General features: G+C 53.9%; 5 protein-coding genes and 2 pseudogenes across 11 annotated transcripts in view; 3 read left to right on the forward strand and 4 right to left on the reverse strand.

The window, feature by feature from the left end:
- The first annotated feature begins 19,455 nt into the window (after positions 1–19,455).
- Positions 19,456–39,812, forward strand: TMEM140 (transmembrane protein 140). 2 transcript variants are annotated; one of them, XM_055143773.1, is made up of 2 exons: positions 19,456–19,610; positions 38,396–39,812. In XM_055143773.1, the coding sequence occupies exons 1-2, from the start codon at positions 19,585–19,587 to the stop codon at positions 38,973–38,975; spliced, it is 606 nt and encodes a 201-aa protein (XP_054999748.1). In that variant the 5' UTR covers positions 19,456–19,584; the 3' UTR covers positions 38,976–39,812. The 2 variants fall into 2 exon arrangements, with proteins under 2 accessions (XP_054999748.1, XP_054999753.1); XM_055143778.1 differs by lacking the exon at positions 19,456–19,610 and adding an exon at positions 20,108–20,155.
- A 147-nt stretch (positions 39,813–39,959) lies between these two features.
- Positions 39,960–46,869, reverse strand: CYREN (cell cycle regulator of NHEJ). Of its 6 annotated transcripts, none has more exons than XM_055143755.1 (4): positions 46,646–46,869; positions 42,115–42,366; positions 41,630–41,705; positions 39,960–40,915 (listed from the first exon to the last, which is right to left on the reverse strand). In XM_055143755.1, the coding sequence occupies exons 1-4, from the start codon at positions 46,801–46,803 to the stop codon at positions 40,616–40,618; spliced, it is 786 nt and encodes a 261-aa protein (XP_054999730.1). In that variant the 5' UTR covers positions 46,804–46,869; the 3' UTR covers positions 39,960–40,615. The 6 variants fall into 6 exon arrangements, with proteins under 6 accessions (XP_054999730.1, XP_054999734.1, XP_054999737.1 ...); XM_055143759.1 differs by lacking the exon at positions 46,646–46,869 and adding an exon at positions 43,506–43,607; XM_055143762.1 differs by lacking the exon at positions 46,646–46,869 and adding an exon at positions 43,206–43,461.
- Positions 46,870–47,573: 704 nt separating this feature from the next.
- WDR91 (WD repeat domain 91) lies at positions 47,574–75,331 on the reverse strand. The gene is made up of 15 exons (XM_055143751.1): positions 75,161–75,331; positions 73,078–73,257; positions 71,461–71,668; positions 69,850–69,932; positions 68,507–68,637; positions 66,852–67,017; positions 62,078–62,233; positions 60,182–60,375; positions 58,901–59,051; positions 56,302–56,396; positions 55,840–56,014; positions 52,107–52,215; positions 51,435–51,547; positions 50,141–50,338; positions 47,574–47,858 (listed from the first exon to the last, which is right to left on the reverse strand). The coding sequence occupies exons 1-15, from the start codon at positions 75,281–75,283 to the stop codon at positions 47,694–47,696; spliced, it is 2,247 nt and encodes a 748-aa protein (XP_054999726.1). The 5' UTR covers positions 75,284–75,331; the 3' UTR covers positions 47,574–47,693.
- Positions 75,332–83,646: 8,315 nt separating this feature from the next.
- Positions 83,647–83,846, forward strand: LOC129401200 (small nucleolar RNA U3; annotated as a pseudogene).
- Positions 83,847–88,247: 4,401 nt separating this feature from the next.
- Positions 88,248–88,792, reverse strand: LOC101554659 (activator of basal transcription 1-like; annotated as a pseudogene).
- A 5,133-nt stretch (positions 88,793–93,925) lies between these two features.
- On the forward strand, positions 93,926–104,225 carry STRA8 (stimulated by retinoic acid 8). Its single transcript, XM_055129371.1, has 8 exons — positions 93,926–94,120; positions 96,174–96,249; positions 96,884–96,968; positions 99,321–99,521; positions 100,638–100,905; positions 102,034–102,107; positions 103,793–103,904; positions 104,154–104,225. Exons 1-8 carry the CDS (start codon positions 93,926–93,928, stop codon positions 104,223–104,225), a joined length of 1,083 nt encoding a protein of 360 aa, XP_054985346.1.
- Positions 104,226–109,815: 5,590 nt separating this feature from the next.
- The window catches only part of LOC101554129 (solute carrier family 23 member 1-like), a 51,298-nt gene continuing 21,228 nt past the window's right edge, over positions 109,816–139,885 (reverse strand). The window contains exons 5-12 of the mRNA XM_055129383.1: positions 125,866–126,047; positions 122,746–122,866; positions 120,847–121,003; positions 120,084–120,337; positions 113,424–113,588; positions 111,716–111,824; positions 111,503–111,598; positions 109,816–110,081 (exon numbers count right to left, since the gene is read on the reverse strand). Of these exons, the coding sequence (XP_054985358.1) occupies positions 109,816–110,081; positions 111,503–111,598; positions 111,716–111,824; positions 113,424–113,588; positions 120,084–120,337; positions 120,847–121,003; positions 122,746–122,866; positions 125,866–126,047 (1,350 nt within the window). The remainder of the gene's footprint in view (positions 110,082–111,502; positions 111,599–111,715; positions 111,825–113,423; positions 113,589–120,083; positions 120,338–120,846; positions 121,004–122,745; positions 122,867–125,865; positions 126,048–139,885) is intronic.

The following is a 139,885-nucleotide window of genomic DNA, read 5'->3' on the forward strand; positions in this document are numbered from 1 at the left end:
CCCGATCATGGATAACTCTAAGAGCGTACAGAACACTCCGTTAAAGCAGGTATTCCAGCCAACAGCAAACTTCCAAAGCCAGTGTCAGTAAGTTAGTCCAATTTTTTTTTCATTCTTGGTATGTAATAGATTATTTTATAAGAAACAAGGCTTGGGGCTGGAGTGATAGTACAGCGGGTAGGGCATTTGCCTTGCACGCAGCCAACCTGGGTTTGATCCCCAGAATCCCTTATGGTCCCCTGAGCACTGCCAGGAGTAATTCCTGAGTGCAAAGCCAGGAGTAACCCCTGTGCATCGCCGGGTGTGACAAGAAAAGAAAGGAAAGAAAGGAAAGAAAGAGAGAAAGAGAGAAAGAGAGAAAGGAAGGAAGGAAGGAAGGAAGGAAGGAAGGAAGGAAGGAAGGAAGGAAGGAAGAAAGAAAGAAAGAAAGAAAGAAAGAAAGAAAGAAAGAAAGAAAGAAAGAAAGAAAGAAAGAAAGAAAGAAAGAGAGAAAGAGAGAAAGAGAGAAAGAGAGAAAGAGAGAAAGAGAGAAAGAGAGAAAGGAAGGAAGGAAGGAAGGAAGGAAGGAAGAAAGAAAGAAAGAAAGAAAGAAAGAAAGAAAGAAAGAAAGAAAGAAAGAAAGAAAGAAAGAAAGAAAGTGCCTTGTCAGCTATGTTATCTCTCTGGCCCCATAAAAAAAATCTTTAAAATGGTGGCAGCCTGGTATATAAAGCACTGGTTGAACTCTACAAGAAGAAAACATCCAACCCCATCAAAAAATGGGGCAAAGAAATGAACAGAAACTTTACCAAGGAAGAGATACGAATGGCCAAAAGGCACATGAAAAAGTGCTCTACATCACTAATCGTCAGAGAGATGCAGATCAAAACAACCATGAGATACCATCTCACACCACAGAGGCTAGCACACATCCAAAAGAACAAAAGCAACCGCTGTTGGAGAGGATGTGGGGAGAAAGGGACCCTTCTACACTGCTGGTGGGAATGCCGGCTAGTTCAGCCCTTTTGGAAAACAGCATGGACAATTCTCAAAAAACTAGAGGTTGAGCTCCCATTTGACCCAGCAATACCACTGCTGGGAATATATCCCAGAAAAGCCAAAAAGTATAGTCGAAGTGACATATGCACTTATATGTTCACCGCAGCACTGTTTACAATAGCCAGAATCTGGAAAAAACCCGAGTGCCCTAGAACAGATGACTGGTTGAAGAAACCCTGGTACATCTATACAATGGAATACTATGCAGCTGTTAGAAAAAATGAGGTCATGACGTTTGCATATAAGTGGATCAACATGGAAAGTATCATGCTAAGTGAAATGAGTCAAGGGGGTGCTGGAGTGATAGCACAGCAGGTAGGGCGTTTGCCTTGCACGCAGCCAACCCAGGTTCGATTCCCAGCATCCCATATGGTCCCCTGAGCACCGCCAGGAGTAATTCCTGAGTGCCTGAGCCAGGAGTAACCCCTGTGCATCGCCAGGTGTGATCCCAAAAAAAGCAAAAAAAAAAAAAGACTTTATTGTGACATTTTGGGGGATAGTAGGCAGGCTCTTGCCTAGCATGTGGGTATCTTGGGTTTGATCCCAGCATCCCATTTAGTCACCCAAACCCTACCAGGAGTGATCCCTGCGCACAGAGCCCAGGAGTAATCCCTGAGCACTGCTGGAGGAAGGGTGGGAGGGAGGGAGGGAAGGAGGAATACAGGAGGAAGAAAAAAGGGAGGGTCAGAGAAAATATCTAAATAAACATAATCAGTCAGCATTTAGAAATTCAGGATTTCTGTAGTGCCTAAAAGTCTGATGACGAATACTTGGATTGTTCCCAATGATGGTGCTACAATATGGGGTCAAGCCATAGTAGAGTGAGTAAAGCACTTGCCTTCCTCTGGGCTGATGTGGGTTCTATCCTCAACACCCTGCTCTCCAGAGCCCTTCGGGGAGTGATTCCTGAGCACTTAGTCAGGAGGAAGCCCTGAGCACCACCAGATGTGGCCCAAACCCCCACAACTTCACACAGAGAGAGAGAGAGAGAGAGAGAGAGAGAGAGAGAGAGAAGAGAATAAAGGAAGAAATCACAGTAAAAGAGAACGATTCATAGAAGGGAAAACATAGGATTTATCCCCAAATGGATTAGTGCCATACAGAGATGTCTCTGGAACCCAACCATTTACAATCTAGAAATTTACACTTACAAGTGTGGCCACACAAGCTCTCATGATATTCAAAATGAGCAACAAAAAATAAATTATCTAGCATCTGGCCGTGGCAGATAGGCTTGAAAGGTGGTAGGAAAATTTGAGCAAAACATAATGCCAAAAAAAGAGTATTGGGGAAATTATCTGCCATAAAGGCAGGGTGAGGATTGGGATGTGTGTTTCTGTGGGGTGGGGGGGATACTTGGGACATTGGTGGTGGAAAATGTGCACTGGTGGAGGGATGGGTTTTCATCATTGTATGGCTGAATCTCAAACATGAAAGCTTTGTAACTCTATCTCACTAAATAAAAAAGTAACTCTATCTCAATAAAATAAAAAAATAATGTGGAACAAATAGCAGTACTCCTATATTATTAAAAAAGCATAGGATTTAAAATAGTGACAGATATTTAAAGGACTGTAAATATAGGATCAGGTGGGACCAAAAGTCATATATTTTATTTCTCTCCTAGAATAAAGCCACCTGCTTACATGAATATCAGCAAGTACCGCCCGTCTTGGACAGCCCCGCCCAGAAATGCTGCTTTTGCGAACCAAAGCAATCCGATGGCAAATTCTTCAGAATGTCGGCTCCATTCTGAGTCTCGGAAGTCATTTAAAGATTTGCCACCTCACAAGGGGTCCGGGAAGAGGAAAAAATGTTCTGCAAAGAGCCCCATAAAGTCCAAAGAGCTACAGCCTCTCAACGGCAAATGGGAGACTGACCCCTCAGGTGCTGAGAAGATCGACAGCCTCCCAGACAAGACCCTTCAAGCTGAGGAACCCCCCCAGCAGCGCTTTGTGCATGTAGTCCCCTGTCTAACGAAAACTAAGCCTGAACAGCCGAGTCAGAACGCCGGCCAGCCCGCCACCCACTGGAAGTGACCTCGGGACAAGTAAGCTAGCTTTAGACTGCTTTGAAAACTGTGAGTGGAAGAGAGGCTAAGCCCGTTTGCTGAAAAGAAAAAGAAAAGAAAAAGAAATGTGCACTGCCCGTCCCTCTCTCCCCCCCACGCCCTCCACCCTCGTGTTGGTGCATCTATGAAACCGGGAGTGCTGGCTCGGCCAGAGGCTCTCAGGGGACAAGCTTTCAGAGATTTTAAAAAGAAATCCAGGGAAAACGTAGAAAACTTTTGATCACCTAGGAATTGAGATGGGGGATGGGAAACTGAATTTTTGATGTCTTGCAGAATTACTAATGCATGCAATACACGCACACATACACACAAACCCTCACGGAAGGAATGACGTGGACTCTCAGTGACTTTAACCTCGCTGCAAGACACTTGCATGTATCAGCTAACAAAGAACATTTTCTGATTTTTTTGTTCTGTCTTCAGTGTACTAGACACCAACGGTGACATCAGCATTTCTCCCCACTAGAGTATTGCCATATAATTACACATATGAAAATATATGGCTAATATGATTTTTAAAATATAAGAGTGCGCAATAAATTGCTTAGTTGTGTGGCTTCAGCAATTAGAAATCCTAGGTCCTGATTGTACAAAACAAACATGTCGGGGCCGGAGCGATAGCACAGTGGGTAGGGCGTTTGCCTTGCACGCGGTCGACCCGGGTTCAATCCCCGGCATCCCATATGGTCCCCCAAGCACTGCCAGGAGCAATTCCTGAGTGCAAAGCCAGGAGTAACCCCTAAGCATCGCTGGGTGTGACCCAAAAAGCAAAAAAAAAAAAAAAAGAAAAAACAAACATGTGGTCGGAAGGGGCACGAAAATGCATAGAGTGTGCTAAAATAGTCCTTTTACTTCTTAAAAATGAGCAAGAATGGAGTCTCCTTGAGCGTTGGTGACGGTAAATCCTGGCCATTTATTCCTGTGGCAGTGGAGCACCTTGCAGATGGGCGTGTAATAAGGCAGCGCAGGTGCGATCCCTGAAGGGGGCCCGCAGAGAAGCAGGAGCGCCAGGCAGGAGCGGGAAGACAGACGCACCACGTGGGCAGACCCGCTGCAGGATGGGGCCGAGCAGACGCGGGGCCAGGTAGGTGATGAGGTTAGGTCGCAGCCGAGAAGCAGCACGGAAACTCTGCGCTTGGGTAGCTCACTCCCACGCAGTACCTGCAGTAGTCAGAAAGGGTCCCGGGAACGTTCATCGGGATATTAAAGGTAATATTCGACTATTATGGTTTAAGGTGGTTCTTCCTTTTTGTTTGCCTTGTTCTATTGCTTTGGGGCCACACTTGGGGCTTATTCCTGGCTCTGTGCTCAGGGATCACTCCTGGGGGGGGGGGGGGGCTGGGGGGGCACACAGGTGCCAGGCATCAGCTGTGGGCCAGCCACCTGTAAGGCAAACTCCCTGCCCATGGTGCAGTCGCTCCAGCTCCCGGTTTGTATTTTATAGTCTTGATTCCCTAGAAAAGTTTTAGTCTCACAACAATATTGAACAAAAGGTGCAGAGAATTACCATCTGCTCTCGGCCCTCCTTAGCCACCCTCCCCCCCCCCCCCCACACACACACATGATTGACTCCCTGTTATCATCATTGCTCACCAAAAGTTACATGTGTTAGAAATGTTAAACCTACATTATTATCAAGTGTCATCCAAAGTCCATTGTTTACATTAGGGTTTACTCTTGACATCACACATTCTATGTGTTTGGACAAGTGTATGCTTAAATGTATACAGGTTGTCATACACATTAGTTTCACTGTCCTAAGAATTCCCTATGATCTTTCTGTTCTTCTCTCCCTCCCCTCTAGCCCCTGGCAACCCATAATTTTATCATCATTGCTTACTTTCGTTTTTCCAGAATATCGCATGATGGAAATTAGATAGTATGTAGACTTTTCACTCTGGTTTCTTTCACTTAGTATATGAAGTCTGACATGTATTTTCAGGGTTTGCTAGCTTATCTGTTTTTAGTGCTGAATAATATTTCATTGGCAATAAAATTTATGAATTAGCAGGGGAAGATACAGATTACTAATTGTTGCAACATATGTTGCAGTAAGGTTTGGTTAGACAGTCTGAGACATTTAAGATATGCACGCGAAAGAAATACGTTTTCTGGGAGGATCACATAACTGTCTCCGGAGTTGTTGTGCTGTGGGGTGCCGGAGAAAGCCTGTTCAGCCCCCTTTAATTAAATAGCTTGATGTTCTAACCAATGATATTCAGCCACATAGGCAGAATATGCAAATTAACTTAGTCAACGAACAGTATCAGTCAGTTACATATCCTGAACAATAGTCCCTTAAAGTAACAATAACAGAAAAATGTTATTTTTTTTTGATTTATTGGATGTAAATGTTTACATCCAAGCCTAGCTAGGCCTGAGATTATAGGATGTTGTTACACCAACATTTCCCCTTTTTTATTTAAAATGACCAGTAATAAACAATATAAACATTTTCACAAATCTTTCCAGTAATACCTCAAGAAAATCTTAAGAAAATCTAACCTTATTCTACAGAAATTGTTTTTCATTTTACAATACAGAGTTTACATATACAGAGTTTACACACATTAAGTAATATTTCAGTTCCAGTTCTGGTTCAGAGACACTTGTCAACGAAGACCAATTAGTCTCTAAACAAAAACAACACTTTCATGCCATTTCTGGGTGAACTTCACAGTCCAGGTTTTTCCATAATCAGCAACTGCCGAAGCACTCCCGTTATCAGATTTTTCTCTCCTAGACAAAGAAGAATCACCGGCATCCATAAGTAAAATTAGATACTTCCTCCTTCTCAAATTTCATAGATGTCCCAATAAAATATGCATGGAATATTATCCAGTCTTATATAATTAACCTGTTATCTCTTAAAATTTATCTTTTGAACTAAACCAGTACCTTTTGAACCTATATTTATATACAATTATTTCAATTCTTTTTTAAAAAATTTAATATAATGCAGATAAAAAATTATAAATATTTAGAGAGAAAAATGTACTAACATAATAAAAACTTGTACCATATTTACAAAGCATGAGGAAAACATCTTTTTAATTAATTTTAATAGTTCTTATGCTTTAGATATTTTAAATCATGAACCTTTTATACCAATCTTTAACAGTTTTCACCTTGGATTCATGCTCTAATTTTACAACTCTTAATAAGCTCCAAAAAACACTCAAACTTTTAAAATTTTTTGGAGTACTTATTACTAACCTTTGTGATAGGGCTGTTTGCCCAGTTACAAGGATTTCCACTTTTGATTTCAATCTGACTTCAATATTTAAACACTTAACACAGACATACAGAAAGACAACAAAATCACATGCATGTGCATTCATACATACCTGATTGATCAATTTGACCCTCCAAGAACCAGGGAAGAAAAACTGATGGACAGATAAAGGAAGGGCAGTCCCCAGGGTAAAAATTCCCTGTCGGCCGATTGGGTTTAATCCCCCGTTTCTCAGTCCAACTAGCCTGTCTCCTGCTTGTTAAAATTGGGTCAAAAGAGAAGCGCTTCTGTTTTCACAAAGTCGGCAAAAATTTATGAAAAAGGAATCCATACTGCAGTTTTTTCATTTGCTATCCCTTATTCACTGAGAAGCTTCAGTCTTTCTGATTTATATGGAGTTTATAAAACCTTGTCATTTTGCATATCAGTATAAACAAGCCTTTCCTTCTTTACTAGCATCTCTGAAGAATGTAATAGCGGACTCAATAGGTTCAGCTTTTATAATGTTAGGCCAAATCCAATTAGTAAACTTAAGAAATTGAAATATCTTTTGCTTTGGAAAGTTGTTATGAATTTTGCACAGATAATTAGTGCAAGCAGTTTGCCAATCTTCATCAATTTCCCATAGCTCTTGAATTTGCTCACTAGTCAATGGTACAATAATTTCCGTAGGATTGCTCCCTATTAATTGTTGGATATCATTGGTTTGTCCTTTCTCCCCTTGCCACTAAGAGCTTAGGTTTATCAGTCACACCCATCAAAGTGCTCCCGAGTCACTCCCATTCCTTTGTTTATCTGTAACCACTTCTACCAGTTTATCTGCTCTTCCTCTAATCAAACTCTGTTAATTGGTAAGGTCAGAACTTCCTAGGACACTGAATATTATAACATTGCCTTTCTCTCCTCTTTATACCTTTTGAATAATTTACTTTAAAGCTATGTCTTTTTTGTATAGACACAAAAAGACAATATTATGTTTTTATAACTTAAGACTTAATTGGCCTCGAATATTATTCCCTCCCGGGCATCTGCTTTCTCCACTTAAGCCTCAGTTGCCCTCAGTTCCTAGCACCCCAAAGTAGGGTCCCCGATGTGGGACGGGAAGGATCCAGGGCAAGTGGTGAGTTATGTGCTACCCTGGCATCGAGATGGGCCTGGCCAAAGTGCCTAATTCTTAACTATAAGTTAAGAGCTTGATCATAGACAAATGCTGTCATGATCCAATAGTAATTATGAGACTGGGACCCTGCTAGGGATAGGAAAGACTGATCTGGCCTGAGCACTGTAGTCTGAGATTGAGATGGCCCCAGGAGAGCAATTCTATAAGCTTTAATGCATCTCTTATTGTGTCCATACAAAATAATTAATATTATGAATTCTTATATGTTTGCTGGCTGAGGAGAAGAGAAACACATTCATGGGACTCTGCCCTTGGGTGGATCCTCCTGCTGAAAGAGAATTAAGTCCTAGGAGAAGCATCCCCTGAGGGAAATTAACCTTACCCTATTGCTGACCACACCTATGTGTATGCCCCAACCCCCTCATGCTGTGGAGATTTAACTAGGCTGTAAGAGTGGGTTGGGGGGTCAGATCCACGGGGGCCAGAGCCACAGATCGAGAGTGAGACCGAGAGTTGGAAGAGAGGCAGAGGGAGAGAGAATGAAATAAACTGATCGAGCAACCAGTTTGGCTCCATTCCTTCCTTCGCCTGCCTCGCCGCCTGCTCCTTTTCTTTTCTTTTTTATTTTTACACAATTAATTTTCTAGTTCTTCTTCCTTTGAAAATTATCTGATATATTTTATTTACATAAGTAACCAATGTTTTACTAGACTTGTTATGTAAAAAACTCCATTCCACAATATTAGTTCCTGTACCAAAATCCCAATAGGAGAATGTGAAGTACACAACACTATCAGATTTCAACTTTCTGAAGAGTCAGTTCTATCCATCTGAGCCTTATTAACGATCTCCTCAATTATTTCTAATTCTTTTTCAGCTGCTGGGCTAAGTTGCCTTGGACTATTTAAAGAGGGATCAGCTTCCAATGTTCGAAACAAATTTTGTAGGGCATAGATTGGAATACCCAAAGAAGGCCGTAGCCAATTTATATTTCCTAATAGTTTTTGAAAGTCATTTAAAGTTCTTAATTTATCTCTCGGAGTTTGGACCTTTTGAGGTGTAATTCTACTCTCCTGTGCAATTTTTAAACCCCATGACTCTAGTTCATAACTTATAGCTTCAAAAACTTTTTGCAAATTTATTTGAGGTGGAGCAGTGATTAGAATATCATCCATATAATGAATAATTTTGACTTCAGGGTACTGTGCCCTAATTATATCCAATGGTTGATTAACAAAATATTGACACATTGTGGGACTATTCATCATCCTTTGAGGCAAAACGGTCCAGTGATATCTTTTAGCAGGAGTTTCACTATTTAAGGAAGGCACAGTAAAGGCAAATTTTTCTCTATCCTCTTCTCTCAAAGGGATGGTATAGAAACAATCCTTTTGATCAATTATAATAATATTCCATTGTTTCGGAATAATGGCCAAATTAGGTAGGCCCATTTGCAAAGGGCCCATTGGTTCCATGCAGTCATCAACTTTTCTTAGATCACTTAACATTCGCCATTTACCAGTCTTTTTCGTGATAATAAATACTGGTGAATTTCAGGGACTAGAGCTGAAAACAATATGTCCCAATTCAAACTGTTCTGTAACTAATTCATTTAAAGCCTTAAGTTTTTCTTTTGTTAAGGGCCACTGCTGAACCCAAACAGGCTGACCCTTTTTCCAGACTATTGGGAGAGCTGTTCTTCAAGCAGCAGCCCAAATTAAAAAGGCGATTGCTGAGACACCTCTTTTTCTTTAATATATTTCACACCAAGTTTTTGCAACAAATCTCGTTCCCATAGGGTGATAGCTTTTGGAACAATATATGGCTGGATGACTGCCGTGTCTCCATCAGGATCACGACAATGAAGAGGTCGCACACTCTGTTGAACATCAGTGACCACACCCATACCAGAAAAAGTAACGCCCACACAACGCTTTTGCCAAAACATAGGCCAATGATGAGAGGCAACAACAGTAACATCAGTACCTGGATCCAAGATACCCTCCAGTTTTGTTCCATCCTCAAAGGTCATAACCAAAGTAGGCCTATCATCAGTAATCTTTTTTGCCCAAAATATTTCTGCATTAGTGCTTCCAAAATCACCTTTTCTTTTCATGCCCGTATTTTTTCCTAGTATACACGGAAGCAAAAGCAGTTGAGCAATACGTTCCCCTTTTAATATTCTAATATCCACTTGAACAGTGACTATAATTGAGATTTCATTCACAAAATCACTGCCAATGAGCCCCACTTTTACAGTAACACCTCACAGAGTCATACTACTTTTCCCTAAGATCACTCCTGCTGTTCCTTTTGGAAGGGGGCCATAAACATTAGTTGGAATTTTGTAACTTTTATTAGGAGTCAGAAACAAATCCTGTAAAACTGAAATATCAGCAGCTACACTTCCCTCCGTTGCTCTCACAATCTAAGACAGTTTCTTACTAATGCTCTTGGGTGTATTGATTGTTATCATGGTAGGGGGATGAAAAATTTGAGGTTTTATTGACAATTTCCTGTATTGTTGAAGGGGCCCCAGGTGGAGCCCCAACTCCCGTTTCCTGATGGCTCATTAGCTTTCCTAAATTTCTCTCTTTTGTAATGGCATTTATTGACCCAATGCTTCCCCTTCCTACATCGTCTACAGACGCCTGGTTCTTTTCTCATCCCAGAGCTAATACTAGTACAATTTCGCCTGAGATGTCCCAAAGCTCCACAGCTGTAACATTTTATCTGGTTTACTCTTTTAAAAGCAGCAGCTATTATTTGCGCCTGATGGGTTGGTGTTCCCACTTCCCTACCTACTTTAATAAAATCATCCAGGGAGTTTTTTCCCCCTAGCTTAGCAGTTTGAATTGCCTTTTGGCAATCTGCTGTAGCATTTTCCACCGCTAAAGTTAGCATAAGCATTTCACAAAGGCCTTCATCAGGTATAGCCTTTTCAAGAGAGTCTTGGAGTCTGGCAAAAAAAAATCTGTATAAAGTTCATTTACTTCCTGAAAGATTTTTGTGAATGACATAGTACTTTTTGCAGAGGTCTCAAGATAACGCCACGCCTTTAGACAGGGCTTATTAACAGCTTCTCAAATGTTTGCCTCTAAACGGACTTGTTCTTCCACTAAAGCCCTCTTGCTAGTGCCTAAAATCTGGCTCAGTGTTATCAACTTGTTTTGGTGTTTTAATTCTAGCAAATTTCTCAGCCTCTTCTCTCCACCAAGATTTAAATTGTACTTATTGAGAATTTTCTAACACTGCCTTTGCAAGAGTTTGCCAATCAAGTGGAATTACAGTATTAGCTTCTGCAAAATTTTCAAGAAGGGCTGGCACATAGTTAGAAGTAACACCATAGGTGGCCACAGCTTGCTAAAGTGAGGAAAGAAACTTAAAAGGAACAGGCTCATATTCCCCTGCCTGTCTTTTTCTTTGTGCACATCAGGATTACAAATGACTAGAAAAGCCATAAACTGAGCAGGCTGTTGGCTCAATTTTGCTTTATATAAAGGAGCTTCATATTTTTGCATCAGAGAATGCAACTAAGGAGTAAGCTTAAAACGGCAACACAGAGACCCCTCTTCCCTATTCTTATATAAGCGAGGGGAAGGAACTGCCAAAGGGTCAGGATCAGTGATACCCTGTACAGCAGGCATTATCCTTCTTTCAGAAAGGTGGTGCATCTCAAGGAACTTCATTTGATTAGTTAATTTATCTAATTTTTTATTAACTTTTCTCAACTCTCAGGCGCTTACAACCTCTTTTGAAACTGAATTCTCTGTGTCTGACTTGACGCTGTCAGACTCAGAATGAGCAAGTGAATCATCAATTTGATATAAATCACCAGACAATACAGATGCTGCTGGCTTAGCACAAAATTTTGGCAACATCAATGATTCTTCCCCACTCTTCTCCTCTAACACAGGAGTTTCTCTGTAAGTTGCTTTGAAAACTTGTGCATGATGCAACTTTTCCCCTACTTTTTTCCATAGTTTTAAATCAAATTGTTCTCTATCTTTTTGTTTATTTTTGTTTTTGTTTTTTTTTTTTTGGTTTTTGGGTCACACCCAGCGATGCACAGGGGTTACTCCTGGCTCTTCACTTAGGAATTACCCCTGGCGGTGCTCAGGGGACCATATGGGATGCTGGGATTAGAACCCGGGTCGGCCGCGTGCAAGGCAAACGCCCTACCCGCTGTGCTATCGCTCCAGTCCCTATCTTTTTGTTTAAATCAATGACAATATTTTTGTATCCTCTCAAGGAGGCATCTTATTATCTGTCCCTTTAAATGCAGACCAGCTGCTTTTGTTAGAGTTCAAAGTGTAAACATAGGCATCCTGCTGAGACGTTACATCAGAATCACAGAAAATCTGATGGGAAAAGCTGTGTAGAAGACCACCAAGCTCAATGAGCAAAAACAATAATACAGAAGGTTCAACAGGGACCAAACAACCCAGTCAACTCTCTGGCCACTAGGGGCGGAGCCCTCTGTGTTTCCTTTGGTTTAGGCTGCTGTGATCCTTCTTAAGAGATGCCAACACAACTTATGAGAGAACAGAGAGCTACCCCAGTGCTCTTCTGGTTCAAGACTATCTGGTCAGTGGCTGGACATGGAGAGTATCATGCTAAGTGAAATGAGTCAGAAAGAGAGGGACATAGAAGGACTGTGCTCATTTGTGGAGTATAAAATAACATCATATGAGACTGACACCCAAGGACAGTAGACACAAGGGTCAGGAGTATTGCTCCATAGTTGGAAGCCTGTCTCGTGAACTGGGGGAGAAGGCAGCTGGGATAGAGAAGGGATCACCGAGGCAATGATGGTTGGAGGAATCGTTTGGAACGGGAGATGTGTGCTGAAAGAAGATAAAGGACCAAGTGTGATGACCTCTCAGTATCTGTACTGCAAACCATAATGCCCAAAATTAGAGAGAGAGTTTGGGGAAAATTATCTGCCATGAAGGCAGTGGGGGGGAAAGAGAAGGGGGATATACTGGGGAAATTGGTGGTGGGGAATGTGCACTGGTGGAGGGATGGGTGTTCAATCATTGTATGATTGAAACTCAAACATGAAAGCTTTGTAACTGGATCTCATGGTGATTCAATAAAAAAATAAAAATTTAAAAAATTAATAAAAAGGGAGAAACTATTAAAAAAAGAATGTCAGGTCAATGAGAAGACGAGACTCGGGAGCCCAGGATTGCCCCCCCCCTGGAGCACAACCCCCTGAACACCACCGCCCTTCAGGGATGTGTGAACGGGCCCACCCCAACCCTCCAGAGCGGGGAGAAAAAGGAGCTCCCTTAGCATGGCACTCCACGGGGTGCTGGTGGGTCCCCTTTAAGGTCATGACAGGCCAGAGATGACACGAAACCCTTCCAGCCCAACTCGCTCCGGCCGAAGGCTCCTGAGAACAAAATAGAGAACTGCAGCGGCGCCGGTGGGGCCTCTCCAGGGAGCCCCCAGGGACGACGCATCTCCTGCTCCCCCAGAAAGGGGGCCTGGGAAGAGAACAGTGTCAGCCGGGAGTGCAGGGTGAGGGTGCGTGCTACACCACATGACCAGCAGAGCCTCTCCATGTGGCCCCGGGGGGCCCAGCATCACCTGGTGGCCCCGAGGTCCCAACACTGTGGGGCCTGAGCAGCACCATGCCCCTGGGCCCAAACTAACCAGCACCTGGTTGGCCAAGCGAGGGGAGTGGCCCCCTGAGCACCACTAGCAAGATCCAGCCCCCCCCAAGTAAATTTTATTTCAAAAGGAAAAAAGGGGGCCGGAGCGATAGCACAGCGGATGGGGCGTTTGCCTTGCATGCGGCCGACCCGGATTCGATCCCCGGCATCCCATATGGTCCCCCAAGCACTGCCAGGAGCAATTCCTGAGTGCAAAGCCAGGAGTAACCCCTGAGCATGGCTGGGTGTGACCCCCCAAAAAAAACGAAAGGAAAAAAGAAAAACATAACTGGAAGAGCAGGGGACAAGGGCTGGAACAGCAGAGTGGTGGCGGGGGGAATATCCTGAGTAACGGACATCCCCAGGCAAAGCCATGGGAAAGTGGGACCTGGCACATAGTAGGGGGTTCATGCAGGCACCCGACACAGCTTCACCCCCAGCCCTTCATGCCTCCCAGACATCATCAGGTGTTGCCCTGCCTCCCTCCCCCCTCCAGCACCACCGGGGGTCCGGAGGGTTCCCAGACCAGCACGGTGTGCACAGACTGGCCAACCAGGCCACCTGTCACTGCTGGCAGCGGCTCCAGATCACCTGAGCAGCACTCGGGAGGCAGCAGCAAAACCGAAATGGCCCGAAAGCCTTACTCTGAGCAGTAAGCAGCTCCGTCTGGAACCCAGCTCTAACCTAGTGTAAGGAACTCGAAACTTCCTGCACCGTTCCTACTTGGATGCTTCTCTGAAACGGTTCCTCTCTTTGGCACCCCTTGCCCTGCCATGTTTCGTCTTTACAGCTCATACGTTTCTATAGAGCTTACCCAGCTCAAACTTTTCCCTTTCAAAGTCAATCAGGGCGGAGGTACAGTTCCCAGAAGCTGCAACCTCCACCCACGCCACGGGGAAAGATCAGCCTCTGGAAATTGTTCTCCGCACGCAATGAACACGCACTAGAACCGGTTGGGCGCTTGTCTTACACACGGATGACCAGGGTTAGATTCTCAGCAACCATCCCATAGGGTCCCTCAAGCCCACCAGGAGTGATCCCTGAGCACAAAGCCAGGAGTCAGCCCTGAGCACTGCTAGTTGTGCCCCATTCCCCCCCCCACACACACACAAAATATATATGCACTTGAGCTAAGTCAATAAATCTTAGAGCTGTGAACACCGAAGCCAGGAGCCACGTCATCCTCCACATTGGCTCAGCCCAAGGGAAGCTCTGGGAGCCTGTGGCCAAGAATGCAGGGACACCCCCATCCCTGCACCCATCAAGGTGGTGGCACTTCCTAGGGCGAGGCAGGCCTTGTTGCAGAGGTGAAACTGCTGGCAAGCAGCACCACCCCGCCCCAAGGTCAGGGTCTGCCTCCTCCACCCAGCCTGAGTGCAAAGGTTCTTCCCCAGGTTCGGCCAAGAAAGCTGCCCTTCATCACCTTCGCCCAAGCTGGGGCCCGAGGTCGGGGTTTCCAGGAGGGGGGGGCAAGCTGGCCGGACCAGCACCCAGCAAGAAGCTCCCAAAGCAGAAGGGTCACTGGAGGATGGCGGCCCCCATTTCAAGCCCCTCCATTGCTCACCCCAAGAGAACAGAGACCTAGAAGGAGCGAGAGGAATCCACGCCAAGGAAGGGCTACAGTGGGGTGGAGTGTGGGGAAGTTCAAGGCTCAGGGCACCATTCCCAGCCTCGCCTGCTCACTCAGCAGAGACCCGAAAACTGAACCATGAGTAGGCCCTGAGCACAGCTGCAGGTGGCCCCTCCAAAACCCACACAAGTAAAATGGGGGCTTGGGTGGTGAGTCGTTGAGAGATTAGGAGCCGGATGAGTGCAACAGGCAGAGAGGGAGCGAGACATCTAGGCTGAAGAAGAACAAAACAGTAACCGAGGCTCGACCTGTAAGAACAAGTAATCTCTGATTACTGAGCACAAAGCCAGGAGTCAGCCCAGCCCAGACAAGGGGTCAATGGCTCCAGGGGGAGATAAACAGTCTTCACACTTTCCTCTATGGTTCATTTTTAGCCAATTTTTTAATAATAAGAAATACAAAATAAATTATTCAGGACCAACTTTGAGGGCAGGTTTGGGTGGTGGTGGGAAAATTCAAAATAATGATGGTGTCGGTGGCACTGGTGCTGGAATATTGAATGTAATAAATTATTGTGAACAACTTTGTAAAAATCGAAGTAAGTAATATAAAATTTTTTTTTATTTTTTTCTTGGGGGGGTCACAACTGTTGATCCTCAGGGATTACTCCTGGCAGTGCTCAGGGGACTATATGGGATGCTGGGAATCGAACTCGGGTCGGCCGCGTGCAAGACAAATGCTTTGCTATCTGCCAGGCTATCCCTCCAGCCCCAGTAATATAAAATTTTTTTAAATAAATAAACACAAAAAAGAGACATCTAGGTAAAAATATATACATATTTGCATACAGCTGACCTGGGTTCAATCCCCAGCACTACATACGGTCCCACCACTGAGTATGGACCAAAAACCAAAAAAAAATATCATATATATACATAAATTTATATATAATAAAGGCTTCTCTATATATAAAGGCTTCCAGTTAATGACCCACTTTTTTCTTCAACCCATAAAATGACCATTTTTGGATGGGGGCTGCTTAAGCAGAGCCCAGGGGGCCACTTGGGGTGACAGTCTGTCCACTGAGCTGGGCAATTCGGTGCCACTGCCCAAGAAGGCCACCACGGTGCCCTGGGAGTGCTCGGGAGCCAGGCACACCCTGAGCCTGTGCTAACTCCACAGCCCCTGTCTTGTTCTTAAGGCAAAAGGCAAAAGAACGAGAACAGGAGAGGAAAGCACATTAGGAGTTACAGAGAAGCAGGGTCTTAACCTCGGCATCCTTTGCACGCTAAGGGACTCGAAGGAGGCTTGGACAAAGGGAGACACTTCAGAACAGGGATGGAGGGTTGGGTGACACCCAGGGGTGCTCAGGGGCTGTTCCTGAATCTGTACTCAGGAGTGACCCCTGGCAGTCCGTGGGGAATCATATATGGTGCTGGGGGTCATATGTAATGCCGGGGGGTCTATTCAAGATCGGCAATGAGCAAGGCAATTAATTACCTTCACTCTCATACTATCACTCCTGAACTCTCTCTCCCGACAAGGAAAATATTTTTGTACTTGATCACATCTGAGACCAGAATACAGAATAAGTTGAATGAAAACGTCCAGCTCGGGAAATAGTGGTCCTGCCTGGGAGAACCCAAAACGGGCTGGGGGGTTCCAGGAGGACAAGTCGGAAGTTCCTGGGGACCGAGGGAGGGCATTCTCAGGGAGAGAACGACTACTATGTATACGAATTTAATTAAAAATTTTGATGGTTTTTTTAAGTGGTTAAGTAAACATTTTATTTTATTTATTTATTTGTAACTTTTTAATTGAATCACTGTGATAGGTCCTGACAAAGCTGCTCATGACTGGATTTGAGTCACAATCACACAATATTCTAACTCCCATCCCTCTACCAGTGTATGTTTCCCAACACCAGTGTACCCCAGGTTCCCTCCCATCACCCCCCACCTCCTACCCTTCTCTCTCCCTCTCTCTCTCTCTCTCTCTCTCTCTCTCTCTCTCTCTCTCTCTCTCTCTCTCTCTCTCTCTCTCTCTCTCTCTCTCTCTCTCCTCCCCCGCCTTTTTGGGCAGTATGGTTTGCAATATTGATACTGAAAGGTTATCAAGAAAATTCCTTTACCTACTTCTAAACACTCAGATCTTGTCCGCGTGATCATTCCCAGATATCATTGTCATACTGGTCCCTTCTCTTGATGAAGTTTTGAGGTTTGTACTAAATACAAGGCAAACCAAGCAAAAAAAAACTTAAGATAAGGGGCTGGAGCGATAGCACAGCGGGTAGGGCGTTTGCCTTGCATACAGCCGACCCGGGTTTGATTCCCAGTATCCCATATGGTCTCCTGAGCCCCACCAGGGGCGGTTCCTGAGTGTAGAGCCAGGAGTGACCCCGGTGCATAGCCAGGTGTGACCCAAAAAGCAAAAAAAAAAAAACTTAAGATAATTATTATCTCTAGGAAAGAAAGAAGTTCTGCAGGAAAGAATTTTATACGACATTCAGCTACGGGACTTATTTATATCATTACGATACATAATATGCAGAGTATTGATGAGAACCGAGTTAGAGCCAAGTTGGAATTAAAGGAGGACTCTTCTCTGCACCCAAGCTTACCTCTGGAGGAAAAGGAGAGTGTGGGAGCATGTTTATCACTACAAACTTTGAAGGACTTTTTTGTCTCAAATACAAATTTTAAGTTAATTTCTTCTTTCCTGGAGTATGTCACTTCACTCCTTAGTACTTTCTTTTTTTTTTTTTCTCTTTGGGTCACACCCGGTGATGGTCAGGGGTTACTCCTGGCTCTGCACTCAGGAATTACTCCTAGCGGTGCTCAGGGGACCATATGGGATGCTGGGACTCGAACCCAGGTCAGCCACATGCAAGGCAAATACCCTACCCACTATACTATCCCTCCAGCCCCCGTCAGTACTTTCACTGTCACTGTCACTGTCATCCCGTTGCTCATCAATTTGCTCGAGCAGGCACCAGTATCGTCTCCATTGTGAGACTCATTGCTATTGATTTTGGCATATGACAGGTAGCTTGCCAGGCTCTGCCATGTGGGTGAGATACTCCCGGTAGCTTGCTGGGCTCTCTAAGAGGGGCAGAGGAATCAAACCCGGGTCGACCACATGCAAGGCAAACACCCTACTGCTGTGCTATCACTCCAGCCTAGCAGTGCTTTATTTTCAATTATTTAAATACAATTTTTTTGTACCTAAAAGTTAAATTTGTCTGCCTTGAAGGTATTTTTTGTGAGTTAGATCAGTTTGATAGACATTCTGCTCTTACTAACCACAGCTCCTATTATAATGTGCCCAAGACTGTACTAAGAACTTTCAGGAATTTTTTGTTTGTTTTGCTTTGGGGCCACAGCAGCGGTACTTGGGACTTATTCCCAGCTCTGTGTTCAGGGATTGCTCCTGGTGAGGTTCCAGGGAACCATATGTGGTGCTAGAGATCGAACCCAGGTCAGCTGCGTGCAAGGCAAGCGCCCTACCCACTGTGCTACCTCTCCAACCCTAACACTCTCACAGATTATCTCCAGTTCCCCTAATAACCACCCAAAGTGGAAACTGGTTCCCATTTCACAGAGGAGAAAGGATGCTCAAAGAGGTTGGGAATTTGCTCTGTGATCCCAGAATTCTGCTGCTCCTTAGATCCCATCATCACTTTCCTTTCTGAGATCTCATCATCCCTTTCCAGGCTTGGAGTCCGAAAGAGCTACAAAGGGAAAACTGGTGGTTCCAATAACTTCTCTGCAAGGCGGGGTGGGGGTGGGGGGCTGGGAAGTGTGGGGGGGGCAGGGTTGGGGCGAATAGAAGGGGGTGGAAGAAGAAACCGGATTGATTCAATAATACTACGAGGTAGCCAACCACTTGTTTAAAGCAAGGCAAAGGGAAAATTGTGACAGTTCCAGCAACTTCTCTTTTGAGTGGGGGGCAAGTGCCCTCCCCACTTAAGAAATCCAGAGTGATTCAATAATGTTACTAGGGAGTCATTCAACCCAGTTGAATCCCAGATCAATTTCCGGCTAGCATCATGTGATCAGAGAGAGCGATTTAAAAGGTCTGACCAGGATGTCCCCGTGACGATAAAAACAATGCTGGGATTGGTGTTGAAATATTATACGCCTGAAACCCAACTGTCCGTCATTTCGTAAGCCACAGTTCTTTAATAAAAAATAAAAATTGTGAAAGCTCCAGTCCGTTCTTATCTGGAAATAAACTTTTGAAATACATTTTTATTTTGAAATAAATTCCAGACCCTCTAGTGGGGGAGAGGGGGTCAGACTACCCCAGGAAGCATGCTAAGAAGATGATTTGTGTGCAGGAAAAAAAAAAATTAAAAACCTCAGGCAAAGACAATCTCTGAAGAGGTGGAAGCAGATAAGAATCAACGGCCCAAGGCTGACTCGGGTGGGAGGGTGGTCAGACAGATGCTCCTTGAAGGTCCCCGTTGCCCCGATCGCCCCTTGCGTTCAATCACTGGGTGCTTCCACAGCGTCCTGGCCAGCGTCCTTTCCCCGCAGTCGTCGGGGACTGGACTCAAGACGCTGTCCTGGCGCGCGGGGTCACTCGCGGCGCTGGACCCCAGTGCTCCGAGCCAGCCGCGCGGCCCGGTGAGCTGCGAGGTCCTTTCCGAGCCTTCTTCCGAGAAGCCCGTGGGGCCCTCGGGGAAGTTAAGAAATGAAAGTGAAATCAGCTGACGGTGACATCAGTCGGCAGAAATGTACCAAAGTTCAGAGGGCTGTTTGCTCAGGAGCCAGAGCGCGTCCCGGCCCCCGAGCGCCCGCATCCCGCGGCCGCATCTCCCGCGCGCCCCGACACCCCCCGGCCGGGCAAGCAGCGGCGCCCCCCCAGCCCTTCTCGCGCCGCCCGTCTATGCGTCTTGCTGGGGCTCCTGCTCTGTAAGTACCTGCCCTGCCTGCACCGCCGCAAGCCTGCCAACCTGTTAGGCAATGCTGTTCTGAGTTCTAGCAGAGACGCCCCCGCCACCCCCAGCCCTGCTGGCTAGTGTCCTCCCCACCCCACCCCACCTTCCAAGGAAATGGTCAGGGGTCCGGGGCAGCGCTCTCCCCAGCCCCAAATCCTCATGTGAGTGCACCACTCTCCTGCCTTCGCCCCTGGTGTCCTTGGACATTTCCCCGCCCCCCCCCCAAAAATGGGGCAGGTTAAGTCAGGATGACTAGTTGGAGACCCGTGCAGGAGGGACCGTGGGGGGCTCGGTCGCCCCTCTGCAGCACGTAGTGGCTGGCAGGAGCTGCTTATCAGCAAAAGCAAAAGCTGTGGTCAGTGCGGCCGGCTGTTACTCAAAGGTAGCTGTGTAAACACTGCAACTCCCCAAATCACGCTGTCATGCAGATGTCCTGCAGACTGCGCGTCCAGGGCTAAGACTTCCTTGGGCTTCCCACACCTCCAGGGAAATTGATGGTGAGATGTTTATTCTGTTGATGTAAGTAGCATGCAAGCTGTGGTGTTTTTTTTTTTTAATCTTTTTTTTTTTATTTATTTATTTTAAATCTTTTAAAAAAATCTTTTAAGTGCCGATGATTTCCCTAGTAGCTTCCTTTGGGCTGCTTCCCTTCTAAAAAGTTTCACAAGCATTTCTGGGAGAACTTTTCTCCTTTCCTCAAGACAACGGGAGTGCGATGTTGAGTATCTTCTACCCCAGCCCAGGCTGAGAACCAGTTCAAAGGAAATTTTCCTTTCGCTTTTGTACATCTTGTATTTTGTCTATGTTTTTTCCTGTTTGTTTCTGTAGTTTATTTTATGAATTTCACTTTTTTTTTATAAATGGTGCACGTAATTCTGGAGTCATTTTAATGCAAAAAAAAAAAAAAAAACTCTTGCTCATAATGCTCCTTTCTCAGAGCCCTTCTAGGTAGATAGACTCTTACTGCCAGGTGTGGGTATTAGAGCCCATTCTCCAAAGTTTGCAGAACTGCAATTTAATCCTAGTGTGGAACATTCTTGTTGTTTCACGTTTTATTTGTTGTTGTTATTGTTGTTTGTTTGTTTGTTTTAAGCTGTAATGAACAGGATGAACAGATCACTAGGTACATTTCTGACTGCTGGGACTTAAGCACAACTAGCAGACCGTAAAAGGAAGAGTGTTAGGTTTGGATTTTTTTTGTTTGGTTGGTTTTGGTTTTTTGCTCACACTTGGAAATGCTCAGGGGTTACTCCTGGCTCTGCACTCATGAATCATTCTTTTTTTTTTTTTTTTGCTTTTGCTTTTTGGGGGGTCACACCCGGCAATGCACAGGGGTTACTCCTGCTCATGCACTCAGGAATTACTCCTGGTGGTGCTCAGGGGACCATATGGGATGCTGGGAATCAAACCCAGGTCGGCCGCATGCAAGGCAAACACCCTACCCGCTGTGCTATTGCTCCAGTCCCCATCAGGAATCATTCTTGGCACAGTGCTCGAGGAACTATATGGGATGCCAAGAATCGAACCTGGGTTAGCCGTGTGCAAAGCAAATGCCCTACCCACTGGACTATCACTCTGGCCCAAAAGAGAGTGTTTTGATGCAGTTTTAATATATATTGCCAAATCACTGTATCACTGTCATCCCATTGATCATCAATTTGCTCAAGCGGGCACCAGTAACATCTCCATTCATCCTAACCCTGAGATTTTAGCAGTCTCTCTAATTGCCAAATGGCCCCCAGAAAATGTTAAAATGTTTCACATCTGATATCGAGAACGCCAGGTTTACTGTGCTTGCTATCAGGCATTTTATTTACAGTTTGATAGGAAAACTTATGAGTTATTATTTGAAATGTGTTTGATTATATTATGAAACTCTTAAAGTGTCTGTTAATATAAAACAGTGATTTACAAGTGACGCCAGCATGGCAATGAATATAGATATGAATGCGGTGGGCATGTATACACAGAGACGATGTAGAGGTTAAGGTTAGGATAGGCAGAGCTCTGTGGACAGGGAGTTGGATGTGGACATACAGATAGATCATATGGATAAAGATACGTAGAGGAATAGAGGTAGAGATGCTATGGATTTGGGTTTTTGGGTTTTTTTGTTTGTTCTTTGCTTTTTGGGTCACACCCGGCGATGCACAGGGGTCACTCCTGACTCTGCACTCAGGAATTACCCCTGGCAGTGCTCAGGGGACCATATGGGATGCTGGGAATCGAACCCGGGTCGGCCGCATGCAAGGCAAACGCCCTACCCGCTGTGCTATCGCTCCAGCCCCAGAGATGCTATGGATTTGAACGCAGATGCCAGGTCCTGGAGATCTCATCCTAGAGCCAGGCAGCTGTGGGTATCACCGTAGTCACGCCGGGTCTTTGCCCCTATTTCTGCAGAGATCTCCTGAAACCTTCAGAATTTTCCCTCAGAACTAAGGGGGATGGAGTTGCCTTCTTGGTTTCTGGGAAGCCCGTCTCACCCATCCCTGCACTTGTGGCAATACACCCGCTCTGGGAAAGCGCCCGGGGCAGGGCTGGTGCTGGGAGAGCTACACCTGACCAGGGGCTGGAACCCTTACTCAGCCGGCGCCCCAGCCGCAGCCCCGGGGCCAGGACGAGCCAGGGTGAAGGTGAATTCAATTTCCATTGTCACCGTGCAGGCTTCAGCCAAGGGCCTTCGCCCAAGACTCCAGAGGGCCAGGACGCCGACAGAAAGGACAGAGCTGACGGGCTTGCAGGCTGCTGCAAGGCGGGGCGAGTCACGGGGCGAGTTTCCCGGAGGGAAACTTTCTCTTGGGGGAAAGTTTCTCCCTGCAGGTGGGGTTCTCAGCCTCGTTGCTCCTCTTGTGAAATGCCTCTTCGTATCTCACCGTTTTTAATTTGTCTTACATGGTGCATGATCGTTTCAGACACCAGAGTCTCTGAGTCACTTCGCCCGCGTGGTGGCTGTTGGCTGTGACCTTGCTCTTCTGTTGTGTTCTCAAGTTGTTCTTGCTGCAGCCAAGTGTGTGTTTCTAAAGCGTGCAGCCCGTGCAGATTGTTCATTCTTGGTGCTTTCCGTTTGCTCTTGACAGCTCCCGGTGTGCTTTCTTGGTCATACAGCACATACCAGTGTGGTCCTAAGTGTTTGGCACGTCCATGCCATTTTGCTCATGGGCCCAGGTGAAATGTTCTTCTAAGAAGATATAAAATGAGGCATTTTGCTTTTAGCCCGATAGCCCTGCCATTGCTTCCCTAACAGCTTCCCCCCCACCCATCCCCACCCTACCCCCGCCAGAATCTACCTTGGAGTTGAAGACCTTGATGCTTTCTGTGACTTCAGCCCGCCTTGGGGTGGCCCTGTCCAAGTGCATTCACAAAGACAGCAAATACTTTGGTGAATCTAGTCTTCAAATGCATGGATGGTGGGTTCTCTCTAGCAGCTAAGACCTGGCAGGACCTGGGCTGGAGAAAAGGCACAGGGGGGTAAGAAACCTGCCTTGCTTGCCCAGGGTGGATGCTGGCACCACTCACGGTCCCCTGAGCACCAGCAGGAGTGATCCCGAGCACAGAACCAGAAATAAGCCCTGAGAACAGCCAGGGGGCCCTCTACCCACCGCTTCCCTCCCCTCCCCCCAAAAAAGGGCTTGATTTGGTGACCCTCAGCATTCTCAGCATTTTCAACCCTGTCCCATGAGCAAAACAGTAGAGTAACAAGTTCACTCCTTTACCTCAGGGCAGATACCCAGAGGCTGGGGGGTGGGGTACGGGCCTCACACTGTGGGTTTGGCCTCTGGAGCAGCCCTGTAGAGCTGTGTTTCTCAGCCTTCCTCTGATCCCGGTGACCCTTTCCATCTTTTTCCCTTCCTGCCCTCCCCGCCCCCACACTGCCCATCTGCTGGTTTGCCTCCTGGACTGTGCCCTGGCCTCTGTGAACATAACTTTCTTTTTTCCCTCTTTCATTCTTTCTTTCTTTCTTTCTTTCTTTTCTTTTCTTTCTTTCTTTCTTTTCTTTTTTTCTTTCTTTTTTTCCTTCTTCCTTTCTTTCTTTCTTTTCTTTTTTCTTTCTTTTTTCCTTCTTCCTTTCTTTCTTTCTTTCTTTCCTTTTCTTTCTTTCCTTCTTTTCTTTCTTTTTCTTTTCTTTCTTTCTTTCTTTCCTTTTCTTTCTTTCCTTCTTTTCTTTATTTCTTTTCTTTCTTTCCTTTTCTTCCTTCCTTTCTTTTCTTTCTTTCTTTCTTTCTTTTCTTTTTTTATTTCTTTCTTTTTTTCCTTCCTTCTTTCTTTCTTTCTTTCTTTCCTTCTTTTCTTTCTTTCTTTCTTTTCTTTCTTTCCTTTTCTTTGTTTCCTTCTTTTCTTTCTTTCTTTCTTTTCTTTCTTTCCTTTTCTTCCTTCCTTTCTTTTCTTTCTTTCTTTCTTTCTTTCTTTCTTTATCTTCCTTCCTTTTCTTTTCTTTCTCTTTCTTTCTTTCTTTCTTTCTTTCTTTTTATCTCTTTTCTTTCTTCCTTCCTTCTTTTCTTTCTTTCTCTTTTTTTCTTTCTTTCTTTCTTTTTTGTGGGCACAACCATCAGGGTGCTAAAGGCTTTCTTCCAGCTCTGTGTTCAGAGATCACTCCTGGCGGCCTTTGGGGGACCATACGGGGTGCCAACAATCAAACCAGGTTGGCTGCATGCAAGGCAAACACCCTACCCACTGTACTATCTCTCCAGACCCAGGATGTGACATTCATCTGCAGAATGTGGGGGTGGGTGGGGGAGGGGCCTTAAAGAGAGTTATGAGGGCCTCCTCGTTTCACTGAGGATCCCAAATCTAAATGGTCTACTGCCCCCTTATTAGACAAAAATAAATACTCAGCCCCCCACCTCCACCCCACATATACCTCCTTATTTTATTATTTGCAAGTATATTTATTTATTGCAGAACTTTTACCAAGGGACTACAGACAACCTAAATACCTAACAAGAAATAACCGAATAAATGATAGCACACTAATAGAATACCACACAGCTATTCACAGGAGTTAAAGTCTTAGTTCTTGGTGCCTTTTATAAAGTAACCCTAGTGGGTTTTAAGTGTGTCAGGTGTGTGTCTATCACACATGCAGAAAATAAGAAAGATTTGTACCACACGATTCACATAAGCATGCATCATAAGCTCCAAGGACTCCAGACACAGGCAGATGGAAACAAAGTCACTTTGCCAAGAAACAGTACAGTGGCTGGGGTGTTTGTCTTGCATACAGCCGACCTCTGTGTGTGTGTGTGTGCGCGCGCGCACGTGTGTGTGTGTGTGTGTGCGTGTGTGTGTGCGCACGTGTGTGTGAGTGTGTGTGTGTGTGTGCGTGTGTGTGTGCGCGCGCGTGTGTGTGTGTGTGCGCGCGTGTGTGTGAGTGTGTGTGTGTGTGCGCGCGTGTGTGTGTGCGCGCGTGTGTGTGAGTGTGTGTGTGTGTGCGTGTGTGTGTGCGCGCGCGCGCGTGTGTGTGTGTGTGTGGGCGCGTGTGTGTGAGTGTGTGTGTGTGTGTGCGTGTGTGTGTGTGCGCGCGTGTGTGTGTGTGTGTGTGTGTGTCTGTAGATAGGAAGATACGTGGGCTGGAAAGATATATAATGTGTAGGGCACTTTGCCTTGTATACCTGTGACCCCAGTACCACATATGGCCCCCAAACCCTGCCAGAAGTGACCCCTGAGCACAGAGCCCCAAGTAAGCTCTGAGCACTACCGGGTGCTGCCCCCTTGCATCCGTGGGAGGAAGAGGAGTTGTTAGAGTGAGAACTCTAAGGTGGCAGAGGATGGGGGTCGGTGGAACTCTATCTTTAAGGGAACACAGAGAAAGCACCCAGTGGCACCTCAGGCTACAACTGCCCCCTGGGTTCCCAACGCCCCTGAGGGGTGAGACCACCCACTTTGGGAAACTGTGTCAGTCCCACAGGGGCCTTTGTGGGCTGATGGGCACACGTGTTGGGATCAGCGCTGGCATTGCCTCGGGCCCCCTTTGCACTCCAGCCCCACTGCCTGGAGCCTGCGGTGTGGGGGAACAAGGACAGAATGGATGTGTGCTGGGTTAGGGGGACGTGGCCCAAACCTCTCCCCCTGCTGGGCCCTCTGGTCCTTGTTCTGCTCCCCTGCAGCCTCATCTGGACCCTCTTCTGGGGCACTGGCTTGCAGACGGTTCTTCTCTCGGTGGGGTGTTTGTACCAGCAGCCCTGCACCTCCTTGGAAGGTTCTTACCCTGCCCGGCCCCGCCTCTCCCTGCCTGCAGGCCTCAAACTGAAGGGCTCCTTGGCACACCAGCCTTCCCAGGCCCCGGACTCCCCACTGCCTCCTGCCAACTTCTCGCCTCCATTCTATTGACTTTTCAAACACGATCAGTGTCTCTTAAGGAAGACATGTTTGGTATTTTGCCTTCCCAGCTAAAGAGCACTGTAACACTGTCATCCCGTTGTTCATAGATTTGCTCGAGCCGGTACCAGTAATGTCTTCATTGTGAGACTTGTTACTGTTTTTGGCATATCGAATACACCACGGGTAGCTTGCCAGGCTCTGCCATTCAGGCGGGATACTCTCGGTAGCTTGCCAGGCTCTCCGAGAGGGACGGAGGAATCAAACCCAGGTCAGCCGCATGCAAGGCAAACGTCCTACCCACTACAGAGCAAACTGAGGAAATGCTGGCACCAGCTTTGCCCTGTGGCTCATGCAAATGAGGGGGGGTGCAGTAATGAGGCCTCACAAGAAGCCCCCTGACCCCCACATGCACACAGAGGAGAGAAGGCTGGGCTTGAGAACCGAGTTTCTAATACTCATTGTCTTCCAACTCTGCTTCCTTCTGCATCCTGAGTCTCAGACACACACACACACACACACACACACACACACACACACACACACACACACAGAGTGTGGAGTCGTGCCAAGGAAAACGAGAATGATTTCCCAGGTGCAGGTATTTTCTCCCATTTCTCAGGATTTACTTTTTTTCTCTCCCTCTAGTTGTTTTTAACCTTTGTTCCCAGCCGAGTTCCTTGTAGCAAGGGCTAATAAGCAACCAAAAACTGAACAAATAGGAAATTAATGTTCACCCTTATAGATCCGAGTTTCCCAACCAGGGGGTCATAGGGCCTCACTGGAGCCCTGCAGGGTATTCAAGGGGGCTACAGGTGAAAAATCACATACATGGTTGGGGGGGCTTGGCACAAGTCTAGGGGGGCCAACTGGTAGGTCGGGAAGGGGAGGGGGGCACAGGAAGGAAACAAGGTCAGAAGGGGCTAGGAAAGGTTGAGAAACAGAAGTTTAGACAACTTATCTCAATAGGTGGATGCCGGTGACAGTACCAGACTGTACCTTCTGGTGTGATTTTGCAATCTTAATGCCGTCCCGTTTCCGTTTCTGCGGGGCCAAGTTAGTTTTTGTGGACACAGCTGAGAGGCATTGAATTGTTCGTATAAAGGTGGTTCAGGGCCAGGCCATCCACCGAGCAGCCTCACCCACGGGCTGTCCCCCCCACCCCCTCCACACACTTGGGTCACGAGGCCGAGTCCTGCTTGGAGAACAAAGAACCTGAGCTCAGTGGTTCTGCCAAAGGAAATGTGACACGTTTCCTTTTCTTCTTCCCCTTTCTTTTTGTGGGGGAGCCACACCCAGCCTGTGCGCACAGGAATCGTGAGTGTGTCCAGCCCTAGAGATTTACAGGGCTGACCACCGGGCATTCAGTCTGGCTCTCGACCTGTTTGTTGGGCTTTGTTCTGTTATTCTTATTTTTACCCCTGAGCATCATTTGTTCCTGCCGTCCCGTGGCACTCCCAACATTTCACTTGCCTCAGAATCAGAGACCCTTTCTTTCTTTTTTTTTTTCATTTTTATAATGTAGGAGTACTGCTATTTATTCAGCCATAAATTAAGCTGATTGAATTGGGCATGAACTCCACATTACTTTTTTTTATTCTAAATGTTAATTTTATTTTATTACTTTATTATTATTTCCCCCCCCTTTTTATAATTCACTGTGAGATACAACTACAAAACTTTCATGTTTGAGCTTCGGTCATACAGTCATCAAACACCCATTCCTTCACCAGTGCACATTTTCCACCACCAAAATCCCCAGTATTCCCCCCAACAACCCCGTTCCACCCCTTCCCCTGCCTGTGTGGCAAACAATTTCCCCCACGATCTCTCTCTACATTGGTTATATTCGATATTCCGACACCGGTCTCACCACCACTCAAACCTGCCAAAAAGGCAATGCTAGATGCTTTGTATTGCTTGTTGCTTGGCAGTCACACCCACAAACTGCCCCTGGCACCAAGTAATCAGAGACCCTTTCTCCCCTGAGTCCCGGTTCCTCAGGGCAGGCTCGAGCACAAGTTTTGTGCCAGGCATTGACATTTGTAGAAGTGAGCACTGTTCAGGGCCCGAGAGCTAGGACTGGGTGTGGGTAGAGTGTGGCCTTGCCAGCAACAGACTCTTAGTGGATCCCTGGCACCCCGAGATAGTCCCCAGATCCCTGAGCACAGAGTCAGGAGTAAGCCTTGAGCACTGCCACTGGGTAGGGCCCAAAACCAAAAAAAACTAACAATGACACACTTCAGTACTTGAGGCAAGAGCCATCCCCCCACACACACACACCCGCAGACAAATCCTGGATGACACGGTCTATAACGAGCAGAGCAAACGGGCATGTCCAGGGCGTGTGCCCTTCACCGAGTCCCGAGGGAGTCCATCAGCAAACACGCCTGAGCCTCCTGGAGCCCAGCCCCTCCGGTCCAACTCTGCTTCTGAGCCCCAGCACCAAGGATTCTGGTGTCTCTCTAGAATCCCACAGCGGACCAGCTGTGTAGGCCGTACCTCCCTCCCTCCTCTGAGCCTCCGGAGCAAGGATGATTAAGGATGCTGGCATGGTATGCACACCACGTGCAGGACATACGTCACCGCCTTTGATTCCTCTAACATCTGCAGCATAGCACTGCACCGTAGCACTGTCGTCCCGTTGTTCATCGATTTGCTCGAGCGGGCACCAGTGACGTCTCCATTGTGAGACTTGTTGTTACTGTGTTTGGCATATCGAATATGCCACGGGGAGCTTGCCAGGCTCTGCCGTGCGGGCCGGATACTCTCGGTAGCTTGCCGGGCTCTCCGAGAGGGGTGGAGGAATTGAACCCGGGTCGGCCACGTGCAAGGCAAACGCCCTACCCACTGTGCTATCGCTCCAGTCCTATCGCAGCATAAGTTTTTATATTATTCCCCTTTTACACATCCGCCTAAGGCCTCTGTTTTCCCCTCTGCAGAGGGAAGGGGGAATAGATTGGTTCCCATAGCCTGGTCGGGAGAACTGAATGAGACTGTGACTGCCAGGGGCTTCGCGTAGTGCTTGGCCCGGAATAAGGCTACAGATGTCAGAGTCTCTGTTTAACAAACGAATCCGTTCTCTGTCAGACTTGTTTCCTTGGGTGGAGGAGGTGCCTCCAGGTCCAGGTGGATAGTACGGGGTTTCCATCAGCATCAGCACCACATAGACTCAGCTTTGCGGGGTTTAGACCTGGAGCTCCTGAGCACTGCTGAGGATGCCCTCAGTGGCCCTGGCAGTGAAAGGCCTGAGCAGCACCACCTCCTCGGGCCCTGGCACCCGACTCTCAGCCTGGTGGGCTGAGTCTCACTGGAAGTGTCGCCTAGACACCCCCAAGGCATTGCTTGGGAGATCCCCCACCCCCACAAATAAAATTTTCTCAAGTTGAAGCAATTTGAATGAACTTCTCCCTTCCTTCTCCTTTTTCTCCTTCTCCTCTTTTCCTTCTTCTCCTCTTTCCTCTTCCTGTTTCTCCTCCTCCTCCTCTCTTTTTCTTCTCCTCTTTCCTCTTCCTATTTCTCCTCTCTTTTCCTTCTCCTCTTTCCTCTTCCTGTTTTTCCTCCTCCTCTCTTTTCCTTCTCCTCTTTCCTCTTCCTATTTCTTCTCCTCTCTTTTTCTTTTTCTCCTTCTCCTCCTCCCCTTCCTCCTTCTCGTTCTCCTCTTTCTTCTTTTATGGTCAAGAACTGTGGTTAGGGGCCGGAGCAATAGCACAGTGGGTAGGGCGTTTGCCTTGCATGCGGCCAACCCGGGTTCCATCCCCGGCATCTCATATGGTCCCCCAAGCACTGCCAAGAGTAATTCCTGAGTGCAAAGCCAGGGGTAATCCCTGAGCATCACTGGGTGTGACCCAAAAAGCAAAAAAAAGAACTGTGGTTATTTCTTTATGGCCAAGGGAAGACTAGGTGGATCCCTGGCATTCATCCTCGTGTTGGGCGTGGTGGAGTCGGAACCGGAGTTCAGAACCAGAGTTTATTAAGCCCGTATCCCGCAGACCATGCGACGGCCTCAGCACCTCCCTTCACTTCCCTCCAGGCCTACCCAGGCACTGAGCACTCGTGGTGGTGTTCCGTTTTCTCATGCAGAGTTTTTCTGGCGCCGACACTGTGTTTTATGATGTGGACGCTTCAGTCAGGCATGGGGATCTCCTGGCTGATCTCTCCCTCCGGGTCTGCCGCTCACCTGGTCCTCTTTAGAATGTCCTTAAATCATTGATGAAACAAAGGTCAGGGGAGGTAAACATGTAGATGCTGACTGACCTGGTTTTCTGGCCACCTCTTGGGCACTCCTTGCAGACTGCCGTGTCTGGTGGCAGCATAACTGCTCAGCCCAGCCCAGCTGACCTCAAGGCCAAGGTCAGCATGCTGCTGTCCCCCCCCCCCCAGAGCATTAACCTCTTGGAGCTGTAGGGGCTTAGGTGACATGTCTGAGAACAAGAGAACCTCGTACAAAACCTACACTTGGTGGGGTCAGAGCAATACTACAGAGGGGAGGACACTGGCTTTGCATATGGCCAACCTGGATTCAATCCCCAGTACCCCCTATGGTCCCCCAAATCTGCCAGGAGTGATCCTTGAGCACAGAGCCAGGAGCAAGCCCTGAGTACCATCAGATATGGCCCCAAAGCCAAGACAAACAAACAAACAAAAAAAAGACCTTTACACTTAGGATGTAAGGCTAGATGGGAAAGGGCTGACGCGATAGCACAGAGGGGAGGGTATTTGCCTTGCATGCTGCTGACCCAGGTTTGATCCCCAGCATCCCATATGGTTCCCTGAGCACCGCCAGAAGTAATTCCTGAGGGCAGAGCCAGGGGAAGGAGAAGCCCCTGAGCATTGCGGGATGTGACCCAAAAAGAAAAAAAAATAATGGGAAGCCAAGAAGCTCTTTGTATCCATCCGACATTCCTCGCCCACTCGATACCCGCCAATAGCTACATATTGTTGTGCCTTGCCGGCTGCAGGCCAAGTGGCCAGAGGTGATGCTCGCACACTTCTCTGTGGGGCCAGCTGGGATGGGTGGACTCGCACATCAGCTCGTGGTGCCTGCTCAGACTTGGGTGCTTCACACAGGTGTTTGCTGGGAGTCGCACTCTGTTGTTTATGATGCTGGTATTAATTCAGGGTCATCGTGGTGCTCACACGTATGCACCCCAGGGCGGGGAGGCACTCTCCAGGCCTCTGTGCTCATGCTGCCGGCCAGGGCACACACCCTCTCAGGTGCAGGGCTCATGCCCCTCGCTGGAAGTGGTGTGGCTGGAAGTCCCTTGTGGTGTTGGGGAGTCAAAGCAAGCAGAGCTGCCAGGATCTCATTCAGCAGACGCAGGTGGCACTGGGGATTGAATGCACAGCCTCACATTAGCCAAGCAGGGGCTTTCACCACTGGGACATCTCCCGGGTCCTAAATAGATTTGAGGGTGTAGAGGGAAGATCCTCCCAGCAGTGCTGGGGACCAACACACAGCTTGGAGGAATATGTGGTACCAGAGATTAAACATGGGCTCTCACATGCAGAGCTCCCATACTTTAGCCCTTTGAGACATCTTCCTGGTCCTCTACATGGAATTTTTGGTAGACATGTAGAGGATGGATGGATGGATGGATGGATGGATGGATGGATGGATGGATGGATGGATGGATGGATGGATGGGTGGATGGATGGATGGGTGGATGAGTGGACATATGGGTGGGTGGGTGGGTGGGTGGATGAACAGGTGTATGAGTGAATGAACAGATGGGTGAGTGCATGGGTGGGTGGATTGATGAATGGGTGAGTGGATAGGATGGATGAGTGAATGGACAGAAGGGTGAGTGGGTGGGTGGGTGGATGGATGGATGGATGGTCAAATGAATGGATGGATGGAAAAATGAATGGACCAATAGATAAATAATTCATTAAAATGAGGGGCTGGGGGGCTGGAGTGATAGCACAGCGGGTAGGGCATTTGCCTTGCACGCGGCCGACCCAGGTTCGAATCCCAGCATCCCATATGGTCCCCTGAGCACAGCCAGGGGTGATTCCTGAGTGCATGAGCCAGGAGTGACCCATGTGCATTGCTGGGTGTGACTCAAAAAGCAAAAAATAAAAAAATAAAAAAATAAAATAAAATGAGGGGCTGGAGCAATAGCACAGCAGGAAGGGCGTTTGTCTTGCACACAGCTGACCCGGGTTCGATTCCCAGCATCCCATATGGTCTCCTGAGCACCGCCAGGGGTGATTCCTGAGTGCAGAGCCAGGAGTAGCCCCTGTGCATCTCCAGGTGTGACCCAAAAAGCAAAAAAAACAAAAAACAAATAATTCATTAAAATGATGATTCAATAGAAGATGGTTAGAGAATTGATGATTATGTAATCACCAAATCACTGGCTAGATTTGACAGTGACAGCAACAGAGATATAAAAAGGCAGAGCAGGTGGACATGCCCCTAGTAGAGCATTGATTCTACTGTGGAAGTGGAGACCGAGCATCTGGCCCCTGTGAGTTAGGGACAAGGGCTCTCGAAGAAGAGTTGGACAGGATGCCAGGAGTGCAGGTTGCTGGGCACTGGTGGTGTGCGGGGGGTTGGGGGGGCACCCTGAGAATGGGAGGTCCAAGGAGGGAGGCAGGGAGAGAACCCAGGGAGCCTTCCTCCAGGCAGAGGGCCTGGCAGAAAGTCTTGGCTTGCCTAGCCTGACTGTCGGGAAAATACCAACAGTATTTTGGAGCAGGAGCTGTGGGATGGGTGGGAAAGGAGAAAGAGAGGCAGAAGGAAGGGCTGCAAGAGTCAGGCCCAGGCAGGAACCACGTGGGAGGGTCCTGCTCCTCAAGAGGCAGGGAGAAGAGCAAGTGGTTGCTGATGTTGCTGTGGAGAGAGTGTCGGTGCTACGCCAGGACGTTGGGACGAGCCTCCAGACTCTGATGATCTGGAGACGTATAGCATGCTCCCACATACCCGCCTGGTCAGACAGTAGAAGGCAGACAAAGCAGCGATCTCCCCCTCTCTTACACATCCTTAATCTGGTTTGACCTTCAAGTGTCAGTCTGAGTCTTCTCTTTGCCCTCTGTGTAACTAACCACAAGAATGTGGGGGACGTAATCTGTAGAACCTACGTGTCCAGCTCCGTATCTTCCTCTGATGTTTTAATCATTGCGACATAGCTTTGACAACATAGCTTTGACAAGACAATGTATACCCTGATGTTCTTTTGATGAATGCTTATCCTATAACTGTTTGTACTCTCGTTGGTGAGTCTTTCTCTGTGATGAAGTCATTAGGATGTAACTGATAATATATATATTCCTCTGGGAGAAACTGGCAATCTTCTGAGGGTTTCCTGCCCACATGGGACAGCCTTGCTAGCTTCCCATGGTGTATTCATATGCAAAATCCAGTAACAAGCTGGATCTCATTCCCTTGACCCTGAAGAGCCTCCAGTGTGACATCGTTAGGAGGGCCGAGTCGAGATAGACTTCTAAGATCTCAGGGAAAGGACGAAATGAGGTGTTACTGAGCCCGCCCGAGAAATCGGTGATTAACGGGATTTCGTGATCATGATAGAATAAAAGGAAGCCTCTGGCAGTCACTCTTCGCCTTGAGCCAGATAGACGCCTTGGTCCTCCGTGATCTCTACATTCCTCTGTGTGTCTTATCTTTGCGCCTCTGACTGACTGGTATATATATATATATATATATCACTTCATGCAACAGAAGAGGCTACCTTGGTCGTACACACCAGAGGCCGCCATTGTTGTAGAATTCAAGTGTTCTGGAATCCGGCCTGGTGTCCCTGGAGAAGGAACGCCACCAGAAGGAGCATTCTCTGGGCCTTCCTGTGTCTGCCCGCCAGGCACACTTGAAGGGTCTATGAAACACTGCATGAGCAAACTAAATCGCCACGGTCTTGGGCAGGAAGGACAGGGACGGGCCCTCGACTGAGCGGGCGTGTCTTCGGGCACCATCTATGACATCACTCAGGTGGGGCGTGGGGCGATGACTCAGAAGAAGCAGTAAGTTCCCAGTTGTGGAGAACATCTGGCCGCTTTTCATTTGTATGCTGCTCTTGGTTGTTCTAGAATAAGGTCGTGGGGACCTCAAATACTGGGGTAAGAGGAGAATCATCTATAAAGCCTTGATCAGAGAAGGGACCAACTAGAACCTATTTATAGGAATCCTTATTTATATAAGGAATGATCAATATACTTTTTTTTCTTTTTGGGTCATACCTGGCAATGCTCAGGGGTCACTCCTGGCTCTGCACTCGGAAATTATTCCTGGAGGTGCTCAGAGGAACCATACGGGATGCTGGGGATTAAACTTGGGTCGGCTGCATACAAGGCAAACACCTTAACTGCTGCTTATTGACCCTGGTCAGTACTTTAAAAAAAAATTAGAATTATTTATTTTTGGTTTGGAGGCTACACCCAGTGGAACTCAGGGGCTACTCCCAACTCGGTGCTCATGGGTCACTCCTGGTGATGCTCAGGTGTGAGTCCTGGGCTCTCACATGTACAGCCTGTGTACTGGCCCATTGAGTCAGGAGGGGCTTTTCACTAAAACCATTTACCAGAACTTTCCTCTTTGCTCAGATTCAAGCTCAGTAATGTTCCCTTCTTTTCATATAAAAGGGCCAGAACCCGGGGCTGGAGCAATAAGATGGGGTTTGCCTTGTACGCTGCAGACCTGAGTTTGATCCACCCACCCCCCCCCACTGGCACCTCATATGGTCCCCTGAGCCTGCCAGGAGTGATTCCTGAGCACCTGGAGTAAGCCCTGAGCACCACCAAGTGTGGCCCCAAACCCCCAAAGTAAAAATCAACAAAATTGTGAAGACTCTAACCCAGAAAAGCAACATGCCCTTCGTCCCGTTGGGCCACCGTCCATGAGTAAACGCGAGAGGTGCTTCAACAGAAATGCCCAACTCCCCACAAAACAGATTCGAGGAATTCCAGCCGGGGCCGCGGTTTCTGGGGGTTCCCCCGATTGGGATGCTGAGACCACGGGGGACAGCGTCGGCTTTGTGGGGAATCAGGCTGGGAAGGGCCGGAGTTGCGGGGGGCGGGGGGGGGGGCGGGGGGGGCGGGAATGAGGGAGGAGCTGGCGCAGAGTCAGCCCGGGGCACTTTCGCAGGGCGGGGCAGGCGCCTGGCAGGAGGCGGACCCCCTCGCACCTGCTGACCAGGTAATTCCAGGCAGCTGAGGCCAAACTCCGGTTAAGTGTTAAACCTTGGGCCGGTGTCACAGGCCAGAGCTCAAGCGGGAGCCTGAACATGCCCTTCCCGGGGGTGTGTCCGCTGGAGCGTTCGAGGAACCGCGGTCAGGCCACTGCAGTGACCTGGACTCTAAATGCCAGGGGCGGGGCGGGGGACAGTGACCTGCCACCTTCATCCGCAGGGAGCTCAGACAGACTCAGACAGACCCGGACAAACCCAAGTCAAGGGGAAAAGGCGGGAGAGAAGCCCACCAAGGAATCCAGGGCACCTCAAGGAAGAAAAAATACAGGCAGTGCTGGGGGAGGGGCGGAGGGAGGGATGGGGGGAGGGCAGGGCAGAGCGACAGGACAGCAGGAAGGGCGCCTGCCTTGCACGTGGCCCACCTGGGTTTGATCCCAAGCACTGTGTAGACTCCCCAAGCTCTCCCAGGAGTGACCCCTGAATGCAGAACCTGGAGTAAGCCCTAAACACTGCAGGGTGTGGCCCACAAACACACAAACACAGTACCGAGGGCAGCCCCCAGGGCCAGGGGCGCCTCACAATTCCCTGTCAGCTTCTCCAGTCCGGCCTCGCCCCTTCAGGGTTCTGTTCTCACTTTAGCAGACAGCTGCGGACACTGTTCACCCCAGGCAGAGTCCTGGGACTCACTGACACATTTTTTTTTAATTTATTTATTTTATTGAATCACCCTGTGGAAAGTTACAAAGCTTTCAGGCTTATGTCTCAGTTATACAATGCTCGAACACCCGTCCCTTCACCAGTGCACATATTCCACCACCAAACCCCAGTATACCCCCCACCCCCCACCCCTCACACCCCACGCTGCTATTGTTGTTGGAGTTTTTCCCAAAAAAACAGCCCTGCTGAAAAGGAAGCATTTGATAATTAGTTTTCCATTGCTGAGAATGAAGAGACATGAGGTTGCACAACCGCAATAGCGGCCGCGTGGTTTGGGAGTTCTATATTTTAGTATTTTAGCAACTAAGTCCAGGGAGATTTATGTTAGAAATTGCACCATTTCCCTTCCTGGGGCAGCATGGGGCTATGGCTTAGTTCACAGTCTAGGGACATTTCTGCGAGCAGCTGCTGGTACCAAAAGTAGTCTAGCTGGCCTCCGGATCATGGTTGATCAGCCGCAGAGCGGCCACACAAACATGTGACCACCTGGGTCGCATCTTGGTGAAGAGCCACATTTTCTTTTTTTTTTTTTTTGAGTCACACCTGGCAGTGCTCAGGGCTTACTTTTGGCTTGGAGCTCAGGAATCACTCCTGGAGAGCTCAGGGGACCCTACGGGATGCCAGGAATCAAACCCGGGTCAGAGCATGCAAGGCAAGCACCCACCCTACCCACTGTACTCTCTCTCTCCAGCCCCAGCACATCTTTCTTCTTATCCCTGTCTGTCTTCTCCCAGTCCTCAGTGGGATGGGAGTTAGGAGGAAGGCTTTGGAGGGGAGGGGAGGGGAGGGTCAAGGGAGAGCGGGACTAGCTCCCTTCTCCACTCCCCCAGAGTAGGACACAATAGAGAAGATGACCGCGTCCAGCTGGGCCCCAGGAAACGGACCACTGGCTCTCCCAGGGTCTCCGGGCACTGGGAGAAATCAACGCCCAGCTCCGTAGAGCAGCTAGAAAGTACCAAGACACCACCTCCCTCCCTCCCTCTCTGTTGGCATCCTGTTTCCTCACATTATCTTGTTCCTCCCCAGCTGGTCCCTTTGTGTTCATGCAGAAGGAATGGAGGAGGGGTGGGGGGTGGCCAGGTGTTCCAAGGAACCAGCCAATCATCACTGAAGAAAAGGTGGGGCTTCTCCTAGGGGTACCCCGTCCCCTTTGTCACACTGATCTCTGGGGCTATGTGTGTGTGTGTGTGTCGGGGTGATGGCAGCTTCTCACCACCCTGAAGCACCCACTCAGTGTCCAGGCTTCAACTGGCCTTCCCGGCTGGGTGCCCAGGACCTGTGGATCTCCCCGAGGTCGGCGGTGCTGGGTTCCAGCGGCTCAGGATAGATCTCTATACAAGGCTGGAACGCTGACAAATCCACAAGTACTAGATGTGAAGTCGGTGGGTCCCCACAGGTGGCTTATGTGAGGCAGGGAGGAGAGACGGTCACTTCCTCCCAATCTGCCGCTGTGGCTTGGAAGGCCAGGACTGACCAGGTCTGTGATGAGCCCCTGAGGGCCAGAGCCCTTGCCAGCACCACCCGGTGGCCGCCAAGCCACACCTCACGTCTCCACACGGGATTTGATCCCCACCACAAGATTTCTCAGAGAACCGTGGGCTCAGGCTGGAGTGAGGAATTGCTCTTTGCAGGAAAGGAAAGTCAGTCCTCGGCCTCCGCCAGGGTTTCCAGGGCCTCTGTCCTGTCTCAGAAAAGAATTTCAGGAGTAGACAGAGCAGTGAAGTAAACAGATTTTATTTGGATGCTTTTAGAAAGGGGGAGGGAGAGAAAGTGAGAGAGAGTAACGCGCTCAAGGGAGAACGCGGGCTGCTCCCAAGGTGGAAAGGGGAGCTGGAGCGATAGTACCCGGGTTCGATCCCGGGCATCCCATATAGCCCTCTGAGCACCACCAGGAGTAATTCCTGAGTGCAGAGCCAGGAGTAACCCCTGAGCATCGCCGGGTGTCACCCAAAAAGCAAAAAAAAGAAAAAAGAAAATTAAGGTGTTTCTAACAGTATAGGGGTGGCATGAAAGTTTATTTAAAAAAATTTTTTTTAAGGATCAATTCCAGGATTTCCATAATGAATGTATATGTGGGGCGGTGTGTGTGTGTGTGTGTGTGTGTGTGTGTGTGTGTGTGTGTGTGTGTGTGTGTGTTTGGTGGGGGAATGTAGACATTTGCTGTCGGGAAAGGGGCCTGTCAGAGGCCTCTCACTCTGGTCCCCTGAGTTCCCAGCTCAACGCTCGGCCCCTGAGCTGTGTTCTGATGGGCGTGTGGGCTGAAACCCTCAGGTGGGTGGTCCCCCCTCCTCCCGGGGTCCTGCCCCCTCCCCACCTTCTCCCTCAAGCCTCACGCCCACCTGGGGGGGAGGCCCCTCACAGAAGCTTCCAGCGTCCACGCTGCCGGAAACTGGCCCCTGGGCAGCTGGTGGAGCTTTTCCCTATGCTAGAGGAACCCGTTCCAATTCCACGGGGCCCCGCGAGGCCGACTCACACGTCTCCACAGGGTCTGGGCTAGCGGGTCCTTCCCGGTCCTTCGCCCCCACCACCCCCCACCCCCGGCCTCTTCCCGCTCTGGACCTCACGGTGCCTCTCCTTGCAGCTCCCTGCGCCGGCGGGAGACCATGGCCATCCGCCAGCTCCGGCGCGGCCACCACCTGCTGTTCGTGGCCATCCTGGCGCTGGCCTTGGTGGTCATCTTCCTGCTGTTCTACGCGCTGCTCTGGCAGGCCGGCAACCTCACGGACCTGCCCAGCCTGAGGATCGGCTTCTACAACTTCTGCCTGTGGAACGAGCAGGCCGACTCCCTGCAGTGCTTCCAGTTCCCTGAGCTGGAGGCCCTGGGCGTGCCCCGCCTGGGCCTGGGCCTGGCCCGCCTGGGCGTCTACGGGGCCCTGGTGCTCACCCTCTTCGTCCCCCTGCCGCTGCTGCTGGCCTGGTGCCACCGGAACGAGGGCGAGTGGCAGCTGGCCGTGGGCTTCCTGACCGTGGCCTCGGTGCTGCTGGCCAGCGGCCTGGGTCTCTTCTTCACCTGCGTGTGGCGCTGGGTGCAGCTGTCCCTCCTGGGCCCCGGCTTCCTGGCGCTGGGCCTCGCCCAGGCCTTCCTCCTCCTCCTGCTGATGGCCACGGTCACCTTCCTGCCCAGGGCGGAGAAAGGCCACAGGCCGCTGGAGAGCTGCTAGCCCCGACTAAAGGCTCGTCTGGCTACCAGGGCTCCGCCTGAACTCTACTTGGAGAAGGCGCCGGAGGATGGGCCTCCCCACCCCCCCCCGAGGTGGGACACCTTCCCAGTCCCGCTCCCCCACCTCGTTTTAGACCCTGGGGGACCCTCCAGAAGGGGCGCTGGGGGGGCCAGGAGTCTGAGCCCTGGAGAGTCTGTTGCTGGGACCAGCCATCCTGGGAGCACGAAACTTGGTGTCAGGGGATTTTCCCATCTGAGCTCACGTCTAAGCAAGTTCATCTCGGCACAGCGAGGGGGGAGGAGCCCCCGCCATACCCCCAGCTCTGGCGGCACAACAAGGGACCTCGTGAGAGCATCCCAGAGTCCTCCACATTGGTGGGGACGAGGTGGGCTCTGTGTGTGTGTGTGTGTGTGTGTGACAAACCCTGATTCCCACACACCACCACGGCCAGAGACCCAGGAAAGGCTCCAGGAAGCGGAAACCTGAGCGTGTGGGCATGGACAGAGAGACACGGGGGGTGGGACTCTAAAACGCCAGCCACACCCCCTTGGGAAATGCCGACCCTCTGTACACACACACACACACACACACACACACACACACCACGCCCAGCCAGGTTGGGAGAGGAAGGGGACCAGGATGCGATGGCTTGGCCCGCAGGGGGGCGCGGGGGAGGCCACACTGACCACATTGGCCCTGGGGGGACTTGGAGGAAGATTGTACTTGCTGGCTCCTGTGGACAGGATGACCACCCGCACGCCCAGGAGTGGCTGCCCGGGTCCCCGTGTGTCAGAGGCACAGCTGAGCGCAGTGTGACCTCACGTCCCCGGCCTCCCCTCAGGCCTCCTGTCCCACCTCCAAGTCACAGTTGTCGCCTCGGGACCCCGTGGGACACCCCAGATGAGCGGATCTCCTCATGGTGGAAAGTACTTTTAGTTCGGCGAGTGGAGGGGTGGGGGACTCACAGCGGGCAGTGCTCAGGGGTCACTGACAGCTCTCCCAGACACTTTTTATTTTTTATTATCATTTGTGGGGGCGCGGGGGGGCACCCAGCTGTGCTCAGGACTGACTCCTGGCTCTGTGCTCAGGGACCATCCCGACAGAGCGCAGGGGAACACGCAGGGTGACGGGGATGGGAACCCAGTCGGCTGCGGGCACAGCCAGGGCCTTTCTGGCTGGGCTACGGCTCCCGCCCCCGGACGCTTTCATCACTGGGCTCCGTCCTTGGGGAGAGAAGGCGCTGACCCCCTTGGGGACACGGTTCTTAGCAGCTGGCTCCAGTCGAAAATTCTCTGTCCAGTTCCAGTAAGCTCACCCGCCTTGACCTTGACTTCCGTGGAACCCAAATAAAGAAAGGAGCCACTTGAGGTTCCCAGCCGAGCCCCCCGGCTGCGCCAGGGCAGGGGGGCGGGAATTCTCCTCTCGCTGGCTGAGTCCACATCCGGAGGCGCCTTCCTGCTGCAGTCACACGTCTCCCCCGGGGGCCGCCTAAGGGGGGTCTCTGAGCCTCCCGGGGGACTCGGGGCAGGAGTCCCACGAGCCCTCAGCCCCTGCACATCTCAGCCCCCAGCCCCTGCCCGGGGCCCAGGCCCGGTGTCCTGCAGCTGCCAGGGACACACACAGTGCGAGAGGCGAGACCCTCAGCGGAAGAAGATCTCCCTGACGTATTTCAGGGCGTCATCTTCCTCGCCACTTCCCTCATGGGGGGACTCAGCACCCCCAGGCGCCCCCGGAGGCCGTCCGCTGCGGCCTGGGGGCGGGGCATCCTTCCCGGTGGTGGTGGTGGTGGTGGTGTCGTCGTTGTCACTGTCGCTGTCATCGTCATCCTCCTCGCCGATTCTGCTCCCGGGGGACGAGGACGCAGAGCGGATGGGGTCCAGCTCGGGCTTATCAGCCTCCTCCAGGCCCGGTGGTCCTGGGGCCGCTTCCTGCTGCCACCCCTGTACGTGGGGGGAAGGGCAAGAGACCGGGAGTCGACACCTCCAACATGCTCCCCCGACACTGGCCCCCGCGTCCCCGGGCGGAGGGCGCCCCCACTCCCCGCTCCTCCCGGCCCTAGGAGAAATCCTCATCAACTTGGGAGGAACAGCAGGTCCAGGCCCAAGTGATGGCCGGGGAAAAGGGACACAAGGGGACACTGGTGTGGGGTGGCCAGGGGGGCCCAAACCCCAGCGGGTGACTGGAACTGAGGCGCATCTGCGGCGTGCCCGCTAGGAAGCCGGGCTGGGGGTCCCTGAAACACCCACACGGCCGGAGAACAGCAGGGACTCAGCCTCGAGAGGGGGGTGAGAGAGAGAGAGAGAGGTCAGGGGTCAGGCCCCACATTGGACCCCCAAAGCTCCCAGGAGGGCACCCTGAGCACCGCCGGCCGGCTGTGGCCCCCAAAACAAGGAGGAGCTGGGAGGTTAGCCACGGCAGCAGTGGGGCCCCGCCGTGAAGGTTCTTGGGGTCCCTCCTCGGGGACCTTTCACGGAGCCCGAGTCACGCGCCCCCTCCTGTCCCCGCACCAGCACAGTCACCCGGCCAGGGCCGCCGACCCCATCACAGGCCCCGCCCCCTGGGCTCAGCGCACATGACCCCTGTGCAGAGAGCAAAGGGCAGGGGCCGAGGGCAGCCCGGCTCCCCCCATCCCCGCTCCCCCTTCCCCCCCCTACCTCCAGCAGGACCCCCAGGGCCACGTCCACCAGCTCCGCCTCACTCATGCAGTACACCGTCCTCCTGGCGGGGCGTCTGGAACAGAGGCCGAGGCTGCGGCTGGGTCCCGGGGGCGGGGGGGCACTGAGGCCAGAGGCGCCCCCTGGGTCCTCACACCTCAGGAGGGGCAGCGTCTCCCCCGGGGCCCAGGCCTGAGGGGGTCTCCCCCTACTAGGGCCCCCCCCATATGACCCCCGGTTCCAGGGCAGGAGTCATAGCGGCCTGTAGGCCGGGGTCCGACTGAGCACCTGCCGGATGCCAAGGTGCCTGCAGACCCCCATCGGCAAGGAAGGGGGGCCCGGTACCCCGGGGAATCTGCTTTGTTCCTGCACCCCAGACACGCCAGCTCCCCTCAGGACCCTGCCCTCCCCGGCAGAGCTGTGGTCCCCGCAGCAGTGACACCCCCCACATCCCTTTCTCCCCTGCTCGCTCGGGCGCCTCTGACCTGGCCATTGAGGCTGGCGTCACTGCCTTCCTCTTCTTGGGCTTCTTGGCCAGCGGGGGGCCCCCCTGCGCTGTCATCCAGAGCGGAAGGACCCTCCTTTTAGGGTCAGACTCGGAGGTCTCCATCTTATCCCCCCTGGCACCAGGAGTTGGGGGCCCGGTCCTGCGGCAAACCCCTATCTCATGCCACCGGAACTGAGGGTCCGTCGTGGGTTGGGGAGGGGTGCGCGGGGCAGAGGGGTGGGTTTCGATCCTGCAAAGAGCAGAAGCCAGTGAGACCAGCTGCACTGGGAGGACAGGTCAAAGGGGTCGGGCAGGGGGTGGGGGGGTGCCCAGCAGACTCGGGCTGACCCCAGCGAACCAGGGCAGCCACTAGGGGTGGGGACAGGCAGGGGCCTGCACAGAACACATGGGCAGCCAGGCCCCACCACACACACTTCCCTAGACACCGGGAGGGAGGGGAGGAGAGGGGCGAGCGCCTCCCTTAAAGAAAGGGGGCTCCCCACGGTCCCCTTCACCCCAGAGTCTGAAATCTCACCCTGGTCTCGGGAAACCCCACGCTTCCCATTTCCTCCTCTTGGCTTACCAGAAACTGGGGGGCCCAGCACGAAGTGACCCCCACCCCCTTCACCCCTGAATTCGGCTTCTGAGCCTGGATTTAGGGGGAGGGGGCGCCCAGGGACTACGCCTGGGTGGTCGATCAGCAGATCCCCCCCATCTCCCCCCCCACCCCCGCACGAGACTCCTCCTGGGCACCTCCCCCCAGTGGCTGAGCCTGCGCACCGCGGGGGCCCCGCCCATTAGAGCCCGGGCTCGCCGGGAACCGAGGTTTCGGACCCCCCTCCGGACCCGCCGCGGTACCTCGGGGGTCTGCGCGCAAGGAAAGCTGCCGCCTCGGAGCGTTTGACCCCGGGGGCGGGAAGGAGGGAGGTCGCTTTGCAGAGGAGGGGCCGAGAGCCTGCGGTTTTGCCCACCCCTAAAGCTGGCGATCGGCCCGGTTGGGGGGGTCCTACAGACGCCCCCTCCCCCGAAGCGCCGGTGCCCCCGACCCCCAGGGCCTCCCCCTGCGCTGCGGGGACCTGGCCACAGCACCATCTGGGCGAAAGCAGCTGTTGCTCCAGGGGATCCCGGCGCTGCGACGCGTGTACGGCGCCCGGGAGGGGCGGGGGTCGCCAGCCCGCAGCCCGCGACCCCCCAGGCCTGCTGCAGGCCCGACCGCGGCCCGGGCGACCGGCGCACGCGTCCCCTCCGCCGCCGCTTCCGGCCGCCCCGGCTCACGGGCCCCTCTCGAGTTCCGGGCGGCCGGGCAGGCGGAGCGAACGGTGGTGGAGTCCGAGACCCCGAGACCCCCGTGCTCCCCCAACCCCTGCGCGCCCCGCGCCCCGCGCGCACCTGGGCCGGCCCGCCGCGCGCCCCGCTCCGGCCGGGCCCCGCGCGCGCTTCCGGCTCGGGCGCGCCCCCTGCAGGCCGCCCGCGGGAGGCGGCCCCGCTGTCCCGGGTGCTGACGGCCCCCGGGGCCCGCCCCACCGCGCGGCGCTCCCTGCGCTGGGCCACCGGCACCAGGTCCCCCCACCCTCGGCCAGGCTGCTGAGTGGGGGCCTGCCAGAACAACCACCGACCTGGCTTCCTCCCGCTCACCCCCTTCCCCGTGCAGCACCCCGCCCCCACTGCAAACCCCGGGGTGCTGTAGCTCTCACCCACTTTTTTTTTTTTTTTTTTGCTTTTTGGGTCACATTCGGAGATGCACAGAGGTCACTCCTGGCTCAAGCACTCAGGAATTACCCCTGGCGGTGCTCAGGGGACCATATGGGATGCTGGGATTCGAATCCGGTTGGGCTGCGTGCAAGGCAAACGCCCTACCCGCTGTGCTATCACTCCAGCCCCCAAAACCTCCGCTATTTTATTTTTTAATTTTTTAATTTTTTGCTTTTTCGGTCACACCCGGCGGTGCTCGGGGGTTGTTACTCCTGGCTCTGCACTCAGGAATCACTCCTGGCGGTGCTCGGGGGACCATATGGAATGCTGGGAATCAAACCCCAGCCGCCCTCCTGCAAGGCAAACGCCCTACCCACTGTGCTATCGCTCCAGCCCCCCCTTTTTTTTTTTTCAGGATAACATTTTCATTAACATTCCTGGCCATTTCCACCAGAAACCAGTGCTTTGTAGTCCCTAAAACAACTGGCTCTCTTCACTGTTTTAAACTCCGTGAAAGCAGTGTGCATTTGAAATAAACTTTCAAATTTTTTTGAAATTTGAAACTATCGTGAGCCGCCCCAAAGTCACTGTTCATCTAGATTGATTGGCAGGAAGAGATTCAAGAGTTCATCATGCAAGAAACAGGCTTTCATATAAGATGATGGTTCCTATAAGGCGGAGGGGGAACGTGAGCACAGCACAGCGGGTAGGCTGCCTGCCTTGCGTGCCCTGACTTGGGTCCGATGCCTGGCATCCCATTTGAAGGCCTGAGCCCCACCAGGAATGAAGCTCCTCACCTTTATTTTGATTTGGGGGCCACACCTGGTGGTGCTCAGGGTCACTTGTGGCTCTGCGCTCAAGGGTCACTTCTGGCGGCCCTCAAGGGAACATACCCGGTGCCAGGGACTGAACCCAGGTTGTCTGCATGTAAGGCAGGTGCCTCCCCGCTGTGCTGCCACCCTGGCCCCTCCCCACCTCTTCAATAAAATCTGTTTCTGCTGTTCTTTAACAAGCCTCCTAGATTTGTGCAGGGAGGGGAGAGACCACAGCTGGCGATGCTCAGAGGTCACTCCTGGTGGCCGCCGCCAAGGGACCATATGGGATGTCAGGGATCGAACCTGGGTCGTCATGTGCAAGGCAAGTGCCCTGCCTGCACTATCATCTTTCCAGCCCCGTGGTACATGTATTTTAAAATTTCACTGAGGCTGGAGTGATAGCATAGCGGGTAGGGCGTTTGCCTTGCACGCGGCCGACCCGGGTTCGAATCCCAGCATCCCATATGGTCCCCTGAGCACCGCCAGGGGTGATTTCTGAGTGCATGAGCCAGGAGTGACCCCTGTGCATCACCAGGTGTGACCCAAAAAGCAAAAAAAAAAAAAAAAAAAATTTCACTGAATTTGTTTTTGACTCCCCACCAGTGACCCTGAAGTTTGCCGGTGGGGTTTTTATTTTCAAGGACCGGTTTCCTGGGCATAAATGAGAAACTAGGGGGAGCTGAGTGAAGTATCTACAACCCCATCCCCACCCCCGCCAAGATCTACTAGGGAGGTGACGGGGTTCCCACAGGAAGAGTTCAAGCCCCCGCAGTGGGGAACATGAGATCGGGCAGCAGGGCGCAAAGAGGAAAGGGTCCCAAAGTCGCCTGCAGCGCAGCCATGCCTGTTAATTAAACCCTATTCAAGTGCAGGCCCCAGTGCCCCGCTGTTAAAGCCCACAGCTGACCTTTGCTGACCCTGCAGGGTTCCCGCACTCAGTACTCAGCTGGGGCGGCACCAAGGTCCTGCCCAGGTGAAGTTTCTGTTGCATCAAAGTAGAGGCGCGGTGGGGACCAACAGTGCTCCCCAGACAGGGAATGACCCGTCATGTGCAACCCCAGGACACACGACTAGCTCAGGCGTGCCCCCCACTCCACTAGGGAAGCGGGTGAGGGCAGCGTGGCCGTTGCTCTGCGGCTGTGGGGAGTCTGGTCTCTCCAGAGCACCCGCACCCCTCTTCCCGCGTGTGCAGCCTCGACCCGAGGGGAGACGCTGGGCTGGGAAAATTCAACATGTGGTTTCTGGTGAGTACCACCGGTGGCTCACGCGTGCCTGTGGCTCCATGAACACACACTGCCTGCATCAACGGTGTGTTACGCTAGAGGAGAGAAATCGATGGTTTGTGATGCCCAAACAACCCATCTGCTGGGGGGCAGGCTGAATTTAAGTAGGTGGGACCTGGGCTCTGTCTGCCCGCTCAGGGCACCCCTGGCCTGGGGGCCCTCCCCCCTCAAGGCAGACGAGCATCACTCCCCTCCCCCTTCCCGGCGAGGCTTCCTGTGGGCTGAGCACGGGAGCCCTGAGAGCTGTGGGGTTGCGGGGCTGAGGTGCTGAGGGTCCCGGAGGACGGGTGCTGGAACACGCATGACTGAAACCTAGTCACGGACAGACCCACAAGGTCTCTCTCACGCGATGCAGCAGAAACATCTACTAACAGAAAAGACAAGGAGACGAGATCAACGCAAGCCTGCGGCGGGTCCCGGGGCGGGAGGACTGGCGGGTGGCAAAGGGCGGGTGACTCCTGGGTGTCCGCCATCGGCTGCCAACTGCCCCACACCTGCCTCCGGACTGGAGTCGAGGCGTCAGAACAGACTTTCCAGACACGGGACGCCCAGAGAACCCTTCCCCGTACCCGCACCCCGAAGACTCTGCAGTGCGTGTTCTAAGCGGCCTGGCCTCAAACCTCCCTTTCCCCGCCCCCACAGTCCGCTTCCCAGCTCCCGTGGGCATCCCTGGAAGCCCAGGACTGGCTCTGTCCTTCCCCCTTCCCGAGGGAGCAGGCGCTGTCCTCTGGCCACTCACCAGCAGAGGGCGGTAGTGGCCGGCTGGTTCCACTTCAGGGTCCGGAAGTGGAAAGAAATTAGGGCCACCAAGTGGATGTCAGAGGGACTGGGAAAGGCAGAGTGGGCAGACAGACAGACAGACAGACAGACACACACACACACACACCATACGTACATCACATATCACATACCCTCCATATACCACACACACACACACACACACACACACACACACACACACACACCAGAAATACGTAATAGGCCCCACCACTGACAAAGACAACCCTACCCTGCTCTCACACACACAAACACACACACACACACCATACATACACCACATATCACATACCCTCCATATAACACACACACACACACCACATCTAAACACACCAAACACTGACCATACACACACCAGGGACATATACCACACATATACACACACACACACCATACATACACCACACATACCATTCATACTACACACACACACACCACACATATACAAACACCAGGACACATCCCACACACACATCCCACACACCATCCATATACCATATACAAACAACACAGCACACATGTACACACACCACAAACACAAACCACGAATATATCAGGGACATACTCACACATACACACCACATACATATACCATCCATTTATCACTTACACACATCACATATACCACACACCCCATACAGACCCCACACACATTACACCATACACACCCCACACCCACTCTACACATACACCACACAAACCACACACACCCTACACACATACACCACACACACCACACGCACCCTACACACATACACCACACAAACCACACGCACACTACACACATACGTAACATGCGCCCCCACACATGCCACATGTATACCACACACAGCACATGCATGCCACACATATGCATCGCACACCTCCCAGTTCACAGGCCACCACAAGAGCACTCTCTGTAGTAGTTTTTTTTACAAAAGAAGGACCAGGGTAGGCTCCCGGGGTGGCCTCTTGGGCCAGTGCCCGGCCACAGTCTCTCCCGGCCCCGGGCCTATACTGCTTCCGGGGGCTCAGGCCTTGTGGGCCAGGAGGGTGGTCAGCTTGATCTTGCCGTCCATGGAGGCGGTGAGGCAGATCCCGCAGTCCATGGCTGTGCTCCAGTCCACGGTGACCACGGGGGCGCGGTGGCCACCCAGGCTCAGGCAGCTCTCCAGAACCTTCTCATCCCCGCCCAGCTGCAAGAGGAGAGGGGACAGGACAGGGTGTCAGCAGGCCCTGTGCGGACACGTCCACTCGGGCCCTTCCCGCGGCCAAACCACCCACGCAGCATGCAATCACCCCCATGGCGGTGCCCCATGCACAGCGCCCCCCACCCCGCCCCGTCTCGTTGCACTGCACGGAGCAGGACATGCCTTCCCGGCCCCACAGAGTCCCCGCTCCACTCCGGACACTCCCCTGGTCACCCCGGGGCCCCCCAACTGCCCCCGTGACTGAGGATGGCCTCTGTGGAGGACAGCTGTCCCGCCCTCGGACCCGGGCATGGAAAGCAGCAGGGACACGGGAAGGAAGGCAGGAGTGAGCCCCAGGCCCGCCAGGCACCACGAGGAGACACACAGGGGGCCCAAACCCCCGACCCGAAACCGCCTCTAGACCGAGAGGCCGCCAGGCGTCCCTCAGACCCCGCAGAGTGGAGCCCCCGGTGACACGTGAGGGGTTCTGGAGGAGCCCACCTGCAACCCCCACGGAGTGGTCAGGACAGTGGGCAAAGGCCACGAGGGTGAAACTAGAACACAGGGCAGGCAAGGGAGCACGGCGGGGAGGGCGAGTCTCACAAACACGGCCAGCCCGGGTTCGACCTCGGCACCCCAGAGGGCCCTGCCAAGCCCCGGGGGAGTGATCCCAGTGCAGGGCTGGGAGTTAAGTCCTGAACACCAGCAGGAGTGGTCAGAAAAAAATTAATTAAATAAAATACAGAGGGGGAGGGGGGAGGAGGGGGAAGAGCACTGCCACGCCCCCCCCCCCCCCACCAGGAGTAAAACTAAAACGAGGCACCAGGGATGTGCCAGGGAACAAGGCGCGAGGCGGGGGTGGGCCCTGGGTCTGACCGACCACAGACGTGTGCACACAACACAGGGACACAGGAGGGCCACCGAGGCACACCGGGGTCTCTGGGGGTGAGACTGAAAGCAGCCTTTTCCTGGCTGTCCCCACAGCCTGGACAGGAAACGGGGGTGGGGGGATAGCAGAGCAGGGAGGGCACTTGCCCCACCGCCCGTAAGTGCCAGGGGCAACTCCTGAGGGCAGACCCAGGAATAAGCCCTGAGCATCGCTGGGTGTGACCCCCCTGCCCCAAAAAAAGAAAGACAGAAGTGATGGGGCTAATACGGAGGAGCAGGCGGGGTCAGCCGCGGGCCTTCATGGGGAGAGGGGGGCTTCGCAGCGGAGGCCTCTGGGGTTCCTGGGACCCGAGCCAGGCTGACACTCCATCCTCCCACCGGGGGCGCCAGGCCTGCCTTCCGCCCTGACCCAGAGCCCACGAGGACCCCCCACCCCCCACCTCTTCCGCTGGGGATCTTTGGCCGCCTCCTCCTGTCTGTGCGGAGTCTGGGATCTCATTCTCTGTCCCCAAGCCCACAGGCCCCGCAGTGCCAGGCCAAGCACACAGCCCACTCCCTGCGGGGGCACCCAGGGGAGACCCCCCCCCCAGTGACTCAATGCCTCAGACTGAACCCGCAGCTCTGCGCAGGGGCAGTATCGCAGACAGTGAGTTTTACCCCAGGCGCGATGCAACTACTGCTGATGGCAAACTCTCCCCAGACTGAGGCTGGAGCGATAGCACAGCGGGTAGGGCGTTTGCCTTGCACGCAGCCGACCCGGGTTCGATTCCCAGCATCCCATATGGTCCCCCGAGCACCGCCAGGAGTAATTTGTGAGTGCATGAGCCAGGAGTAACCCCTGTGCATCGCCGGGTGTGACTCAAAAAGCAAAAAAAAAAAAAAACTTTCCCCAGACTGAACCCGCCCCCTGGGCAGCAGCTGGGTGGACAGCAGAGTTCAAACCCGGGCCCAGGCACCCGAGGGACGGCAGGAGGCGAACGAGGACCCGAAATCCGGCAGCTCCGGCCCATACCTGGGGCTCAAAAGCAGAGCGGCAGCTCCCGCTGGGGTCGGACAACACACCCCTCCGCCCCAGATTTCCCAATCTGAACCTGGGTTCGAGGTCTCAGTGCCCAGCCCTCCCAGGAAAATGATACACTGACACCACCACCTGTATTTGGGGGAGGGAGGGATACGTCCCCACCACCCTCACTCCTTCCTGCTCCCCGCCACGGAGAGGGCTCCCGGGCACAGAGGGAGGTGGGTGGGCCCAGGGACTGTCCATCCCGGGACCAAGAGGCCACGCGGGCGTGGGGACAGGGGGCCCGGACCTTGGAGGGGGAGGGCTTCCCACCTGCACGCACACACACACACACACACACACACACACACACACACACACACACACGAGCGCCCAGTACCTTGTAGATGACGCCCCCCGTGGCAGAGCACGTCAGCATGTAGTTGCCCTCTGAGTCGAACGCGAAGAGCCGGCCCCGCGGGACCTGCACCTGCTTGTAGCCGCTGTACCCCGACAGCACGAAGGGGCCGGTGGCGTCCGTGGGGAGCCCATACTCTGACACCTTCAGGCCGCTCTTGTGAATGTTCCACTGGATGAACTGCAAGCACAAGGCCGGTCACAGTCTCCCTGCCCATCCCAACACAGTTCCTCCCACTCCCCTTCCCTCCCCTTCTCCGCCTCCTCCCTCCCTCCCCACCACTGCTCCTTCTCTCTTCCCTCCCTCCCTCCCTCCCTTCCCTCCTCCCCTCCCTCCCTTCTCTCTCTCCTCCCTCCCTCCCTCCCTTCCCTCCTCCCCTCCCTCCCTTCTCTCTCTCCTCCCTCCCTCCCTTCCTTCTCCCTCTTTCTCTCTCTCCCCTCTTTGGCTCGCTCCTGTCCAAGCCTGAACGTCCTCTCTGGCCGCGGCCCAGGGGAGGGCAGAGGCCGCTGAGTGCCCCAGGTTGCACCCGGAGAGTGCACGGTCACAGGGCTGTCACTAGTCCCGGGTTAGACTCCAGCTGGAGTTTTCCAACTGGACAGGGCCTGATGACGGTCAGTGGCCTCGGCCTGCAGCCAAGCCCCGGACAGGCCACTGAGAACCTCTCCAGATGGGGAGTCAGTGCAGGGGTGCCGGGCCTGCACACAGCTGGCCCCTGGCTCCATCCCTGCACCACCTGGTCCTCCCAAGCAAGGACTGGGGGCAACCCCGAGGTCCCGCCAAATGCTGGGGTGCTCCCGCACTGAACCCCAGACCTGCTGGCTGGGAGTCACCGGGAAGGGCCCAGGGGCCTCCTGAGGGTCGATAAACAAAAGTCCAAAAGCCCAGCAGACAAACGCGAGCTCAGACTGTCATTTGACTGGGCGGGCGAAGGGCAGTCAGGACAGAGAAGGGACAGTATGACAATAACAGCTGGAAACAGTCGTTCTGGACAGGAGCTAAGCGTTGAAAGTCGGGAAAGGGGTATGCCTGGTAACCTTTTAGTATCTGTTTTGCAAATCATAATGCCCAAACGGGGGTGGGGTGGGAGGGAAAGGAGAGGGAGAGAGGGAGGGGGGAGGAGAGAGGGGGGGAGGAGGTCCGCCCCGTGCCAGAGTGAGCAGGCCGGCTCTCAAGTGCTCAGAGACCCCCGAGATCCTAGGGGAGTGCTCCCTGCCACGCCCCCGCTCCCCCCGCCCCCATTTCACCGCAGACAAAGCGGGGGCCGCGCCCGCCCTACCTTGCCGTCCTCCCCGATGCTGTACACCGTGTTCTCGTCGTAGCTGAACTCCACCGAGTAGACCTCGCCGCAGTGGGCCTGCCAGCTCATGGCACACTCGTGCTGTTGCATGTCTGCGCGCGGACAGCGCCTGAGCCCCCACCCTCCCGCACCCAGCCCGGCTCGCCCCGCCACGCCGCGCCCCAGCCCCGTCCCTTGGGCCGAGTCTCGACTCTGCTACGGGGTCTAACTTCACCAGAAGCGTTTGTTCCCTCCCCCGGGCCGTCCCAGGTACCTGCCCACGACCCAGTCCCATTCCCCCACTCCAGCAGCTTCTGGGAGTCTCCTGGGGCAGGCCTGACCCCAGGACCTTGGAGCAGCCAGAGCTGGGCCATTTAGCTTGGCTGAGATGCTCCCGTGGGGAGAACGGCCGCTCCGCACCGAGGGGCCGGGCCCTCTCTCATCTCCTCTCCTCCCGGCTCTATTCCCCCCCACCCTCCGTGGACTCTCCCAGGAGGGTGCTGGGGAACAGCCCGAAGCTCAGTCCTGCCACCACCGTCTTTTGCATGATCTTCTCCTCCAGAAAAGGGGACACACGACTCCAGGGCGTCTGGGGAGACCCGGGACAGTGGCAGGGGGGCGGGGAGTCCACGGGGGCGGGGGGGGGGGGGGAGGCAGAGCGTCCACGCTTACCAAAGAGCCGGATGACGCCGTCAGCCGCGCCGGTGACCAGCAGGTTCCCGTTGTGGTTGAAGGCGGTGCAGTTGATGGCGATGGGCTCCGGGTCCAGGGAGAACTGCAGCTGCAGGGGACGGAAACGTCAGAGCAGAGTGAAGCCTCGCTCAAGGGAAGCCCCTTCGTGTGTTCATTTGGGGGGCCACACCCAATGTGCTCAGAGCTCACTCCGGGCTCTCTCTGTGGCTAGGGACCACTCCTGGAGCGCGGGGGAGCGGAGGGGGTGCTGGGGACTGAGCCCTGGGTTCCACTTGCCCTGCCCTCTGCACACCATCTCTCTGGCCCAGGGGCGGTATTTTAAGTGCTCGTCTTAACATTTTTCTTCTTACCAGACCTGTAGGTATCTTTTATGCAAACCAGTATTTTGTGAGAAATTTTATTTGTTGTTATTTGGGAGGTAGGGGGAGAGAGTCACACCTGGCAAAGCTCAGGGGTTACTCCTGGCTCTGCACTCCTGGCGTTGCTTGGGGACCATATGGGACGCCAGGGATCAAACCCAGGTCGGCCACGTGCACGGCAAATGCCTGGCCCGCTGTACTATCGCTCTGTTAGAAATTTTAATTTTTTAAATTTTTTTCCAACCCGGGTCCGATTCCTCCATCCCTCTCGGAGAGCCTGGCAAGCTACCAAGAGTATCCCGCCCACACGGCAGAGCCCGGCAAGCTACCTATGGCATATTCGATATGCCAAAAACAGTAACAACAAGTCTCACAATGAAGACATTACTGGTGCCTGCTCAAGCAAATCCATGAACAACAGGACAACAGTTTGTTTTTTCTTTTTGGGTCACACCCGGCAATGCTCAGGGGTAACTCCTGGCTCTGCACTCACAAATTACCCCTTGCGGTGCTCAGGGGACCATATGGGATGCTGGGAATCGAACCCAGGTCAGCCATGTGCAAGGCAAACGCCCTACCCGCTGTGCTATTGCTCCAGCCTCCCATTAGAAATTTTCAAAGTCACGAACAAAGTCACAAATCCCCAATAGTGCTCCCGGGGGAAACAGGTGCTGACTGCGGAGAGGGGCTGGATGACACTGGGTTGTACGAGAGAGAGCATCAAAGAAATGCTGGCGGGCAGACTTTTGTCAGAGTGAGAGAAGAAAGCTCTAGAGAAGAGATGCATGCACCCAGGGCGGAAGCCAGAGGCCGGGGGACCAGCGGAGGGCAGCCTGAAGGCGTGAGCAGGACAGCTTGGAGGCCCGAGGCAGGGTAGGAACGGCCTGCAAGAAGGGGCCACCCTGCGAGCAGATGCTGCAGGTTTCCAGCAGAGGGCGCGAGAGAGCAGGGCTCGGGCTCAGGCGCCGGCTGGGAAATGCAGAGATGTGGTCAGATGCTGGCAGTTTCCTCAACAGTTTCACACCTGTGGACGGGCACCTGTCCCGGGTCTCAGCCCACCGTTATACCCCAGACACGTGGCTTACAGTGCCTGCAAACCAGCACCAAGCCTCAGACAGGTGGCAGAAAAACGCTGGACTCAGAGACTGGAGAGGGAGTGCAGGGAAGGTGTTTGCCAACCTGGGTTCGATCCCCGTCATCCCATATGGACCCCCAGCACCACGAGGAGTGAGTCCTGTGTGCAGAGCCAGGAGTAATCCCGAGTACTGCTTGGTGTACAAGCTCCCTCCCCTTGTCAAAAAAACAAACAAACAAACAAACAAAAAAACAAAAAAACAACCAAGGGCTGGATGAGAACATATTCCGGAGGTCAAACGGATGGTTGTGGGTCTGCAGGAGAGGGGAGGGGAGAGCAGGTCCAGGAAGACGGCCCACTTCAAAGTGGGATGCACGCGCCAAGATAGAGCACTGAGAGGAGAAAGCCCAGTAGCCAGGGTGGCCGTGAGGGGCTGCAGACAGCCGGGAGATGTCCAAATGGGAACGGACGTCAGATCCACAGACAGGTCTGGGGAAGGGCAGACACCCCCTCAGGAGACGCCCCTCGAGGCCACAGGGGTCTTCTGGAGCCAGAGCTATAGCACAGCAGGTAGGGTGCTTGCCAGGTCCCCCAAGCCCACCAGGAGTGACACCTGAGTGCAGTCAGGTGTGGCCCCAAAGCACAAGGAGAAAAAAAAAAAAAGACAGGGTCCCTCAGCAGTTCCGTGCCTGAGACGGAGGAGCCGGGGCCCCTGAATACGGGGGCGAAGTGACCGTTTGCTCCCTCTGCAGCGTCTCGGGGTTGCTCCTATACAGCCCACAGGAATGTCTGGGCAGCAGGGTTTGGAGGGCACAGTGAGAGGGCCGATGGGAGGGAGAATAAAAGGAATAAAAAGGACAGAATAAAAAGGACAGGCTCCAAGCGTCCCTGGATATCAGGAAACATTTGGAAATCCTTGCTGGTCACCAACACCAAGTCACCAGGACACACAGTGCCACCGGGGCAGCGAGTGGGAACACCACACGCCTCTGCGGGGCCAGGCGGACTCGACCTCCCTGGGCCCTCTGGGCAGTGCCCGCTCCCCGACACAGTGCCACGCTGCCACCGTGACTCATGACGACAGGGAGCCCAGAGGCGGCTCTGGTCCCCTCCTGAAGACACAGGCACTCAGGCGCGCGGTCACCCTGAGGCCGGGGGGGTCCCAGCGTGGCAGGCTGGCAGGAGCCTGAATACTCAGTGTCATGACCCCAGGCTGCCCCAGAGGGTGGGAGCACAGCTCTGCATGCCTGACACCCCGAGTTCAACCCCCAGTGCAGCCAGATATGACCCTGGTGGGCCCTGAGCGTGGGTGGGCCAAGCACTGAAGCACCAGGCCCGCTCAGGACATGGCTTCCGGGCGCCCATTCAGCGCCCACCCGGAAAGGAAGAAGACCTATTAAGAGACAAGAAATCCAAGGTTGGGGCTGGAGCGATAGCACAGCGGGGAGGGCGTTTGCCTTGCACGCGGCTGACCCGGGTTCAATTCCCAGCATCCCATATGGTCCCCCGAGCACTGCCAGGAGTAATTCCTGAGTGCAGAGCCAGGAGTAAGCCCTGAGCAATGCTGGGTGTGACCCTAAAAAGCAAAAGAAAAAAAAAAAAAGAAAAAAGAAATTCAAGGCTGGGGCTGGAGTGATAGCACAGCGGGTAGGGCGTTTGCCTTGCACGCAGCTCACCCAGGTTCGATTCCCAGCATCCCATATGGTCCCCCTGAGCACTGCCAGGAGTAATTCCTGAGTGCAGAGCCAGGAGTAACCCCTGAGCAACGCTGGGTGTGACCCAAAAAAGCAAAAAAAAAAAAAAAAAATTCAAGGCTGCCAGGATTGGGCGGGACGGTAGAACGGCGGAGTAGAGAGGATCCTGGCGGGTGACAATGTCCTGTAGGATACTAGGATGGCGTCGACATGCCCCAAACCCACAGAATGTCCACCACCAAGAGAGCCCTAACGCCACAGGACTAGGCTGATGACATGGATCAACAGAGGTACTAATGCGTAAGCCCTGGAGCTCAATAAAGATCTGGGAGTCTCTGTACCTTAGAAATATCGATGATGACGTCACCGAGACGATGGGTGGAGGGTCACAAAGTGGAGGAAGGGGATCCCAGACGGCAGGGGAGGGAGAATGGCGAGGCTGTCATGGGTGGCGTGACAGAACTTTCCGGGAGGAGCAGAAAAGGACTCTGCTCTCCGAGCACGCTGCACACCAAGGCGCAATTAAGCACGATGGAGGAAAGAAGTGGACGAAGGAAACAGGAGGGGGCTGCGCTCGTGGGTACCTGCTGCTTCATGGACTTCGTGTCCCACAGCAGCAGCCGGCCGGGGACCTGCGGGGCGCTCCTGCCGCCTTCGGGGCCCGACGTGTCCACCTGGGAGGCCAGGCTGGGCGCTACTGCCGCTGCAGCCGAACACACAAAGGAGGCCCCGCTGGGGCTGCAGGCCAGAGACAGGATCCTGTGACAATACACGTTGGGGGACCCCAGAGTAAGGACGGCTTCTGGGACAATGGGGAGGGTGCCGGGGGTAGGGAGTATCTGGCAGAGGCGGGACAGTACCAGGAGTGGGTGTGCCAGGGGCGGGGCATAGACAAAAGAGGGTGTTGTGGGCGTGGTGTCTCGTAGTGGGCGTGACCAGGGCGGAGCATAAGCCAGAGTGGGCGTGTCAGGGCGGGGCATATCAGGAAGGGGCGGGGCATATGAGAACTGCAGGCCCAGGGGCAGGGGGCGTGGCCTTGTGCTCACCTGGGCATGTCCTCATTGATGTTGATTTCACAGAGATTCTTCTTGGCTTCCGTGTCATACAGCCTCACAGTCCCCACACCACTGCCAAGCAAGAGCTGCAATGACCACAGGCAGATACGGGGTTAGAGAGGGCACATGTCTGAGAGACAAGGTCTGGGCAGGTGGGTCACAAGGGGATCAGAGACTGTAGGAAAACATTGGTTTGTCCTTTCTCCCTTGCTACAGAGAGCCTAGGTTTTTCACACTGCTCCTGAAGCACCTCCACTCCTCTTGTGTTTACTGGAATGCAGCTCTAAGTATTGTAGGATAACAGTGGTACGTCCTGTTTCCCTTGCCACAGGGAGCTCAGGTTTACCACAGTGCTCCCGAGGCACTTCCATTCCACTGTATTTATCTGTAAACTCCTCTCTACGCTCTCCTCCCCAACTGGTCTACCATCTTTTCCTCCTAATCAGACTCTGTTAACTTGTAAGGGCAGATTCCTCAGAAATCTATGATTCTATATGTATGAGTGAAATACTGCCTTTCTCCTCTCCTTATATCTTTTGAATAGTTTACTTTAAAGCAGTGTCCTTTTTGTATGGACAAAGGAAGACAGTTAATATTATGTTTTTGTAATTTGGGACTCCGAATAATATTTCCTCCCAGGCATCTGCTTTCTTGATGCCTCAGTTGCCCTTAGTTCCTAGCATCCCAAAAGCAGGGTCCCAACGAGGGGCTGAACGGACCCAGGGCAAGTTGTGAGCTACCCTGGCATAAAAATGGGCCAGGACAAAGCGCCACGATACTCAACTATAAGTTGAGAGCATGATCATGGACAAATGCTGTCATGATCCAAAAGTAACGACGAGACTAGGACCCTGCTGGGGATAGAAAAGACTAATCTGGACTGAGCACTGTAGTCTGAGATCGAGATGTCTTCAGGAGAGCAATTCTGATTAATGTATAGTGAAGTTAAATGTCTCTCTTACTGTGTCCATACAAAATGATTAATATTATGAATGTTTATGTGTTTGTTGAACTAGGGAGAGGATAAACACACCCACAGTTGGAATTTCAGCCTTGGGAGAGTCAGTCTTGCTGGATGAGAATCTGTCCTAGAAGAAGCCTCCCCTGAGGGAAGAACTTTACCCCGATTGTGACCACACTTATGTGTAAGCCCCAACCCCTGAAGCTTGGGGATTTCACTAGGCTGTAACAGAGGGCTGGGGTAGAAGGAGAATGAAGTGGGATGGAGAAGGAGAATAAAGTAGCAAGGGGGAGGGAGAAGCAGGAGGAGAAGCAGAGGAGAATGGAGATGGGAATGGAATAAACTGCAACTGAGACCAATCAGCCTGGCCCTCGTTCCTTCCTTCACCTGCCCATCGCCATCGACCCCCCTCCCCCGGGGTGAGGGAAGTGGCAGAAACTACCGAACACAGGAAGCGGAGAGATAGAACGCCGTGGCCCTTCAGTAAAGACACAAGGGACCCCGCTGCTGATCTAGTAAAATCTAGCTAAAAGGAGCTTCATTTCAAAATAAAGACATGGGCACCCACTCTGAACGGGTGTAAATCCTACTAAAGGCGCCTGTGGGCGGGGAGGGGGCTAGATCAGCTCCCTGGGGAGTGTCCTGGTTGCGTGAGAGGAAGGAAAGTCCCTTCCACCTCCTTGACCTGTTTTTGCTCTAACTCCCAGCCGTCCCCACTTGCTGCTCCTGTCCCACCACCACATGATGTCAGTTTTCTCTGTCTCACTTCAGTATCCCATCGTCAAATAAAAACTGCCCCAGGATGAGACCTGGGACCTTGGGATCCCCGGAAAGATATCCTTTCCGCTGTCAAAGGTCACAAAGACATCAACATAAGAAGGTCTGCGCCATGGGCTGGAGCGACAGCACAGCGGGGAGGGCGTTTGCCTTGCACGCGGCCGACCCAGGTTCGATTCCCAGCATCTCATATGATCCCCTGAGCACCACCAGGAGTAATTCCTGAGTGCAGAGCCAGGAGTGACCCCTGTGCATCGCCGGGTGTGACCCAAAAAGAAAATGAGAAAAAACAGGTCTGCACCCAGGACACAGCTCAAGTGCTAGAGCATCAGCTCGTCTGAGGCCCAAGTCTGCTCCTGCCACAGACCTCCATCCCCAGCCCTGCTGGACCCTGTCGAAAAGCAAACCAACCCCAAGACAAAGCAACGCAGACCAAGGTTTACCCACCTTAGGTCTCCTGGTACGAGCCCCCCAACATGGAAGGCAACAGAAGAACCAGCAATGTGTTGGTTTTTATCTCCTCAACTACAGACTAGAATCTACACGGGAAGGGAACACGCGTACTGCGGTTCCGGGGGGCCGCCGACTGAATGGCGCCCCCCTCCCTCCACCAGCTGAGGCTGCCTGGCGCAGGGAGAGCCCCACGGGAAGAGGAGCAGGTGAGAATATTGGAAATGTGGAACCCTGACAGCGCAGATCAGGGGACAGGAAGAGGGTCTCTCCCCGGGGTCCTGATGTCTGCGGCCTCGGGCACATGACAGGTCGCCCTGCCAGCCGGTACCTGGGGAGAGGGGGAGGGAAGGGGGACTGCGTGGCCGGCCCAGCCAGAGCAGGGGGCCGGATGTGACTCACCAGCCGGTCCCGCTTGGTGGCCCACTCCAGCGACAGCAAGGGGGACTTGGAGATGGAGGAGGCCTTGGTCTGCATGGTGGGGTTGAAGGACCACACCTTGATGACCCCATCGACGTCCAAGCTGGCGACCCTCCTCCCCGAGCAGTCCACTCTGCAGGGAGAGGGGGTGGGAGGTGGTGGGAGGCGTCAGCAGCCCTGTCCGGTCTGCCTGTCTCTCCCGCCACCGCCCAGACACGGGCCTGCCCGACTCTGCTGACCCTGGAAAGCAGGACCCCTCAGACGCCTCCACGTCCAGGATGGGTGTGTCCCAGATCGACAAACAGTCCTTCTCCGTATGCCGGGCATGAACGGAGCCCCTGCTGTGTCTGGGCCTGGGGGCAGGAGCGCGGGCAGGCTGGGATGCAAGTGACCCTGGGATGGCACCCACTTGCCCTCTGCGATTTGCAGCCTGTCTGGTTAGTTCCTGCAAGGCCACACCTACACAGCACCGTGCATCCCTGCAGGCAGCAGCAGGGTCAATGCAAATGGAGACTGTGTGTGTGTGTGTGTGTGTGTGTGTGTGTGTGCGCGTGCGCGTGCACGCACGCGCGCACTTAGTCTGTGCATGTGGGTCTGTGCGCACGCATGTGTCTGTGTGTGCCTGTCAGTGTGCATGTCTGTGTCTGTGTGCATCTGTCTACATGTGCATGTGTGTGCCTGTGTGTGCGTGTGTCTGCATGTGTGCATGTGTGTCTGCATGTGTGTGTGTCTGTGTGCATATGTCTCTGTGTGTCTGTCTTTGTGCGTGTCTCTGTGTGCGTGTGTGTCTGTGCCTGTATGCATGTCTGTATGCATGTGTGTCTGAGTGTACATGTATCTGTGTGCATGTGTCTGTTGTATGTCTGTGCCTGTGTGCGTGTCTGTGTGTGCGTGTCTGTGTATACATGTGTCTGTGTGCGTGTCTGTGTGTTGTATGTCTGTGCCTGTGTGCATGTATGTGCGCGCATGTATCTGTGTGTCTGATTCTGTGGGTGTCTGTGTATACATGTGTGTCCGTGTTTGTGTGCATGTGTGTGTGCGCGTGTCTGTGTCGGCGTCCGTGTGCCTGTGTGTCCGTGTGTGTCTGGGTGTGTATGTATGTATGGGGGTGAACAACAAAAGAACCTGATGTAAAACCCAGGCCACAGGCAGTTCCGAGCACACCCCCAGACAGCAGCGGCCTAGCCCCCCAACTCTTCGGGGGGCTTCTGGGTTTATGGGGATCGTCCACCTCGCCTGGCACGAGCAGCTGGGGAGACGCACCTGCAGTGCATGATGGACGAGTGGTGCTCCCCGTACTCCTCCTGGCCCAGCACGATGAAGGGCTGCTCGGGGCGCCCCGCACCCCCCTCGGGGCCTGCCGTGGGGACCCGCATCAGCGTCTCCATGGACTCCACGTGCAGCTCCACACAGGGCTCGGCCTCTGCAGTGCCCGCCTCGGGCTTCCTGTCGGCTCCCTGTGGGGGACAGGCGGGACAGGCAGCGGGAGGGGTCAGCACGGGGGCAGGAGGGGGTCTGGCAAGGCCAGGCCCTGCCCCCGCCAGAAACAGGGCACCACGGTCTGCTGGCCGAGCTCTCTTTATGGACGGCAGCACCCAGCTCCACTCAGGCCGGGGGGTGCCCACCCGTTACAGCCCACACTCAGCCCCCCGGCGGCCTGAGACGGCACGGCGGGCAGGGAGGCGGGATGCACGCTCAGATGTGCCCCCGCCCACCCGAGCTCAGCAGCAGCACACGGACTGTCCCCTGGCAGGAAGTTGCGAGGGGCAGAGGGAGCCAGCGGGGCCCCGAGACCCAAGTGCCAACCTGCGCGAAGGCCTGCCCAGAGCCTGGGGTGACCGGCCGGGCATACAGGGAGAGACCCCTGGGCCAGATACGGCTCCGTGGCTGAGCACGTGCCGGCATGCAGGAGGCCCAGGTCCCATCCCCAGTACTGCAGAGGGTCCCCCGAACATGAGCGACCCCTGCAAGCGGCTGGGTGTGACCCAGAAAGACACCTCAGGTGACAATGGAGCCAGAGGCCCCCCACCAGGGCACCCCCCCATCCCCGGCTTCCCAGGGATCTCACGTCTGTCTCCCTGGAAAAGGTGAGCAGGTGACCACCCGCATGCCCACATGGAAGCCAGGTGGATGGGGCCTCAGCCTGGTGTGCGTGCATGCATGTGCGTGCACGCACACACACACGCACACACAGAGCCTGCTGCTCTCCAGGGCCTCAGCCTCGCATGTGCGTACACAGACACACACACACACACACAGACACACAAACACACAAAGTCCTGCTGCTGCTCTCCAGGGTCTCAGCCTGGCATGCTCACATACATGCTCACACGCATGCGCGCGCACACACACACACACACACACACACAGCCAGCTGCTCTCCAGAACCTCAGCTTGGCATGTGCACACACTCACACATACACACACACACATACACACAGCCTGCTGCTCTCCAGGGCCTCAGCCTAGCATGTGCATACACGTGTGTACACACACACACATACACACACACACACACACACACACACAAAGTCCTGCTGCTGCTCTCCAGGGTGGCAGGAAGAATCACTCTACAGGGGAAACCGAGGCGCACCGGCCTCAGGGTGCTGCGCGGCGCCTGTGGGAGCAGCTGGGCCCAGGCAGATGGGCACCAGAAGGGACCCACGTGGGGGTGGGACCGGGTGGACATGCCCTCCCCAGGCAGGCAGCCCCACGGGACATGGTGTCCCAAGGGAGACACAAGGTCGTCCGCACCGGCCTCTGCCTTGAATGCTCCTGAGGGCCGTGACCGCAGGCCCTGGTGATTCCCGGCCCTGAACTCAACAGGGAGGGGAGCCCCGAGCTTGGCCTGCAGGAGCCATGGGGCAGGTCCATGGTCCGAGGGGGGGCCCCCCGCAGGAGTGGGGACGGGGGGTGCAGGAGAACAGTGCTCCGTGTGCAAGCAAGTCCGGCCCCTCCGGGGTGCACCCAGGACGCGGGTCTCGAACACGCGGGCGGCTGGCCCGAGGAAGGAGGCGGCCTGCAGGGTCCAAACCAGCGGAAGCTCAGAACTCGCCGAGGGGAGCACTGCCGGGGGCTGGCACTTCCCGGGCACCAGCCCAACGGGACGCCAAGGCAATCCCCCAGCGGGAGCCCCACGGCCCCGCCCGCCACACGCACCTGCAGGGTCGTGGACAGAAGCTCCTTCCGCTCCTTGCCGTGGTCCTGCAGGCGCCGCTGCCGGTGCTGCGACCAGCTGGACTCCCCGGAGGCCAGCCCGCTGAAGAGGCTCCTGGCGTCCTTGGGCCCGCACGCCGGCTCCTTCCCCTTGGCGCTCTGGGGACAACACGCCGGGCCGTGAGCGGCCTCTCCCCCGCCTGCCCAGCTCCTGGCGGGGGTCCTGGCTGGGCAAAGCGGTCAGCGCATTCCTCTCTCTAGACAGCCACTGGGGGTCCCACCCTTGGCCAGTCACCCCTCGCCGCGGGCACGAGCCTCCTGATGGGCTCGGAGAGGGTCAGTCTCGGGCAGGAGCGAGTACAGGCGAAGGAGTCAGGCCTGATCCGGTCAGAACCGCACTCGGTGGGGTGGTAACATGATCGTCACTGACTCCACGTGTCAGTGTCAAAGACGAGCCTGTCACGCAACATACACTCCAAGGTCTGATTGGGAAGTGTGTGGCGTGGCCTCGGGCTGGAAGCAGCTCTGAAGGGTGCAGGGGGCAGTTCGTTACCCAGAGAGCGCGGAGGCCTAGGCGGGACCCATCCACGCGGCTTCCCCTTACACCCTCAGGACCAGGGAGGGTGGCGGCGGGAGAGAGTACAGAGGGGAAGGAGCCTGCCTGGCACACAGCCGGGCCCAAGTTCGATCCCCGTGCACCCCACGGGGCTCCCCTAAGCCCCGCCAGGAGTGAGCCCCGAGCAGAGAACCAGGAGTGAGCCCCGAGCAAGCGAGATAAAGCCCCACCCCCCCAAAAAAAGTAAAAAGGTCAAAAATTCCACTTTATTTCAGCGCAAGGAGGGAAAGAAAATTGCACACAATAGTAAAAGGCGAACATCGGGGCTGGAGCGATAGCACAACAGGGAGGGCGTTTGCCTTGCACGCAGCCGACCCGGGTTCAATTCCTAGCATCCCTTATGGTCCCCAGAGCACCACCAGGAGTCATTCCTGAGTGCAGAACCAAGAGTAACCCCTATGCATCGCCAGGTGTGACTCAAAAAGCCAAAAAAAAAAAAAAAGTCGACCATCATAGGGTTTAATTAGCAGCTAAATGATTGGGGGAGGGTAGAGAGCACAGCAGGGGGGTGCTTGTCTCGCACGGAGCTGCCTGGGCCCAATCCCAGACTCCTATACTGTCCCATGAGCACTGCCTGGAGTGATTCCTGAGTGCGGAGCCAGGAGGCAGTCCTGAGCACCTCTAGGCATGCCCACCTGCCCCCACCCCTCGCCAAAACAAAACAAAACACACACACACAAAAAAAAACCCACAACCCTAAAACCAGCTCAGTTTTGCCGGCCTGCCCAGAGCCCGCAGGAAAGCAGGCCCAGCCGGGGACACACAGAGCAGACTCCTCGGCCGGGAGGAGCCCCGGGGCAGCCCTGCCGTGCGCTGCTGCTCAGGGTGCTGGGTGGTAATTAGACACTAATAAGAGCAGCACACAGTGTTGGGCCAGCGGCTGGATCTCTTCACATCACAGCCAATTAAGGGCTATTTGCTGCTAATGTAACTCCCAAGAGTGTCCCGGGGCTCGGGAAGCACCCGGCCGGAAGACAGAGCACAGGTGGAGGGAAGGCCAGGGCACACCTGACAGGCCCCCCTCCCTCCAACTCTCAAACCCGCAGCCCTCCCCAGCTCCTTGCTGTCTTCACAATGAAGACACTCCGCCGAGACAAGCCCCTGAAACCATAAGCACTGAGGCCTGAGTGATACAGCACAGCGGGGAGGGCATTTGCCTTGCACGTGGCAGACCCGGGTTCGACCTCCGGCATCCCCTATGGTCCCCCAAAGCACCGCCAGGAGTGATTCCTGAGTGCTGAGCCAGGAGCAACCCCTGAGCATCACTGGGTGTGACCCAAAAAGCAAAAATATTTAAATGAATGTTTAAAAATAAAAATAACAGCCGGGGCTGGAGCGATAGCACAGCGGGTAGGGCGTTTGCTTTGCACGCGGCCGACCCGGGTTCGAATCCCAGCATCCCAATTGGTCCCCTGAGCACCGCCAGGAGTAATTCCTGAGTGTAGAACCAGGAGTAACCCCTGTGCATCGCTGGGTGTGACCCAAAAAGAAAAAAAAAAATAACAGCCAATCACCCGACTCCTGTGCTTTCCGCACTGCAGACATCGGCTCTGGAAACGGGGCTCCGTTCGCTCTGCGCCCTGCCACAGGCCGGGCGAGCAAGCAGGCGGCACTGGACACGTTCTGCCCTCCCACTCTAGGACAGGAGCTGCAACACACCCTCCCGGGCCCGTGTCCCGCCGCTGCCTCGGCGCCCGCCTATGATCCCAGGGACGCTGCTGAGTGACCCCCTCTGGGCGCACCTTTCGAGGGCCTTGCTCAGGGAAGGCTGCTCGGTCAAGGAGCTGTTGAGTCACTCAGGGCCACATTCCACAGGACCGGAAGTTTTGCATTTCAGGCAAACCCTTGGGGAAGGGAACGGGGCCTGACGCCTGGCCCGCCTGAGACCTCGGGGTGCTGAGCGCCTTTTGCATTCTGGTCTCAGGCCTGCCTCAAGGACGGACCCGAGCCGGCCAGAACCTTCACAACTCAACAACGACTGCGAAACTGTGTTGGGCGCTTGGAGGTCACAGGAGCGGCAGATACTCTTGAGGCCTTCGGGGAGCCACTAAATTCTCCCCCAGAGAAGAGGAATACTAATTTCTTTTTTTTTTTGGCTTTTTTTTGGGGGGTCACACCTGGCGATGCTCAGGGGTTCCTCCTGGCTCTGCACTCAGGAATTACTCCTGGTGGTGCTTGGGGGACCAGATGGGATGCTGGGAATCGAACCCGTTCAGCCGAGGCCAAGGCAAACGCCCTACCCTCTGCGCTATTGTTCAGCCCTGAGGAATACTACTGTTAAAATTATTATTACTTAAGGGGCTGGAGTGATAGCACAGCGGGCAGGGCGTTTGCCTTGCACGCGGCCGACCCGGGTTCGAATCCCAGCATCCCATATGGTCCCCTGAGCACCGCCAGGGGTGATTCCTGAGTGCATGAGCCAGGAGTGACCCCTGTGCATCGCCGGGTGTGACCCAAAAAGCAAAAAAAAAAAAAATTATTATTACTTAAAAAAAAGAATTGGTGGAGGCAAGTAGGCGCTGGTGAAGGGAATGGTGTTGGAACACTGTATGCCCGAAAAATTATGAATAACTCTAATTTTTTTTTTTTTTTTTTTTTTTTTTTTTTTGCTTTTTGGGTCACACCTGGCAATGCACAGGGGTTACTCCTGGCTCTGCACTCAGGAATTACCCCTGGCTGCGCTCAGGGGACCATATGGGATGCTGGGATTCGAACCCGGGTCGGCTGCGTGCAAGGCAAACGCCCTACCTGCTGTGCTATCGCTCCAGCCCCCAACTCTAATTTTTTAATTCCTGGTGATTCTATAAAAAAAATTTAAACAAATTGAGGGGAGAGTGGCTGGGTTTGGGGCTAGTCCTGGCTAGGGTCAGGGACCACCGTGCCAAGGGCCGAAGCCAAGTGAGCTGCACGCAAGGCAAGCGCTGTAAGCTCTGTACTCTCTCTCCGACCCCTATTACTTTTGAAATTTTGGTTTCTGGTGAATGGGGAGGCGGGGGAGGGGTATATAGGGTCACACCCAGCAGTGCTCAGGCCTTTCTCCTGCTGATGCCAGGGGGTCACTCCTGGCAGGGCGCAGGGACCCTATGTGGTGCTGGGGATTGAATCCGGGTCGAAGACACGTCCAGGCAGCGCCCTACCCGCTGTACTCTCTCTCCAGCCTAGTGCTGTTAGTCCAGGGCGAGCAGGCTGGGGTGGGTTTCGGCACGGGGGACACAGCAGCTGCACAGCCTCCCCGCCCAGGCTCTTCCTTAGCCAGCACCCGACTCAGTTTCTGTCCCGAACAATCCCAATCCCCAAGGCGGGGGGAGGGGGGGTGCTGGGACTCAGACCCCACAGCTGCGTCTGTTCTGGCAGCTGGAGGAGAGGACGGCAGCGACCCTGGCAATTTCCACCAACCCACTCCGGAGAGAAGGATGAGGGTCTCAGGCTGTGCAACAGACCCAGGGCTGGGGCGCCCCGCCTCGGGCCTTCCCGAGAGCAGCACGTTCTTGGGCCACGGCTGCCGGGATGTCCCCAGGGCAGTGTGAGCCCCGAGTTACCATGAGAGAAATCCTCCCGGAAGCTTCCAGACCAGACCAGCGAGGCATGCCAACATTCTTGGCAGCGTCGGAAATCCAACATCTCGCAAAAAAAAAACCCCGTTCCCAAGTCCTCCCCCAAGACTCTGCCGGATGAAAACCTCCCGGACTCCGAGAGGACACAGATCCACACTCGGGTCACGGGACTCGGGCACTCCAGGAGCAAGGGGGCTGGCTCAGGGGGGTCTCACTGTCCTCTGTCCCCTCCCCTGTGCATCCCCCAGACTTTGGAGTCCCCCGCTGGGCAGCGGTCAGGTCAACCTAGCGGTCAAAGCCAAGGTCAGACCTGGGTCTGCGCTCCGGCCCCCTCCCTCAGCCTACAGCCCCACACCCACGCCCCGGAGGCCGCACCCCCCGAATCTTCTCGAACCCACTCTGCTGGCACTTTGCTTTGCGTCCTGCAGAGGCTCCGCTTGGCAGCCGGGGAGAGGCCAGGAAGGAGGAAGAAAGGGGCCTGGGGGAAATACACCTGCCCGCCAAAGAAACCCACCCAACGGGAGGGTGGGGCGGGTCTCCACCAGGCCAGCAGGGCGGCGGGGAGCCCAGTCAGATGGCAGAGGCCTGCGGGTGGGCCGGCACTCACCAGGCTGCTCGAGGACTCCTTCTTGGCCGTGCTCTGAGTCTGCAGGCTGCCCTGGGCCGGCGACAGCCTCGAGGGGCTCTTCTTACTCTGCGGCAGCAGCGAGGACAGGAAGCCGACTCGAGGGGACTGCGAGAGCGCCGCGTTCCTCTGGCTGGACACCATGGCCCTGGCCCGAGAGACACAGCAAGGGGTCCGTCACGGGGCTCACGGGGAGGACCCGGAGCGCAGATCTCGGGAGCACTGGGTCCGAGCATCAGGCTCACGGGCCAGGGCTAGCAAGGTGGCATTATCCCTGCTCTGAGGTCCTGTGCTAGAGGGAGCCGCTGGCCTGGACGGACACTCTCCGGGGTCCAGCAGGGCCGGCCGGGCTGCCTTGAGCACCCCTGGGCCGCATGGCCACCACAGGCCCTGTGAGCATCGGGAACGCATTAGGACCGGCCGTGCTGGAGGGCTCCCGTCCACACTGCAAGACCTGACTGAGCTCGAAGCACGAGCACCAAGCTCACGCACGTCCACCTTCCGTTCCCAGATGTGCTAAAGCATTTTGGCTCAGCCGGGCAGAACTGATAGAGCACTGGAATGAACTCTGCCTCATTTTCTTTATTTTTCCTGAACACTGGCTAGAGCGATAGCACAGCCGGTAGGGCGTTTGCCTTGCACGCGGCTGATCCAGGTTCGATTCCTCCATCCCTCTCAGAGAGCCTGGCAAGCTACCCAGAGTATCCCACCCGCACGGCAGAGCCTGGCAAGCTCCCCGTGGCGTATTTGATATGCCAGAAACAGTAACAACAAGTCTCACAATGGAGACATTACTGGTGCCCACTCGAGCAAATCGATGAAGAACGGGATGACAGCTCTACAGTTCAACAGTTCCTGAACATAGCTCCTCAATATCTGGGCGGTGGGTGGGGGGCGGGGTGGGCTCTCAAGCAGAACTGAGAAGGTCCAGGGGCCCCTCCGGACATTCTCTGGGCCAATCAGGAAGGTGGTTCAATGCCTGGGCACAAGGACAGGATGCTTTCAGGGGCCACAGTGCCAGGGATTAGCCTGGTGGCACTTGGGACATCAAGGGCTGCTCCCAGAGGGCCGTGTGGTCCCAGGGACCAAACCCGTGTCGAGCCACGTGCACGGCATGCGCCTGACCCCCAAACCATCTCTCTGGCCCTGTCCTCCACCCTGTGGAATGACTTCTGGTCTGGCACCTCCTTCCCATCAGCGAAGGTGCCCACTCGGGAACTAGACCGGCCCACCCAGCGCAGAGCTGGGCTCACCAACCGTGCGCGGGGACCCGTCCCAAGCCTCCCCCACCTCCTCCAACGCTGCCCTCACGACTGTCCCAGGGGTCTTTGGCAGGACCTGGCAGGTGCTGAAGGCTGCCCAGGTAGGACCCTCCCAATTGGCGTGCCCTCTGAGAGCCCACCACACCGCCCCCTGCTCCCCTCTGCCAGGGGCTTCGACACACACACACACACACACACACACACACACACTCCCTCGGTGGCTGGGCTTCCCCTGGCGCACACACACACACACACACACACACACACGCGCGCGGTGGTGGCTGGGCTTCCCCTGGCCCCTGGAGGAGCAGTGGGCAGGCGGGGGACCTGAAGTTGGGGCAGGGCCCCGGGGCTGGGGGCGGGGCACACACTCACAGCTCCGAGTCCCCCAGGCGGTCCATGTTGGACACGTAAGGGGGCAGCTTGTGCTGGACCACGGCCTCCCCCTCCTCGGGCTGCGGCTCCTCCTTCCTCAGCCGGTGGACTTCAGCCTGGAGCGCGAAGAGCTGGGGCGGGGGGAGCAGAGTGAAAGGGGGCCCCCACCTCCTCCCACTCACCCCCAAGCCCACCCGGCCTCACGGCTTGGCCCTCCGGCGGCCCGTGTCATCCGCTGCTCGCTTCGGGGATGAGGAAAAACAAAACGGGCCAGTGGGGCGAGAAACCCCAAGCCGGCAGCGATACAAAGGGGCTTTTCTTTCTTCACCCTAGAACTTGCTCTGGCTTTCCCACTTGACTCTGTCTCTTGCTCAGTTCGCTGAGAATCACAGCCGCCCCCCAGCTCACCAAGGGCTCTTGGAAGCCACAGAATCCGGCTTAGGACCTCCTAGGGCCTCCAGAGGGCATTTTCTTTAGGTTGTACTTATTCTCCTGGTGCTGGGGATCAAAGCCAGGGCCTCACACATGCGATCCCTGCGCTCTGCCTCGTGAGTCCTGATTCCCCTCCCCCACACTTTTTTTTTTTAAATAAAGTTAAGCATTTATAACCTTTTGCCTGAAGAAAATTGAACACATAAACACAAGAATCTTAACCTCTCTCCCCACCCCCCACACACATAAAAAAAAACTTATACAGTTTTTACTTCTTTTCTGAAAAAAATCTAACCTGCTGTACTTGATGGTACAGCCAGCAGTGCACTCACACGCGGCCAGTCCCCGAGTCCCCAAGCCCGCCAGGACTGATGCCTGAGTGCAGAGCCACGAGTTACACCCTGAGCACCGCCAGGTGGGGCCCAAAAACCAAAAAGAGGAAAAAAAAATCTAACCTATAAGGTCATTCCGGGACAGAGCAGTGCTCGTCAGGGGAAAGTATCGAGGCCAGGGTGAGTCCCCTGCACCTAGCATTTTAGGGGGGTGGCAGAATAACCGGGTCTTCTGAACCCACTCAGGGCTGCAAACAGCAAGGACAGGGACAGGTGAGAAATGGATGGGGAGGGGGCTGGAGTGATAGCACAGCGGGTCGGGCATTTGCCTTGCACATGGCCAACCCGGGTTCGATTCCCAGCATCCCATATAGTCCCCTGAGCACCGCCAGGAGTTGTTCCTGAGTGCAGAGCCAGGAGTAACCCCTGTGCATCGCTGGGTGTGACCCAAAAAGCAAAAAAAAAAAAGAAAAAAGAAAGGAATGGGGAGGTGGGTCTGAGAAAATTTCCTATTGGCCACCACCTCCCCCGCCAGTCAGGGTCTCGCTTTACCCCCCTTTTCCCCACCGCCAAACCCACCTTCTGGCGCAGAACCTCATTCTCCTCCTGAATCTGGCTGGTCCGCTGGCACTCGGCATCAAAGTTCAGGATCACGGGCACTGGTGTCCGCAGTTAAAGAACATGCCGGCAACGAAACGGGTGCAAGGCTTCCCCACACCCCCAACACAGGGCGGGATCTGAGTGGGTGTATGTGTGGGCGGGGGGGGGGGGTCTCGCAGCGTCAGAAACGCTCTCTCTCCCCTCTCCGCTCCGATCAACCCCACGCCAGCCCGGGTGCACCTGCAGGCAGCTGCCCTGCCCCACACCCAGACCGCCCTGGATTCAGGCGTGTCCCATCCCAGCACCCCGACACCATGAGGGGTGCCCTCCAAATGCCTGAGCTGGCCCGGGGGCACCAAGCACCCCAACACGATCCGTGGTGCCTCCCACATGCCTGAGCTGCTCTGGGGTAAACATCTGTCCCTAAAGGGTGCAGTGACAGCTTCTCACTTTCTAGAAGTGTCGCCCTGGGACCTCTTTCCCGAGCCCCCTCCCAGCTGCTTCTGAGGGTCCCTGGGATGAAGGGCCACCGCAGAAGAGGGGAAAGAATGGTCAAACTGGAGAGAGGGCAACTCACAGGCCCCCGCCCCGCCCCCCGCCTGGGCTCCCTGGGGGCGGGGCTCTAGAAGACCCCGGTTCTCAGCACCTTCCCGACTATTCCTCTTTCTCCCCGACACGTCCAGCCCAGCGTGAGCGCAGGGGAAGGTCTCGGAGCCCTGGACGGCAGGCTCTCGGGGACAAAGCAGGGCGCACGTGAGTCACACGCTCTCTCACCCACAGTTTTCTTCTTGTTTTGGTGTTTGAGTCGCACCGAGAGACGTTCAGGACTTACCCAGGTCTCTCTCTATCAGGGGTCAACCCTGGGGGGCTCGAAGGACGCCGGGGACTGCAGCCACGTCAGCCGCATGCCAGACAAATCCCCTGCCCTCTGGACTATCTCTCTGGATCTTCTTGAACGGGGGCCACACAGGGGGGCAACACCCAGAGGTGCAAGGGGTGGATGTTGGGAGGTGGGGTGGGGGGGTGCTAGAGAGTCAACCCAGGACATTGCCACTCTAGGCATCTGCTCTACTGCTCCCACTCTCTCCCTGGCACCCCCATCTATACAGTCCTAAAGCTTCCCTGGTGTCCAGCAGGCAGAGGAACCCCGAGGTCACCGGAAAGTGAGGGTGACCCGGGCACAGACACTCAGAAGTGTCCCCAGTGACTTCCCCATGGCCAACACCGGCGGCTGCTATCCTGGGGGTCTCAGGGCCTGCCCCCGGGCTGGCTGCAGGAGGCAGCAGCTGCCTAGCATCCCACTGTCCACTGAGAAGCCCCCACACCCTATTTGGGGGCCCCTCTAGGGGAGACACATCAGACCCCCACCCCCCCCATCCCCACCCAAAGCTTCCCGTCTCGGCCGGGCCAGGCCTTCAGCTACTCCTTTGGCGGCAGAATTAAGCCTCTATTTCCACTTCCCTGGGGGCGACCACCACTGAGTGTGTGGGCACCTCGCCGGCCGCAGGCCCAGGAGCCCGGGGCCGTCCCGTGGGAGAGGCGGTGGCAGCAAGGGCAGCGGCCCGGGATCCTCGCCCCCGGAGAGGATATGCATGCACTGGAACAGCACGCTGAGGAAGTTGTGCAGGGACACGATGAAGGTGTCGGCCCACTGCCGAGAGAAGTAGGTGGCGAACGTGGGGTTGGTGTCCGGGGAGGGCAGGAAGGGCAGCGCGAACCAATCCTTCCACTCCGCCTGGTTCTGGAGCTCCGCCGCCTGCTTCGCGAAGAACTCCTGCGCCTTGTCGTTGCGGTTGGTCTGCCGGGACAAGAGGGGACAAGAGGGGACAAGGCGGGGAGTGTGAAACGCGCAGGTAGGAGTCTTGCCCCTGGGGGGCGGGGGGGTAGGGGGTGCCTGCTAGGTAACAGGGCAGACCGCCCCCCCCCCATGGATAAAAGACAGAGAAGCCTCACTCTTCTCACTCTTTCCCGGGGCTCTCGGCACTTCAAAGCCTGTGCAAGCCCACAGCACTGGTGACAAATGCCATCCTGAGGAGGCATGCCGCCTTGGCTTTCAAGCTGCCCACGGGAACCACGCCTGCCATCAGCTTTATCAGGCAAAGGTTAACCCAGCTAGTTCCCTTCTCTCAGACACCACCCAGTCTTGCCGGCTTCACACAAGAGCGGAAACGGGAATGAGGAAGACAAGTCAGATGACCAGGAGATGAAAAGTGGAGGTAAATAAGAAGGCAGGAAAAGAACGGAGAATAATTTGCGTGGTGCCGGTTTCACCCTTTCCCTGGCCTAAAGGAACAAAATCCTCCCCAAGGGCCTAAAAAAAAAAAAATTGTCAGGGTAGTTCACAGCTTGCCCTGGGTCCACCCAGTCCCTCGTAGGGACCCTGCTTTTGAGGTGCTAGGAACTAAGGGCAACTGAATGGTTGCCCTTAAGTTGAGAAAACAGATGCCCCAAAGTGAATATTATTCAGAGTCAAATAACTCCCAAGTTACAAAAGCATAGCATTAACTGTCTTCCTGTGTCCATACAAAAAGGACATTGCTCTAGGGGATGGAGCAATAGCACAGCGGGTAGGGCATTTGCCTTGCACGCGGCCGACCCGGATTCAATTCCCAGCATCCCATATGGTCCCCTGAGCACCGCCAGGAGTAATTCCTGAGTGCAGAGCCAAGAGTAACCCCTGTGCATTGCCGGGTGTGACCCAAAAAGCAAAAAAAAAAAAAAAAAAAAAAAAAAAGGACATTGCTCTAAATTAACTATGCAAAGGACATAAGAAGAGAAAAGCACTATTTACACGTTAACATAGCGGCCAAACCGGGTTCGATTCCTCCGCCCACCCTCTCAGAGAGCCCAGCAAGCTACCGAGAGTATACTACCCGCACGGCAGAGTCTGGCAAGTTATCCGTGGCGTATTCGATATGCCAAAAACAGTAACAATAAGTCTCACAATGGAGACGTTAATGGTGCCCGCTCGAGCAAATCAATGAACAATAGGACAACAGTGCAGTGCAGTGCTACAGAGTCTGATTAGGAGATAAAAGTGATTGACAGTTGGGGAAGCAGAGCACAAAGAAAGAGGTTACAGGTAAGCACAGAGAAGTGGGAGCACTGTGATGGGAGTAACCCAATAAACCTAAGCTCCCTGTCGCAAGGCAGAAAGGAAATAATAAAATATTTTTCTAGCTCAGAGAACCGCTCGGCGGGGAGCACCTGGATGGTGTAGACGAGGTAGAAGCGGAAGAGGCTGGTCTTGAGCTTGTGGATGGTGGGTCTGTAAATGTCCTCCAGGCGGCTGAAGAGGCGCCGCTCCAGGTAGCTCCAATAGTCCCGCAGGGCGGCCAGGTCGTACACCTGCATCAGCTGCTGCAGCTGCTCCACGATCTTGTCCACCTGGGGAGGCAAAGTGGGGCTGGGTGAGTCCTCCCCTCACTCCAAAGCGTGCAGTTCCCCGTGCAGCGCCGTCTGGATGCAGTTCCAGGACTAAGTGATTGCCTTGCATGTGGCGACCCCCCCAGCACCGCACAGGGTCGCCCAAGCAGTGACAGGGAGTAAGCCCTGAACGCGGCTGAGTATGGCCCCAAGCCCCTCCACCCAGGAGTTACGAAGGTCGTAACTAAGGCAGGTAAGAAGTTTCTTTTCTTTTTTTTTTTTTTTTTTTGCTTTTTGGGTCACACCTGGCAATGCACAGGGGTTACTCCTGGCTCTGCACTCAGGAATCAACCCTAGCAGTTCTCAGAGGATCATATGGGACGCTGGGAATCGAACCCGGGTCAGCTGCGTGCAAGGCAAATGCCCTACCCGCTGTGCTATTGCTCCACCCCAGGCAGGTAAGAAGTTTCTGAGGGAGTTACTTAGTACTTACCCAAATCCCCCACCCTGAAGTTGCCAAGGTCGTAAACAGAAGCTACACATTCACACGCCTGTGCCCAAACCTCGCTGCCCCCTCGGCTGATGTCTGACCCGTGACGCAGCCCTACTGAGCCTGGAGCTCAGAGACAGTGCTCTCTCCCCGGACAGCTGGCCTGTGTCAGGGTCTTGGACTGGCCTCTGGCTTAAGCAACAGGGCAGCGGCATTTTGACTCTGCTCTCTCAGCACCGTTAGCTTTCAGACAGTAATAAAGGAGTGGGGCGGGCAATCCCCGGGCCCCATGGCCACAGGGTCCCGGGATTCTCTATGAAAGGCACCCACGCCTCCTGCAAGGCATTCAGAGCACAGGTCGGAGAAGGAGGGCTGGGGAGGGGGGAAGGCGTTTGCCTTGCACCGTGCTGACCCGGGCTTGATCCCTCACACACAGTCTCCCAGGCTTCTCTAGGGGTGATTCCAGGCACAGGGCTGGGAATAAGCCCTAGTCATCAGTGTGTGTGTGGGTGGGGGGGGGAAGGGACGACCGCAAAACAAAGGCATCAAAGCATCACCAAAAGGGACTCTGGCCAGGGCTGAGAGGATCAGCCACTGCCGTCAGAAACTTGGCACGTGCCATCACATCACAGTTCACAATCTGGAACAAGCCGGAGCTTCCAGCCACAATGCCCCCTGCCCGACAGCCGGAGGTCTCTGAGGCTTGCAGGGCTGAGCTGAGCGGTGAGTGAGTGACGGTGAGCAAGCCTGGAACTGCCTTCTTCCCTCCTTTCCTTCCCCCCCTGGCTCACCGCCTCTCCCCACTTATCTCTCGAGAGCTGCCTGCTACCACTTGGTGTCAGCAAACGCACCAACACACAGGTAGAAATCTAAGAACTTCTCAAGAAAAAAAAAAAAGAAAAAGCATTGTGTCCGAGCCAGGAGGTGGGGGCGGGGGGCGCGGAGGGAGGTGCAAAATGCTTCTGAACGCGCACCAAGGTCTTTCTCAAAAGCAGAAGCAAAACTGCCCGTTAAGTCACCGACGAGGCTCCAGTCTAGTGAGCACCCGGGGCCGCCTCCGACCCCGCCGTGCAGCCACGGGCCATGCATCGGAAACCAACTCTTGGTGGCGCAAACTCAAGCCTCCCTCTCATTTTTGCACCCCACCCCGGGAGGCTTGGGGTGCGCCCCGGCGCGCTGGACCAGAGGCTGGGCACCCGGTGTCCAGCCTCGGCGACGCTCCTGATCGGCGGGGCCCCGTGGGCAAAGTCAGCCCCCCTTTGCCCTCTCCCGCTCTCGGGGCCCGGCGCCCCCGGGGTCGGGGTGCAGCCCCGGCGCTGATGCCGACTGTCAGCCCGCACCCCTCCCCCGCGCCCCGGGTGGGGTGACAGCGCCGCTCCCGCCCCGCAGGGCAGCGTCCCGCGGGCCCCCTCCGCGGCCGCCGCCGCTCCTCACCCGGAACCCCTTCTCCTTGTCCGCCTTGATCTCGGCGTCCAGCTGCCGCAGCGTGTGCGTGAAGCCGCGGAAGAGCAGGTACTCGCGGACCAGCTCGTCCGTGCGCTCCACGGCCTCCGCCATCGCTGCGCCGGCGCCGGGAGCGGCCGCGGCGGGCCGGGGACGGGGGGGCGGGGCCGGGCGCCGAGGCGTCACGCGGCGGCCCGCCAATCAGCGCGCACGCCTCGCGGCCCGGGCGCCCGCCTGCGGCCCCGCCCCCTGGCTCTGGCCACGCCCCCCCGCCGCGGCCGGCCCGCGGCTCCCGCCGGCCCCGCTGCCGGCTGACTTGCAGCCCCGGGGAGGGGGTGGGGAGGAGCTTCCCGGAGACGCCCCAGGGCTCCGGCGGCGGCGGCGCTCGCGGCCGCTTTGTTGCCTGGAGTTGCTGAAAGTGGAAGCGGTCTTCCGGGTCAGGTAGCGCTGGACCTTGGAGAAGGTCCCAGATGGTCACGAGGGCTGATGGGGGGCTGCAGTGCCGTCTTCATTGGCCTTGCAGCGCGGATCCTCTCTTCCCCGGGACTTGGTCCTCCCTGGGGGACACAGGAGTCCTCTGATGCCTGATGTCTGGTGGGAAGCCGCGCATCCAGTTGTCATCTACTGCACCTCTTCTAAAAGCAGGGCCTTCGGTAATAAGACGAACTCACTGCGAAATAACACAGATGAGCACGCGCGCACACACACACGCACACACATGCACGCACGTTACAGAGCAGTCTGTTGTAAGATGGGACCAGTTTATTGAAAAGAAAAATAAGTTTCTGTGCACATTTGCAAACATTGGGAAGATGCTGCAGTACTCCACTGCCTACCATTTGTTTTTCTGAGAAACGAGTATTCTGAAGGACTTCCGCTTTCTAACACATTTTTTCGGTTTGAATTTTTTACCAAGTATTCCTGTAAAGTGGGGAACAGACAATCGTCCTGAGTCTTACTCTCCTCATCGGTAAACTGGAGAGGTTACACCTTAGAGAGTAGGAATGAAAATGGAATAAAAGCCTCCGCTAAAAAAAAAAAAAAAAAAAATCCAGTCGTTGTTCCTTTTGCCATGCCTCTAATTGTTTCGCTTTCTGTATTTGTCTAAAAGCAACTCAGAGTCTCTGAGCATCAAAAATGAACTTGGGTACCAGAAAGATAGTGCAGCAGGTGAGGCAGCTGCCTTGCTCTGTCAGACTTGGATTTGATTCTGGCCACCACCTCCCCTGAGCACCATCAATAGTGATGCCTGGATACAGAAATCCAACAGGGTCTAACACCTCCACCCTCCTCCCACAAAAAAAAAAAAAAAAAAAGGTGAACTTGAGAAATCTTCACAACTAGAACCCTAGTAGACCTCCACCCATGAGAAAGTAGCCAGTTACATTTCCCTAAAGGGCTTGGGTCAAGTTTAACCAACCCCCTGCCTTCCTTCCTCTGCCGGTCCCCACAATTCCCAGACCAGAACCTGTGAAACTCAGGTTAATTTTCCTAACACTGGGCCTTAGCACATGCGTTTCCTCTACCTATAATGTCTCCTGGATACCCACATGGAACATTCCTCCTGCTACACAATTTTGCTCAAATGTCCCTTTCCAAGAAGGCCTCTAGACCACTCCGTACGGGATAGCGCCAGGTGTTGCCCCAAAACCAAAATATATAAATGCATCTCAGGGACTTGGTAAGTTACAAATGTCTGGGACCAACCCACACCAGATTACGTCTGAAGCTTTTGGAAGGGTGCCTGGGAATCAGCATTTGGAGCAAGTGCCCAGTGTGTGGGGGATGTGTGTTTGACAATCACTGATCTCATGGCAAATGGGGTCAGACAAACCAAGAAGGCATGCACCAATGGTTACTTTTTTTTTTCCTGGTAGAGGGTGTTGCGTGACCTACATGCAGCCCTAGAAAGCCCTGTGTCTGTCCCCTTAGAAAGAAAACAAGTGTCGGGAGCTTAAATGTTTTCATATTCCCCCTCTGATGTGCGTCCACCTGCACTCTGTGTGACTGTGCCTTTGTAGGCAGGTCCCAGGGAGGTAGGGGTGAGGGGGTAGGGAGGAGACACTAGAACACCAGAGCTCAGTCTAACCGCTATGCTACAGCATTCTTCCAAGGATGGGGATCAATGATTAAACCATGGCCAAATAGCAAGCCAGAGGTTCAAGAGTCCTGGACAGTCTCCATCCTTCTGGGGTGACCTTAGAAGTACTCTCCTCGCCCTTAGCTCTTAGCCAGGCTGTTCTCTTTTGTGTGTGTGTGGGGGGGGCGGTTGGGGAGGTTATACCCGGTCATGCTCAGGGGTTACTCCTGACTCTGTGCTCAGGAATTACTCCTGGCAGTGCTCAAGGGACCATATGGGACGCTGGGGATGGAACCCAGGTTGGCCCCATGCAAGGCAAACGCCCAACCCGCTGTACTATCGCTCTGGTCCTGGCTTCTCTTTTGTCTTGATGCGCTGGGCTGTCCAGGGAGCCCTTTGGCTTCTGAGATTTCTTTTCACCCATCCCTTTTCCCAGGGCCCTCGCTTGAACTCCTAACTCTCCTTTAAGTCTTGTTGTCCTGGGTGCGCACGCGCTCCAGAAGCAATAGATGTTTCTCCCGCGTGCTCAGCACCCTCCTTTCTGTCCGTCTCAGCAACTGGAACCCCTGAGAGCAGAGTGTCTTGCTGATCCGAGCAGCAGAGACCCTGGAAATAAATGGCCACCGGCCGCCTGTGGGATCCTGGGCTGAATGAAGCTCACACAACTGTCCCATTTGGAACTATAAGTTACACACTTACTACAAAATATCCATCACCGCCACTGCTGGCTGGACATTCTTTCTGTGTCAGTGTCATAAGAATGTATGAGTGTCACTGAAAACTAGACACCCCCCACCACCCACCCCAAAATTTACAGGTGCTTTCAGTCATGCTCTAAGAGACAGCCTGTGTGCATCTAAGCATGTAGCTTGAGGAAAAGCTCATGCACACACACACACACACACACACACACACACACACAGGAGAGAGAGACACAGAGAGAGGGGGGGGAGGGATCTTCTGCCTTTCAAATTTGCAGTTTCTAGTTTGTTTGGTTTTTAATGGTGGTGCTACAAGACCCCAGGGCACTCCTGGCAGTTCTCAGATTGGTAGTGCAGGCCTGAACATTTGTATTTTTCCGGCCCGTGGTACTCAGAGAGCACCAGAGTTACACCCAGCAGTGCTTGGGGGGTTATGTAGTTCAGGGGATCTAACTCAGTACCTTATGCATGTGTTTTACCTCTTGACTTATCACTCCAGCCCCCAATTTTGCTTTTTGCAGGGAGTGGAGGTGAGAGTGGGAGGATTTGGGCCAGATCTGGCAGTTCTCGGGACTTACACCTGGTTCTGAGCTCGGAGATGACTCCTGGCAGAACTCAGGCCCCTATCTGTGGTGCCAGGGTTTGAACTGGCATTGGATGCTTTCAAGGCAAGTGCCTTAACCCTGTGCTATCTCTCTGGACCCTGATTTGCATTTTTAGAAAAATTGATTTCTCAGTATTGATAAGCATAACCTTTAAAAAATGCACTGTAAAAAAAATGCACTGTAGCACTGTCATTCCATTGTTCATTGATTTGCTCAAGTGGGCACCAGTAACGTCTTCATTGTGAGACTTGTTGTTACTGTTTTTGGCATATCAAATATGCCATGGGTAGCTTGCCAGGCTCTGCTGTGCAGGCAGGATACCCTCAGTAGCTTGCTGGGCTCTCCGAAAGAGATGGAGGAATCAAACCCGGATCAGCCGTGTGCAAGGCAAGTGCCCTACCCGTATCGCTCCAGTAAAAAAAGAATATTCTCATAAAATTACACAATGAGAACTATTACTCTAGGAATAAAGTTCTAAATTATCTCCCCCTCAAGCCTTCCTCCTCCACCCACCCCTTAAAAAACAATAATAGTACAGTGGGTAGGGCATTTGCTTTCCATGCAGATGATTTGGGTTTGATCCCTGGTGGCCTGTACAGTCCCCCTGTCCTGCCAGGAATGGTCCCTGACCACAGAGTCAGGAGTAAGCCCTGTGCACCCCCAGGTATGGCCCCCAAATAGATAAGCAATAATCTTGAACTCAATAATTCCACTTCTAAAATTTTTCTTAAGGAAGAATTTTTAAAATATAATTCACATAGAATGAGCCACTTATAAGATCAAATTATTTACGATAATGAAAGTTGTGGGTAATTAGAGACCAGTGTGAAGTATCCTCTAAGGCCTTGGGAATGAAGAAACAACATTTCCCTCTGCTAAAAGCAAACCATAGGGAGTCCAAAGACCAAAGATGCAGAGTCGGTAGCAGGAGCATAAAGCTGCTAGACTCCTAGGATCTGATGGAGGACACTGACTCACAAAATAAACGCTGAGTTGACCAGAAGATATTTCGACACAGACACAAAGAAAGCGAGACAGTGACCTGGGGGCAGAGCCTGTCAAGCCAGAGCATCGTTTGTGCTCCCCAAAACTGAGCCATTAGCAGATCCCACCCCTCTCTCCCTGGTCCCACAGTCACCGGGGAACCCTCTGATTCCTCTGTCTCTCCACTACAGGAAAAGCTGTGGGCTTTGGTGATTTTGTCTTTGGAGCCTAAAAGAGGGTCCAGATTCAGAGAGCCTTCCAACAAGGGCGGCAGAGGGGGTCATTCATGCCGGTGCTGTGTATACCTCTCTTCCTCCCATAGGTCTTTTCTTGTTGTTTTGTCGTTGTATTATGCTGTTTTGGTTTGGGGGCCATATACATCGGTGCTCAGGGCTTACTCCTGGCTCTGTGTTGAGGGATCACTCCCGGTGGTTTTTGGGGACCATATGAGGTGCTGAGGATTGAACCTAACCAAGTCAACCACGTGCAAGGTGAGCACCCTCCCTGCTGTACCACCTCTCAGGCCCAGGTGCCATTTGTTCTCTTTCTCAGTTGGAATCGAGTTTACAAAGACTGCTCACTTGTGGGCCTGGTACGAACCAGTTTCTACCAGCCTGTCCCCTACATCAAGCCCATGTGCAGGAGTCTATTAATAATCTCCACTGGGAAAAAGAAATCTAAAACAAACAAACTCATGAGTCACACCAGGAGAGAGTAGAAATAAATATTGCTACTTACATCCCTTGTCACATTAGGCAGTTCAGTATGTTTTGGAATTTCCCCCAAAATTTTTGTTTTGTTAATAAAAGAAGTAGTCATACAAGCTTTAAAATGTATGAATCAGGGCCAGAGAGATAGTACAGTGGTCGGGGTACTTGCCTTGCACACAACTGACTTGGGTTCAATCCTTGGCACCCAGTATAATTTCCCAAGCACCGCCATAAGTGACCCCTGAGTGAGGAGCCGGGAGTAATCCCTGAGCAACACCGGGTGTGGCCCAAAAACTCTAACAAAGGGTGTGAATCGACACTCCTGAAAGTTATTCTGACTGTTATTTTTTCACCATAAAATAAACCACGTGATTACTATATGACCGACCAGTAGTGGCACTCTTGAGCAAGAAATGGAATGAAATGAGAGAATTGAGAAATGTAACCATAAATGGGATAGCAGCTTTATGCATAGTAATCAGAAACTGAAAACAACCCAGGTGCCCTTCAGCTCTTTGGGGTAGAAAGTGAAAGGGACAGGCCAACAGCCATCCTGGGGCCCAGAGGGTCACGTGTGACCTCACCTGATCCCCTTTAGCCTCTGTGGTACCTCCCCAGCACAGAACACTGCTCAGCACCAACGGGGATCACAGCACGCCCCCTGGTAGGACTGGCTCTTTTCCCCTCGCATAAACCCATGAGGTCTGTCCAGGCTCTTGTGTGAATCTCGAACTCATTTCCCTTTTCCGGTGTTTATACCGTCCCACTTGGGGAACCAAACTGCGCATGTCACCCCTAAACTCTGATGCGCAGGATGGGTCTTTTCTCTGCTTCCCAGCCTCCTCGTCTGCAGCGTCTTGCAGCCTGCAGCCCTTCCAGCTCTCGAAGCGCAGGGCCTCACCCTGGTGACAACAACTACAGGGAACATTGCTATGTCTGCTCAGAAATAACTCCCCACGCGCTGAAACGCTCCGCCTGCTCCCCACTCCTCCTTTTCTCCGCTCAGCAACTCCAGGGGAAGACTCGGCAGGTCCGTCTTCTCTCCAAACACCCTCCTACCCCTTGAGGAGCAGCTCAGAGGGAGAGCCCACGTCTCCCCCTGCCCCCTGCCATCCCCTCCAAAGGAGCAACGTCTTCCTTTGCTGCACTGAGCCGTGGACACAGGTCCTCCGTCGCCCCTAGTGGGAATTCACGTTTATGAGTCTATAAAGTCACTTTCTCCGCTGGCACAAGTCTAGTCTCCTGAGTTAATAAGTAATAAATCCTTGCAGATATCCAGTGTCAAGCAGCACGAGGGGATTCCCTGTTTCTTGCCACCACTCCTTGCCCTCTGCACTCTGTAATCTTGCTTCCTCCGTGCAGCCGTGGGACCGACTCTTCCTGCCCCACCTTCCCTTGATTTTTCCAACTCCGTCAGACGCAATGTTCTCTCTTCCCACGTGTCATTGTCAACTTCCTCAGAGCTCCCTTCACAGGCCTTCCGCTGCCTCTTAGAGGTCACACTTACTTGGGGGACCTTTCTAGATCTTCTTGTATCAGGACTAGGACAGTCATCCCCAAGGGACAGATTCCGCACGGGCCAGGGCAGACTGGCCCATAAGGAACTGTCCCTCTTCAGAATCCCCAAGTTCTCTCTGCAGGACTCTTCTTGCTCATGGCCAGCTTTGCAGCCTCCCTCGGGGTCCCTCCCCTTTAACCAAGCTTTCCAAACATAAATGTTTTCTGTGAATGGCTTCTTCAACAAGGAACCCAAAGTTGAGTTCACCAGGTCTCAGCACCCATCCATTTACTTGCCAAACCTGAGCATAACTATTCCAACATCTTCATCGCTGTTTTATGGAGTAAACTGTTTTATGTCTATGGGATCTAGTAATAAAAATCTTTGGGCTTCTTTCATATGTCACTTTTAATTCCATTTTTCTGGCAATAGATTTTTATTTTCTTTACAGAAGTATACATGGATCCATACAGACAGTGGGGGCAGGGAATGGGGGGAAGGGAAGCCTTGGTTCTTTAGCATATACACACTTTAGGAATCACTAAAACTGGGTGAAAATGATCTACACAACATTTTGATGAACACCGCTGCTTAGGTTCAATCTGTTATAAGAGTATAACCGAGATTTCATACAGAGATTTCAAGTTAGGCCTTGAAATCTAGTCGAAATCAGTTGTTCTTACCTTAGTGGCATATTAGAATCAACCAAGGAACTTTTAAAATCCTGACAGAGGGGTAGGAGAGATAATATAATGGGTAGGGTGTTTGCCTTGCGTGCTGCCAACTTGGGTTCCATCCCCAGAACCCCATATGGTCTCCCAACCCTCATCAGGAATGATGCCTGAGCACAGAGCCAGGAGTAAGCCCTGAGTACCACCAAGTGTGACTTAAAAAAAATGAAAAAAATAAAAGTAATAAGATGCTGACATAGATGCCCTCGGCCCAGATGAGATCCGGAGCAGCTGCACACGACATAGCTGGTCCCTCTGCTCCTTAAAGACTATGATCCAGGAGGTCTACTAACCCATTTTGCCACCCAGCGACTTATAGAAATGCATCTAGACTGTGAGCTGAGCTAAAACAACAGAAATCCAAAACTGTGCGGCCGCTGTTGTGGCTGTGCGAGCTCCTATAATCTTCATTCTCAGCAATGGAAAACAAACTATCAAATGAAGACTTTTCAGCAGGTTTGATTGTTGGGGGGAAATTCCAAATAATAATAATCAGTTCTTTGTTGAAATATTGAATGTATCCAAAGTATAGAGAGAATAAAGTGAAGATCATTGGCCACTCAGGTAGGGGTGGGTGGGAGGGGGGTATATTGGCGTTTTTGGTGGGGGAACAGGTGCACTGGTGAAGGGATAGGGGTTTGATCATTATATGACTGAGACTTAAACCTGAAAGCTTTGTAACTTTTGTCACAGTGATTCAATAAGATAAATTTTTGAAAAAAAAAAAGATGCTGACATAGAGGGCATACTCTGAATCACTTAAATCAGAAAATCTCAGAGTGGGGGCCAACCTTTGGCATTTCCTAAAAAGACACCCGATGGCACTTTGATAGTGATTGTGTGCCTTAACTTTGTATGTCAATAATACAAACTTAAACACCATTGAAACCATATGGCCTAAACCACAGTAATAATTTAAAGGTACCCAAAATGTTTACAGATGCATCCAGGGCCAGAGAAATAGTACAATGGATAGAGCTCTTGCCTTGCACGTGGCCAACCCGGGTTTCATTGCTGGCATCCCAGATGGTCCCTGAACATCTCCAGGAATAATTCTGAGTGCAGAGTCAGGAGTAACCTTTGAGCAACACCATGTGTGGCCTGATACAAATTAAAACAAAGACAAAGGTACATCCAAAAATGATGCTTTTATAGGATGCTACATTCAGAGATTGTACTTTCAGGGATAGTTGGTCATTGGAAGTTTCTCTGATGAAAGAGCACCCAGACCCACGAGGAGGAGGTGCAGGGCTCTCTCCCAAGTGCCCAGCATGCTTCAGGTATTGCTTCCAGAGCTGCTTCTTGGCCTAATGATGGTTCTTCTCTTCCTCTGGGAGAGGAAAAGGAAGAGGGAGCTGTCCGAGTGATTTTTGTTTCAATCAAATGAGCTTGTGTTATAGAGTTGAGTATCGGTTTGTGGGCTAGTGGACCACTCTAGTTTTAGTAAAGGGCAGTTAAGGCCACTTGTGAAGACTGAGTAAATATGAGATATTTTGCCTGGTCTCTGGCACCAGAAAAACAAAACCATTGTGGTTTGAAGCCAGAGAGATGACTCAAAAGGACTGAAGTGCATGTTTTGCATATAGGAGGCCCAGATTCGATTCTTGATACCACCTCTGAATGTGCCCCCATCAAAGAAATTAATGATGTTGGTGACAGATAACTGATATTATCTAGTCTGAGAGAAAGAGAAGTGGAAAATAGTAAAATCTCAAAGATTTGGGGGAATATCTATAATAACACATGATAGGAATCTCAGAAGAAAAAGAGAGGGAGAAAAATATATTTTTAAATATACATATTTTAGGGGCCAGAGTGATAGATAGCACAGCGGGTAGGGCATTTGCCTTGCACGCGGCCGACCCGGGTTCGATCCCCGGCATCCTATATGGTCCCCCAAGCACCGCTAGGAGTAATTCCTGAGTGCAAAGCCAGGAGTAACCCCTGAGCATCGCTGGGTGTGACCCAAAAAGCAAAATATATATATATATATTAAAACATATATTTTATATATTTATATATAAATATATATAAAAAAGAAAGTATATTTTAAAGGACACTAGTCCAAACTTCTTCAATTTGATGAAAAACATTAATCTGTACCCAAGAGAAGCTCTACAAACTTCAAATAGGATCAGTTCAAGGAGATCCAAAGCTAAACGTAGTAAAATTCAAACAAAGTGGAACTCTTGAAAGCAGAATGAGAAAAAAAAAATCTTACCATGGTCAGAGGAATCTCAATAAAATTAACACCTTTCTGGCTCCTGTTTTTTATTTTTGGGGATACATTTCCATACTATTTTCCATAGTGGTTGCTCCATTTTCGATTCCTACAAAGTGCATAGAGATTCCAACATTTTAACAGAAATCTCAGAAGAGATTACCTAGTTAAATTATGAAAGCAGCCCTGAGCCCTTGGGAGTTTATTCTGGAGATCAAGGTGGGATTGGGCCACTTGCCTTGGTTCTGACGTTGAAAATTATGTATGAGTCTTTCCTGCAACAGAAAGCGCCCCGTCATGCCAACTCAGCAATACTCATGGGCGTCTATTATCTTTGCAGGCTCATCTGGAAGCCAAAATCCGGCCCTGTGCAAAGAACAGGGTGCGGGAAAAACCTGTTCAGGATTGGGGCTGAAGTGATAGCACAGCGGGTAGGGCGTTTGCCTTGCACACAGCCGACCCGGGTTCGGTTCCCAGCATCCCATATGGTCCCCTGAGCACCGCCAGGGGTAATTCCTGAGTGCAGAGCCAGGAGCCAGGAGTAACCCCTGTGCATTGCCAGGTGTGACCCAAAAAAAGAAAAAAAAAAAAACCTGTTCAGGATTGCTACTGAAGGTCCTGTTGGCAACAGTACTAGGAGATTCTTAATGGAGTCAAAATGTGCCCCTCCGTGGGTCTCTGCCTTTCTTATCCTTCCTGAGAGCCACAAAGTCAAGGGTCTTTTGTTCTGAAACATACAAAATCATGTGGATGCTTCTCTATCCCAAGGTAGTTGCTATTCCAGTGTCTCCCCATAAGGAGACACGGAAAGTGGAGGACCAGAGAGAATCTTAGGAATTTGGGTGTCAGGAAAGTCACTGTCCTCTCGGAGTCTGGCCTCTGAATCTATAAAACAGAAACAAGACTCTTCACAGGTTGTTCATGAGAATTAGGAATAAGGTAGCCACATCGTCTGTCATTCTCATTTCCTTGGGGGAATGAAACAATGAATAGCGTCTGAGTTTGATGGGTTCTTTATACATGTCACATAAAATGAGTAGAAATAGCCAATACTGGGGAAGAAGTGAAAGCATTGTTCCAATAGCCAGAAAGCCAGTTCTAAGGTGCACACAGTAGGGGTCACCAAACTTCGTGGTGGCACTTCTTGTCCTGTAGCTGGATTTGGGTGAGAGAAAGGAGAGGCAAAGAGCTATTTCAGGATGTATGTCACAATGAGGGGGTTGATTTTGTTATTGTGAGGAGGGTACTTCAGGATCTGTTTTGCTGTGAGTTGAGTATTGTATTTAGGACAATATTTGTGTTGCTGGGAAGAAGTTGTTTCAGGGTCTGTTTTCTGGTTGGGAGGTGTTTTAGGCTAGAATACGTGTTATAACAAGGGGATATTTAAAAGCAGGATCTGTCTTATACTGCTGAGTATTTCAGGGCAAGGTCTGAATTATTGGATCAATTCAAGGAGATCCAAAGCTAAACGTAGTAGAATTCTAACACAAAGTGGAATTCTTGAAAGCAGAATGAGAAAAAAAAATCATACCATGGTCAGAGGAATCTCAATAAAATTAACATCTTCCTGGCTCTTGTTTTTTATTTTTTGGGATATATTTCCATACTATTTTGGTTTTGTTTTTTACTTTTTGTGTCACACCCGGCAATGCACAGGGGCTACTCCTGGCTCATGCCTTCAGGAATTACCCCTGGTGGTGCTCGGGGGACCCTATGGGATGCTGGGAATCAAATCCGGGTTGGTCACGTGCAAGGCAAACGCCCTCCCCGCTGTGCTATCGCTCCAGCCTCTCCATACTATTTTGGTATACATTTCCATACTGTTACATTCCCATACTGTCCTGAGGGTATTTCAGGACGGGATTTTGTGTTACTCTAGTGTGTATTTCAGTGCAATATCTGGGTTACTGTGAGGTGGGGATCTGTGTTAAGGTGAGGAGGTATTTCAGGTCAAATTCTGTGTTACTGGGAGAAAGATGTTCACGGTAGCATCTGTCACTGTGAAGGAGGTATTTCAGGGCAGGATCTGTGTCAACTTGAGGGGAAATTAGAGGCTGGTGTTTCAAGGTAGGAACTGTATTATTATTGGGGGTGGTATTTTTTGGATTTTACTTTGTTTGGGGGCTACACTTGAATGCTCAGGGCTAACTCCTGGCTCTGTGCTCAAGGATCACTCCTGGTAGGACTTGGGTGGAGCACACGGAATGCCGGAGAGTGAACCGGGATCGGTGCAAGGCAAGCACCTCATCCACTCGACTGTCTCTCCAGCCCCACTCAGGGGTGTATTTTAAGGCAGGTTCTGTGTTAATGTGAAGGGAGTACTGGAGGGAAGGATTTGTCTTACTGCGTAATGTACTTAAGGGCAGCATTTGTGTTGCTGTGGGGTGTTTTGAGAACAGGATCTGTGTTACAGTGAGCAGTGGTACCCCAGGGCCGGTTCTGTGTTACTGTGAAGGAGGTATGTCTTCACACTCAACAATAGTCATCAAGAGAGGCCTACTTTAGGGTGGAATTTTTTTTTCTTTTAACCTCCGGAAAGACCAGTTCTAATCCATCTTAAGACCGTAGGTCTCTTAAAGAGACACCCCCATTTTCAGCTCCTCCTGTGCAAAAGGTCTCTTAAAGAGACACTCCCATTTTCAGCTCCTCCTTTGCATGTTGCAAAGTCCCCACAAGAAATGGGCCTGGAGGGCATCCTTTGGGCCCTTCCACCTCCTCCGCCCGGACACGGTTTGAGCCCAACACTCTACCCGCGCCAAGTGTTTGCAACTGGAAGTCCACAAGCTTCTTCTGGACCTCTTGTTCACGCCTCCTGAATGATCAAGTGATCAGGAAAGGATACACTGAAGGTCCTACTGTCCAGAGCCAACACCTTCCCCAGCGCCTCCTGTCCCTCCCACATGCCTACCGGGAGGTCCCCAGCAACCTCTGCAGGGCTTGTTTCGGGGTCACACCTGGGAGAGCTCAGGGTGTGCTCCCTACTCCGTGCTCTAGGCCACTCCATGCAGGGGATAAAACCCCACTCACCCACACTAAGGCATATGTGCAGTCCACAGATGGTCTCTGCAGCCCTGGGTCTAACCGCTGTCACATGTCGGTGGTATAGAAGACCCATACCAAGGGTCATCTGTTATTTCCTGTCACCCAGTATCCCTACATAAAAGTTCACTCCAAATGCTCAGGCTACACGGGTAAGTCTCCTCCAGCAAGCACATACCGGGGTTAAAAAGCCCCTGATCTAGGCTCGGCGCTCACCAGAGCAGAAGCTGGCCTGGGGCCCGAGAGGGAGCAGGGGTTGAGTGAGGGGGCCGGAGAAAGCGGGGGGGTGAGGTGAAGGCCAGACAGACAGGACAGAGAGTAGAGTGGGGACCAGAGAGAGCGGGCAGGAGGTAGGTGGCGGCCAGTGAGAGGGCGCGCTCGCAGGTGCCGGACCCTGGTCCCGAGTACAGCCAGGGGTGGTCCCGCAATACCTCACACCCCTGCTTGTGGCCCCCCAAACCAAGCCGGCCTGGACGGTTATCAGCAGCCAGACAGGAAGCAGCGCTGGGCTAGGAGGCGGAGGAGTCGGTGGCCCGCGGCTTCTGCGGCTTCTCCGAAGGAGGCTGGGCTCCGAAGATCCTGGCGAGGAGTCCTGGGTTGGAGCGGGCCTGTTCCTGGACATTGGCCAGGTGGGCACGATCCCGGCCCCCCGGCCATGCTGCCTTCCAGACCCTGAGCTCCTGCTCCGTGGGGCGCTGGGCAGAAACCCAAGAGCCATTGGGGCGGGTGGCATCCCCATCAGCCTCGAGGAAGCACTTGCCCCGCTCCACCCTCTGCAGGTAGAAATCAGGTTCCCGCTGCTCGGCCTGGGCAACCTCGGCCCTCAGGCACTGCCGCCGCACTTGGCACTCAAACGCCAGATGCTCGCTGAGGTGAGCCCAGGTGAAATGGTGCAGGTACTGGAGGTTCCACAGGTCGAAACGGAAGGGGCTGCGCCTCCGGGCGCCCATGGGCATGTTGTGTAGACTGGCAGCCACCCGTTTGGCTACTCACTTGTCCCGGAACTCCACCAGCCCTCGGTGCAGTCCTTGCTGTACTTGGACCGCTTCTTCCCGCCCACCGTAGGGTGGAATTTTTGTTTGTTTGGGGGCCACACCAGAAGATGCTCAGGGGTTACCCCTGACTCTGTGCTCAGGAATTATTCCTGGCAGTGCTTGGGGGACCATATGTGATGCCTGGGATCGAATCTGGGTTGGCTACATGCAAGGCAAAGAGCCCTACCCGCTGTACCATCTCTCCAGCCCAGGATTGAATCTCTGCTCTCTGAAGGGCTATTTCAGACTAGCATCTGTGCTACTGTAAGGCAGGTACTTCAGGGCAGGGTCTGTGTTACTGTGAGGTATTTTAGGGCAGCATCTTGGTTCTATGAGGGTGTATTTCGGGGCAGTATCCATGTTACTATTAGTGAGTATTATTACTATGAGTGAGTATTTCAGGGCAGGATTTGTGTTACAGTTAGGGGTATTTCAGGGCAGGATCTGTGTAACTGTGAGGGAGTGTTTCTACAAAGAATCTGTGTTACTGGTGTGTGTGTGTGTGTGTGTGTGTGTGTGTGTGTGTGTGTTGGGCTCTGTGTTAGGATATTTGGAAGACTCCAGACTCTGTGTAGGATATTTGGAAGCAGTGTTACTCTGAAGGAGCTATTTCAGGGCAGGCTATATGCTACTTTGAGACCCACATTGCAGTACAGAAAGTTGTTATTGTGGTATATTTAAAAGCAGCATCTGTGCTGCTGTTATGAGGCTATTGGGCAGAGAATGAGTGTTACTGTACAAGGGCTATTCAGAGTATGAAATGTTGAATAATGCAGAATCTTTGGAACTGTGAGGGGATATTGCGGGGCAGATTCAACAGGACGGATACTTCAGTGTGATACTAAGGGGCTACCTCAGGGCAGGATCTATTCCCATGAAAGGAGTATTTGCCAGCAGAATCTACATTCCTTTGAGGCAGGAATATATTCAGGGCATGATCTGCATTACTGTGATGGATATTTCAACGCATGATTTCTGCCAAAGAAACTATTTGTAAGGGAGGATCTGTTTCTGTGAGAAAGGGCATTTCATGTCTGGATCTGCGTTTTCAACACAGGGTATTTCAGAGCAGTAACTTGTTACTCGAGCAGGTGTATTTCAGCTACAAGATCTGTTGCTGCCAGCCAGGAGTTCAGGTCAGAGGGTGATGGTGCTGTGTCACTGTTGCTGGGGAGATCTCTGATTTTATCTAAACTGTGATAGGCCACCAGGAGGTCACAAAGTTCAAGAGAAAAATTCCTCCCCACCTCCTTGCCCCTCCCCCCCGGAAATTGACCAGACATCTTCAGTTTCAGAAAAGAAAGTGACTAGGGGGAAATTGACCAGGCTTGCATTTTCAGCAAAGAAAATGATACAATACCGCCCCTCAGTGTTTCTTGCAATGGTGCTATCATGGAGGTTGGGGGTTGCAGACCTAGGTGAAGAGACTGGGACATACCTGTTGAGGCATCTCTCCCTGTTTTCTCTGAGTAGAGTTCATAAAATGGGGTCCCAGTCGTGTTGTGGTAGGCTGGCAGTGAGGCTCAGGCTAGGAGCAGGGCTTGGGGGAGGTGGGGGAGTGGTCACACAGTTTCTAGATGCTTCCAGAGACCCTGGGTCAAAGATTCAGGAGCCAGAAAGAATTCACCAGGGGCAGAATTTTGCAGTGAAATGGGGAAAGATTGGACTCTTTGGGGTGCTCTCAGGGAAGAGTTTCTTTTGGGTGGTATAACCAGCAGCGCCGAGGGCTTACTCTTGGCTCTGTGCTCAGACATCACTCCTGTCAGGCTTCAAGGGATCACATGTGGTGCTGAGAACTGAACCCAGGTGTCTGCATGCAAGGGAAACTCCTTCCTCACGTCCTATCTCTCTAGCCCAGGATGATTTCCTTATACACAAAACATCTTTCCACTCAGCAAAGATGAATTTCAGGAACGCCTACCACATGCCTGGGGCGCTGTTTTCAGGATTTGGGGTTCCTTAAGTTCCTCACAAGTCACTGGAGGGGGAACCCGGGGTTAGAATCCTAAGAGGGGTACCAACCAAGCCGGCGGTGCCACCGTCCCTGCCGCGGTGACCTCTGGTTCACCCCTGTCCCCGGGGTGAACTTGCTTGCCCCAGGTTGGGGGTGGGGTAGGGATCAACCTGTCTATGGCGCCTCGGGCAAAACGAATGAAGCCCCCATCACCACGGGATACGTAGGGTGGTCCACACACCAGGCTGTACTATATTTGACAGAGAAGAGGGCCTTCCCCTCCTTAGCCCCGGGAGCTCCGCTTTCCTGAGCTCCAGAGAGCGAGGCTTTCCCTCAGCGAGGCAGAATTGCCTTTCAGTCAGCCGCGTGGTGCCATTTGGGGGCGCGCTTAGCTCTCAGGGAGCGGGCTCGGGGCTTGGGAGTGACCCTTCCCTGAAGAGAACTCTAGAAAGACCCACACGTGGAACCCTGTCCCGAGCCACTTGAGGTCAGAAGGTCAGCCCCGGTCCTCCCAGCCGTCGCCCCACCTTTCCGTCGCCTCCCCCCCTAAGTTACATTGTTTCTTTCTCCGTCTGGCCGCCGCGCGTCCCCATTGGCCGCCGCCGCAGACGCCGCGCTGCGATTGGCTCCCGCCGGGCGCTGAGGTGTTAGTTCTGTCTCCTGCCGGGCGGGAGCCCGAGTTCACACGCCGCCCGGCTCGCGCGAGGAGCCCGCGAGGCCGCCACACGCCGCCCGCTGTTGCGCTGTCCGTCGGGCCTGCAGGGAGCGGGGACACCCGTGCCCGCTGTCCCCCGCGCGTGAGTACGGGCAGCCCCGCCGCGGCCGTGCTGCCTCAGCCCAGGGCCGTGTGTCCGTGGAACCGCGGGGCGGCGGGCTCGGGTAGGGCTGCGGAGAGGGGGGGCCCGGCGGGAGTGGGGGCGTCCGGGTCGCCCCGTCGGCCTTCGCAGGTCTGAGAAGCGCGCGCCGGAGAAAGCTGCCCGGCCACCTGGCCGCGGGCGGCGTCGCCCCGCCGGACGGTCTCCGGTCTCCGCTGTGAAAGGGTCTTGGGGGGAGGAGGGGGGTGGGGTGGCCTCGAGGAGCCCCCGGGACGTGATGCTTCCCGGAGAAAGTGCCTCAGGCCAGGCGGCGGGAGGGTTTTCTCGGGCCGGAGAGGGGCCGGAGCGACAGGCCGGGGGGTCCATTCCGGGGGAGGGCGTTTGCCTTGCTCGCGGGGGACCCGGTTGGTCCTGGGCATCCCATAGGGTCCCCCAGGGTCCCCCCCCCCGCGTCCCCTCTCCCCGAACCCCGCCGGGAGTGATCCGAGCGCAGAGCCGCGAGTCAGTCCTGACATCTTGGGGGCGGTCCGCAAACCGGAAAGAATAGATAAAATACAGGGACAGACAGACAGACAGACCGACAGACCGACAGACTGACAGACAGACAGACCGACAGACCGACAGACCGACAGACAGACAGACTGACAGACAGACAGACTGACAGACTGACAGACAGACAGACTGACAGACAGACCGACAGACTGACAGACTGACAGACAGATCGACAGACTGACAGACTGACAGACAGACCGACAGACTGACAGACAGACTGACAGACAGACTGACAGACCGACAGACTGACAGACTGACAGACAGACAGACTGACAGACAGACTGACAGACGACAGACTGACAGACAGACTGACAGACGACAGACTGACAGACAGACAGACTGACAGACAGACCGACAGACTGACAGACAGACCGACAGACAGACTGACAGACAGACAGACCGACAGGCAGACAGACTGACAGACAGACAGACCGACAGACAGACTGACAGACGACAGACTGACAGGCAGACTGACTGACAGACAGACTGACTGACAGACAGACTGACAGACTGACTGACAGACTGACAGACCAACAGACTGACAGACAGACAAACAGACTGTGACAGACCGACAGACAGACTGACAGACAGACTGGCAGACAGACAGACTGGCAGACAGACAGACTGACTGACAGACTGACAGACAAAGTACAGTGCGGTAGTGGGTTCGTTCGACCTCCTGCACCAGGTAAGGTGGGCCCAAGCCCCTCCCGAAGTGACCCCGAGGGGGGACAGCAGTAAGCTCCCGAGCACTGTCACACCCCAGGAGGAGTAAAACTAAAACCCGGTGCCAGGGATGTGCCAGGGACAGGCGGTGCGAGGCGGGGGCGGGCCCTGCCTGGGTCCAGCCGGCCGCAGACGCGCACACAAGGGCACAGGAGGGTCTGGGCCGCTGAGGCACCCCTGAGTCTCTGGGGGTGAGAGAGAAAGCAGGCTCGTGCCGGGAAGCCTTTTCTGGGCTGTCCCCACAGCTCCGATCAGAAACGGGGTTGGAGGGAGGGTGCTTGCCGTGCACGTGGATGACCCGGGTTCGAGCCCCTCATCCCATAAGTGCCAGGAGTAATTCCTGAGGGCAGACTCAGGAATTACTAAATTACTAAAGAAACAGTAATTTACTAAATTACTAAATTACAGAATTACTAAAGAAACAGCAAAAAGGGAGGGAGTTTTACATAAGTCCTCCTAATTTAAAAAGAAAACCTTCATCAAGGAGGCCTGAGGAATAGTACGTCCGCCTTGCATGCAGTGGACCCAGGGTCCCATACGGTCCCCTGAGCACTGGCCGGAGTAATTCCTAGTGCAGAGCCAGGAGGAGCCCCTGAGCATTGCTGGGTGTGAGGCCAAAAAAAAAAAAAAATGAAATTAAGAGGTTTTTGAGGTAGAGAGGCTTCTGAGGCGGAGGGGGGTGTGCACAAACGGCGAAGCTCACCAGGCTCAGAATTTCTCTCATATTCGGGGCTGGAGCTCTAGAGCAGCGGGTAGGATGGCTTCTCTTCACATGGCTGACCCAAGCTCAATCCCCAACACGCCATATGGTCCCCGGGCCCCACCAGGACTGATCCTCACCCAGACCTTAGAGTAAGCCCGAGTATGGCCACATGTGACCTAAAAAAACAAAACAAATAAATAGACGCGTCCTGGCGGGGAAGCAATGTCTCCGACAGCCAGTCGAACCCACGCGGCTTCGCTATCAGTTCTTCTCATTGGTGTGGAACCTTCTCCTTGCAAGCGGGCGCCCCTTTCTGTCTGCTCGCTTGGCCCTCCTGGGCCTTGAATATCGCGTCTCTGTTATTTAGGGGATGGGGAAACTCCACCTTACCTTGCAGTTTCTCATGGCGAGCTCCGATCAAGGCAGCAAACCCAGCGGCAGCAAACAGACACCCAAGTCTGTGGGGAAGTCGAAGGAGCTGGAGCAGAGGGTGGCCCGCCGCCGCCTGTCGCAGGCCCGTCACCGTGCCACCCTGGCGGGGCTCTTTGGCCACCTCAAGAAGACCGTGTACTTCCACTCGGATCTCACCGCCTCCAAGGTAGGAGCTAGGGGGCCGGGACACTCTGCACACATGAGGATCTGTGGATGGAAAGTGGAGGGAGGGAGGGAGGGAGGGAGGGAGGGAGGGAGGGAGGGGAAGGGAGGGGGAGGGAGGGAGGGGGAGGGAGGAGGGAGGGGAAGGGAGGGTTAAAGTGAGGGAGGAAGGAGGGAGGGAGGAAGGGAGGAAGGAACGGAGGGAGGGAAAGGAGGGAGAAAGTGAAGGAGGGAGGGAGGAAGGAAGGAAGGAAGGAAGGAAGGAAGGAAGGAAGGAAGGAAGGAAGGAAGGAAGGAGTGAGGGAGGGAGGGAGGAAGGGAGGGGGAGGGAGGATGGAGGGAGGGAAGAAAGGAGGAAGGAAGGAAAGAAGGAAGGAGGGAGGATGGAAGGGAGGGAGGGGGGAGGGGGCGGGAAAGGAGGGAGAAAGTGAGGGAGGAAGGAAGGAGTGAGGGAGGGAGGAAGGAAGGAGTGAGGGAGGGAGGAAGGGAGGGGGAGGGAGGAAGGAAGGAGTGAGGGAGGGAGGAAGGGAGGGGGAGGGAGGATGGAGGGAGGGAAGAAAGGAGGGAGGAAGGAAGGAAGGAAGAAAGGAGTGAGGGAGGGAGGAAGGGAGGGAGGGAGGAAGGGAGGGGGAGGGAGGATGGAGGGAGGGAAGAAAGGAGGAAGGAAGGAAAGAAGGAGGGAGGAAGGAAGGAGGGAGGATGGAAGGGTGGGAGGGAGAGAGAGAGGGAGGGGGAGGGAAAGGAGGGAGAAAGTGAAGGAGGGAGGAAGGAAGGAAGGAAAGAAGGAGGGAGGAAGGAAGGAAGAAGGGAAGATGGAAGGGTGGGAGGGAGGGAGAGAGGGAAGGAGGAAGGGAGGGAAGAAGGGAGGGGGAGGGAGTATGGAGGGAGGGAAGAAAGGAGGAAAAAGGGAAGGAAGGAAGAAAGGGAGGGAGAAGGGAAGGAAGTATGGAAGATGGAGGGAGGGAAGGTAGGAGAAGGGAAGAAAGGAAGGAAGAGAGGAAGAAAAAGGAGAGGAAGAAAGGAGGGAAGAAAGGAGGGAGGAAGGAAGAAGTTTGGGGGGGAAGGAATTCAGACCAGGAAATCCAAAGTTTGAGTGACAAGATAATCAGGTGAGTCTTTACTTCAGGTCATCTGCAGTCTTTCTATTTTCTCAGGAAACATGATTACAACGTTGCTAGCAGTTAAGGTTTTGACTACAGAGTTGAGTGAGCAAGACCCCATCCCGCATTATTTTGTTCACCTTTGTCTGCCCCTTCCTCTTCCTCACCCTCTCACTTGCTTGTCATCTCAGTCGTATGACCCAAGGCCAAGGCTTTCTCACCGAGCAATCCTGTCTATTCCCTCGTTTTGTTTCTCTATACCCCACAGATGAATTTATCCTGCTCCCTCTGATTCATTTTACCCAACGTCACTTAATTCACTTTACTTAGCACATCACTCCCGTTCCATCTGCCTTGGATAAACCCCACGATTTCCACCTGGAGTCTTGAGGTCACATACATCTAGCAGTATTGGTGGCTGCAGGGAGATGGCGCGAGCGTCAGACCTAGCATGTGTGTCAGAGTACGGGCCCAGCATGTGTGAGGCCTGGGTTTCATCTTGGAACCTCATGCCCCCGCCCCGCACCACGATTGATAACCCAGCACCACTGGTGTGACCCCGAGTGCCTGTGGTGCGTGCACACGTGCATGGTTAGAGCAGAACATGTGTGCTAGCCAGCAGCTCTACTTCGTGCCGTCTGAGCAGAGTCTGGTTTGGGCCACCAGTCCCTCAGATGCTCAGCGTCACTTCCACTGCCGAGGCAGGGGCCGGCGCTGCTGGGTGCCTGCAGCTGGGGTTTCCTGGTCCCTGCTTTGGAATCCTTGGGCACCTCCACGAGGCCTGTTTCCAGGCTGCAGAGTAAACCTTGCGCACGGAGCCTCGGAACGGAGGTCAGAGACCCACCGGGTGTAGCGGAGAGGCGGCGTGGCCTTAAACTAGGGCGGGGCTTCTGGCTCCGCGTCCCCAACCCCTGGCCGGTCGGCCGGCTTCTCAGAGCCCTCTGTCTCCATCCTCAGTGGCAGGTTTTGAATAAGGCAAAGAACTACATCCAGGAACTGGAGCAGACCTTGGATAATCTGCTGAAGCTGAAAGGTAAAAGGTCTTTATGCCCCCCTCCCCCACACATAGCCTGACTGCCCCCTGGGGGGCGCCGGGGAGGTGGGTTCTGTTTTTTCTATTGGAAAGCGAGAGCAGGGGCCAGAGTGATAGTGTACCAGGTAGGGCGCTTGCCTTGCATGTGGCCGACCCGGGTTTGATCCCTGGCACCACATATAGTCCCCACCTGGAGTGATCCCTGAGCACAGAGTCAGGATTAAGTCCTGAGTACTGCCAGGGAAGAGAGAGAGAAAGAGAGAGGGCGGGAGCCAGAACCCGTGCCATGGCAGCGAAGACTGGCAGCTGGAGGTTGGGGGGGGGGCGCAGAGGAGAGTCACATGGCTGTGAGACTCAGATGCAGAGGGCAGAACCTGGTCCCCGCCACGGCACTCAGCAGGGGAGAGACGGCCAAGCTGGGGTTCCAAACTCGAGGAGGCTGAGCCCCAGAAAGGATACTTACGAGGTCTTGATTGGGAAGAGCCAGTTCCAGAACCTTCCCCGCACACCAGAAGACACACTCCTGTTTGTTCTCTGAACCCGGGCGGACCTGTGGACCGCCCAGGTCTGATTCTCCTGATCCAGAAAGGCTGGCCTTTCACCCTGGCGACCTGGAATTCCAATTCTCGCACAGAATCTTACAACCTGAAGGATGGGAACGCGAGCAGCTTGGCAGCGGTCAAGGAGGAATACGCCAGCATGTACGCCGCCAACCCCAGGTAAGCGAGACCCACCTGCCTCGTGCCGGGAGGCGAACTCAGCTGTTCTCAAACGCTTCCGCTAGGTGGCAGCAGCGCGACTAGTCTGAGCCGTAGTCCCAGCCGTGCGGGTCATCCTTTCATATTTTATTCTTGCAGCTTGCTCTCTCATTTTTATTTATTTTTGCAGTCCAGCCCCGGGCCTCACACAGGCTAAGCATATTTTCTACCGCTAAGTCACCTCTCTGAGCCTGCTATTTCATTCTTGTAATCGGCAGTGTAATCTTTTCCAGTTACAAAAGTGAACTACCCTTGTAACAGAAAATGTCAAAAAAAAAAAAAAGAAAGAAAATGTCAAAAATGCAGAAATCCCTACCCTCACCCCAAGCTGGGGAGAGATCTCAAAGGGCTGGACATGTGCCTGATGTTCGCAGAGGGCCAACATGGCTCCAACCCCTAGCATGCATTGGGTCCCCGAGCACTGCCAGGAGTGATCCCTGAGCACAGAGTCAGGAGCAAATCCTGCACAACCATGAGGTGTAGCCCTTGCCCCAAAGTCATTGTCCTCCTTAGAGACAGTTGATATTGCTCACTCCGGTCACAGATGAGAGGATGCAGATATGATGTGTGTAGTTGTTGTGCACACATATGTGGCAGTGTGTTTGTTCTGTATGTATTGAGTCTACATGGCAGTGTTTTCTTGTGTATGTGTTGTATGCACATCAGTGTATGTGTATGTGGTGTGACATGACAGCGTGTTTATATGTTGTGTGTACATGGCAGTGTTTGTATGTTGCACCTGTTAAGTCCATGCATTGTTGTGTTCATGTTACACATACATGGCAGTGTGTATGTTGTGTACAGATTGAGTGTACATGAAAATGTGTATGCATGCTGTGTATGTGTATACATGGGGATGTGTTTATATGTTGTATGTGTTGGGTACACATGGCAGTGTTTGCATGTTATGTACTTGGCAGTGCCTTGTGATGAGTACATGCTACATGTTTGTGACAATATATATTGAGTGTACATGCAATGTATGTTGTGTGCACATGGCATTGTATGTGTTATATGTGTTAAGTGTAATAAGAGTGTCTTTAGAGTCCCATTTTGCCACCAAGACTGAGAGTCTGTGGTGTCGGTGAAGGAGGCAGGGGTTTGTGTGGGTCTTTCTCAGTCCTAGTGACCCCTTGCCACCTGGGCACGAGCCACCCTTTCCTTCCTGACTTAAGACTCCAACTTCATTATATAGGTTCAATTCTAATGACAAGATTTTTTTTGTTTTTTGGTTGGTTTTGGGGCACATCTGATGGTGCTCGGGGCTTACTCCTGGCTCTGTGCTCAGGGATTACTCCTGGCCTGTTTGTGGCCATATATGTATGGCAGGGATTGAACCTGGATCAACTGCATGCAAGTTAAGTGCTCTACCCACTGTACTATCTCTCTGCCCCTGCTGTAATTTTTCAATTATGGTTTAGGTAAGATGGTTACAGTAGTGTTGACTGTTATTGCACCCCATCACCCATGACCTCCAACACTGTCCTTATGTCACCTCCTTTCTGACCCTTACTCTCCCCCATTCTTCTTACTACTCTTTGTTAATCAGTTTGTCATACAAGGCCAAGGGTTTGCCAGTGTCCAACACTGTTTATTTTCTTGTTTTGTCTCTATTTTCCACGAGTAAACATAGGGATCATCAGGTATTTGTCCTCTCTGATTTATTTTACTTTACATGTACTTCCAGTTCAATCCACGTTGCAGAGTGGGGTAGAATTTCATCTTTCCTTACAGTTGCATCATTGTATGTCTATGTGTGACTTTTTTCATCCAACTCATCTATCACTGAATATTTGCGTTGTATTTAAATGCTGGCTATGAACATTTGTGTGTGTGTGTGTGTGTGTGTGTGTGTGTGTGTGTGTGTGTGTGTGCCTTTGCAAATGAATGTGCTTGTGTCTGGAAGGGTAGATGCCAGAAGCCTTAGTGATTTGGAATGAAGTAAAGAGAGAAGACCTCATGCTGAGTTTCTGCCTGAGGGGAGAAATGTCCAGTCGCTTGTGGGGAAGCTTGAGGGGTTTTGCAGGTTTTTGCAGCTGCCTTTTGTCAAGTGGGAGAAGTTCCCTTGGATTCCTAGTTTGCTGTGTGATTGCATTTTGCCAAGAGCATTTCTGAATCTCTTGGGACAACCATTTGACTTTCCTTCTGTAAGCCATGGCACTGGTATGCAGCCTGCATGTGACTTTTTTACAGTGTGACCCAGCCCTCCTGCAGCGCTAGCCTCAAAACCACGGCGCTCCTGGGGCGGGGGTGTGGAAGTTCAGAGGCGACATTAACCTGCTTCTATTGTCCTGTTTCTGCTTTCTTCCCCAGCTTGATCTCAAGCGAAGTTCTTCTGAAAGGCTCTGCTACCTGGTACACGGTTGAGGCAGTGGGGAAAGATGCTGGCGAGGAAGAGGAAGAGGAGGAGGAGGAAGAGGAGGAAGAGGAGGAGGAAGAGGAGGTGGAGGGGGAGAAGAAAGTGGCCTTCTTAGAGAGCCCAGCCATGTCACCAGACCTCCTGGAATTTGAACGGTGTGAACAGCTTGGAGGCAGGGACGGCCATGGGGAGGGGGGAGCGACAGCCCAGCCCCCCAACCTCAGAAGCTCCCTAGAGAGAGGAGGGGCGGGGGATAAAGATAACGGGGGCCTTGGGAATCGGCTCGGAGCTATGTCCGTGGGGGACACCGTGTTCACTCAGCTCAGGAGTGTATGGAATTGCGGCCCCCAAGAGCCTCCTTTGTGTCACTGTGGGAACGGCTGGTCAGCCGCCAGGGCCCCCTTGGCTCCGTCACAGCCCCGCTGGTCTCTGGGTGGGGCTGGCTCGCTCACTCGGACCCTGGCTTTCAGGACTGTCACGAATGCAGCTGCCTCTCCTGTGTGCGCATTCACAGACTCAGACCGCTGGGCAGCCGTGCCCGGGAGTGAAACAGAGCCTGCCCCTTCGCCTCCCTGGGACCTTCTTCTTTTTTTTTTTTTTGGAAGTAACACAGATTTTATTTGGAGGTTTTGAAGGGAAAGAGGAAGAGGAAGTGGGAGAGAGTGGAGAGTCACGTGCTCGAGAGAGAACCCGGCTTCTCCAAGGGCGGAGAGAGTCCCTGCACACATCCCAGCATTAGACAGGAAAACATGAAAGGACACATCTCAAGAGGGGAGATGCGGGCGCCACATGTGCTCAGGCGTCACGTGTGCTCGGTCACCTGGGCACAAGCCACACATAGGCTCGGGCAGCATGTGCGCCCGTAACCCTCTTTTTTTTGTTTGTTTGTTTGTTTTGGGTCACACCCGGCGATGCACAGGGGTCACTCCTGGTTCAGGCACTCAGGAATTACTCCTGGCGGTGCTTGGGGGACCATATGGGATGCTGGGATTCGAACCCGGGTCGGCCTCGTGCAAGGCAAACGCCCTCCCCGCTGTGCTATCGCTCCAGCCCCCATAACCCTCTTCTTTTGACCCCAAAACCCGAAATGTGTCATCGATGGCCTCTGTGGTAGCTCCTGCTCTCCCGGGCCCTCACAGGCACCGGCGAGGCTAAGTGGGCGAGACGGCCCGGTCCGTGAGGGGCAGACCAGAGCCCTCGGGTGACGCTGCCGGAGGGGCTGACGGCCCCGGCGACTTCAGGTCCGGGAGCTGGTGCTTCTTCCGTTCCAGGTACCTCAACTTCTACAAGCAGACCATGGACCTGCTGACCAGAAGCGGGATCATCTCTCTCCAGGACGCTGTGCTGCCCCTGGTCTCCGCCGCCATCTCCCACCTGTGGCAGAACCTCTCCGAGGAGAGGAAGGCCGTTCTCCTGCAGGCCTGGTCGCAGAACCCCGACCCCCAGGGCCGCTCCGGGCGCTCTGCCGGGGGCAGCGTAAATGACAGCGGGGTTGACAGCCAGGGCGCCAGCTGCTCCCTCTACTCCACCCCTGAGGAGGTGAGCAGACCTGGGGGGTGGGGTTAGAATGCCGGGTTCCCACCCTGCCCCCAGCCCGGAGTTTCAGGACTGGGCTCCTGGATCAAGGCTGATTCCTCTGACTTTACCTCGCCACCATGGAATGGCATTTTCTCTTTCTCCTATTAGTTTCTGGACCTTTCTGTGGGGACCGTGGGAGAGGAGGCTCAGAAGATTCTGTCTGCCGGGATTCTTTGGGCGGCTTGTTCTTGTTAAACGATGAAACAATGAGCTCAGAGGCAGGGTGGTCTCCGGGTTGGGTGGGCTTCTGGTAGTCCCTCAGTCCTATCACCTCACACTTGGGTTCTTCCTTCCCTTTCTGCTTGTCGCCTTTCTGGCCCCTGCACTCGCACACTCTGTGGCGGAGGGGTGGCAGCTGGCAGCCAGGGAGCTGCGATTCCTTTTCCCTCATATCAGGAGAGGAAGATTTCCTGCGACTCTTTCCCAAGGAGAAAGAATTTTTCCAGAACTTTCCACGGTACCCCTCCCTGGTCAGACCTGGTCAGAGGGGTCAGTTTCCGAGCCAGGGACTGACATAATAGAGACAGGCTCATTTGTGGCCGAGCAGGCCAGTTCTTGACGAGGGGTCAGTTCTCACCCCAGGACCATATTGCGTCTCTGTGAAGAGGCTGGGGCATGGCGGGGGGGTACGATGGCAGGAGACGACCCGCTTCCTCTGTAAACACGCCCCTCAGAGCTCAGGTGCTTAGCAACACTGGGGTCATCCAGAATGGCGGCAGCTTCAGGAGGTGGCAGGGTCCCCGGGCACGGCTGCCCTCACGTCCTCAGCCCAGGGCAGGCAGTCTTGGCCTGTCAGCTTCCCTTGTGTTGAGAGACCTTGGTCTCCATGGCCGCTACCCTGGACGTGCCACCCCCTGCTCTGCCCTGATTGTCTTCTGGAAAAGTTGGGCTGTTGGTTGGCAGTGGTTCAGGTGGGCAAGAACTTACTCTTCCCCCGTGGGGAAGCCGTGGGCTCGGGCTCCAGCTTTAACGGGCCAGAGCTTCGGGGAGGAGGGGGCCGAGAGAGCCCTTCCCCGGAGCGCTCCTGCCGCAGCCTCGGGCGACTGCCTGCTGTCCCCGGCCCTCGCCGACTCCCCTGCTTTCTCTCAGATGCTCTTTGAAGATGCCTTTGATGTGGCACATCTCCTGGATGAACCTGAGGCTCCCAGTGCATTGACCCCCAGGTGAGGAAGAGGATGAGAAGTGTGAGCGTGTGTGCGGCTAGATGTGCGTCCACGTGTGCGAGTGTGTGGCGAGAGCCGTGTGGGAGTGGATGTGTGTACTAATATGTGTCAGTGCCTAGGTGTGGGTGTGACTATGATTGTGTTATGGGGCATGTGTGTGTCTGTGTGAATGTGAGTGGGAGTACCTATGAGTATGTTTGCGCAGGGGTGTTTGTATGTGTGTGATAGCGTGTACGTGCAGGTGGAAGTGTGCCGCAGCGTGTATGGGTGGGAGTGCCTATGAGTGTGCATCTATGCGTGTATAGTTAACATGAGTATGAACGTATGGATGTGAGTCTGTGAAATGTGCATGTGTATAGAGCGTGGGTGTGAATATGAGCCTGTGTGTGAATGAGTGTGTATGTGAATGAACATGCGTGAATATGAGCCTGTGTGTGAATGGGTGTGTGTGCATTTGAGTGTGTACGCGAATGCAGATGTTTGTGAATTGAACCTGTGGTGAGCGTGCAAGCAGTGAGTGTGTGCATATGAAGATGAGTGTGTTGCCTGTGTGACTCGGCAGGAACAGGAGTGTGTATGTGTGTGTGTGTGTGAATTGAGTGTGTGTGTGTGTGTGTGTGTGTGTGTGTGTATGTACCCTTGCTGGGATGTTGGGGCCGTCTCCCTGTGGTCCCTCAGAGGTCATTCTGAGTGATGTCCTTCTCTCCAGGACACTCCTGGACCAGGCCCAGGGCCGTGTCGTGGTCCTGGGTGTGATCTGTCTGGGCCTTTTCAGAATAGGGAACTCTCCCATCCAGACTCAAGATAGAGATGTTCAAGGATGTCCCTTCCCAGGCCAAGGTGACCGTGGGCAGGGCATAGTGGCCAGTCTGGGAGGTGGGCATGACAACAGGCCTCTCTTAGTGGTGCCGGGGAAGCTGCTGCTCAGCACGCTGATGGGCCTGGCCGAGCCCTTAAGAAGAGAACACGCAGAGGACCTGGCGGGGACGTTAACGCCAAATACAGCTGCGCGCAACCTGCCCTGGCGGGGCTGCAGTCCTGCTTGGGCCGGAAAGCTCTGGTCTTACCTGAGGGCCCGGGGTCCCCAGGCCGTGTCTTGGGAGTGAGAGGGCCATCGGTGGCCTAATGACCCCAGTGATGGTCATGGTCCTGCCCTGGAAGGACCGAGCCGCGAGGAGACGCCCATCCTCCCCAGAGTGACGGCACGTGGGGGATCCCCGATTTTGCGGGAAAGGAAGGGGTTCAGGCTGCCAACAGGGACCCCGTGGGTGAAGACTTGCTGAAGTCCAGCCTGGCAGAGGCGGGGCTGCAGCCAGTGGGGCCCGAGCTCCTGGTGGCTCATTCCAGAAGGGAGCGGGGTCAGATCTCCCGTCCAGAGGCTTATCTTCCCTGGGCCTGTCCCTGGGGTCTGCAAACGGGCCCTTCTGTGCGCTGCCCCAGGGCTGTGCCGGGAAACCCAGCAGGGGGGTCCTCTGGGACGGGGCGCGGAGGTACCGCCTGCTCCCGGCTCTGCTCCCGTACCCAAACCTTAAAGAAGGGCTCCGGGCTCCCTGGCGGACGGAGGATTGGGGCTTGGGGGCCCACTAGCTCTTTGCAAGTGCTGGGTTGGCATCGTCGCTTTAGGGGTCCCGGGCAGCCATGGAAGGCAGGGATGTTCAACGCCTGCCATTTCTTCCTGCTGGCAGCTGGCAGCTGGCCGGGGACGAACCCAACACTCTGGAGGAGAAGTTCCAGCTCTACAAGCAGATCGTCGATTTCTTCAAAGGCCTTTGCTGTATTAACACTGTTATCAAGGAGGTAGGGGTGGGGGCAGGGCGCCCTTAGAACCCCCCACCTCGGAGAGCCCAGCGGGCTCAGTAGTCGGTGGTGGGGGGCCCTCCAGAGCTCACTGGGGATGTAGCTCCACTGTGGTACTGCATGGCTGTGCAGCTGGAGACACGGGGTAGAGAGGGGGCGGGCCCCCAGAGGTGGCGGGGCTAATGTTCCATCTGCCCGGGGCGTTGCAATAACTAACGGGAGGCTCTTCCACACTGTGTTTTGCAGGAGGAAACAGAGCTTCCTGCTAATAATGAGATTATGCTGAGGTGCCTGGAGACCTTTGACGACGAGGATCTCTAAGGCAGAAGGGCTGGGAGACAGAATGAATGAGGATGACCGTTTCTCCTGTTTGAACATTGATAGTTAAAAGTTGTATCTGCCCCTGCTTCAGGGTTGTTTTCTTGTGTGTTCTAGAAGCATGTTGATGTTTTTTGTTTCTGAGTTTTATAAAGTTCTCATGAGCATCAAGATCTTGATCAAGTCTTTTGGGGGACGTCCCTGGGTATTAGGACTGGCCTGCTGCAGGCCACACACTTGTCCTCACAGCTGTTATTCTGGGGTACCATATGCAGCTGAGGCCTCAGCCACAGCCCGCAGGAAGACAGGCTGGATCTGTCCCTGGAGGGACCACGTGACTGGCACTTTCAGCACATGCTGGATATAAGGGTTGTTCTGGTAGCTTCTGGAAAGCTCATTCTGCATGATCGGGGAGGCCAGAAACGGGGATAACTTCAAGCCTGTGCTCTGAGACAGCAGGGTAGAAGCAACCAGATTCACTTTGCCTGCTAATAAGTTCTCCTGGGTGGGGTCCGAGCCAGACCCACAGAATCCTGAGCATTTCCTGTGCAGGTGTAAAATGTCCCATGGTTAACTCTAGATGTCAACTTAGACTGGGCCACAGTCCTGTGTATTTGGTCAGAATTTTATTCTAGGTGTTTCTAGCAAAGTATATTTAAGTGGTATACTCTTAAATCCATAGGCTTTTTGTTGTTCTTTTTTGAACTACATGTGGACATACTGTGGGGCTGGAGCGATAGCACAGCACGCCTTGCACGCAGCTGATCCGGGTTCGATTCCTCCATCCCTCTTGGAGAGCCGGGCAAGCTACCAAGAGTATTCCACCCACACGGCAGAGCCTGGCAAGCTCCCCATGGTGTATTCAATATACCAAAAACAGCAACAACAAGTCTCACAATGGAGACACTACTGGTGCCCGCTCGAGCAAATCGATGAAGAACGGGGGTGACAGTGATACAGTGATGTGGACATGGTGAGGTGGGGGTTCCTCCTGGCTTTATGCTCGGGGACCAGGGGTGCTGGGGTAGGCCCTGGACCTCCCTCCCACAAAACGTGCTTTGCTCTTGCTCCACGCACATCCACAGACTTTGAGGGAAGCAGATTACCCTGCGCAGTGTGGCTGGGCCTCATCCAACCAGCCAGGCATGAAGAGACCTAAAGGCTGACAGCCCAGGAAGAGGGCAATCTGCAGGCTGCCTTCAGGTTTTGTTTCTTTTTTTTTCTTTTCTTTTCTTTTTTTTTTTTTCTTTTTGGGTCACACCCGGCAATGCACAGGGGTTACTCCTGGCTTTACACTCAGGAATTACTCCCGGCGGTGCTCAGGGGACCCTATGGGATGCTGGGAATCGAACCTGGGTCGGCCGTGTGCAAGGCAAACGCCCTACCCGCTGTGCTATTGCTCCAGCCCCCTGCCTTCAGGTTTGAACTGCAACTCTTCCCTGCATGCCCGCCTACCCTGGAGGTCTGGACTATAAGTCTCCACTATCACCCAAAGTACACAGAGCTAGAGATAGAGGCACTGATTTGCTAGAGGATCAAGATACAGACAAATGCATATAAATACAGGTGTAAAGGGAGGCATAAGCAGATAAAGGTGTAGCCAGAGATAAAAGGGTATATAGACGTATAAAGACATAGACGTAGTTTGGTTTGGGTGGGGGGCTCACCCTTGGTGGTATTCGGGATCTGCTCCCGGCTCAGGGATCAGCGGTTGCTCTGGCAGTGTCTGAGGGAGGCTGTGGTATTGGGGATTGGCTCCCCCGCGTGTCAGGCACGTGCTCTGCAGCCCTCTGAGACATCTCCCCAGCTCCACTCCGTCCTTGCTCTCAACTGAGAACTCTGGGTTCCACCAGAGTTAAATCCAGGCCCTGGATACAGTCACTGTCATCCCGTTGCTCATCGATTTGTTCAAGCGGGCACCAGTAACATCTCTCATTGAGAGACTTATTGTTACTGTTTTTGGCATATCCAATACACACGGGTAGCTTGCCAGGCTCTGCCGCGCGGGCTTGATACTCTCAGTAGTTTGCCGGGCTCTCCAAGAGGGGTGGAGGAATCGAACTCGGGTCTGCCGCATGAAAGGCGAAAGCACAACCGCTGTGCTATTGCTCCAGCCCCCAGGCCCTGGATGTGCAGCAGATTTCATGTGGACTCTGGTCACTTTACACCAACCATTTCACCCACTCACAAAACCAGACCTGCTTTCTAAAGTCAAAGGAACCACAGCCTAAGGGATGACGTAGATCCCTACAGGACAGCAAGGATGTGAGGCTGCAAGAGGAGGAGAGGAGATTCCTGTCGAAAAGCCCTGGCGACAGGGGCTTGGGCTCAGGGCACGCGGGGGAGGAGACAGTTCTAAGGAGCAGCCCCGAGGGGCTGTTCCCCGGGGCCATGGGGGAAACGCCTAGAGCTGTGGGTGCCTGGACAAGTCTCGGTCAGCCAGGAAGCTGGGAATCAGGATGAGGGTGCAGGAGGCAGAATTTCTGGAAACGGGAGAGAGCAAACATACATGGGAAAGGCAGCTGGACTATCAGGCGGCACTGACAGCCCTGGCACAGGGGCTAAATGCCCGGGAATATGGCCACCTCTTGAGGGTCAGGCCACAATTCTCCTCCAGAATATCCAGAGCTAGAGGAGAAACCGTGACAGCTGATTGGACCCGATTTGACCTGGGTGAGGCTCTTTCCAGACAGGACCACCAGACAACACATTGAATTGTCTTCATTGTGTGTGGGGGGAGGGGGCGTTGTTGCAACAGACCTAGGACCTAAATATAGGGCCAAGAGACCAGAATCTCTCAGTTCATCAGTACTCAGGAACAATCATCAAGAGTGACCATGCCAGGGGCCCGAGCGATAGCACAGCTGGTAGGACGTTTGCCTTGCACATGGCCAACCTGGGTTCAATCCCTGGCATCCCATAGGGTCCCCCAAGCACCACCAGGAGTAATTCCCAAGTGCAGAGCCAGGAGTAATCCCTAAGCATCGCTGAGTGTGACCCAAAAAGCAAAAAATAAAATAAAATAAAATAAAGAGTGACCACGCTAAAAAGGGTAAATAGATAAATGGGTCACTCTGAAAGCAGTACCTAACGGAGTTTGGATGAAACACCCCTGCACATCTGAGCTTGGAAGTGCACATACTACAGGTCACCGGCCTCTTCCCTGTCTTTCCCTCACACGGGCTGGAGTCACCACCACACAAAACAAAGGAGAACTTAGAACTTAGGTCTAACTTAGGATTTATCTGTGCCTTCCTACCAGAGTTTCCAGACTCATTGCTTAAGAAACCCCACTAACTCTGCTTTTCTCCATGGAGAAACATTCCTCCCAAGGAGCATCCCAAAGGCCAGCCTGTGGCCACCTCCTGCTCACCCGCCCACCCTCCCGGCACGCAGACATTGAACCAGTGGCTTGAAAGGTGTTTTTTCCGCTATATTATGAGGACTATAAGCAGGTACAAACTTGATGGCTCGGGAAAGAGAAAAAAGAGAGAGAGAGAGAGAGAGAGAGAGAGAGAGAGAGAGAGAGAGAGAGAGAGTTATGTACTTGGAACAGCAGGAAGCTTGGGCAGTCTCAGGCCGGGGCTAATACCAGTGCGCATTCCGCCGAGACTTGACCCAGGCGGCCACACTTTGGTGTGGCCACTTTGCTGCTGACTGACCACAATCCGGAGGCCAGCTAGACTACTTTTGGTCCCAGCAACTGCTTGCAGCCATGTCTCTAGACTGTGAACTAAACCGTTGCCCCATACTGCCCCAGGAAGGGAAATTATGCAATTTCTAACACAAATTTCCCTGGACTTAATTACTAAAATACTAAAATACAGAAATCCTAAACCACTCAGCCGCTACCGGCGCAGCGCGACTTCATATCTCTTCATTCTCGGCAATGGAAAACTAATTACCAAATGCTTCCTTGTCAGTAGGGCTGGTTTTTTTTTTGTGGGGGGGAACTCCAACAACAATAGTGAGTTTTGTGTTGAAATATGGAACGTCATCAAGGTAAAGAGAAAATGGGGTGAAGTTTATCAGTTACGCAGGCGGGGGTGGGGGGTGGGAGGTATACTGGGGTTTTAGTGGTGGAATATGGGCACTGGTGAAGGGACGGGTGTTTGAGCATTGTATCACTGAGACATAAGCCTGAGAACTTTGTAACTTTCCACGTGATGATTCAATAAAATAAATAATTAAAAAAGAAAAAGAAAAAGAAAAAGAAAGGTGTCTTTAATGGAGGAAAGGAAGAAAGCACGAGAGGGACCATCGTCACCGCATGTCTCTCTGTCCGGCTCTGGCCGCTCCGAGGCACCATGGTTGGTTCTCATTTGGGAGGACTGTGTTGTTTTCAGATCCGCATTTGTTGTCTTTACTGAGAAAGTTGCTGACCACGCCCCCCACTTCTAATCTTTAGTATCCATAAATGACTCTCTCCCAGCGCGCACGCGCGCGCACACACACACACACACACACACAGCCCCTTTCACACTCATTCTGATGGGTGATTGGGAAGCCGCAGGCTTGGAAAGGGGTCCAGGGCTCACACTCCACTACCCTGTGCCATGATGAGATGAAAGAATACGGGGGTAGAAAGCGGAAGCGACTCTACTGGAAAGGACCCTGCAATAATATCGGATGCTTCCCCCACACCCACAGAAAACGTTCTTCTCTTTCTCCTTGGAGCTGAGAAAGTGGGTTTGGCCAAGCAAATAGAGGTTTGAAGAGGCGAGAAACATGCAGGGACAGAACATGAAGACAGTTTTCATTGTTAGGCCACACGCAGGGATGCTCCAGGCTTACGTTTGGTTCTGGGCTCAGGGATCACTCTTGGGGGTTCTGGGGGTGCCCTGTATTGTGCTGGGGATGGAACCCGGGCCAGCCGCCTGGAAGGCAAGTGCCTTAATCCCCGCACTGTCTCTCTGGTTTCTAGAAGGGGAATTTTTTTTATACTAGCCCATCCTAAATCCCGTCTAGAATTCATGCCATGAACCCGGTGTCCTGGGGAAATAGAAGTTTCCGGAACCGCCCAGGCATCAGGGCTGAGCTCAGCTTCTAACACCTCGGGAGACAGTGGCTCTGAGTGTGGCGGCTCCAGGAGGCCCTGCTGGACTCAGACCTCTTGGGCCTGCCCTCCCCGACCTGGGGTGGGGGTAGGGGGTCCTATTTCCACGACCCTCTTTCCCTCCCAGCCCGGGTGTCCAGGCTGTGTCTTCACTCCTGCAGGGGAGGCTGAGAAACAGAGGGATGGCCACAGGGTCATGGGGACAAAGGGGGACAGTGGTGAAGGAGCAAATCACTCGGGGTCCAGCCTTTGGAGGCTTTGGGTGGGTTCCGGTCACAGGGCCCAGCTCAGAGCTATAGCAGGAGAAACACGGTGGCGGGGATCCCCACTTCTACGGCGGGAGGAAGTTCCAGCCGCCTCCTGCCACCGCTGGCCCTCGCTGTCTCGTCTCTGCACCCCACCCACTGTGGACCGGGTGGGTGCCCGGGACTGGGGGTGCATCTGCGCGCCAGACAGGAGAGGGAGCGTCCGCGGCGGGCTCGGGGTGGGGTGGCCCGGAGGGGTGCACGGGCCAGAGGCGGGGAGGGAGGCCAGGGCTCACATCTTGTTCTGGCGGGTGCCGTGGGGGCGCTCTCCGGAGCCCAGCTGGGAGCAGAGGTCCACCCGGCTCATCCCCACCTCCTCCTTCCCGCCTGGCGCCCCCGCCCGGGGCCAGAAGGGGAGCCAGCGCGTGCACGAGGCGCGGGTGCAGGTCCTGGTGCCGATCCCGCAGGGGAAGCTGTAGACCTCGGCGGCCAGGCCGGGCTCCTCAGAGCCCTCCTGCAGCTGGCTCCAGGCCAGCAGGCCGCGCTCCTCCGGGCTTCCTGGGGAGACAGGGGAGGCCGGTCAGGCCGGGCCCGGCCCTGCACCTGCACCCCAGCGCGCTCAGCTCCAGGGTGGCTCCTGACTCCCAGGCAGGCTCCTGGGACCACCCCCCCATCACCACCCCGCCTTGCCCCACCTCTGCCCTCCCTTCTGACCCCACAGCTCTGCTCTGAGGGCGCATTGGACAGCTGGTGCTGGAATCCAGGAGAAGGAGGGAGAGAGAGAGAGGGAGAGACATGGGCAGACAGAGAGACTAGGTCTCTTCCTTAGTGCCTATCTTGTGTGTGTGTGTGTATGTGTGTGTGTGTGTGTGTGTGTGTATGCATGCATGTGCATGCAAGAGAGAGAGACAGAGTGGGGCAAGAGAAAGAGAGAGAGAGAGAGAGAGGGAGAGAGAGAGAGGGAGGGAGAGAGAGAGGGAGGGAGGGAGAGAGAGAGGGAGAGAGAGAGGAAGGGAGAAAGAGAGGGAGAGAGAGGGAGGGAGGGAGAGAAAGAGAGGGAGAGAGAGAGGGAGGGAGGGAGGGAGAGAAAGAGGGAGGGAGGGAGAGAGAGAGGGAGGGAGGGAGGGAGAGAGAGAAAGAGAGAGAGAGAGAGCGCAATGCTGGTGTCAGCGCTGCGGTTTCACCTTCCATGTCCCGCGTCCTCCTCAGAGACTGGTTTGCCCCGCACCCCTGCACCCCTGATGACTGAGTGCGATTCTGTTTCCTGTCTCTCCCCTTTCCCTCAGGGGTTCTGGGAGGCAGCTCTCGCCACTGTTGGCGTTCTCGGTCCATCACCCCTGGCACCTGGCAGGTACTCAGCGGGATTCAATGGAAATTATGAATGGATGAATGAATGAATGAATGAGCAAGTGAGCGCATGACTGCAAAAGTGTGTTGTCTCTGGCCAGCGGGACTGAGGAGTCTGCCAGCAGGGACTGGCTGTCTGGAGTTTTGCTTTTCTGGTGTGTTTCTCCCTCGGGGCTGCCATGGGGGCCTGAATTGTGCCCCCTGCCCCCTCCCAGGCCCGGGCTCCCAGATGGTGCCATCCTCACCCCTACCCGAGAGGGTAACTGCATGTAGGCAGGAGGACACTGGGGTGGCCGGAAGCGACTCTGGCTGGTGTGTTCAGGGACAAGGACACAGAGAGACCCAGGAGTGTGTCTGCAGGGTGGAAAGGCCGAGCAAGACCAGCAGGAGACGGGCACGCGGGGTGCGGCCAGGAGAAAGCACCCCCGAACCTCGGGCCTGGCACCCCCACACTGCCATGCTGCCCATTTCAGTTGTCCAAACCACCTGGTCTGTGCGACTTTGTGACGGCCCCCTCTAAAGCTAATGTCGACCGTGCACCCCCCCCAGACCCAAGGTCTCCTCGGCAAAGCACCCCCGCTCACCCTAGCACCCCCCCAACCGGCAGCTGGCAGAGCACAGGGGCACCCTACCGGGGATGGTGTTGTCCAGGACGAAGCCGAGAAAGCCCCCCACAAACATGCCGGTGGTCAGTAGCACCTGGATGACCTGGTCCAGCTGGAGAATCCCTAGAGGGGAGATGGGAGTGATGGGGGGGTGGTGGGAGGGAGGCGGGGATTGATTCCCAGGATCCCAGGGGGTCTGCATCGGGGCTCCAGGGGGTGCGGCCTCGAGGGCGGAGTTACCTGTGTGGAGTTTCTCGGGGTGCTTGTTCACCCAGTTGGGGATGGCGAGTCCACAGTAGATGGAGAAGCCGAAGACGAAGAGGTTTCTGGAGGAGTTCATGTCTGCGTACTGCCGAGGAGAGAGAGGCCCTCCAGGCGGGGGTCACAGAGCTCCCACCCCTCACCCCCGCTCCGGTGGCCCCCTTGGCTATCGCCACCCTGTCGGAGAGCGCAGGCACCACTGGACAAGACAAGTCACCCCCACATCGATCCTACTGCCCCCCCTTACACGGAGTTTGGACCATCTCATTGCAACTGACATGGATGCTAATTTGACTCTTTGGGGCTGTTTCTTCCGTCTTGAGGGCCCATTGCTGCGTGCATCCCTTCTTCCATCCCCTGCCCCAGCGATGGGTCCTTCTGCTCCGTCCCTGGGGGTCTCCGCTTAAGAGAGGCGGTGCCCAGAGACCAGCCCTGGTCCAGAGATGCCCAATTGAATCCCAAAATGGATTAGGGCCCCAGCAAAAGGTTTCCAGAACCCAACAACCATTTACAGTCTAGGATTCCAGACGCGCGTGGCCGTGGCACCCAAGATATTCAAAATGAGCAATGGACAATCAATGATCTAGCATCTGCCCCTGGCAGGCAGGCTGGAATGGTGATTGGGAAACTCGAGCAAAACATAACGCCCCGAAGTAGAGAGGGAGTATTGGGGAAATTGCCTGCCATGGAGGCAGGGTGCGGACTGGGATGGGGGGTGGGGAATACACTGGGGACACTGGTGGTGGGAAGTGTGCACTGGTGGAGGGATGGGTGTTTGATCGTTGTACGGCTGAATCTCGAACATGGAAGTTTTGTAACTGTATCTCTTTTCATTTCTTTTTCTTTTTTTCTTTTTGGGTCATACCCGGCAAGGCACAGGGGTTACTCCTGGCTCTGCACTCAGGAATTACCTCTGGCGATGCTCAGGGGACCATATGGGATTCTGGGAATCGAACCCAGGTTGGCTGCATGCAAGGCAAACGTCCTACCCACTATGTTATTGCTCCAGCCCCTGTAACTATATCTCACGGTTATTCAATTGAAAAAAAAAAAGAAAAGAAAAAAGTAATGTGGAGTTCATGCCTGATTCAATCAGCTTAATCAATGGCTGAATAAATAGCAGTACTCCTACATTGGATTGGAGCGATAGCACAGCAGGTAGGGCGTTTGTCTTGCATGTGGCCGACCCGGGTTCAATTCCTCCATCCCTCTCGGAGGGATGCTACCCGAGAATATCCTGCCCGCACAGCAGAGCCTGGCAAGCTACCCGTGGTGCATTCCATATGCCAAAAAACAGTAACAAGTCTCACAATGGAGACGTTATTGGTGCCCACTTGAGCAAATCAATGAGCAACGGGATAACAGTGACAGTGTCATAAAAATAAAAATACATAAAATACATAAAAAATAAAAATAAATAAAATACATAAGAAGAGGGGTGTTGCAGTAGTGCAGGGGATGGCGCAAAGGCTGAGTCTGCGGCCTGCACACAGAAGACCCTGGTATGACCCCCAGAACCTCATGATCCTCCGAGGACAGTTGGGAGCGGCCCACCCAAACACCACCACCATGGCCCACCCAAGCACCACCACCAGGTCTGACCTGAACCCCCTCACTCTCCACAATAAAGACCCCCCCCCCAAGGAGAGGGGTGGGGCGGTCACTTCCCCAAGAGTCCACGGCTCACCTGCAGGTTGGAGATGCCCACGGCCGTGATGACCCCGAACATGACCAGGAACATGCCTCCGATCACAGGACTGGGGATGGTGGCGAAGGCCGCCCCGATCTTCCCGAACATTCCCATGATGAGCAGCACACAGCCCGCAGCCACGATCACCATCCTGCTCCCCACCTGCAGCCCGGGGCGGGGGATGAGGGCGTGGGGGAGAGGAAGTCAGCGCCAGACCTCCCGGGGTCCTCTGTCTGGCCGCTGGACAGGAGTGACCAGCCCTAGCCTGCAAAAGGGCCCCTCTCTGCTCCCCCCTGGGATTTGGAAAGGATGAGGTGGGGGCTCGTCTCGGCTGTTCTCACGGTCCCTGAACCACTCTAAGGAGCCTGGACAGCAGGGGAAGAGCCCCTGGGGGGGCAGAGGCTTTAGAAAGGGATTGTGGGGGCATCGTGCAGCAGGGGAGGCACTTGCTTCACGTGCAGCCAACCTGTTTCCATCCCCAGCACCCCAGAGGGTCCCCCGGCCCACCGGGAGTGGTGCTTTTCTTTTATTTGTTTTGTTTTTGCTTTTTTGGGTCACACCCAGCGATGCACAGGGGTTCCTCCTGGCTCTGCACTCAGGAATTACTCCTGGCGGTGCTCGGGGGTCCCTATGGGATGTTGGGAATCGAACCCAGGTTGGCTGCGTGCAAGGCAAACGCCCTACCCGCTGTGCTATCGCTCCAACCCCCCCCCCCACCACCCAGGAGTGATTCCTGAGTGCAGGAAAGGTAGGTAGTTACCTCCAAGCACTCCCAGGTGTGGCCCCCAAACAAGCAAACAAAACAGAAAAGGAATTGGAGGATGGGAGAGAAGACGGGGGCAGAGCACTCGCCTCGCACACAGCTCACCCGGCTTTGATTCCTGGCACCCCGTATGGTTTCCTGAGCCCCACCAGGAGTGACCCCTGAGTGCGGAGCCAAGAATATTCTGAGCACAGTTGGGTGTGGCCCCCAAAAAACAAACAAAAACAGAAACGGAAGGTTGAGAGTCCATGCCAGGCCTGCCTCTAACTGGTCTTGGGACTCGGGCATGCCAGCCTAAGAATGGACCAAAGGGGAGTCACCACACGTGGCCAGATTCAGTGAAGTTGTGTGCAGAACACCACTCGTGAACCCTGGTGAGCGTTCCATGGGCGGAAGCGATGGCTTTCTAAGGGCCGGGCCAAGGCCAAGTACACGCGGGCATCTCTGCACGGGGCTCGGGGCACTGTCCACTCAGAGCAAGGGTTTGTACGTCCCTCCCAGACTGGACATGGTCTAGCACAGGGCTCTCCTGGGCTCTTCTCCCACAGCCATGCCCCAGAGCCGCGCGTGTGAACAAGCTGAGCGTTCCTATCACACGCTTCCTGGGTCACCGCAGAGGGTAGAAGGGAAGCAAGACGGTTTTACATCTTACAGAAGAGAAAGCCAGGGAGAGACGACGTCACCGGTGGCTAAGCAAATCTCAAGTCTGGAACATGAACCCTGGTCCTTTTCAAACCCTTCCGAAATACCAAAGAGGAGAAAACAGTTCCCCAACTCACTGCATGAGGTCAGCATGACCCTGATACGTAGCATCTTTTTTGGGGAGAGGGGGCGAGGGGTCACACCCGGCGATGCACAGGGGTTACTCCTGGCTCTGCACTCAGGAATTACTCCTGGCGGTGCTTGGGGGACCATACGGGATGGTATGGTCATGGTATGGTATGCTACCATAGGGTAGCAAACCCGCTGTGCTATCGCTCCAGCCCCTCTACTAGCACTCTGAGGGGGTAGTACATGCTTCCTTGACACCCCCAAGCCCTCAGTCATTTAATCAAAAGAAAATGGCGGGGGGAGAGACCCCTGAGCAGGGCCAGGTGGCTGGTAAGACACGAGCACATGAACAGCACATGCAGAAAAGCCGTGGTGTGGGTCCCCAGCATTTGTAAGTCCCATCCCAGTGCACCCCTGTGGGGGTGGCCCCTATTTTTTTAAAAACCATCCAAACCAGGTCATAGAATTTAGTGTGGACTCTGGTGCACCAAAACTCACTCCGGATATTTTTGTTGGTTTGGGGGCCACACTTGGTGGTGCTCAGGGGCAACTCCCAGCTTGCTGCTTTGTCATGCGGTTTGAAATCAAGAAGTGGGATGCCTCCTGCTTGCTGCTTCTTCCCCCGGATTTCTCTGCTATTTGGGGGTCTCTTGCAGCTCCATGCTAATTTTTTTTTTTTTTTTTTTTTTTGCTTTTTGGGTCACACCCGGCGATGCTCAGGGATTACTCCTGGCTCTGCACTCAGGAATTACAACTGGCGGTGCTCAGGGGACCATATGGGATGCTGGGATTTGAACCCGGGTCAGCTGCATGCAAGGCAAATGCCCTCCCCGCTGTGCTATTGCTCCAGCCCCCAGCTCCATGCTAATTTTATAATATTTTTTATGTTTCCTTGGAGCTATCCTTGGTATTAAAAGGAGTTGCACTGAACCATCAAACATGGCTTTGGGTAGCACAAACATTTTAACAAGATTACATTCTTCGGGCCCCTGAACTAGGGCATCTTTCCATTTGGGGAGCGTCCTCTCTGATTTCACTGATCAAAGTCTTTCGGTGTGCAGAGTGTTTACCTTCTGGGGTGTTTCTTCCCAAGGATCTTACTGTTTTTGATGTATGGCGAATGGAATCCCCTCGCCCCACCCTGGGTTTCTGGTCACTTCATTCTTAGTTTGTTCGAGAAAGAACCAGTTTCTGTGCTTGGTTCTATATCCTTCTGAATCTGCTGAGGGCCCGGACAGCTCTGGGTACGCCTCTCTTCAGCGGAAATGTTGATGTGTGGTCTTTTTTTCTTGTAGCGTCTTTATCTAACTTGGATTAAGATGCTACGTATCAGGGGCTGGAGAGATAGCACAGCGGGTAGGGCGTTTGCCTTGCACACTGTCAACCCGGGTTCGATTCCCAGCATCCCATATGGTCCCCTGAGCACCGCCAGGAGTAATTTCTGAGTGCAAAGCCAGGAGTAACCCCTGAGCATCACCAGGTGTGACCCAAAAAGGAAAAAAAAAGGGAGTGTTATTAGATCTTGAAATCAATTTCCTTCTTTCCTTCTACTAAAGACAGCCACTCTGCTCTCAGGCTCCTGGGTCCAGGTCCATGTGATAGCCCCTCACGGAGCATGTCCAGGGCCACCCCACAGAGGGGCCACACCACTGGCATTGTTCAGTGTCTTGTGAGTCAAGGGGCCTGGGAGACACTTACTACCTAGGACACAAGGTGAACTCTGACCTTTCTGAGTTCACCATAAATCTTTTTTGTGTATGTGTGTTTCCTGTTTATTTTGGGTTGGGGTTTTCGGACCAGTGCTCAGGCTTATTCCCCTGGCTCTGCTGAGGCTTGTTCCTGGAGGGGCTCGGGGGACCGACTGTAGCACAGGGGATCAAAATTGGGTCAGTGGCATGCAAGCAGGCACCCTTCCCGCTGCGGCGCCTGAAGCCATCGGAACTGTCCTCAACTCCTGGGGCTGGACTGCGAGTGTCCTTGTCTGAGGCTGTCACCAACGAATGTGTTTAGCTAGCTCTGAAACCTGCGTCTCACCCACCGCGTCCACCCCCACGATTCTGCAAAGATGCTCCCAGATCCTTCCAGATAGGCAAGACAAAAAGTGTTCCGGGAATCCATTGCAAAACCATAGTGCATCTGACCTGGACGTTTAAGGACAATTACGACACTAGACTTCAGGCAACCTATTACCACAGTGAAAAGTTTTACCTTTTCCCCAAAATGTACTGAGGAAAAGTCTGTCAATGCCTTGGTCTGTTTTTTCTCCCTTACTTTTTTTTTTTTTTTTTTGCTTTTTGGGTTACACCAGCAATGCACAGGGGTTCCTCCTGGCTCTGCACTCAGGAATTACTCCTGGAGGTGCTCAGGGGACCATATGGGACACATGGGATGCTGGGAATCAAACCCGGGTTGGCTGCGTGCAAGGCAAATGCCCTACCCGCTGTGCTATCACTCCAGCCCTCTCCCTTACTTTTTTCTTTTTTCTTTTTTGGTCACACCTGGCGACGCTCAGGGATTACTCCTGGATTACTCCTGGCTCTGCACTCAGGAATCAATCCTGCTGGTGCTCAGGGGACCATATGGGATGCTGGGAATCGAACCCGGGTCGGCTGCATGCAAGGCAAATGCCCTACACACTGTGCTATCATTCCAGCCCCTCTCCCTTACTTTTAAAAGAATTGTCTTCATTCGAAGACATGTGGTAAGAATTAACCACGGCAAAAGAACATTCTGCTTTATTTTGTTGGCCGTCCTAACAATGAACTGTGCGAACAAAGGCAGGGCCCGAGAAATCAATTTGTCGAGTCGAACTGAAGTTCTCTGCATATCCCCATGGCAGGCCTCTGCAAGCCTGCCACCACCACAGAACTTAACATGTGGCCTGAGCCCTTTTCCAGCCTCAGGATTCGACTCTGGGTAAGGAGCCAAGACCTCAGAGAGAGGGGGAGGAGGCTCCCTGGCCAGCAACTTCTTCCCCGGAGTTAGCCGGACTTGGCCAGACTCACGTTCCGGGCAACAGAAGCAATGCCCGTCGGGGCCACAAGATGGAAACGCGAATCCAGATCACAGCTCATAATCTGGCTTCGGAGCCTGCAACTTTTTTGCCTTCAGCGCTCCTCAAAAGGGCCCGCGATTATGAAGTGACACGCGGTCGGAAAGTTTGCTCTGTTGATTAAACACCATATTCTCTCCTATAAGAGACGTGTTATTGGGCCGGAGCGATAGCACACGGGGTAGGGCATTTGCCTTACTCGGGGCCGACCCGGGTTCGATCCCCGGCATCCCATATGGTCCCCCAAGCACCGCCAGGTGTAATTTCTGAGTTCAAAGCCAGGAGTGACCCCTGAGCATCACCGGATATGACCCAAAAGCAAAAAAAAAAAAAAAAAAAAAGTGATTTGTTATTCCCTCAGGCATGGAAAAAACGGTGTCTACTGCTTCCTTGTGGACCCTCCTGAGGAAAAGCGTTCCTAAAGGTTTCACTCTCTTTAGTAAGCACCAGAGCCCACAGCATCACGGCCCAGAGTCTCTTGGGCTATAGAGAACGGATGTGTCTGATATTAAATCCATATAAGGCCTCGGCACCACAGCGGGAACTACAAGGGAAAGCAAGGCAGGGTTGGGGAGTGGAAGTGTGGGGGAGGTGGGGGGGAGGCAGGTTTGTATTTTCCAGAACTTGTGCTGGAAACTGCGACAAAGATTCCCTGGAGTTTGAGGAAAATTAACACCGATCACCTCAGGCACCACCCTGAAGAATTCTTAGGGGCTTGAGGAGTCTCGCCTGTGGTGGATGAGGAGCCAGAAAGAACATTTTAAGTGAGGACTAGTCTAGTCAGGACTGGGTTCTAGAAAGATCCAGGCTGGGTTCGACAACGGCCCGAGGCTGAGAGGAGAACTGCTCTGGGGACCCGCTGCCCCCGGGTGAGAGTTGACGAAGCTGAGGCAAGGACTCCGTGAGGGGAAGAGGGACGGCTGCTTCCCGAGCTTCACGGGTGCCATGCTGGGGGGAGGGGGGCTCTGAGCAGACACCCCTGAAAGGGCCAGAGATTAGGCGAAGACAGAGATTGGGAGGCCTGACGCTGGCCAGACCAGGTCGAATGGACCCACCCGGGCATCAGAAATCACCGATTCTTCAGTGATACTTGCCCGGCCTGGCAGGACTCTCTACCCAAGGAGCTGCCAGCACCACAGGAGGCTTTCAAGAGTGTCCACCCCACTGCCCAGACCTGGGCGGAGGGCGCTGGGCCTTTGAGTTGAGAGTCTGGAGGTGGGGAGAGAATCCTGGATATGCAGGTAGCACCAACGTAACCGCCCGAGTCCTCAGGGCAGAACGTCTTTCCTGGCCGGGGCCACTGACTGTGGAAGGAGCAGTCACAGAGACCCCGGCTGAGGACGGAGAACGGGGCCCACCATCGAGGAAAGTGGCAGCTGAGAGTCCCGAGCCCAGGTTCCCACATGGACGTGGCCTACACAGATCCCATCTTCAGAGAGAAAAAATACACTCGGCAATGCCGTCCCCAACACACACACACACACCACACCACACACACACACAAACGTACACGCATACACACACATGCACACACACGCACACACACACGCACACACACACATGCACACACACACACATGCACACACACACACACATGCACACACATACACACACACACCCCACACCGCTCCATCACCACCACCAGAAATCGGCCTTCTTGAAGCAAACAGAAAGCGTTAATTGGTGACAGACAGTGCCACCAACTGCGGCCAAGGGTTCTAGTGCCCTGCTGGATGGTTCCAGGGTCGCCTATCCCACAGCCACATGTCTCAACCTTTTTCTCTGACCAGGGTCAACTTCCGACCTGGCTTCCTTCCCGTGACCGCCCATGTCCTACCAAGTTGATGCCCTGGTCCACACCATGACCCTGCCATTGAGGCAAGTTTTTCAGCTTGGGGCCCCCTGGGGGGTGGGAGGAAGCGGGACTCCCTCTGAGCCAACTCCCCCTGGCGCATCCATTGATGTTCCCCGAGTCGTGCCCGGACCTGCCCACGGTTGCCCCCTTTAGAGAGAAGCTCCTGAGCCTGAGGAGGTGCCTGACCCCTGGACCGTCCCTGCCGGGGAGCCTTACCCTGGTGATGCCCAGCGCCCCGACGTTCTCGCTGTAGGACGTGGTGCCGTTGCCTGTGCCCCAGGCCCCGGCCAGCAGGCAGCCGATACCCTCGATGCCAATCCCGCGGTTGACGGCGTGCCGGGGAGGCGGGGGGGCCCCCACCAGCCGGGCACAGGCGTAGTAGTCACCGACTGACTCCACCATGGACGAGATCACCCCGGCAATGATCCCGAAGACCCCGGCCAGGCTGACGGTGGGGACCCCCCACTGTCCTGAGAACACAGATGGGGGGGAGGTGCCAAAGGACTCCAGAGAGCCACGGGGACCCGCAGACCCGTCCTCCTGACCCACAGACGGAGTCTCTGATGCCCACTGTGCCCACGTCCTGTGGCCATCCAGTGCACCAACAGCCATGGGGCTTCATTCCGGAAAGGCCCGGAAACATCTGGAACATTCTCGCTCAGAAGAGGCTCGTCTCTGGAGTCCCCAAGGCCAGGCCAGCCCTCTCTGCCTCCCCACCCGGAACTCGAGCCAAGGAGCACGGGGCAAGAGAAAGGACCTTGACTTCATCATTCCAGAATGTTCTGAGTCTCCGTTGGGTGGGATCCATGAGATGCAAGAGACCCACGGCTCTGATTAGGCCTTTCCCAAATGTAGGGGTTCCCGGGGAGGAGGCGGGTGGGGGGGAGCCGGGGAAGGGCTGAGGGGGCCTCTCTCACCGGGAAGGAGTCCTAGGATTGTCCTGGGAACCGAGTCCCAGACCCAGGGCCCACCCCCTTACCTGGGTAGGGGAAGCGGAACCAGGGGGCCTGACTCAGCACATCGCCTTTGGTGTCCGTGCGGGCCTGGAACCCGTAGCCAGCGGGGTCCGAGGGGAGGGTGTGGGTGACCGTGAGGATGAAGCAGAGCAGCCAGGAGAGGCAGAGGGCCAGCAGCACCTGCCCAGGGAGAAGGTCAGCTCCATCCATCCCGAGACTGGCGTGACCCCCGACCCCTCAAAGGCGGACAAGGACGTGATCCAGAAAGCTCTGGAAATGAGCTCAGGGAGGGCTTCAGTTGTGGAGTGTGTGTGTGGGGGGGGGGGGTGGGGGGCCATAGGGGGGTCAGTGGAGAAGGGCGTGTGCGTGGGTCCTCAAGCACGCGGAGAAGCAGGTGGCCCCAGAGGAGGGAGGAAGCAGAAGCAACAGGGTCGCACCCGCTGACCCCAGCCTGACTGTCCCCCAGCGCCTGCGGGGCCCGGGACCCAGTCGGGGCCTCGATCTCCCCGTCCCTGGAGTGGAACGGCCCTCGCGAGCCAAGGGCCTGTCCAGGGGCTTTCTCCGAGAGGCAGAGTGCTCAGCTCTGGGCAGGACCCAGAAATCTACCCGTGTTTGCAGTCTCAGAACCAGGGTCTGTAGGGCGGAGCCGAGCGTCCCTGCCCGGGATCCCTTTCACAGGAGGGTGACGCGGGGGCTGGAGCGACAGCACGGCAGGGAGGGCGTTTGCCTTGCACACGGCCGACCCGGGTTCAATTCCCAGCATCCCACAGGGTCCCCTGAGCACCGCCAGGAGTAATTCCTGAGTGCAGAGCCAGGAGTAACCCCTGTGCAACTCCAGGTGTGACCCCCCCCCCAAAAATAATAACAAACCAAACAAATAAAAGGATGAAACGCAGGAGCAAAAGACGGGGCAGGAGTAAGGCACTCCCATGGTGCCCATACCGCCCCCTTCGGGCACTGCCAGGAGTGCTCCCGGAGCACAGAGCCAGGAGTAATCCCTGAGCACAGAGCCAGGAGTGCTCCCTGAGCACAGAGCCAGGAGTAATCCCTGAGCACTACCAAGTATACCCTACTCCTTCATAAACAACAAAGTGACTTTGTGCTGGAGAGATGGTACAGTGGGTAAGGTGCACGTGGCCAGCCAGGGGTTAATCCCGGCACCACATGGGGGTTCCTAAATACTGCTAGGAGTGACCCCTGAGCACCACTGGGTGCGGCTGCCCTCTCCACCACTACGGTCATCCCCCCCAAAAAGAAACCAGAAAGAAAAAATCCTACTAGACTGGGGGAGTGCAGAGAGAGAGAGTACGAGGGTTAAGGCATTTGCTTGGTATGTCCTGTCAGGCAGCAGACCCAGATTCCATCCTCGGCACCCCATATGGTCCCCTGAGCTCCACAAGGAGTGCTCCCTGAGCACAGAGCCAGGAGTAAGCCCTGAGCACTGCTGGGTATGAGCTCTTCCCCCCACCACACACACACACACACACACACACACACACACACACACACACACACAAAGGGGGTTTACAGTTCAGTTAACCTTCATAGGTTGGCCTGTGCTTGACAATGCTGAAAACTCAACCAAGAATGTTCTAGAATGAGGACCTTCCTTAGCACAAGGTGCTCAGGTTACCCAGGGGAAGGGAGGGGTAGCAGCCTGGCCCTGGGGCGTAGATACTCAGTGGGGAACGCCAGCGTCCCCCTGGAACCTCGCTCAGGGGCGAGGACACTGTCCCTCAGTGGCTGAGCAGAAGCCTGGGGCTGGACCCGCAGCTGCCCGGGGGAAGCGTGTGGAACACAGACCCCCCCCAGGCGGCTGCCCCTCTCCCCCACACCTGACAGAACAGCACAGGCCGGGGAGCGGGGATGGGGGACCCCCCCAGGGATGCCGTGGGCTGGTTGGGGGGGGGGGCGCTCCTTACCGGGAAGACCTGGAACAGGTAGAACCTGGAGGTGTGACACTTCTTCCCCCGCCCGTACACGGGCACGGGCACCGCGACGTTTCTCAGGTACTGCGAGAAGAGCACGATGAGGAAGACGGTCCTGGAACAGAGGCACAGCGGCCTTGGAGGCTGCTCCGCCCGGGCCCCGGGGCTGTGGGGGCCGAGCACTTGGTGGGGGGGAGGGGCGGGAGACGGGGTCCCGGGCTGGGGCGCTTGGCACATGGGTGGCGGCACCATCTGCAAGCAGCCGCAGGGGCAAGCCCAGCACTGGAGCCGCTGGGGCAGATGGAGGGGACCTTGTCCGGGGCGCCTGGGCAGAGCCGGGGCCTCTCGCCCGGCACCCACCATGAGTGTGCCCGCTGCCAGCCCCAGGACCCTTCTTTTCTTTTCTTTTTATTTATTTATTTGTATTTCATAAGGCCACTGTCACTGTCATCCCGTTGCTCATTCGATTTGCTCAAGCGGGCACCAGTGACGTCTCCGTTGTGAGACTTGTTGTTACTTTTTTGGGCATATCGAATACACCATGGGTATAGCTTGCCAGGCTCTGCCATGCGGGTGCGGGCGGGATACTCTTGGTAGCTTGCCGGGCTCTCCGAGAGGGACGGGGGAATCGAAACTGGGTCGTCCATATGCAAGGCAAACGCCCTACCGGCTGTGCTATATCGCTCCAGTCCATTTTATAAGGTAGTTTACAATATTTGATCACATTTAATATTCGAACACCAATCCCACCACCATGACACCTTCCCATCACTGTATTTGGTATGTTTCCATCCCGAGCCCCAATCCCTGTCCCTAAGCAGAACCGAAATAATATATTTTGTATTGTTTGTTATGAAAAACTGCTGAAAATGCTACAAAAAAAGTATCCATAGAGGAAAGAGTATGAAGATTGTTCTATTTTGGCAGGGGCCAGTAAGACCTTTATACGATATTACTAACATGTTGTTAAAGGTTGAGCATTATGAACTTTCGTATATATATATATCTGTAAATATATACGGTTGGGTCATGGACGTTGGCTGCGGGGACTGGGTCCCTTGGGGCGGGGAGGGCTCTCACCCGCCCCTCTCTGGGGCGCCCCAAGTGAAAACAGCTTGGCTCAGAGTTATGTATATATATATGTATATGTATATATATATGTATATATATGTATATACATATATACACACATATATGTATATGTACATATATGTATATATGTATATATATGTATATACATACATATATATACATATACATATGTGTATACATATGTGTATGGGGTGCGGAGGGAAGCTGGAGCCCATCCCCTCCGAGGGGCCCCGGGGAAGACAGCCAGACCCCGGAACCTAGCTGTAGCCATGCTGTCAGCTCCTCTCTACACGTTCGGACAGGCCTCATGCATGAAGGTACCGGCAGAGGAACCCAGGTGTGTGTAATCCCATCAACGGTCAACATCCAGAGAGAGACTTAAAAGCAAGCTCCCAGAAGATATCTTTAACCAACTTCTCCCTCTGGGAGAAACTGGCAAGCTTCTGAGAGTTTCCTGCCCCCATGGGACAGCCTTGCAAGCTTCCCATGGTGTATTCATATGCAAAATCCAGTAATAAGCTGGATCTCATTCCCCTGACCCTGAAGAGCCCCCCAGTGCAACATCGTTAGGAGGGCCAAGTCCAGATGGACTTCTAAGATCTCAGGGAAAGGACGAAATGAGATATTACTGGGCCCGCCCGAAAAATCGGTGTTTAACAGGCTATCGTGATCGTGAGATATATATATCCCTTTCTGATTGGTTGCCTACTATTTGAACCCATCGAATGTGGGTGTGGCACTCCTGGAGAATGAAGTGTCTTATAATGTGTCCTGACATAGGTTCACTCATGCATGAGACTCGGCCCGAGTGTGTGGGGAGCGGAAGGCCTCATTTTCCACAAGGCCTCCTGGGCCTTCCAGCCGGCTGGGCCCCTCCCACAGTGGGTGCCACATTCTGTCACATGTCAAAGGAACTTAGGGGGAAGTCTCACATCTCTGCTGTATGGAGATGCCCGAGGCTGCAGCATAGCCTCCCCTCTGGGGCTGGAGGGTGACAGATGCTTGCCCATTGGGACTGCGGCCTAGTGAGGGAAGCCACCGGTCACCGTGCCTGGTGGACGTCACAGTCAGCTTGCTCTGTGCGACAGGGATGGGGACGGACTCAGGGTAAGTACTGACGTGGTGTAAAGAGTCGCAATAGGGGATGGAGTGATAGCACAGCAGGGAGGGCATTTGCCTTGCATGAGGCCGACCCAGGTTCAATTCCCAGCATCCCATACGGTCCCCCGAGCACCACCAGGAGTAATTCCTGAGTGCAGAGCCAGGAGTAACCCCTGTGCATCGCCAGGTATGACCCCCCCCCAAAAAAAGAGCTGCAATAACTTAAGTAATAATCTCAACCCTTATCCCCCAATTTTTTTAAGGGGCCAAAGAGATAGTACAGTAAGGGCACTTGCCTTGTATACAGCCAACTCAGGCTCAATCCCCAGCACCCCATACCGTCCCCCAAGCCTGCCAGGAGTGCTCACTGAGCACAGAGTCAGGAGTAGCCCTGAGCACAGCCAGATGTGTCTCCACACCCTTCCCCAAATGCTTATGATAATAAAAGTATGTGATAATGTAACTCCAAATAATGTTTTCATGGCTTTGAAGCATAACACAACATTCATGAAAATAATCCATGAGAGGGGGCCAGCAAGGCGGCTCAAGGGGCTGGAGCGCATCTTTGCCAGCAGGAGGCCGGGATTTGACCCCCAGGATCCCCAGGAAGGACCAACAGCAACGCTCAACCCCTGAGTACCGCCAGAGCTCCAACCAACCAGCCAACCAACCCAAATGATCCACAAGAGTGCAGAGCCAGGGGGCTGGAGCGATAGCCCAGCGGGTGGGGGCTTTGCCTTGCACGTGGCAGACCCGGGTTCGATTCCCAGCATCCCATATGGTCCCCCAAGCACCGCCAGGAGTAATTCCTGAGTGCAGAGCCAGGAGGAACCCCTGTGGATCGCCGGGTGTGACCAAAAAAAGCAAAAAGAGAGTCCACAGCCAGGAGAACTGGGCAGCCCCTCCCCGGTGAGTACTTACAAGGCAGAAATGCCCCAGTGGAGGCCAGCGTCATTGCCCGCAGAGTCGAAGAGAGGCAGGGCCACCAGGGAGATGGTGGGCGCAATGGTCAGGGGGCCGATGAAGCGCAGCAGGAAGCCAATGAGGCCCGAGAAACCCACCAGTATCTGGACGCAGGACGCCACCATGATGGACCCCTGCAACTGAGAGGAAACGGAAGTCAAAGTTGGCCAAGGGACTTCAGCCTCCGTGACAGACGCCAGCCCCCTTCCAAGTCTGTCCCCGCTCCCCACAGAGGGACACACAGAGGCAGGGCGGGGCCAAGCTGGACCCCAGGCCCCAGCTTGGAGCTTCAGGTCTTCTGGGGATGTTCCTGGTCCCCCAGGAGGGAGACCTCAGGGTCCTTCTGTGCCCTGGTGATGGCGCCAGGGAACTCAGCAGCCCCGTCACCACCCAGGCTGTCCCCGGAGGGTCAGGCACAGACCCCTTCTTGGTTGAACACCTGCTCCAGGCTGCGGGGGCTGAGCGGCTCTGGGGAACCAAGGAGTCTCGCTCTGCACTGGGAAGCTTTACCCGCAGGCGCGGGCAGTGTGTCAGGCAGATGTCGTCCCATTGCTCCGGGCCCGTCTGAGCTTTCTGCAAGTCACCGAGTGAGTCCTGCTTTCCTTGGACCTGTGCTAGCCAGCCAGCCTCTCCAGTGACGGCCCAGGGCCTTGCAGGGCACACAGTGCTGGGTCTTGGTTCTGGCTGACCATCTCCTGCCGAAAGCACTGTCCGATGCTTCCCTGCTTGCGGCCCTGGCAGGCCCTTACATGGAGACACACATAGCGGGAAGCAGTCGGAGACTCAGATATCCTCAAATACATTCTTGTTAATCTCTCCAACAAAGCAAGGTTCAGATCCCCCTTGCTTAGTACGACTGCCTAATTTGTGCCTTTGTTTCTTTTTTAGGCTTTTTTTGTGGGGGTCACACCCGGCAATGCACAGGGGTTCCTCCTGGCTCTGCACTCAGGAATTACTCCTGGTGGTGCTCAGTGGACCATATGGGATGCTGGGAATCAAACCTGGGTTGGCCACGTGCAAGGCAAATGCCCTCCCCGCTGTGCTATCGCTCCAGCCACATCTTTTTTAGGCGTTTTGGGGCCACACCGGTGGTTCTCAGACCTTACTCCTGGCTCTGCACTCAGGAATCCCTCCTGGAGAGGCGGGGGGACCCTATGGGGTGCGGGATCCAACCCGGGTCAGCCCTGTGCACGGCCAGCGCCTTCCCCGCTCTTCTATCTCTTCGGCCCTTATTTCTCATTTCCATTTTTTTTTTATCTCCCACTCTTTCTGCTTTGAAGTTTTAATCACTTAGTTTGGGGGTCACACATGCCCTGGCAGTGTTGAGGTGGAGGCAGGGACCCCCCCCACCATGCTGGGGATCAACCCGGGCCTCCCACGGATAAAGCCCGTGCTCCAACCTTCGTCTGAGCCACCATCCCCAGCATCACGCTCTGCCAGTTTAATTACTTATATATTTATTTATTTTTGCTTTGGCGGAGGGGTTACGTCCAGCTATGCTCAGGGCTTCTGCTCGGCATGCAGGGTCACTCCCGGCAGGGCTCAAGGACCACATGTGGTGCCGGGGACCAAATCCAGCCCAGCGTGTGCAAGACAAGCACCCCTCTGGCTGTACTATCTCCCCAGGCCCTGCTTTGGCTGTTGGTCTGTGGGGGTGGGTAGTCCTGGCCACACTCTGCGACGCTCAGGGTTTAGTCCTGGCTCTGTGATCAGGAATGACTCCTGCTGAGCTCGGAAACCATGCAGGGTGCAGGGATCAAACCCTGGCCAGTCACATGCAAGGTACGTCAGCACCCCCGGATGGTACAATCACTCCAGCCCATTCCTCCGCCTTGGTTCCCCTTATCTTAGACTTCTTTTCTTTTTGAAAACAATATGCCTAGATGTCATCATTTCTTTGTTTCATGTTTCTTTGAACTTCCTGGGCTGTGCTTTTTTTTTTAATTGAATCCACATGAGATATACAGAGTCACAAAGTTGTTCAGTCATACAGTGTTCCAATCCCCATCCCTTCAGCCAGCCTCTGATTTGATGCCTGATATTAAAGGCAAAGGAAAGTTCCTTGATGGTTGTTTCAAATATTTCTTCTGTTCTTTGCTTTTCTTCTCAATGTGTTTCCAGGACACACCTCGTAGGCCTTTTACAGTTCTACAGCTCTGGGATACACAACTCTCTCTCTCTCTCTCTCTCTCTCTCTCTCTCTCTCTCTCTCTCTTTCATACACTCACTCTCTTATACACACACTCTTTCTGTCTTTAACTCTGTCTCTGTCTCTCTCACTCCCTCCCACACTCTCTCTCACTCACTCTCACACTTTCTCTCTCACACACTCTCACTCTCAGCCACTCTCACTCTTTCTCGCTTTCATCTTTCTTCTCTTGGCTTGTTTCTCAAAAATTCTCTCGCTACCTCCTCAGCTGTGTCCAATCTGCTAACAGTCCCCCCCAGCTCTTCCTTCCGTGATGGTGTTGGCAATCTCTGGCGCCCTGTTGGGCCTTTCTCTGATCTCCATCTCCCTGCTAACGTTGCCTGGCTAATGTCCCTGCTGTCCCCTTCACCTGCAAACCAGTGACCTAGAGTTGGACATTTTCTCTGAAGTCAGTTGGGCCCTGGTTAACTAATTTCCCCCGAAATACCCCTAGTTAAGAATAGAGTAAGTACTCTATTTAACAAAGGGTTTTCTTTCCCCTTCTCCTGAGGTGTGACTGCTTTCATTCCACACCTGTTATGATATGCTATTATTAAAGTGTTCATTATTCTATCTTCAAATCTATCATGTTATCCTCCTTCCTGAAGTAACTGTTGCCTTCCAATTTTCTTCCATTTAAACATTAATTAAATATCCTCTTTCAAAGCATCCCATTGTCTCTTACTTTTGCTAAGTCCATCATTTCCTTGTGTGGCCCAGTGAAATTACGCGTGTGAGGTTAGTGCAGGGGGTAGGTTTTATTCCCCCAAGAGTCTTGTGTGTCGGGAATGTGAGAAGATCCCTAAAGAAGAAGATTGCTTCTTTTTTCTTCTGCTCAGAACCACGGGCAAGTCGACAACAAGACCAGGTTTTACTGTAATTTCTCCCTTTGCGCCACACTCATATGGTGGAAGAGATGGGGTTCTTGTTCCTCACGCCAGTTTATGTTCTGACACTTTCCAAAGTTCCTCAGGCAGGACAAACAATTTCCTGGCCAATTCCTTCTGTGGGAGGCTGAAATCTTACAGTGCCTCTGCCCCCCCTAGGGTCCCAGTGGACCACCAAGCCGGGGTCTGCGTCTGATTCCTTACGCCACCATCAGATGTTCCTGTCTTTTCACTAGAAGTTCCAGCTTTGTTTTCAGACAGCTGGGGTTTCCTTTGACTGTGAATGAGTCTGCTTTCAGAAACACAGTTCCTCCAACCTTTGCATGTGTGAGGGAGGTGAGTGGGGTCTAACTGGGTGTCAGCTACAACGTACTAGGAGGTGACGTTCAAATTGCTCTAAGTGGTCCCCACACTTACTAGAAGTCCCACTCACTGCCCCATTGGAAATCTATCTCTTTAAGCAAAAGCGAAGCGGGTAGGGCGTTTGCCTTGCATGCAGCCGACCCAGGTTCGATTCCTCCATCCCTCTCGGAGAGCCCGGCAAGCTACCGAGAGTATCCCACCCGCACAGCAGAGCCTGGCAAACTCCCCGTGGCGTATTCAATATGAAAAAAGCAGTAATAAGTTTCACATGGAGACGTTACTGGTGCCCACTCGAGCAAATTGATGAGCAATGGGATGACAGTGATACAGTGATAAGCAAAAAAAAAACAAAAAACAGAAAGCTCCCCCCACCCCTGTGCTTAAAGCTTCTACTGCCACCTCCCTACACTCCCCCCCCCGACACGCACACAGACAGACATACACACATACATACACACACACACTGTTCTAGCTATCCCCTCTGGAGGGGTAATCACCCACTTTGGGAGACCCTGGTAAGGTATTGAAGGCACATCTCTTCCTATGGCTTTATACCTTTCTGAAATCCCTATTTTCTTAAACTCAAATAATTGCTCATTTCCACCTGTCCTTCACTGTTTTTGATTGGTGGTTCCAGGAAGTGAACCCGGGGCCTCAGACCTGTTCTCTTCTCTGCACTGAGCTACATCCTGACCCCTCCGCTCCTGTCCCAGGAACCAAAGTTACTCCCACAGGTCCTGTGTTTGCACCCGGTTCACGAGACTGGGACTGCAGCTGTTGGTTGGCTGACCTGCCTCTGTGTGTGTGTGTGTGTGTGTGTGTGTGTGTGTGTGTGTGTGTGTGTGTGTGTGTGTGTGTGTGTGTAAATGGGATCTATGGCGCCCTGGAGCATCAACCTCAAGTTCCGATGCGAAAACTCAGTGAATGGAGGACGTCAATCAACAAAACACAGCTGAAATTCCTAAGTAACAGCAATGGTTCAAGGAAAAACCCCAAACAAAAAAAACAAAAACAAAACCCCAACAACAACTCAGACCAGCAGAGGGCGCTACAATACCACAGAGAACACATGAGTCTGGGCATCCGGAGTCCGTGTGGGGAAGGAAGGTATGGGTCTCACACCTGGGCTCATCTTTAAGAGCAGGGGTGGGGTGGGAGGGTGGGGGAGGAGGCAGAGAGGACAAACTTCTTCGGTTAAAGGCCTGATGGTAGTTTAGACTTTGTGAGTGACATATGGTTATTGGCGCATATACTTAAACAATCGTTTCATGTAGGAAGCTCAAAACTTTGTAAATCACCGTGCCTTAAGTCAAGAAAACAAAGCGGGGGAGGGGTGAGGGGTGGGGAGGGAAGGGGTCCTTAGATCCTGGGTACTAAAAACTAGACCTACAGGCTGGATTCAGGCCAAAAGCCACCCAATGTTGGTTCCTACTTTATTTTATTGCTTTTTTGGGGGAGGCGAGGGGGGGGGATCACACCTGGCTATGCTCAGGGATCACTCCTGGTGGTGCTCAGGGGACCATATGGGATGCTGGGAATCGAACCCGGGTCAGCCACGTGCAAGGCAAACGCCCTACCCGCTGTGCTATCGCTCCAGCCCCTTGTTCCTATTGAAAGGATTCCCTCTGTCCAGAATACGAACACAGGAGGCGTGGAGGGAGAGAGCGTGCAGCGGGTAGGGCATCTGCCTTGCACGCGGCTGACCCGGGTTCGATTCCCAGCATCCCATAGGGTCCCCCGAGCACCGCCAGGAGTGATCCCTGGAAGCCAGCAGAGCCAGGAGGAAGGCGTAAGCCCTGCGCGTCGCGGGTGTAGCTCCAAACAAAGCAGAGCACAAAGGAAGGGAGAAGGTGTAGGGGGGGCGATGGGGCCGCTGACCCCAGGCGGTGGGGCCCACGCGGGCAGTGTGGCCTCGCCCCAGCCCTCCGCCCCCTCCTAGCTCTGCGCTGGCCCCAGCGGGCTCCTTGCCAGGAACGGAGTGTGACACCGGCTGCTCCTCCAGGGCCCAGCCTGCCCACCCGCCACGCAGGGAAGGACTGAGAAGCTGCGCGTCGGCTGGCCCCGCAGGAGAGACAAAGTAACGTCGCGCTTTCCCCTCGGATACTGGAAAGACAACAGGTTCTCGCGGAAGGAATTGCAGGCCTCGGTAGAGGTGGGTGGAAGGGGGCGCCCCCTGCTGGCGGTTAGCAGGCAGGAAACCTCTCCTCTCCTCTCCTCTCCTCTCCTCTCCTCTCCTCTCCTCTCCTCTCCTCTCCTCTCCTCTCCTCTCCTCTCCTCTCCTCTCCTCTCCTCCCCTCCCCTCTCCTCCCCTCCCCTCCCCTCCCCTCCCCTCCCCTCCCCTCCCCTCCCCTCCCCTCCCCTCCTTTTCTTTTCTCTTCTTTTCTTCTTTTTTCTTTTCTTTTCTTTTCTTTTCTGCTCTCCTGCTCTTGTCTCCTCTCTTCTGCTCTCCCCTCCCCTCCCATCCCCTCTCTTCCTCTCCTCTCCTCTCCTCTCCTCTCCTCTCCTCTCCTCTCCTCTCCTCTCCCCTTCTCTCCTCTCCTCTCCTCTCCCCTTCTCTCCTCTCCTCTCCTCTCCTCTCCTCTCCTCTCCTCTCCTCTCCTCTCCTCTCCTCTCCTCCTTTTCTTTTCTCTTCTTTTCTTTTCTTTTCTTTTCTTTTCTTTTCTTTTCTTTTCTGCTCTCCTGCTCTTGTCTCCTCTCTTCTGCTCTCCCCTCCCATCCCCTCCCTTCCTCTCCTCCCATCCTCTCCTCTCCTCTCCCCTTCTCTCCTCTCTTCTCTTTTCCTTTATTTTCTCTCTGTTTCTTCCCTTTCCTTTTTATTTTTGGCCGGGGGCAGAGGGGACATACCCAGCAATGCTCAAAGCCTACTCCTGGCTCTGTACTCAAGGATCAGTGTCGGGAGGTCCCAGGGGACCCGATAGGGTGCCAGGGATCAAACCCAGGTCAGCTGCATGAACAGCAAGTGGCCTCCCTACTGTCCCATCGCTCAAACTCCCTTTGCTCAGATTTTCACTTGGATTGACCAAAGTCAAAACAGGTTTCCTGGGGGACAGAAAAACACAACAAAACAACGACCCCAGAAACCTGTGTAGTCCGACTCCTGCTCTGGGTATATTCCCTGGGGAAGTACCTCCCGCACTGGGAAAGGGTGTCCAGTATGTTATCTCCTGAGAGTGGCTGATCAGCTGGGCCAGCAGCCAGGGCCCACCCGAGTAAGCAGGGAAATTCCCAAGAGTATATTGGTCTTGGGGCTGGAGCGATAGCACAGCGGGGAGGGCGTTTGCCTTGCACGAGGCCAACCCAGGTTCGATTCCCAGCATCCCATGTGGTCCCCTGAGCACTGCCAGGGGTGATTCCTGAGTGCAGAGCCAGGAGTAACCCCTGTGCATCGCCAGGTGTGACCCAAAAAGAAAAAAAAAGAGTATCTTGGTCTTAGGGCCGTGGGCGTGGCTCAGAGGTGAATGCATGTAGGAGACTCGGGGAGATGACCATGCTCTGGCCTGAACTGCTCTTCAGAGCTGAAAACATCCTGGTGGCCGGGTCTGCCCTGGGGCAGAAAGGAGCACAGGACTCGGCAGGGTAAGCGTGGGCCAGGCCCAGGTATGCGTGGGGGCACTTTAGCACTGGCGGAAAGACATGGCTGGTTTGAAAGGAAGAACAGCAGAGGGAGCGTGAGTTAGGGCTCAGCTGGATCCATCCCTGCTAGGGTTCCTTCCAGTCGAGGGAGGGGTCTCTCCCCATAGCATGTCCCGCCCTGCTGCCTGGGGGCCCTCGGAGGAGAAGGGGCATCAATCAGCTACTCTTCAAACCTTCCATCTGAAACACCACCATTCCAGAGGGAAGTCTATCCTGGTGAAAGGCTGGGGGTTGGGACATTATCTTACTAGCACCCAGTCATGAAGAACTTTGTAACTGTGGGTCTCACTGTGGTTCAATTTAAAAATGAACTATTTGTTTATTTATTTATTTATTTTGCTTTTTGGGTCACACCTGGCAATGCACAGGGGTTACTCCTGGCTCTGCACTCAGGAATTACCCCTGGCAGTGCTCAGGGGACCACATGGGATGCTGGGAATTGAACCCAGGTTGGCCGAGTGCAAGGCAAACACCCTACCCGCTGTGCTATCGCTCCAGCCCTGAACTAATTTTTTTTAAATATCAGTTTTTAAATTTTATTACCACAAGATAGAGTATTACAACACTGTTCATGATTGGGTTTCAGTCAGACAATGTTCCAACACCCATCCCTCCACCAGTGTACATTTCCCACCGCCAATGTCCCCAGTTTCCCTCCTGCCCTCTCAATCCACCTCCCACTCCCACCCCAGCCTGCCTCTATGGCAGGTCCCTCCCTCTCTCTCTTTCTCTCTCTCTGTCTCTGTCTCTGTCTCTCTCTCTCTTTAGACATTATGGTTTGCAATACAGATACTGAAAGGTGATCATGTATGTCCCTCTACCTACTTTCAACACGCAGTTCTTGTACAGAGTGATCATTTCCAACTGATGCTCTCACAATGGACCCTCCTTTCTCTTAACTACCCTTACCCCCCACACCCTTGTACTTATTCAAAATAAAATAATTTTTAAAAGATACTGGTTTTGAAAATCACTTCTTAAAAGATTTTAAAAGATAAAAAATTAAAAATCACCCCACCGTGGGCGGCACTGGCCCCACACTCCGCCGAGATGTGATCCTGGGGACCTCATGTGTGTGGCCTCTCCGCAGCTGCACGAGCATGACTCCAGAGGCCAGCTAAACTACTTTTGGTACCGGCAGCTCCTTGCAAACTGTCTCCAGACTGAGAATTAAGCCGAGGCCCCATACCTTCCCAGGAGGGGAAAGGTTTTTCTCTCTTGCCTTTTCCTTGCCGGGGGGGAAGGGCATGGTGACTGCCATACTATGAGGACCACTAATGAGAGATACAAGCTTGCAATGATCCAATTTCTGGAAGAAATTTTCCTGGACTCAGTTGCTAAAATACAGAAATCCAAAACTGTGCGGCCGCTATTACGGCTGCGCAACCTCATATCTCTTCACAGCAGGTCTGACTCTAGTGGGGAACTCCTAACAGTAATAGTGAGTTTTTTGTTGAAATATTGAAAGTAACCAAAGTAAAGAGAAAGTAAAGTGAAATTTATCAGTTACACGGCAGGGGCGGGGATGGGAGGTATACTGGGTTTTTTTTGGTGGTGGAATATGTGCACTGGTGAAGGGATGGTTGTTTCAGCATTGTATAACTGAGACTTAAGCCTAAAAGCATTGTTATTTTCCACATGGTGATTCAATTAAAAAAAAAAGATTTAAAAAGAAAAATCACCCCACCGTTCAGTAATTCAGAATTAGATCAACGAACTCTAAGCTCAGAGGCCCGCTGTCTGAGAAGTAGTCACATCAGGAGAGGAGTATAGTGACTGTCTAGAAGGGAAAAAGGAGGGATGCTAAGGGTTCAGACCAAAGAGACACCCCCACCCTCACCCCGGGAGTGGACCGTAGCTCACCAGACAGTCTAACTCCAGCAGTATGTTTGAATTCGGAACCTCTCGAAAGCTCTGCTTGGCCCCCGAGCAAGGCTGAGACAAGCAGCGGCGAAGCACAGGTTCAGAGCAGCGGGGAGGAAGGCCAGCAAGTGAGACCCAGAGAAGCCCGGACCGGACGCGATGGGCAAAGGGCCAGCAACACTGGGACGGTCGCTGGTTCTGCACTCTGCGGGCACAGCAGGGGAAGTGCTGCTGCTTGAATGTCTGTACCCACGTAAGATGTGGCAGGGGCTGGTCGTGAGGCCAAGGGTTATACTCAACGAAACTGAAAACCCCAGGCATGACGCTGGCTAGCGAACTCTATTTGGGGATCTTGAACTCTTGCCCCCAGCTAGTATGGTAAGCACAGAGGCACAAAACTGACCCGGGGGGTCAAGTAGAGTCACCAGCGAGGGACAGACAATGACAGTTGAACTCTCACTCATTTTGGAGCACTTCTAAAGAATGGTGTGACAGAGGCGGGGTGGGGTGGGGGGATGGGATAGGAGGTGGGAGGGACACTGGGTTCATTGGTGGTGGAGAATGGACACTGGTGGAGGGATGGGCTCTCAGACATTGCATGAGGGCAAAACAAGCACGAAAATGTGTGAATGTGTAACTGTACCCTCACTGTGACTCACTAATTAAAAAAATAAATAAATTTAAATAATTAAAAAAATCTGAAGGGCTAACCCAGTTGCAACTGATGTTCTTGTAATAGATGCCTCCCAGGGGGGAGTCAGGATTCTTTCTTGAAGTCAGAAAGGGTGACAAGATTGGAGTCTACAGTGACTGCTTTCACCTGCATGAACATCCATAAGCTCTTACAACTGCAAAATGAAGAAACAGGTTTGAGGAAACCACTACTGGTAAAACTGTGACCACATTTGTCTATCTAACAAGTATATGCCCTTTCCATATAATTTGATAAAATATATATAAAAAAATAATAATAAAAGACGGTGTGATTGACCACCCGACACTTGGCAGAATGGCTAAAATGAGGCACCTCCAAGCGGTGAGTGGGGTGTGGAGGGACAGGGACATGCAGGAAGCGCTTTGAAGGGTACACAGGAAACATGCTATGTTCATGTTTCCTGAGGTGGGACGTGGGCACACCAGGGGGGTCCATTTAGGGAGCAGCCAGTGCGGGGAGCCAGAGGTAACTGGGGATGCATCCCTTCTGGGTACGTCTGTGCGGTTGTTTGAAGGAGATGGTCGTGCTCGGGTTGGTCAACCAAGGAAAGCAGATGGTGCTCCCCAACAGAGCGGGGGTGGGGGTGGGGGTGGGGGGGCCATTGACCAAGAAGTCACAAAGGCCGAGGAAGGTGAAGCTCAGCCTTCTGCTGGAGTTGGGACCACTGTCTGCTGCACTCCGCACCCTCAGGCCTCGGACCTCTGGAGTCAGAGGGGTTTACATCATGGATCCCCTTCCTCCTCCCCTGCGCCCCCCATCCTCAGGCCTTTGGCCATCAATGTGGGTTTTCCTGGCTTCCCCAGTTTGCAGAGAGACCCTGGAGAGCCTCAGCCCCATCACCAGAAAAGCCAATTCTTTTATTTTGGAGGGGGGGTCACACCGGCAATGCACAGGGGTTACTCCTGGCTCTGCACTCAGGAATTACTCCTGGCGGAGCTCAGGGGACCATATGGGATGCTGGGATTCGAACCTGGATCTACCGCGTGCAAGGCAAACGCCCTACCCGCTGTGCTATTGCTCCAGCCCCCAGAGAAGCCAATTCCTATATGAGTCTCCTGTAGGTGTATGCTTCATTGGTTCTCTGAGGGGAATATAAGCATCCTCAGAACACACATCCCCAGGCTTCCCTGGACATCCCTGGCCATGAACCCCACCCCAGACCTCAACAAGTCCATTTGTCCATTCAATGGAAACACAGACTCACACTTGCGGAGGCAAGTGCACACTCCGAGATACTCTAAGAGCAATAACGGGAAACTACCCTTCGTTACCTAGGATAATACTAGGAAAATAGCAGGATCCACCACGTCATTACATGATGAAATACTATTTGATGAGAAGAATGAATCAAGTCTACTGATTCTTACAAAACTATGGAAGGACGCTGTAAACCTGAAGTTGAATATAGCACTGTAGCACTGTCATCTCGTTGTTTATCGATTTGCTCGAGTGGGCACCAGTAACATCTCCAACGTGAGACATGTTGTTACTGTTTCTGGCATATCGAGTACACCATGGGGAGCTTGCCAGGGTCTGTCGTGTGGGTGGGATACTCTCGGTAGATTGCCGGGCTCTCCAAGAGGGACATATTTTTATATTTATGTACATGTATGTAAATATAAAAACCTAGAGGGTATTCCAACCCTAAGAATGGGGGCTAATGGGCAGCAAACCGTACTGGTCATCTTGTAGCCTTTTTGGCCTTTAAACAGATCTGAATCCTTTTTTATCATCCTGGTGACTACTAGATTGATGGGACTTTGATAACTCCAAATACAATACTTATTTCTTGGTCTGATATTATTGAACTGATGGGTGGGATCCAGGAACGTTACCAATCTTGTGAGTAATCACAGGTAAATGGAATGGTCATCTGGGAGGTGGGGGGGTTGGGGAGCTGACCCTTATTGCCAATGCTGCCAGATATTTTATTCAAGGGGCCCCTTCCATCCTTTCAAATGTCTTTCTACGCACAGTAAAGTTCATTTAAACTGTTTCCAGTAGGGGCCAACGAGACAGGAAAACTAAGTTAATACAAGCTAGTAGGTATCTCGCAGTTCTGTATGCAAAGTTCAACACCAGGCAAACTGACCCGGAGTGTTAGAACGTGGAATATAGGGGACCCCTGCTGGGAAGCGATGGGAGGGAGGTTTCTGGGGGCTTCTTGGGGCTGCGGGTGATGTTCTGCCTCTTCAACCAGGTGCTGGTTATGTGGCTAAGTTCAACTGGTCATGTTTATTGTTGTGTTTTTAGGATTTTGTCGGATTTAAAAGTTAACCCAAGAAAGGCATGACGCTCTGACTTTGGAAGGTGGCGAGAGAAAGCAGAATGAGAATAGTATCAAACGAGCAGGTGGCAGGTGCCCCAGCAGTGCCCGGAGTGATGCTACTGGTGGTAGTGGTACTAGAAGTAGCAGAAGTGATAGTAGTAGTAGAAGTCACTGTCACTGTCATCCCGTTGCTCATTGATTTGCTCGAGCGGACACCAGTAACATCTCTATTGTGAGACTTGTTGTTACTGTTTTTGGTGTATTAAATACACCACAGGGAGCTTGCCAGGCTCTGCCGTGTGGGCAAGATACTGTCGGTAGCGGGGCTGGAGCAATAGCCCAACAGGTAGGGCATTTGCCTTGCACACAGCCAATCCGGGTTCGATTTCCAGTATCCCATATGGTCCCCTGAGCACCGCCAAGGGTAATTCCTGAGTGCAGAGCCAGGAGTAATCTCTGTGCATCGCCAGGTGTGACCCAAAAAACAAAAAAACAAAACAAAACAAAAAAAGGATACTCTTGGTAGCTTGCCGGGCTCTCCGAGAGGGGCAGAGGAATCGAACCCAGGTCGTCTGCATGCAAGAAGGCAAATACCCTATCACTGTGCTATCACTCCAGCCCAAGTAGTAGAAGTAGTAGGACTTAGAGTCGCAGCAGTACTGGAAGGAGTAGTAGTAACAAAGTAGCAGACACAGTCGTGCAAGTTGTAGCGGGGACAGCAGACGCCGTCCCAGAGCAGTGGCACCGGGAGTGGAGGAGTAGAGGGTGCACAGGAACGCTTGTTCCTGGTTCTACTCTGCGCCACTCGTCAAGGATAGGACGGGGAGACATGTCCCCCCCCTCCTCCTCCCACCACTCTGGGGTTCCCACGCCGGGGCTGGGACTCGCCACAGACACGAGGCTGTAACGGTGCTGCACGGCAGACTCGGGCTTCCCCGGCCGTCCAGGGCGCGTCTCCCCTGCAGCACCGTGACCCGGAGGGAGCCCGGGGAAGCAGCGCTGAAGAAGGCAAGTGGGGACTGTCCTCACCGGTGCCTCACCCTGACGCCTTGTTCTGGAACCCCAGCGGCAAGTGCTTCCGGACTGGGCTGTGCTCTGGTCGGGGCGGGGTGGGGGGGGGTCCAACAGAAGGGAGATAACCGAGTGTGCCAGAGCGCACGGAGACCTCCCATTGCCAAAGAGCACTGCCGGCGTGAGCCAGCCGGGACACTCATCCCTGGCGCCCGGTGAGGATGTTGGCGTCTGAAAACTCACCAGATTGTCACCCCGTCGGGATGTGGTTAAACTCTGGGCCAAGAATTCTGCATGGACTGATTTCCTTCTCTGCCGCTGAGATCAGCCGCTCTGCTGCCCTTCCCCCAGTGCTCACAGGGACATTAGACCCAGGGGTCTGGGGACAGCTGGCAAGCAGAGGAACTCCCCTGTGACGGGGGCAGAGCCCGCAGCCAGCCCCTGCCAGTAGGGGGCGTGGCCCTGCTCAGGACCGCCCCCCCACCCCTGTTTGCCCAGTCTCCTGAGCCCCCCGTGGCTCCGTGGCCCCGTGTGCGTCACGAGACACTGAGAAGCGTGTCTGGAAAGCTCCAAGCACTCAGCAGCCACCATCTGCTGCGGGTGTCACGGCCATCCCCGTCCCGGTCGCTCCCCGACTTGGCTCCCGGCTCGGAGGCTGACAGATACTCCACGAATGACGTCACATGCGTCGTCTGAGGCAGTGCTCCCGGCTGTCCTCCCCGCCGCCCAGGCCTGGCTGCCGAGACGCTCGAACACGCGCTTCCGGCTGGAACCGGGCGGGAGCGACTGTCCAGGCTTTCACCCGGAAGGGTCCAGCCCCCTCCTGCTCATCAGCTTCTTCCCTTTCCTCAACACTCCTTGGAATGATCGTCCTTTTCTAATTCCATCTCCCTTTCCCACCCGGCCCTACCACGTGGAGGTTCCTTCCCGCCCCTCCCATGTCCCCCCAAACCCCCACGGTTAGGATGAAAAGCCCCTCTCGGTCTGCTTTGAAGTGCCACATTAATCCCTGGGCTTGGCCCAGGCGGGTGTTCTCAGAGCACTCAGAA

This window comes from Sorex araneus, chromosome 1, assembly GCF_027595985.1.
Source record: "Sorex araneus isolate mSorAra2 chromosome 1, mSorAra2.pri, whole genome shotgun sequence".
NCBI classification, from domain to species: domain Eukaryota; kingdom Metazoa; phylum Chordata; class Mammalia; order Eulipotyphla; family Soricidae; genus Sorex; species Sorex araneus.

Coding starts and splice junctions, on each gene's coding strand:
- TMEM140 (XM_055143773.1), top strand. CDS start 19,585: ATGCGTCTTGCTGGGGCTCCTGCTCT. Junction 19,611..38,395: donor CTTGCTGGGGCTCCTGCTCT/GTAAGTACCTGC, acceptor CTCTCCTTGCAG/CTCCCTGCGCCGGCGGGAGA.
- CYREN (XM_055143755.1), bottom strand. CDS start 46,803: ATGTACGTATGGTGTGTGTGTGTGTGTGTCTGTCTGTCTGTCTGTCTG. Junction 41,706..42,114: donor ACGCCAGCCTCAATGGCCAG/GTCAGAGGCGCC, acceptor CCTCTGTTCCAG/ACGCCCCGCCAGGAGGACGG. Junction 40,916..41,629: donor CCCTGGGGGTCCTGCTGGAG/GTAGGGGGGGGA, acceptor CCCCACGTACAG/GGGTGGCAGCAGGAAGCGGC.
- WDR91 (XM_055143751.1), bottom strand. CDS start 75,283: ATGGCGGAGGCCGTGGAGCGCACGGACGAGCTGGTCCGCGAGTACCTG. Junction 68,638..69,849: donor ATGAGGTTCTGCGCCAGAAG/GTGGGTTTGGCG, acceptor CCCCCGCCCCAG/CTCTTCGCGCTCCAGGCTGA. Junction 52,216..55,839: donor CGAAGTCCATGAAGCAGCAG/GTACCCACGAGC, acceptor CGTCCCCTGCAG/CTGCAGTTCTCCCTGGACCC.
- STRA8 (XM_055129371.1), top strand. CDS start 93,926: ATGGCGAGCTCCGATCAAGGCAGCAAACCCAGCGGCAGCAAACAGACA. Junction 96,250..96,883: donor TAATCTGCTGAAGCTGAAAG/GTAAAAGGTCTT, acceptor ATTCTCGCACAG/AATCTTACAACCTGAAGGAT. Junction 102,108..103,792: donor CCCAGTGCATTGACCCCCAG/GTGAGGAAGAGG, acceptor TCCTGCTGGCAG/CTGGCAGCTGGCCGGGGACG.